At 46.8% G+C, this 116,703-nt stretch overlaps 3 protein-coding genes across 3 annotated transcripts; all 3 read left to right on the top strand.

The window, feature by feature from the left end:
* The first annotated feature begins 49,177 nt into the window (after window positions 1-49,177).
* Window positions 49,178-54,949, top strand: LOC115082380 (actin, cytoplasmic 1). Its single transcript, XM_029586606.1, has 6 exons — window positions 49,178-49,328; window positions 51,060-51,188; window positions 51,909-52,148; window positions 52,743-53,181; window positions 53,549-53,730; window positions 54,314-54,949. The coding sequence occupies exons 2-6, from the start codon at window positions 51,066-51,068 to the stop codon at window positions 54,455-54,457; spliced, it is 1,128 nt and encodes a 375-aa protein (XP_029442466.1). The 5' UTR covers window positions 49,178-49,328; window positions 51,060-51,065; the 3' UTR covers window positions 54,458-54,949.
* A 5,920-nt stretch (window positions 54,950-60,869) lies between these two features.
* LOC115082381 (actin, cytoplasmic 1-like) lies at window positions 60,870-74,988 on the top strand. Its single transcript, XM_029586607.1, has 6 exons — window positions 60,870-61,024; window positions 62,587-62,715; window positions 66,512-66,751; window positions 67,210-67,648; window positions 67,969-68,150; window positions 74,777-74,988. The coding sequence occupies exons 2-6, from the start codon at window positions 62,593-62,595 to the stop codon at window positions 74,918-74,920; spliced, it is 1,128 nt and encodes a 375-aa protein (XP_029442467.1). The 5' UTR covers window positions 60,870-61,024; window positions 62,587-62,592; the 3' UTR covers window positions 74,921-74,988.
* Window positions 74,989-84,944: 9,956 nt separating this feature from the next.
* On the top strand, window positions 84,945-108,054 carry LOC115082382 (F-box/LRR-repeat protein 18-like). Its single transcript, XM_029586608.1, has 5 exons — window positions 84,945-85,182; window positions 85,323-85,520; window positions 87,865-89,408; window positions 96,254-96,472; window positions 107,820-108,054. The coding sequence occupies exons 1-5, from the start codon at window positions 85,177-85,179 to the stop codon at window positions 107,974-107,976; spliced, it is 2,124 nt and encodes a 707-aa protein (XP_029442468.1). The 5' UTR covers window positions 84,945-85,176; the 3' UTR covers window positions 107,977-108,054.
* Window positions 108,055-116,703: the final 8,649 nt, after the last annotated feature.

The following is a 116,703-nucleotide window of genomic DNA, read 5'->3' as shown; positions in this document are numbered from 1 at the left end:
TTACCCAGTCGTGGAACTCCATCATGGAGCAGTGTTCTCAGCTGTAAATAAATGAGCCAGGATTATTAAGCCTGATACTTCACTTGGAATACATATCCAGCGCAGCTCACTGCTTCAACGGCAGGGGGGGATGAAGTAAGAGGATTTATATTCAGACAACAACCAACAAGGACTGAATTGCACAGGCAGGGTAAACAAGCGTGGGAGTAGCTTGCTTATTATGGCGGTTACTACCCCAAACCAATTAGCTAGATACTTCACTTAGATGCAGCTCCAGCACTGCTGTCGGCATCGATGGTGGGGGTGGAAGGGAATTGGAACCAAAAAGTTACCAATAAGGGCCCTGACCTCAGCGGTCAGAGTAACAGATAAGTATGAAAACAAATAGGTGTGAAAGCTTGCTGGGCAGACTGGATGGGCCGTTTGGTCGTCTTCTGCCGTCACTTCTATGTTTCTATGTTTCTATGATTGCAGCAGAAGGGAGAATAGAAGATCAGCCCAGGGCTTGAGACAAACCAGCTGGAAGGGTATGAGCAACAGGGAATGGATTTCTCCAGTCAGGGATAGTTTTCTGCTAGATCACTGACCTGGAACCTTTTTGAACTTGCTCCTCGTAAGATAAAGGATTAATGTGCTCTGATGTTTCAAGGTCTCAAAGTAATGGAAAGCCACCTTGTACCTGCTGAATAGCACATGTTCTGCATACAGGTGGAGATGCTGCTGCAGGCGGGGAGGATGAACCATGCCACCGGAGGTCCGGCCAACGTCCTGTGATTGAGATTCGCCCCTGCCTAGATTAACATCTGCCTTCTCTTTGCACCACACACACACACACACACACACTTGTTTGTGCAGCACTATAAAGAGCGGGGATTCCCTGGGACCCACAGAAGCCTCACCTGTGGGTGGACGCTGGCAAAAGCTATCCCGGGGCTTCCCAGCTGAAGGGCTGCCTAGATGTAGGTATAAGGTATAAGGATCGCTGATGTATCCCTACAACTCTATGCTACAACTTCCCTCCCTACCAGCCCATATAAACAGGCAGAACCAATCCAAAGCAAGTAATTTAACCTGCACAATTTAACAACCAAACTATGTTTATAACGACTAAGATAACTATGTTAACAAGCATTTGAATTTTTGAACACTCTGCTAATCATCGAAACTTTGTAAACCGTTGTGATGGCGAAACCGAACGACGGTATATAAAACTCGATAAATAAATGAAATGATGTATCCTTCTTAAGTGATGTATCCTTCTTAATCATTGTTATATTTGTTACACTGTATATATATATTTCCATTGGAAATCAGTAAACAGTAACTTAATATTTAAACATATAGGACTGCTGCATGATTTACAATTAGCAATACACTCCTCAACTTGCAAATACCTTTTCTTTTAAAAATTACTACTGCCCCCATTAGAATCTTCATGGTACTTCCAAATGATCTGGACTGGCCACTGTCAGAGACAGGTTGCTGGGCCCTTGGTCTGACCCAGCCTGGTATTACTTATGTTATTAGGGGAAGGTAGCAGAACCATGAAAGGGAGAGCCCTCGGCAGGGTTGGGGGAGGGAGGGACAGAGCTCACTCTCAACCCCAGCTCTAGGGCCTAGGAGTGCCAGGAAAGATCAGGAAGAAGAGAAAGAACAGACTATTTATTTAAATTAAGCTCTCGCCTTTTTAATTGGCAGCTCAAGGTGATTTACATTCCAGTCCAATAGCTATTTTTCTGTCCCCAGTGAGCTTGCATTGGAAAATCCACCCAGAAGAGAGGTGCTGGGACCAGGGCAGGCAGTGATGACCGAGGTCTCAGGAAGGCAACCAGCTGTCGGTCATCAGCACCGCCAGTGCCTGGCTCAAGCTGTGACTACGAAGAAGGACACAAGGCCACCTATCACAAGGTCTTTTTTTTTTTATCTACCTGCTTAGGAATATGAAGGAGTTTATTTGTTGTACCAATAACAGAAAATCACTGAGAATTGTACATTTTCTTCTTTCGTAGCAAGAACACCTGATGACTTAAATTTTGCATGAATTTATTTCTAGGGAGTATTCTGGATCATTTCAGCAGTGCAAACCCTGATGGCCAATAATAAACTGCAACCATTTATTATGGACCAGGAAGGTGGGGGGTTGCAATGTGGATTTGCTTTATACTGGCAAAGCACTCGGTATTGCATTTCTTTATTTAAAGTTTTATATACTGCACAATGGGGTAGAAGTCTATCCGTCTAGGCTGCATAGTAAGAATGCGCACTTTTGTTTTTAACAAACCTGCAAAAATATCTTCAGATTTGTCGAATCAGTTCAACAAGTTTTGGGGGGTTTTTTTGCTTTTCTTTTTTTTTTTTTAAGAAATCCTAATTTGTGGTAAAATTTGCTTCGGATATTTGAAGAATCTGAAATGGATTTGAGGGAATCTGGAGCAGTTTTCTTTGAATTGGTGAATCTGCTTCAGATTTTCAGGTTTTGGGGAGGATTTTCCAGATATTTGCCAGGTAAAAGTCCAACAGATTTCCCCAGCAGAGTGAGGAAAAATCTGAAATTTCCTTGAGATTCAAGTTAAGTTGAAATCTGCCTCATCTGAGTTTGATTGCATATTCATTCACACATTGTGAACTAGTAGTTGGCTGTAGTAACCAGTTGCCATTTCCTCCCAGCTCCTGAGTTCAGTTTAAATAGATTGTGTTAACCTTAATTATTTCTAACATCATTGCATCAGAACCCATAGTTATTGTTTAACGCAGGCCTCCACTTGGTATTTTCCCTTTGCCAGGGACTCGTAAGGGCACAATTTAAGAATCATGGAAAATTATTTAAGGAGCTATTTAGTTAATGTGAAGAACTTTGTAAAGCAATAGAAATTACTGGAACAAAGGTAATCACTAATATAGCTAGTGTAATTACTTGACATAAGGTCTATAAATTCTAGGGATGTGAATCGGATCCGATATCGGATCCGATTCTGGTTCCGATTCACATCTCTATAGATGTGAATCGGATCCAATATCGGATGTGAATCGGATCCGATATCGGATCCGATTCACATCTCTAATAAATTCTGAGAATAAATATGCCATTTTTCTTAGCTTGCTTGTACCAAGAAATATCATGAGATCAAATATATTAGCGAGCAGTTACTTATTTATCTAGATTTTTATATTCTGCTTTTTGGCACTTCAAAGTGTACATCAAAGATGATTACATTCAGGTACTATAGGTATTTCCCTATCCCCACAGCACTTACAATCTAATGAGGCTAACTGTGCAGATATCAGGGAAAACAGAACATCAACAACTCAACCACACCTAACTGTTGCTGATATGATTAGCCAGACAGTTGAGGTCTCAGCAAATGACAAGAACATATGGGAGTAGCCAGGAGAAGAAACTGGGACATAGATCAAGAAAATTAGCATAAAAGACCAAAGCCAAAAGAGCCTGGTTAGATCAGAATAAAGAACAGCTCAGAAGAAAAGCTTGTTGGGTATTAAAGTGACTGATGACCTGTTCCTGATCTCCGGCACTGTATATTCATAATGCAAAATCAATCTTGCATGCTTTCATTGCTTATTCTCAGAATTATAAGTAAAACTTCTATACTTATGCATAAATGTGTTGTGTATTCTCTGACATAACCACCAATCAGCCTACCCGCTACAGTGTGGGCAAGTTGTTAGTCCAGTTAGATAGGGAGAAATAAAGGCCAACGAATAGATTGTGAGTGAGACCTTTCAGAAGCTTGCCACAAATGTATTAAGTCAAATGTATATTACAAATGTAAAAGCTAGAAGGATGCTTGGGTGCATAGTAACATAATAAATAACAGCAGATAAAGACCAAAATGGTGCATCCGGAATAGGGAAAGAAATGATCAACAGAAAAAAATGAGGCAATATTGTACCTATATGTCCCTGGCAAAACCTCAGTTGTAATACTGTGTATAGTTTTGGAGACCGCACCTTGAAAAGGATATAAACTAGATGGAACTGGTCCAAAGGGTGCCTGTTGAAATGGTGAGTGGTCTTCATTGTAGAGCATATAGGTACAGACTTAAACACGTCTATCCTAGAGAAAAGGCAGGATAGGGGAGATATGATACAGACATTTAATTACCTTCATGCACAGTAGATGGGCCTCTTCCAATGGAAAGGAAGCTCTGGAACAAGGGATCTTGGGATGAGGGTGCAAGGGAGCAGGCTCAGGAACAATCTAGGGAAATATTTCTTCACAGAGAGAGTGGTGGATGCACGGAACGGCCTCCCCGTGGAGGTGATGGAGACGAGGACAGGATCTAAATTCAAGAAAGCCTGGGATAAGCTCAGGGGGATCTCTAAAGGACTGGTAGAGCTGAGTAGTTGTTATGGATGGGCAGACTAGATAGGCCTCATGGGGTTTTTTTTCTGCCATCACCTTTCGGTGTAGTACTGAGCACATTCTCCAGATTTATGTGCTAAGCATCCTTCCCCATAGATACAAAATTGGAAAAAGTCTATTTTTTTTTTAATTTACAAAATTTGTAACCTGCAATATCAAGCATTCTATACGCAGAACAAAAAACACAATCATAAAATCAACACAAGATATAAAAACAAGGAAGACGACAATCGCTACTGCATCGCATGCAACGATATGCAGCAGCCATCCAGGCACATCTGGCCGTTAATCGCCATGGGGGGATGAGAAAGGAAAAGGGGCCCCAGGCAGCAGTAGCAGAGTAGAGTTCAGGGGCCGTCATGTTACAGCCGTTTCTTCCACGTTCAGATTGAAAGGCGAGGGAGAAAACAGAACAGAAGTCGCAGTGTCTTCCAGCATAATAGCCTGTTCATCTCCTCATAGAGCCAACTGCAAACATGTACAAGCTAAGCAAACAGAGCGACTTCTCCAGCAGCCCTGAGCGAGCACAGAATTCACGTTGGTGCCACAGGGGGCCTCAGATCGCATCCTTTCAAGGACAAATTTAGTGGTATAGGGGACCATAAGGGTCCTATTTATGTATATAAAGCAGGACCTAAAATGACAGGCAGCTACCCTAGAGAGGGCCTCGTTCATTGGAGATTTTTTCCAAGGGGAAAACGTTTGTTTTTATGAGGTGCATAATGTCTTACTGTAGAAAATGCAACTGAATGCTAAATACTGTTAATTCCATTTTTGTGGCAGAGAAAGCATTAAATCCTGGGCTTTCTCTTACTCTGCCGCAGAGAACGTCGCACGTTTTCTCTTACCTAGCTGAGACCCTGTACAGAGACAATTGCGGAAGGGAAACAGAACAGTGGCTCCTGGGCACACACCCAGGTTTTCAGGATCTCCACAATTAATTTACATCAGCTAAAATTGGGACAGTGGAGGCAGTGCATGCAAATATATCTCATGCATTTTCATTTTGGATATCTTGAAAACCAGTCTGTCTAGGGGGAGACCTACTGCTGTAGGAAGTGATTTTCTCTGGCTGGCCGGCTCCTCTCAAGAGAAGATACTGGAGAGGTCTCAATGTCGGCATTTGCCCGACATGGCCGTAAGATAAGATTCCACGTGGAAAATGCGGTGTGACTGCTGTGCAAGTCCACTTGGAGCCACAGAACGTAAGATGAAGGAATATCATCAAACTTGGATTTGTGTTTTTGCATTTTATTAAAATTTGCTGATTGCTGATGCCTTGTTTGAGCTCGTATTTCCGCATTAGAAAAACCGAAGCTTAAACTGGCTCCAGGTGTATTGAAAAGGCCTGGCATCCAGGAAGAGCGACTCCCAGCAGTTGAAGCGGCCTCGGCGCTCACAATGCACAGTACGCTCATGAATAATGCAGCAGAGGAGAAGTGCTTTGGGAAGAAAAGGGAGGGTCTGCCTGGGTACTCCCCACCGCCGGGCTGAAATAGCTTGAAGCAGGGTTTCGGATCAAGCGTGACCACTATTTCAGGCAGGCCCAAAACACAGGTGGAGGCCCGGGGGTCATGCACCGAAGGAAAGAGATTTGGGATGGTTTGGGAGAAAGCAGGACTTGATGTGTGGGCCGCTCCTTCAGGAACCTTTCGAGGAGGGGCCGTGATTGTGTCCTGTGGAAGAGCGGGCTGGTTTTGATAGGCCAAAGGATTTCTTGGTTTAGGGCCCCTGGCTAAGATCAAAGATGAAGGTCTGAGCCATGAGCTGAGGACGCTCCCTTTTCCGCCTTTTGACTAAAACTGAGTGGCGGGAGGGTGGAGGGTGGGTGTTAATGCCTGCCAGCTGACCCCATTGTTTCCTCCTTGCTTTAAAATAAATAAATAAATGTAAAGGAAACAAGGAAGCATAAAATTGCATGGGAGACGTGCCGCACGCCTCTTACTCACATTGCTTCATAAGCGTCAAGGCTAAATGTTTGATCGACTAATCAGAGACATCAAATTACAGAGGACTCTGGAAAACAGAAAGGCATTGACCAAAGGAAGCAGTACTAGCCAGCCCCTGGCTCCATGGTCGGCAACAAAGAGCCCCCACTGGCCTGGGGATTTTACGGTTCATTGCCATTCACGTCGCTGCAGTAGGTAGCTCGGACTCTTCCTTATCACTGGCTTCAGATGGATCCCTCCATTGTTTCCAATGAAAAGAGTTAATTTATCAGAATTAAGAACAGGGCCTGTCACCCCCTACTGCCCCACCTCCCACCCACCCGCCCCCTCTCCACTCCCAACCTGCACTCTTCATGGTTATTATTAGCAGTAGAGGGCCAGAGTACTCTGTAGCATTTAATATTAAACCACATCCTCTCTGTCTGTCTGTCTCTCTCACCCTTTCTGCTGGTGCTTTTTTCCTCATTCTGACACTCAAGACTTTCCTTCTCTATTCCATCCCAGAGGGTAGGCCGCTGCCACCGGGCACGGATTTGCCAACGGGCATGGATTTGCCAACGGGCTTACCATGCCAACGGGCTTACCATGCCATCTTGGGGGGAGGCACCGGAGCCAGGGGGTATAAGTTCAGCGCTGTGCGCTGCACTCTTTCAGCACATACAGAGCTGTACCCAGAGAGAAGCCCTGTACTGAGCAGACACCACAGGCAGCAGCTCCTTCCCTTTCAGTGACGGATTTGGTGAAGCGTCGCGTCCACTAGGGATGTGCAGCGGCTTTTTCATTTTCGTTTCAGTGCACCCTAATGCGAGCTCATGCGCACCAACGCGAGATCAGGGTGCACCTAGAAAACAAAATGGAAAGAAAAATAACAAAATGGAACAAAACAAACAAACAAACAAAAAAGAGCTATGAAATTGTTTTGGCTGCACAGCCCTGATGTCTAGCAAAGCTGGTGGCTGCTGGGATGGAGTGACCCTAGACTGAAAGACGGGTGCATTATGTATTTACTACTGATACGGAAGGATACAAGGGTTAATCATGAGTCTGGTGGAGAAGATCCCGCCCCTTCATTACAGCTTGAGACCCTTCAGTTCAGTCCCTCATGCAGCAAAGGAAGTCAATGGCCCACAGTGTTTGGGGCTTTTTTTTTTTAGCCTTTTAGGTTAATGGCGTTCTAGATTTGTTACAGCTCCTGTTTTCCCCACTGAAATACAGGAACACGGTAACTGAAAAATCTAGAGCAAGGGTAAGCTCTGTCCTGGATGGGTTTTCAGGAGGTCCTTATGCAGGAGATAAGATTTGCATACGGTGGAGGCAGTGCATGCAGATATACCTCATGCATATTCATTGTGGATATCCTGAAAACCCGACCTGACTGTGACACGAATACTGGAGTTGCTACCCCCCCTGCTCTAACGCGAAACTGTTGCATAATCTCATGGGGGGGGCCGATGCAAAAAATCAGCACTGAAAACGGGCGCTCAGTGTTGAGCGCCCGCATTCCTAACGCGCATCAGCACGCCTCCCGGGCCCCAGATTGAATGTGCGCGCCCTCGCGCCTCCTTGGCAGCGCGCGCCCAGGAGAGGTGGCGGTCAGCGGGTAGGGAAAACGGATGCTCAGTTTTAAGGGCGCCCCTTTTCCTAACCTGACCGCCAGCACACTTGTTGTTTTTAAATTTTTTTAAGAAATCTTTTGGTTCCTCCGACTTAATATTGCTTCTTTGTGATGCTCTGGGCAGGCGTTAATTTCTGAGGGGAAATATGTGCGGGTAGGGGGCACATTTTTTGGGAGGGATCATAAGGGGTCGCGGACCTGCGTCCGAAACACCCGTCCAAGCCTGGGTTAAGCAGCGCGCTTGGCGGAGCACCACCGTATCGCGTTGTGGCCATAGATCCCCGGCCCTGAAATACTTGGACTTTCTGTGATGGCACAAGTTGCCTTCTAAACTCTGTGGGTGTGATGGGAACTCTTCAGCAGGTCAGCCTGGCCCGCCACTCGCTTTACCGTGTCCTGCCTGCATCGTTCCCCAGTGACGATGACGGGAAAGGGAACGGCCTGTCCAGGAGGGAAGCTGTAGGGCTTAACCACAACATCAGATTTCCTGTCCCTGAACCTCGCTTTCGCTGCATTGTTGACCCATTGTCTTTCAGTTAAAGATCTGTGTTTTTTTAATGCATGTGAAAGGCACAGGCCCGACCTAGCATCTCCATGGAGCCAGGGCCGGGAAGATGAAAGGTCGTCCACACGTCATCCTCCCGAGCTATAAGTGGCCCCGGCAGTTGGGTGCAATATGAAGGGTGGTACTTTTATAGAATTGATGGGGGGGGGGGGGGGTTTCAAAGCCATTTGCATGGGTAAAAAATATTTTATCAGTGTAAATCTGCCTTCCTCAGTGCTGTTAAAAGTCCTGCATTGCTCTACACCGTGGGCTCTTTTAGCTGCATCTGGAGGAGGTGTCCCTGGGGGGGGGGATTGGTTGAGGCAGTAAAATGCACATAGATTGCATTTTCAGCTCTGCGAGCACCACCCGCCCCCTCTCTCTCTCTCTCTCTCACACACAGACAGAGCCTCAGCACCACAGGAGGCCATGCAGACAATTACTTTATTTTTTTTTTTTTTTAAAGCATAATTGGCCACAGGATTGTCTGAACTAGGGGACAAAAGCGGAGGATAAAGCCAGTCAGAGCAGCTGTGCCCCGGGAACCACTGGCACCGTAGCGAGAGCTGGAGCCTGCAGATCCTGCTCTCAGCGCTGGTAGATGAAAAGGCCCGGACTGGGCGGCAGAGGGGGCGCAATTCCTGCACTCGGACATCGGAGGAGATCCCCGCGCAGATCTGGCTCAAGTTCAGGGAGCAGTCGCGTTTTTAAAGAGCTCAGGGTCCAGGAGTCGTAGCGCTGTTCGCTTTTAGCACCGCCGGATACGATGTTTATCAGTGTGGAAAAAGCAAACAAACAAACAAGATGCAAAACAACAGCTCACACGTACGTGGTGCCTTTCCTGGTCTAATTGTTGCTGGCTTTCAGTTTGGTTAGCAGGACACAGCTGGCTTCACGTCTTGCCGTGAATAGTCCTGAAGGCCACATTAAGAGCAGCAGATGGGGGTGCAGAAGGCGGCTTCACACCCTCAGACACTGCATCACTTTCTGTGCCCTGGGAATGGATAGGATCAGTGGCTTAGATTCACAGCACAAGGTGAACATCCGTCAGAGAGGAAACAAGATGTGTGTGCAATGCATAGACGTGTCACCTGCATGTACCTGCTTTTCACAATCAAAACCCTTAGAAATATTGTTGTAATTCAGAAGCCAGGTGTTGAAAAACCATGCAGGACAAAAATGTGAATATCTTGGAAGAGTTTGAAAACTAGGGACTCTGAGCCTTCAAAAAATAAAATCCCCTTTGCTTTCTGCGGGGAAAAGTTACCTTCTGCAGAATGCTGAGCACCTCTCTGCCAAAATGCCCCCCTCACCCAGCTTGAGTCAAAGCAACCCAGACAGACAGTACAGAGACAGAGAAAAATAACTGAAGGAGCTGGTGAAGGGTGGCACCTAAAGGTGCCTTCAAAGCCACCCACACCCAGCCACCCACCCACAGACCTGCTCTAGTACCCCCCATATACATCCAGGCTCCCCCCCCCCCAGACCTCGGAAAACGACTGACGCAGGCTGGTGAAGGATGATGTCAAAAGGCACCTTCCACCTTCCACCACACTTCTCTATTCACACCCACCCCCCTCCCACCTACACACACACATAAAACCATACTGCTAAAAAAGCCACACCCCATGACCCTCCTACATATACACCCGCAGAGAACTCCCACCTACATAATCCCCTACCCATCCACATCCACATCTACCCCCTACACCCACACACACGCGTGTGCCCGTACACTCTCATGCACACAGTTATACCCCGACACTCACAAGCATCCCCCCTGACGCGACCGTCGCTGCCCGACGCTTCACTCCGCCTACCTTTCCTTGTCTGCGACTCCTCCTGCTCTTGATGGACGCCTGGCTGCCGCGGCGTCCGTCTGCCATCCTCTCCGGCGTCCCCGGACTGGCTCGGGCGCTGCCTCCCGCCATGCTCTCCAGGTACCTTAGGGCGCGCGCAACGCATGGCCCTCATTCTTATTTCCTCATTGGCGCGTTCCTCAGGGGCGTCCCCCTGTGTTGATGTCACGCTGCCCGGATATTTAAGCCCACTGTTTATTGCTAGCCGTTGAGGTAGCAAGGGGAATCTTACGGATGGGATTCGCTCTCCCTACCCAGCTACTCTGCCTCCAACTTCTATTTCGACTCTTTCTGCTAACGGGGTAGGTAACCGCTTCTCGGGGGGCCTCTTTTGCTTCTTTCAGGTCGCTATCAGGTAACCGGTACTCGCTCCTCGAGGGCCCATGTTCCCTGACCCGCTGCCTGCATCTATCTCCTTTTCTACTTGGAGGATTCGCTACAGACACCATCAGTGAGTACTACTATCATCTACTCCTCAGAGCTCTCTCCCTGGAACCAGGTACTCGCTCCTCGAGGGCCTGCCTCCGTTCCAGCGCCAGTGCCATGTCCTACATGGAACCGCTGTGTGAGTACTTTGCCAACGAGTCTCTCTACCTCCAGGGATCTGGTACTCGCTCCTCGAGGGCCAGCTCTCCCTATCTCGGGGCTTCTCCATACTTGGGACTCTGTGAATGTTCTATTTATTTATTTATTTGCTGAGTTTTATATACCGTCGTTCGGTGAAGCCGTCACAACGGTAATGTACTCACTTTCTCAGTTCTTTCCACTACAGCACTGCTACCGGAGGAATCGCTGTTCCAGCGCCCTGGGGGATACTAGCCCAGCCGGGCTACATCTTCTGCTCACTACTGCCACCTCTGGTGGCTTCTCAAACTGTCTAAGTAAAGATCTATCCGTGTTTGTGTGTCCAAGAGCTGAGCCTGACCTGTGGCCCCTCACGGGATTTCCCCCCATGGGTGTGTTCAGCTGCCACAGTGTCCAAGAGTCCACCCAAACCTCACTAATTATAACACCCCCATGCACAGACACACACACACATACCAAACACACCTTCCACACTCCCAAACACCCCCTCCCAATCTCCATATACCTTCCTCAATCCCCCTCACCCACCTCCCTTTTTAATAATCTGTTTTAGAAAGCACTCCCAAAAGATGCCGCTGTATACTGTCCCTACTTATTAAACTGTGCTTTATTGTCGCTGGCTTCTTGGCCTGTACAATTGCTTTTCTGTACCTGCTAGGAGAAAATCCTAATGAAGTTCAGAGGGAAATCTGCATACCTGGGCACCTGAGTCCTGCTGACCCCGACATTGGTGTAGATTAGCCGAGGGATGGGGAGCAGGCAGCAGGGAGATCCGACCCCTGAGGGATGCTGGGCTGCAGAGACAGGCCAATGCAGCAAAGTGCATTTGCTCGCATGCACAGTTTCACTCACACTTGGATGCACATTTTGTGAACGTAAACCTCGCCGCCGATGCAGGGAGGCATTTTACGTGCACAAAATGTGAATTTAAAACTGCATCCTGCTTAGCGCCTTCGCATGGAAATCCCATGCAAATGATGGCATTAAGCAGGACTCCCCCGATGCTGAAAGTTGTGCTGACCCTAACCTGGGTTTTCTTAACACTGGAAACCTTACCCTGGGTCAGAGATGAAGTAAAGTTTCCAGCACTGATCCTATTAATGATCCGATTCTGCAGAACAGAAAACCCAAACCTGTGTCAGAGCAGCTTTAGAGATGGCGAGAGTGACCAATCAGATGGGATTCGAGAGTCATACATTTTTGTGTGTGTTCATGATTGGTTGACCGCTACGTCTGTTCTTAAAGGGACAGCGCAAAAGGAGCTGGCCTGGAGGAGTAAGTCTTTGGTCAGCTCCGGATAAGAGGAATCAATGAGTCAGAAGCCTGATCTCAGCCTCCAAAGTCCTGTGTTCAGTTCTGGAGACCTCATCTCAAAAAGGATAAGGGCAGGATGGAAGAGGTCCGGAGAAAGGCAACCAAACGGTGTGGGGCCTGCTCTATGAGAGACCTCAATATGTCTACCCTGGAGGAGAGGAGGCACACAGGGGAGATAGGATACAGACTTTTAAATATCTTAAAGGTACAAATGACGCACAAGAATAAAAACCTTTCCAATGGAAAGGAAGCTATAGAACTAGGGGGAGGGGGGGGGGGGTCATGATATGAAACTCCAAGGGGTAGGAACAATGTCAGGAAATATTTCTTCATGGAAAGGGTAGTGGAAGAGGTCGTGAAGACACGAAGGGTCATGGAATTCTAAAGGATCCCTAATGGCTAAAGGATGGAAATGAAGGCAAGGGGTAACATTTCTGTATGGGGGGGGTAACCTGTACAGAGCAGACTGGACCGGACCATTGGGTCTTTATCCACCGCCATTTACCATGTCCCTCTCCCTCTGCTTTCTGATTGGGAACCGCTGTCCCCCACTGTCTGGTCACATCGACGGGTGCCACAATCAGAAATCTGGTTTTACTGGAAGAGAAAAGAGCACAGATCCTTACTGCCCCCAATGGTCTTAGGGAAGTTTTAGTTGGCAGAAAACTACTAAGAATGTGGTGATATTTTGGCCTCAAAGCACTGAGTCTCCTTTTCTTTTTTTTGGGAAAGTTGACAGTTCTGCCCATGATATGAAAACCAACATCTATAGGGCCTCAGTCATTAAGAGAAAGCACCTGTAATCTGTCTTACTAGAAATAGTTAATTCTGTACTAATGCAGAGTTCCCTGCTGGCAGCAAAATAGGAGCCTGTAGCTTTAAGGTAAGTGGTAGTTTTCCTTCCAAGGACCCGGGTCTGGGCTCAGAACTGCCATCTGCCGAGGGGAGAGGGTTTCCTTGCTCTCAGCCTGCTTGCATTTGCAAGGCTGGAAAAGCCGTTTGTCAGCACAGGAGGCCGCAGAGAAGAGGGACAGTGTCCAGCTCAGTGTGGCCCTGCAGAGACCTGCGCTCAGAGGTGAGGGAAGGACTGCATTGTGGAGCAGAGGCTGGAACCATAATGTAACCCCCCTGCCCCCTTGCCAGGAATAGTAGGCTGCACTATCACTAAAGCATCCGATTTGGTTTATGGCCAACAGAAGGAAACTGAGTTGTGTTTGTGTTAACTTTGATGCATGCAGTCCCCCTTGCTGCTGCTGGGGCTCATCCTCCTCTGTGCGAGCAGGGCTGGTTTAAGGACTCTAGCAATCAGGGTGACTGCACTGGCCCCCCCCGTTCCTGGGGGTCCTCGAGCAGGCCAACTGGAAGTGGCGGTGAGGTGTGTGTCACTTCTGCAGCTTCTCCTGCTGCCCCCACCGCAGGAACAGGCAGCGGGGTTGTGGAAACTGCTCCTTTCCATGAGGAGAAGGGCTGAAGCCCGCTGAGGGCGAGAGAGCAGAGGGTCTATTTGTTTAGCGCAAAAGTGGGGAAGGGGATAACTGAAAAGGTGAGAGGGCCCAGGCCACATAAGGGATGTGAAAGCTTGCTCTTGTTTACTGGCAAAATGCAGAGTCGGGTGGGAGGTGGATGAATGAAGAGAGACAGGAGAGGGATGAAATCTTTTTTTTTTGCAGCCTTATATATTTTTTGCCAGAAAACGTGTGTGTGTGTGTATGTGTGTGTGTGCGTGTGTGTGTGTGTGTGTGTTGTGTGTGTATGTGTGTGTGTGTGTGCGTGTGTATGCGTGTGTGTGCGTGTGTGTTGTGTGTGTGTGGTGGTGGTGGTGGGGGGCCTTCAGATCTGGTGTTGCTTCAAGCCCAATGTTTGTTAAAGTGCTGCTTGTAAGATTTAAGACCGGTATTAGTTTGTAAACTGTTATTGGTAAATTGTGCATTACCTTTTGCAACAAATTTGAATTCCCAACTAATTGCAATTCAGAGTGCATGGTAAGAAGCACATCCAGCTGCAAGGAGCTGCTGTGATCTTGTGTGCTGCCTCTTGGAGATTGTCTCCTGGGAGCTGCGACTCCAGAAGCTCCCTTCAGATGATAAACGGTTGAAGAATGCGCTAATCACTTGTGGTGTCTTCATTTCTGTCTGCTGCCAGTTGTTTTCTTTGGTTACAAGAATTTTACAGGTCACAGAGCTTTCACTCAGTGCTAGAAATCTTTCATAGAAGTCTATGAAAGCAAGCTCTTTCAGATATATTCATCTTTCCCTGAGAGCCAGCATACAGTACATGACATGGAAAGTAGAGAGCGAGTGTGCAGTCCTGGGTAGACATTTAAGAACATAACAATATAAGACGTTGCTAAACTGGGTCAGACCAAGGGTCCATCAAGCCCAGTATTCTGTCTCCAGCAGTGGCCAATCCAAGTCACAAGTACCTGGCAAGTACCCAAACATTAAATAGATCTCAAGCTACTAATGCTGGTAACAAACAGTGGCTATTCCCTATTGATTAATAGCAGTTTATGGACTTCTCCAGGAACTTATCCAAACCTTTTTAAACCCAGCTATGCTAACTGCTTTACCACATCCTCTGGCAACAAATTCCAGAGCTTAATTGTGCGTTGAGCGAAAAAGGATTTTCTCCGATTTGTTTTAAATGTGCTACTTGCTAACTTCATGGAGAGCCCCCTAGTCCTTCTATTTATTTATTTATTTTTTATTTAACGTTTCTTTTATACCGATGACCGTTCGCACATCGCATCGGTTTACAGTGAACACAAAAACCATTGGGCGGGCCCTTACATAAACAGATAATATACTGAACTAGGAAACATATAATTGAAATTAGGGGGGAGCCCTTACATCAAAACTATTTACATCAAAACTATATACAGAATTAGTGCACAGTACCAAATCCGAAAGAGTAAATAACCAATTCACATTTACCCATTCAAGTCCTTTCATGATTTTGTAGACCTCTATCATACTGTAAACATTAGCCAGACCTATTTATTGCAGTATAGATAGGAAAGTAAAAGCTTCTCCTCTATCCCCCTCCCTGGCAGTCTCTCATTCCACCTTCACTTCAGTCCACCCGCAGTCTTTTTTCCCCTCCAACCTTCATCCTCTTTCCCACCCTCCCTCTTGCACCACCAGCTAGGCCCCCTTCCCTCTGCTTCTCTTCCTCTTCAGTCTTTACCTTTCCCTTTTCACTTCTCATCTCCTCCTCCCTTCTGCTCCCTCGGTCTCACCTTGTCTGCCTTCTGATTATTTATTTGATTGATTCTCTTCTGCTTTCTGGCACTTCAGAGCGGATTGCATTCAGGTACTGCTCTCTCCTAACCCGTCTGCCTTCATGCCCTTTCCTTCTGCTCTTATCTCTCTCCTCTTCTCTGGCTCTGCTTCTTCCTCCCTTCTCTATCCTCTGGCCAGAGCTAGAAGAATGGAAGGGCAGATAAGGAGAGGCATCACCAGCAGAAGGTTCATCATTTGCGAGAGCTCATGGCGAGTGCTGTCTGATTCTGGAGACCGCACTGTACCTACCAAAGAATACAGAAAGGATAAAGGCATTCTAGAGAAGGCAGAGTCTGCACCCAAAAACCCTATGATATTAGACTTGGAGGCCTAGGTTTGCATAGCTTAGAGGAGAGGAGAGATAGAGGTGATATGACAGAGACCCTCAAATACTTTAAAGAGATAAATAATGGAGAAGAAGCAAACTTTTTTTCCAGTGGCAGTTCCAGAATAAGAGGTCACGGAGTGAGACTCAGTGGTAGTATTAGAAAATGGGTTCCATATTAGGTGCTACCACCCAAGAAAGAGATCTAGGCATCATAGTGGATAATACTTTAAAATCGTCGGTTCAGTGTGCTGCAGCAGTCAAAAAAGCAAACAGAATGTTGGGAATTATTAGGAAGGGGAATGGTGAATAAAACGGAAAATGTCATAATGACTCTGTATCGCTCCATGGTGAGACCGCACCTTGAATACTGTGTACAATTCTGGTCACCCGCATCTCAAAAAAGATATAATTGCGATGGAGAAGGTACAGAGAAGGGCTACCAAAATGATAAAGGGGATGGAAAGGCTCCCCAATGAGGAAAGGCTAAAGAGCTTAGGGCTGTTCAGCTTGGAAAAGATAAGGCTGAGTCTATAAAATCATGAAAGGACTTGAATGTGTAAATGTGAATCAGTTATTTATTCTTTCAGATAATAGAAGGACTAGAAGGCACTCCATGAAGTTAGCAAGTAGCACATTTAAAACAAATTGGAGAAAATTGTTTTTCACTCAAAGCACAATTAAGCTCTGGAATTCATTGCCAGAGTATGTGGTTAAGGTAGCTAGTATAACTTGGTTTAAAAAAGGTTTGGATAGGTTCATGGCGGAGAAGTCCAAAAACTGCTATTAATCAATAGGGAACAGCCACTGCTTGTTGCCGGCATTAGTAGCATGGGATTTATTTAATGTTTGGGTACTTGCCAGGTACTTGCGACTTGGATTGGCCCTCTATTGGAAACAGGATGCTGGGCTTGATGGAACCTCAGTCTGACCCAGTATGGCAACTTCTTATGTTCTTATATTCCTAAAATAATTCTTCACAGAGACGTTGCTGGATGTATGGAACAGCCTCTCAGTGGATGTGATGGAGGCAAACACAGTTAGAGACGTCAATAAATCCTGGGATAAGCACAGAATGAAGAGGAAGTCAGAGATCAGCTGGGTCCATAGCATTGCATCAGGAAGTAAATTGGGTCCTTCTCTGCCATCATTCGCTCTGTTCCTTCTCTCCTCCCCCCTCTGTGTGCTCCTTCAGCCTAGGGATGGGTGGCAGCCATCCCTAGGCTGGAAGTTGTTATTAGGTCTCTTTTTTTTTTCTGGAAGACTGCTGGCGCCAGTACAGCTTTTATTTTATTTTTAAATTTGGGTCACAGGCGTTATTCTTTCTGGTAAAACGTGTATTCCAATACTCAAATTCTCTCTTTAAGAAAAATTCATTCACAAAACCCAACGATTGTGAAAGCAAAAGAGAAGGAACCTGAAAAGCCAATCTGAAGGGGAGCTTTGTAGCATTGGGATGTAGCTGCTCCTGAGGTCTCCCCTCCTGAGGTCAATAGGGACTCGAGTTACCCTTGACCTCTCTCACACACACACACGTTACCCTGTCCATTGAGACTTCAGCACAAGCTGTGAGCTTTCAGCCAAATGAGTGGTCAGTGGTCAACAGGAAAAATCGAAAACCTTCTGCGTGCACTCAGTGACCTGCGTGGCCTTGCCCCATCCCCACTGTCTTTGATTTGGGGGCTATGATGACATCTGGTGCATTCCTGATTACCTTGGGGGAGGGGCCCTAGTGCTGTGTGTGGAGCGGGCAGGGTTTTACAAGCCCCCTGGCCTCTGATTTCACTCAAGGAACAGAGGGATTGGCGATAGTGTTGCGCCTAACAAAAACATTCCTGAACCTGGAGCATCCTGTGTCCTACACACATCTTGAGTCCTTTGCCTTTCTTTCTGGTTTTCCTCGTGATATTGTTTTCAGTAGATTTGTTCACGTGGTTTCGTTTGCGGATGTGGCCAGAATGTTATTAGCGCACAGTCCCAGGCCAGAAAGAGCCCAGAGCTGTGCCTTAGTCAGGTCTCCTCGTCTTCCAGCCCTCGCTCCTTTTTCACACCACCCCCAGGCCTGAATGGTAGGAGGACACTGGCGCTGTGACTCTTCCTAGCTTTTCAGCCGCTACCAGCCCAGGTTTGTATTTCAGTCATCTCCCCAGGCCCCCCCCAGGTCCTTCTTGCACTATAAATGGCAAAATTGCCAAGTGAGAGTTTGCTGCGTGGGAGAATATTTGTGCATCCTGAAGGCGGAGGGGCTCGGTTGGTTTGCACAATGCATTTGGGTTCGGTTTGGGGACTCAGAAGCATTTCCTGTGAAGCCAGGGGGTCCTTGATGAGCGGGTTATGGACCTGAAATTTGAAAAAGGATCCAGAGGGTGATGAAAAGGAAACGTTTTCCCCCCATGGTGAGAACCGGCGCAGTCATAGCCTGAGAACCTCAAGCTGCCACCCCTAATCATTATGGAAACAGAGACCGAGTGCATGACTCGAGTGCCTCTTTTTCTGGCAGCGTAGCCTCATGGTTAAAAGCAAGGTGACCCCTGGAGATTTGTTCCCTTACCGTCCAGCTTGCTTACAAGCCTTGTAAATACTTATTAAAGATAATAACAAGAAGCAAATGTTGCTTGGTCATTTGTACAGGGTGGAGTAGAAAGGCAGAATATCACAGAACATTATCACATGCTTTTCTGCCCTCACACCTGTGCATCATACAAAACACTAAACAGACCAGCAGAACAGGCCACGGCCATCGCTGGCTGCTTCCAAGCCAACCCAACTACCTTAGATCCCTTAGATGTGACCAGCATGGTCCCCAGATGTTTATCCGGCTTTCCTGTGAGGGAATAAGTCAGTGTCTCAAGCACTGCCCTTTCTAACCTGAGCCCAGCAGAATGGCAGACATTTTCCAGGTGAAAAATCTGAAAAGCGCTCTCTTATGGCAGCCCTTGCAGGGCAGCCCGCTCCAGTCTGGGCTGCTGGAATAGCCATCGACCGCAGGTCCAGGCGCTGCTTCCGTCCTGCAGAGAGTGATGAATGGTGGCTGGAAGGCTGGCGGGGGGCCAAGAACAACAGCAGCTGCCGGTCTGCTCATAGCACAATATTATCTTTGGAAGCAGAGTGCTGGAGCAAAGTGAGGGGCAGAGAGGCACCGAGGGAGGGTACTGGAGCAGCCCAAACGGGCAGCATCCCCCAAGCGGTCCGTACAGTGACCTGCCCCGGAAGAAAAAGCACTGAAGATCCTGCCATGGATCTGGGCTGGCAGGGTCAGTCTGCGGGGCTTCTCTATCCATTTTTCACTCCTTGCTGCCAAATCGTGCTCTCTCTGACTACAACACAGGCCCCAAAATGAATGTGTTCCCCACCTTCAAATCTCAGAGTCTTGCCTAGCCGCTGTTGGCCATTGGGGTCCAGTCCCCCATAGGCTAGTTCTGAAAATTGGAAAGGAGTTGATTGCTCTCACCTCAGCCCACAGCAGAGGCAGAAAGTCTGTGCAGGCAATGGGACATAAGAGGACCTGTGCAGATGAACTGCAGGAAACGGGGCGGCAGGTGCAGGGATTGAGAGAGAGAGACAGATTGACCACCTCACCCAACTGCTTTCTTGAGCGGGTATCAAAATGGGGACAAACGCAATCATTTATGAAACCAGTGTTGTAATGTCCTGTAAATCTAGCATACCAGTAATGAATATTGTCAGAGTTAAAGGGGGTGGCCTATTGGACGTCCCATCCCAGGTGCCAAAAAGTCTCTCAGCAGCTGTAGCAGGAAGAGATAGTCACTGGCATCAGCCCGCAGAAGGCAGTGCCTCTCTGTCAGCGCTGGGGTCAGTGCTGAATTAAACCCTGATATCTAACTCTTTCCAAAGACGTCCTGTGTTGCTGTTGCTCACTCTTGGTTTTCCTACGATGCCACAGGTAAAGAGTGACGAAAGACGGAGACGTGTGAGTATGTTATTGATAGGCGGATAATGTGTGTGCACTCTGCTTTCAGAACAACAGAATATTTATTGCAAGAACCGAAAGATTTGCAGGAAGATGCTCAGTGGCAGACGCCTAGAAGAACATAAGACCTTGCCATACTGGGTCAGACCTAGGGTCCATCAAGTCCAGTGTCCTGTTTCCGTCAGTGCCCTATCCAGGTCACAAGTACCGGGCAGGATCCAAGACAGTAAACGGATCCCATGCTGGGCTTCCCCCGAGGCTGCCTGGTTAGTAACAGTTTATGGACTCTCTTTAAAGAGAGGAATAAGTCGTCCCCAGCCCCTCCCGAACCGCACGCTGTGCCCCAGGAGTCCAGGATTATGCGCCCCGCATGTACAGTAATGGGTGGCAGAGACACTGGCGACAGGGATAATGACCACCTGGCGGACGGCGTGCAGTACTTATCCAGTACCTGCCTCCTGGCTGGGACCTCGGGAGCCCCTGGAGGGAGACACAGTGCCATGCGGCCTGTCAGCTAAGTCACTCTCCATGGATGAACTGTCGCACTCATCCAATCAGAGCTGATCCTCTATTCATTGAAAGCTCCATCCAGCCATCTGCTCTTTACTAACCATCTGTACCTTGTGGGGGGAGGGCATCAGCTGTCAAATTCCACTGGTCCCGGACTCCAGCGAATGGAAACATCGAGCCAGACTTCTCTTAATCAAACTTGTGATCGGTTTCATGTTGAGCTGTCTTCCTGGAGGTGGCAGAAGGCAGGGCTTGGGGTTATTATTATTATTATTTTTTGTTCTTGTCTCTCCCTGAAGAACGGCTTCAGGCTTGGCTGGAGACGAGTGGAGCTTCACATCTCTGGCAGTAAAGCTTCTTCTCCTCCCTCAGCGCAGGACAAACGCACCCTCAGGACCCCCTCAGCTTAGGAGGATCTTAGAGCTGATGCCGATTGCGAGGTCCTGATTATTTCCATCCATGCTCGTTCATTTGCCGCCCCGTTTTTATATTCCCCTCTCCCTTCCAGCAATAATCCTCCAGTCAAGGGGCACACGAGCATCCCCCGCGGGGCTCTGGCATTTCCTGCTTTGCTGCAGGGACGTGGAAACCCGGCCCGATTTACTCCAGATTACTGCATCACCCGATCCTAGCGGCCGTCGGTTCAGTAAATTAGCCCAATAAGCTTTGATGCCGATTAAGCTGGAGGTCCGGAGCAGGAAACCTGCCCCAGACGCATCCCAGGTAAGTGCCACTGAATGTGCCCGGGGAGGGACGGCATTTCTTCTCTGGCCAGAGTTACCCCCCCTAAGTTTATCCCACTACTTTTTAGCCACGCTCCGGAAAGCCTTGCCTCTTTTTATCCGGTTACATTTTATTTGGGTAATGACTTAACCCGGCTAAAATGTATTTGCTCAGCGGGGCGGAAAATGTAACCCCAAAAGTTACCCGGACAACCCCTCCCAATGCAGGCAATAACTCAATGACGAGGGCATCTCGCGTTAAATTCTTCTGTTTCTTTTCTGTTTCGGTTCGGCGCTTTCCTCCTTTCACCCCTATTGCGCTACGCTCCCCTGAAGCTTCGTTCGTAATTCCCCGGGGGGGATTTTCCCCCTGTTTTTGTATTCTGCTGCGCCCAACTCAGCCCAGCCATCGCGGTGAAGGTCCTCGGCCAGAGGCCGCTAACTGTGGCTCCCTCCCGCGGCCCGAGTAACGCGGCCCCTGAGTCTGGCCACTAGGGGTCACCGCTGATGGCCTCCATGACCCGGCCAGCCTGGAGAGCAAAGGACGTGAGTGCTCTGCAGGGCAGCCTAGCAGTTCCTAGGTGGATGCCATTCAGAGGAAGCTGCTTTACTGAACTTATTTACAGCTCTTATATACTGCCCCCTACAGGGATAGCTCAGGGCGCTTTCTTCAAGCACAGAATGCATAGGACACAGCGCACAATTAATAAAGTCAATTTGAAACAAATCTTCCCCGGATGCGCCTGTGGAAGACAACAGCCGGATTGCATTAACCCGAGCTTCGTGCAAATAGCACAACAATAGGCCATCCTGCTGGTGTGTTGGGCCTCTGTTTTCTGCTGGAGTCTGTACACATACAAGGAACACATACATGCTCATAATGTGCGTACACAGTCAATGCTAAACCTACTCCATGCCAGAAGGAGACGTTCCGCCAGGCTTCGAGCTGCCTGCTTCTGTGCCAGGGGGCTAGCTACCAACATACACCTACTACCCAACTGAAGGGAAGAGCTTCGCCATCCTTACACTGGCAGAAATTCTTCTTCTTTTTAATTTATAATTCTATTGAATCAATAAACATTAAACATTGTACAAGAACGGTCGTGTTTTCCATGACATCTAAAACACAAGCACACTGTCTGGGTGGCTACAATTTGGATGCCAACCAGCCACTGGCAACTGCGATGCTCGATCGACTACTAGTGCAACTGATCGTTTTTAGAGCGCCACTAAACATACACAGCACTGTATGGATAGATGCAGTCCCTGCTCCACGGAGCTTACCGTCTGGCCAAGACAAGATTTGACGGCGGGGGTGCCTTTCTACCACCACCACTTTGTTTATTTTTTTTACATAGGCCATGGAATGAAGGTTACAGGGAAGTAACTTTCATCACCGCTGACCTCACTGAAATATGAGCCAGTGACCTAGAGATAACAAACTGTACGGCACTGCTGTACAAACTCATTGAGCCCTGTAGCTGGACCACAGCAACAGTCCACCCTAAGGACAAATTCAGAGTCGTGGCCCTATTAAAGAACTTAGAGATGACATTACACGAAATGAAACTGCCCTGCCAACTTCTTTGCGACCTCAAGTTTACATTTTTACACAGGGTTGTTTTGTGCCCGACTGGGGGATTCTCAGCGGGAATTCTTACACTTGGATGTGGGCTTGAAACATTAAAAAAAAACAAACCCCAGGAGATCCAGGCTTGACCATTTTTGGAACCTGTGAGCTTTGACTGGAAACAGAGGAGGAAGTGTTTTACGCTGGGCTGGATCTGCCACAGGACACTGAACAGTTGGCAGAGGAGAGAGATGAAAAGGCTCTCGTCTCAAGCTTTTGTGAGGCAAGCAAGCACGGAGCGGAGAAGTAGTCGAGTGGTCAGGGCAGCAGGCTGTGAACCAGCGTTCAAATCCCACTGCTGCCTCTTTGACCTCGGAGAGGTCACTTTATCCTCCGTTGCCTCGGGTACAAGCTCAGGGCCTGACCCGGCTCTCATAAATCAGACCCTTCCTTAGCTTGGGGGCCCTCTGAGGATACAGAAATACCCTACAGTACCTGAATGTGGCAAAAGCAGGTTATAAAGAAATAAAATGAAAAGAAGGCAGTAATCCACTGGGCCTTGCCAGCCTTAATGGAGATGACAAGTTAAATGCTTCCAGATGAGCACACATGGACAGAGAGGCCTTTTTTGATGCCCGCCTGCATTACAGTGAATTTCTTTGAACTGTGACAAAACCAGCCCTTGACCAGTCTTTTAAATGCTCATTTTGCATATCAGACTGGTCACTGCTCCATCCCAACATTCCTTTATCAAACATTTGGACAGTGCCATGCGCCTAACGCCGCGCTCTGTGACCTCTCAATCCTCGCAGCCTCCTGGTTTTTCATGTCTGTTTTCTGTCCGTCTCCCCCCCCCCCACACACACACCTGATCCCATTAATTTCCCGAAATGGAAAATGTTATTGTTCAAAAACCTGCTAGGAGCACGGCGTTCTTCACAAAGGACTCCCAGTGTGTGCCTGTGGAGAACTCTCTGCTGAGCTGCAGACCATTCCTGCAAACACAACAGCAGTAAGCACCAGGCTCAGCTCAGCGCTGCGGAGGAAGGCCTGGCACCGTTTACTTCCAGCTCAGCCGGAAGCTGAGCTCCTGACACCATCAGCCTTCATCCACAGCTCGCAGGGGATTTCCCCCCCCTCCCCTTGCTTGATGGACAAACCTAGCTGGGAAGTTCTGAGCGTGGATTTGAGGTTGGGATGTAGGGAGGGGTTGTTGGGTATGGGGGGAGGGGGAGATCAGGGGCTGATTTCTATGATTCTGAGAGGGGCAGGAGGGAGCTTTACAGGATCTTGGAAGAGTTGGGGGGGGGGGGTGGCCTACAGGTGTCGATCGATGCTGGGGTCAGTCAAAGCTGCTGTTGCTTCTTCATATTTGTTGAAGGGATTGCTTTGTTTTTTGTTTTTTTTTAATCGTGCTATGATCTGTTTTCTCTGATTTGTTTTTAATTTGTGTTGCTTTTAACTTGCTGCTGCTTTGACTGTGTTAACCGCTTTGGAGAGTTTATTGTGGGCTGGAGAAGTGGTTAATACATTTGTATAAACAAATAAAACCCTCTTGTTGTTGCAGTGATGGTCCTAGCCACCAGGGGTCACCCTAGAGCAGGGACTGTGACTCCCTCCCTGCCCCCAGAGCATCGTTCAGGGGCGGAAGCAGGAGCCTCCTGCAGGGCAGTAAGGTAGCTCTTGCCACCGGGAGCAGTTTCATTTCTAGGTGCCTTGGCTCTTTCCCCAACTTATCGGGCTGGGTGACTGCTCCGTATCCCTTCCCCATTCCCTCTGCTTCTTTATATTCCTCCTGAATATTCACCCATTAATGTCTGTCTGATGACTGCTGATTGCTTTTCTTGGTGGCAGCAGGTGAGGAATGTAAATTATATGAAAAAAAAAAGTGCTTTTTGCACGAGTAAAATGTTCTCCTTTCACAGAGCGACAGAGATGATTGTGAAAAGGGATCTAGGAAGCCCCAGAATCTCCACATTAACTCTGGCGTCTCTCTCAATTCATGACCCCCCCGAAAACCTTTTTTTATTTTGGAGGGGGGGGTCCTGGCAGTTTCCTTTTGGCTTCCAGCAGGGCTGGGATCTGGTGCTGTGACCCTCCATTTCCCCCTCCTCCTCTGGCTGAGCTCCCTCTCCGACCCCCTGCACCTATCGCCAGGCTGCGGTGGTGGGAGCTGCCATGGACCGGGCGCAGGGATCAAACCCGGGTCTCCCGCCTCGGGCCTGCGCCCATAAACCGTGCATGAGAGAAGGCGCGCGGGAGCGATGCCTTCTGCTTCATCCCATGTTACCTGGATGGATGAAACCCCCTCCCCGTGGCTGCCGCTCCAGATGAAAAAGAACATTGTGTGCACGGGATTTTAGACATATATATATATATATATATTTTTTTTTTTTTATTATTTTTTTTTTTTTCAGTTCGCTGCATCTTCATTTACATTTCAACTCTGCCACCTAGCTGCATGAGGCTGCAATGACAGGGGAAAGGATCTAGACTGGAGGTTGTATGCCAGAGCCGCTCTGCCCCGGTGCTGTCTGTACTGCTGTGCACAGAGGCGGGAAACCTTCCCATCCCGGCACTTGCAGGCAGAATCCAGTCCTAGCTTTCCTCTTAGCAGGAAAGACCCAAGCGCTGCATCCAGTCTGCCCAGCAAGGTGGTTTAGGGTTGTGACCGCTGCTCTGGGCAGGTTACCCCCACATTCAGATACGTTTCACCAAAGTTACCCCCATTTCTTCATCACTGTTCTCCAGCCACGAGGGATCCTCCGGGCTTATCCCAGGCCTATTTGGATTCCGTTACTATCCTTGCCCTATCGCTCAAATCAGAATCAAAGGACGACCCTGACCATTATTGTTTAGATCAGGTAGCCCGCTGGCTCTCGGATCTCAAACTGCCAAATCTACAGCCTCGTGGATTAACCAGTGCGCATCAGACCTAACGGCTTCTCCGCCAGTACTTGGAACTTCAGTTCCATGTGAGAGCTTTAGGGATGCAGCACAAATCCAAACTCTCCAGGCGTCACTTTATTTCTAATGCCCTTCAAGAATCGTGTTTTTCCTCTCAGGCACTTCGGTCCACTCAGCCCACTGTCATCTGAAATCACCCATGCATGCTTTTGTTAATTCCCTTCTTCTCGGGCTTCCCGATTCACAGTTAAAGTGGTTGTGGCTGCTAAGTTCATTTGTGGGCTAAAGAAATGTGATCGCGTGACTCCGATTCTCCAGAAGCTCCACTGGTTGCCTGTCGTACGCCACATTAGGTCCAAAATTCTGCGCTCTGCTGCCCTCCATTCTGGGGTTCCGTGGCACCTCTCAGAACTCCTCTCTGCGCTCTGCTGCCCTCCATTCTGGGGTTCCGTGGCACCTCTCAGACCTCCTCTCTGCGCTCTGCTGCCCTCCATTCTGGGGTTCCGTGGCACCTCTCAGAACTCCTCTCTGCGCTCTGCTGCCCTCCATTCTGGGGTTCCGTGGCACCTCTCAGAACTCCTCTCTGCGCTCTGCTGCCCTCCATTCTGGGGTTCCGTGGCACCTCTCAGAACTCCTCTCTGTGCTCTGCTGCCCTCCATTCTGGGGTTCCGTGGCACCTCTCAGAACTCCTCTCTGCGCTCTCCCCTCCACCTCCCTCAGCTGAGCGGTTAGGCTGGAGTCCACCCGGGAATCTTCATTCTGTTATCAAACCCCCCCCTGCAATGCCCTTCCCTTGGACGTCTGCCCTGAGCTAAACTTCTGGGAATTCCACGAAGTGGTGCCAACGTGACTGTTGAGTTTGGCTTTTGACTGTTTTCCCAAAGTGCTGCTTCGCCGCCATCGCTGGTTGGCCGGGGCCCCTATTTCTAAGCGCTTGATTCTGGTTTTATGTCTCCTTCCTTTTGTCGTTGTAGTGTATTGTCTGCCTTTGTATGAATGCAGCATCTTGATTTGTTGTGCTGCATGTTTTTGTTTTTTTTTTATTGTAACACCGCTCGGATAAATTGTTTCATAGGAGGTATATTACATTTTAATAAATGAAATGAACACTCAGACTGGTGCTATTCTCTCCTTGCTAGGGTTACCACCTGGCCGCTAGTCATCGGGAGGGGGTACGTCAGGCCAGGCCTGAAATGCTGTTTTGCTTAGAGAAACTGGAAGCTGCAGTGTGGCAGCAGGGCCTGGCTGAGCCTGTGCAGACGACCTGGAGTCAGGGGTGGCTGTGCCCCCTGAACTGAGGATCCCTGATCACATTCACGAGGCAGAGTTACAGATCTCTGAGATGTGCTTTGGGATTTTTTTTTTTTTTTTCTGACAGGAAACGGAAATGACTGACTTCCTGCTTTTCAGTCCAAGATCGAGGATCTGGCTCAAGGGGCGGCCAGCTCCGGTCCTGAAGGGCCACAGACAGGCCGGGTTTTCAGGATATCCAGAATGAATGCGCACGAGATGGATTTGCACGAACTGCCACCGCTGTATGCAGATCTATCTCGTGCGTATGCATTGTGGATGTCCTGAAAACCAGGCCTGTTTGTGGCCACCCCTGATCTAACCAGATCATGAACTCTTGTAAACCAGACAGACCGAAAAGGGCTAAACTCCAGTCCTGGGTTTCCTGACATCAGGCATCCAGCGATGAATCAAGGGAAGTGCTGGATTAAATGGGGCAGCCTAATGAGAGCAAACACAACCCCAGAGCCCCGGAAATTCCCTGGGGGACCTAACAGCATAAATCAGTCTAAACTCACTGTAGTTACGCAATGCTGCACGGCTCTGGTTGCTGCTGTATGAATCTGCCAACCTGGTTCCAGCATCACCTCGGGCAGAACAATATTAAAAAAAAAAAAAAAAAAAAAAAATCCACAAGTGTCATATCCGCTTCAGAAACAGGGCATAGATTTGTCTTCCAAACCCTCTTGATCTCTGTTGACTCATCTACTGCTTTTCCAATCGCTGACTTGGAAGAGGACAGACAGGTGAAGCGAGCAGCCGGGCAGTGCCAATGTAATTTTGCATGTTTACGGCTGCTGCTGAAGACTTAACAGAACACACTGTTTTGTTTTTCTGTGCTTTCCTCACTACATAAACCTCAGCGCATTTTATTAAAACCGGATACGTATCGTCTTCTTTCAAGGAGAAGGGCCTTCAGCTTTGCATTGTGAAAGAACGTAACTGGGCAAGCTCGCTGAAACTGCTTCCCCATTCCCACGATTTTATGCCGTCAATACCGGTGTCTTGCCGTCCCTTGCTTTCTGTGCGCCGTGCCCTCTCTGACGCAAATCTACAGCTCAGAGGAAACCACACAAGCAAGCAGGAAACTAGAGAGCACTCTTGTGCCAGTGGGGCTCGTGCTGAAGCAAGACATGTGATGTCATACCAGCGACATCTCCGTCAAACAAAATGGCGGCTCCATCCGTGCTGGCTCGATTGTGTAACGAGCTTCTGAGGACCTGAGTTACCAAGCTTGCTTTTCCCCCTAGACACGGCACGGGAGAAAAGTCGCAGTGAGTGAGGACCTAAGCGTTACTTCAAATCTGGGAATTCCACGTATCCAAATGGACTAACGTGGCAACCACAACTCTTAACATAAAATGTGGGAAATAGGGAAAGAAATTTTGTTTGATTAATGCTTTACTGTTAGGCGATAACGGCCCATTGCGATTTGAAAAATGACCCCCTTAGGAGCCTAAATTATTGGCTGAAAATTCACAAAAACGTATGGCCCTAAAACATGGGCCTGTTATTCATTTGCCTAGATTTAGGATCCTAGGTAAGATGCCTGCTTTGTTTCCCTGCCCTAACTCTGCCCCTGTGGCCACCCAACCTAGTAAAGCCAGGAGCCTAATTTAGGAACTCAGCCAGAGTAAATTTTCAAAAGGGCCCATTTAGGAGCTTAACTCCCAAAGTTAGGAGCCTAAACCCTTTGAAAATTGACCTCACTATATTTTAGTACCGAGAGCCTGCCTTTCAGGATTAAGTAGCGACTTATCCCGCTAAGTGGTGGCTGCTGAAAATCCAGCTATGTTCAGTGGTTGCCACTTAGCCGGGTATCTAGTGGGTGGGCAGGGAGCAGGCTGGGGCAGCGCTACTTATTCAGCTAACTTATTTGGATAAGTGCCACTATTCGGACTTATCCGATTAAGAGAACCGGGTAAGGCAGACCTGCCAGGCCTTACATGGGATATTGCTGAACACCCCATGTAAGCCAGCAGGATAAGTTTTATCCGGCTAATTTACATAGACGATTTATTTTAAATATTTTCCTCTCTATGTCCACTTGGGGCTTTTTATCTTGCCCAAGTTTTAAACCGGCCAAATCAAAGTACATAAAAGAAGTTCTAAGGACAATTGCTGACTCATCAGGTCGTGGCACCCTTCAGCGTGGCCTTATGTGGCACTATAAAGGCTTTCTTTTCACTTTTACCTGTGGCTCTAAGTATCCTAAGATTGCCTCTGCTGCCAGATCAGTTGGTCGCAACGGTATGGCTCTTCCTTGTGCTGTCACGGAACTGCACGTGGCCTGGCGTGTCTCTAAACGTGCTATGACTGGCTGGTGAGAGTGCAGAGCTCTCGCACTTCCACAGTTCCTTCCCCCAAAGACTCTGCCACATAGGTCTGAGCCCACGTAAGTTCAGAGACCTCCAGTGAGTGGGGGAGAGGGGAAGTGACCTGGAGTTTGCAGCTCCATGCTGTAATACACTAAATAGACCGCAATGCCAGCATAGGCAGGTGCATCTTATGACAGCTGCAGGTTGTAATGCAGAAATGTGGTGAAAAGGAAGCCAGAGCTGCCCCGAGTGTGCTTACAAAAGATGCTCCCTGCTTGCACAGACACAGACACACACACACACACACACACACGCACTGAACAACCTACTGTAGTGCAAAGTCACTTACTGCAGGCCCTCTTCCTGCTAGGAGCAGAGCACCAGGATTGCAGGGGCAACGGAGCTCCCCCGAAATACAAGTATTTATGCATCAGAGGCCTCACACCCTGCATATTGACTGGCTTTATAGTATAGAACAGGGGTAGCCAATTCTGGTCCTGGAGAGCCACAAACAGGCCTGCTTCCATATGCACTGCCTCCACTGTATGCAAATCTATCTCATGCTTATGCATTGCGACTATCCTGAAAAGCAGGCCTGTTTGTGGCTCTCCAGGACTGCAGTTGGCCACCCCCGGTATAGAAGTTTAACAGTCAGTATTCAAAGGGTTTGTCCAGGTAACCTTTGGAGTTACCCAGACAAAAACTTAAATTTGCATATCCCCCCCCCCCCCCCCCCCCCCAATGCTCTGGCTAAATTTTATCTGAGGTGATGTCACTTCAACGCTCTCCTCCAGGCGAGAAGCGCCATTTTTAAAGAACTGTTGCGGGTAAGAGTAAGTGGGCATGGCTTCTGCCCTTGGATGCGCAGGATCTGGGAAAGGGGTTTAGGAGTGGGCTGAGGGTGGGAGCTCCCCGGTCCTGGCACATTGGAACAAGAGGAGTCGAGAGTCCCGACCAGGCTGAGACCAGCCCCGGACAAATCTCAGCCCTGCCCCGACCAGGTTCTGGGAAGGCACCGTGCTGGCCCCAGGTGGGCTCCTGCCAGGGCAGAAGAGTTTTTTGGTCATGTTTAGGGGTCAGAGGGGCCCAGGGAGACCCCAGCTAGGCAGGACCGGGCCCCAGGGATTTCCAAGGCCAGAGAAGACCTTTTATTTTTTTTAAATTTTGGTGGGTTGTTTTTTTTCATTTAATTTTTTTTTTTTGTTTCGGTTCAGCAAACAAATCAAAACAACAACAACAACAACAAAAATTAAATGAACCGAGAAACAAACGAACAAAAAAAAAAATCCAAAACGAAAAAGCAAACTGAAACGAACAAAAACTGAGTGTTGCACGTCCTTATCCTATATTGTGTAATTTTATACAAAGCACCCGCAGTCTAATTTTGAAAGTAAACGTATGCGTGTAAGTGCTGTTTGGTAATCGGCGGGGACTGCGTGTGCTTAGCCTGGCGTAGGCGCACGCGAATATTTACACTCGTGCTTTGCATTTCCCCTGCAATACTTCTTTGCGTGCACGTAAACTCCCTCCCACACGGACAGCCCTGGGGGGGGGGGGGTAATTTTCAAAAATCCCATTTGCACGGACAAACGCTTTTGGAAAACGACCCCCTTAAAGAGGAGATGTCCTGCCTCCCCGAGCAGAAGTGTGAGACGCTGCCGCGTGCTGTCCTCCTCGGGTCCTTCCAAAAAGGTCTGGCAAAGGGGCTGCTTCCCCCCTTTAACCAGGAGCAGACAGGAAGGCGCAAGGCAGCGCGGAGGAGAGACCCGGGAGTCCTCCGCATCAGCAGGAGAGGAGGAAGCTTCTGGTGAAAGCTGCTCTCAGCCTCCGGCCGCTCTGCTCCTAACAGATGTTGCAAACAGGAAATTTGTGAAAACCCGCTTTTCCGACAAATGATAAGAGCGTTACAAAACTCAAGGGCCCCATCTGATCTGGGTTTCTTTGCTCCTTCCCCCTTTTGCCCCTGCCCCTCCCCCTCCTGCCCCCAGAAAACAGGAAGCACTGTGAGGAAATGGTTGCTGACTGGGCTGTGAATGACTAAGTTTGGTGCTGCTACCTGCAGGCTTGTTTCTCCTTTTATGGAGCAATTTCAGAGCCCAGGACAGAGGCGGAGACGCGATCCACCCTGACAGACACTGGCCTAAGACAAGGCTAGGTTAGGTGTTCGGGGTCTGGCATGCCGCATGCTTCAGCCTAAAAGAGCAGGCTGGGTGCTCTCCGGTGCACAAAATGGACGAGGTTTCGGTTTTAAGCCTTATCTCGTGTTGATTGTTAGCCGTCTACAGTCAGGCCATCCCGGGCTCTCCTCTGGTGAGGTCTCTGCCCGGGCAGGGCCAGAGTTAAGAATCTGGCAGCCAGAGACTGGACTGGAGGGCAGGAGTGGGCAGGGGCAGCAGGGTACAGCAGCGGCACCCGCACAGGGACCTAAAGCAAGCGAGCGGCAGGCTTCTCCTCAGCCCAGGGGGGTCTGATGCCCTCTGAACGTTGCCTGCTCCTGAGTCCGGCCCCCTGGGCCTGGGTGACAGGGAGTGCCACAGGGAGTGACGCTGTTCCCTGCTGGTGCGGTACCAGTGTCCCAGCCTGGTGACTGTGCAGGGGGGCTGTGCAGGGGCGGAGGGAGTGGGCTTGTGCAGGAGATCCTGCCTGCTCTGTGGATATTAAAGAACCCAAGGCGCATTTTACAGGAGTAGGGGGCTGCTGGCGTCGGGAGTAAGTTCCAGCGCGGGCATCTGTTGAATTTCACCCTGTGGGGAAAAAAAAGCAAATTAGATAATGACTAACATCGGCTGCCAGAGTGTTATGTTGCATTTGCTTTAGAGAAAACCCCTTTGCATTATTTTTGTTCTGATCTGCATTTGCTTTACTGCCTATGTTGTCTCTTGAGTGGCGGGAGATGAATCCTGACACAGGGCTGCAGGCTATCACTTGTTCACCTTTCCCACCCATGACAAGCGACACCGGGGGGGGGGGGGGGGGGGGGGGGGGGGGGCTCTTACTGGCCTGAAACAATGACTTGCTCCAGTCACAGCTGGGAGGTGTCTTATCGACCCCCCCCCCCCTTTCCCTATGCAGCTCCTACTTCAGAGTATTGTCTGGATTGTGCACGGGAAACACTCAGTCCTCGGGCAGTCTCACAACAGCCCCAGGCTGTGAATTATTTGCCTGGGGGAAGGTGTAGGAGTGGAAACCTCCTGACTGGGAGTACTTGTTGATACTCATGTGTGTGGGGGGAGAAGCTGACCGACCCGGTGTTCCAGATTCAAACTTTGCACCAGTTACACCCACGTCCCAGCCTGGCGCGTCTCCTCACACCCCCTCCTCTATCTAGGAACCTGTCCCTCAGAGCTGGGTCCTGAAACGTCCTAGGCAGGTGAGGCTGGGAGCCTCACCTGCCTAGGACCTTTCCCATGGGGGTCTCCAGATGTCCTTTCCCATGGGGGTCTCCAGATGTCACCAGGCTTCTTTCTCCCAATTTCCTCTCATCACAGCAAAGTAGGGATCTCTCTGACTGAAAGGTCATGTTGGTAAGAAAGGTCAGATCTCCTGGGCAGCAAAACTGCCTCCCAAACTCAAAAAAAAAAAAAAAAAAAGGCGGCAGACTTCTCGGATTCCAGCAGCGAGTCGCCGCTCTCCCTCCGCGTGCAGTGAGGTGGAACAGCATGGGCCTTTCCCGTCCCTTATCCTTCCCGAGGCAGTGCCTTTCCCCCACCGCGCCGGGACCAGGGATTCAGAAAAGAAAAAAAAACCTGCCACAAAAGACCTCCCAAAGAGTAACTCGCTTGCTCAAAATCCTGAGGCAAATCCTGCCAGACAGGCGGCAAACTGGGCAGGGGATGTGCCTCTCCCCTTCTGCAACGTCTCTGGGCATTAACCCTAGAGAGAGAGGGGACACCAAAGGCAAGCCCACCCCCAAACCAAAATGCTACCCCCCCCCCCTCCTGCAGAGGAGCTGCTGATCTGTAATGCGCCCTCCGCGCGCTCCCTCCCAGAGTGTGAGGCAGAGAGCATCAAGTGGAGCTGGAATTGTAAGGAGTAATTTATAGGTGGCCTTGCGGGTCCTATCCCGTGCCGCCTCCTTTGTGTATCATCTGCAACGCACACAATGCTACAGGCTGGAGGTTGTTGCCTGTTTTACTCTCTCTGCTCTGTCCTTTCACTTCCCCAAAACATGGACAACCACCACACTGCTTGCTTAGGTGGGCAAGCGGCCACCTTTGGCCTTCTGGTCAGGAGATCGGCCAGACCCAAGCGAATCTCAGACTCCCTCCATCCCCTTGAAAGGAAGAGGCCAGGTGTGCAGGGGAGGGCGTGGGTCTCACCGTCGACCCGTCCGAGGAGCCGGAATCCTTCCCGAATCTTCTGCGCAGAACCACAGGCGAGCTTGGCACAAAGGCAACGTGGTCAGTGCACCGAAGACTGCTGTGAGTGCTAATCTGGTACGCATTTATATAAAAAATGTACAGATCCAGCTGAAGCTAAAGTTCAAAGTGGTTTACAATAATAACAGACAAAAGCACAAAAACAAACAAAAAAAACATTTAAAAGATTTGAGGGGGGGGGGGGGGGAGGAATGTAACAGGAAGGAAGAATCAGGTTTTGACTCCCAGTAAAATGCCCTGCAGTAAAGGATTTATACCTGAGGGAGGGGGAGGGGGGAGAATACTCAGACGGCCCGGGTGAGGGTCCAGGTGAGCCAGCTCCAGGACGACACCTGGGTACTTTCTCCAAGGTGAGACAGAAGGCAAACAAATGAAGCCGAAGTTACCGGCAGACTCCGTGGCCATGCGGAGAGATCCGGGCTCAGCCTCTGGCTCTCCGGGTCAGCCGGGCCTGGGGGATTCTGCGGAAGCAGGGAATGGGGAGGGGAGGGGGTACAATGGGTCACACCCAGGGCCCGCTCTTGCAGGGTTGTGACGCCCCGGCCAAGGGGTCTAAGGCAATCGGGAGGTGGGTATAAACCAGGGGGGGGGAATCCCCGGGCAGTTTCTGGTTCTGACAGAGCTGGAATCCCAAAAAAAGGGAGCGAGAGGAAGCTGCTGGGCTCAAATAATAAAAAAAAAAAATACCAGGCCCATTCCAACATTGAATTTTTATACAAATGATTCTTCTGATTTACCCCTGCCTGCAGGACAATCTTGCAAGAGTCGCACTTCTGATTGTTTTACATTTCATTATCTATCTTTTGACCTTCGGAGTTGCAGAAGGCGGTGAGAAAGCAGCCGGTGAGGGAGGAGAAGAGATGCCATTGTGTAAAGCCAGCAGTCCCACAATCTTCAAAATGCCAGCTTGCCACTTTCTTGGTGCTAATACTGCCTCTTTTCATTCTATTATATATTTTTCTCTTCTAATTTCAATACTTTTTGGGCCTGGCCTCGTTTTTAGCCTACTTTCCAAAGGGAAGAAGGTTAATGAGATTGCCTTGTGTGTGTGTGTGTGTATGCGCGTGTGCACGTATGTGTGTATGCGCGCGTGTGTGTGTGTGCACGTGTGTGTATATGCACGTGTGCACGTGTGTGTGTGTGCACGTGTGTGTGTGTGTGTGTGTGTGTGCATGTGTGTGTGTATGTGTGTGTGTGAGAGTGTGTGGGTATGTGCGCATGTCCAAGCCTAGCGCAGAGCTGTCTGGTGGGGCAAGGCCCCCTCGGATGATGAGGCCAGCTAGCCAGCATCGCCCTCCAACGACACGGCAGCAAGCTGGCAGCCATATAAGAGCTCAAAAGAACTCTGCCCGCTACGGTGGTGGCACCCCTAGGCCTGCTACCCCGCCTGCTCGCACATCTCACCCACCCCTTTCGATGGCCCTGTATGTATTTGTGTGTCTCTTCCCAATAATTTTTGTGTTTCGTGTCCTATTCACATCAAACTTGTACATATTAGGAGATCCAAGGGGATCCTGATGTGGTTTTTTTTTTTTGGACCACCATGCAGAACATAGGCTTATTAAGTTCTGCGTGGTGTGGGTGTGTGGGTGTGTGTGTGAGTGTGGGTGTGTGACAGTGCTTTGCAGGCACAATGCACCTGCCACTGCTCTGGGCACCATCTGGTGGCCACAGACAGATACAACTGTGTGACCGACCCAACTGACCGACCTCAGCCTTTTATATATGCGGTTAAGCAGGATGGTTCCAGAGCAGGGGCAACATTGTTCTGTGATATTCTCCAGAGCGCTTATTCCGATCATAGCAGTGACAGCAGAGTAAGGCCAAATACTCCATCCAGCCAGCCTGGTAGTAACTGCTGCTCTGTGCTGGTTATCCCCATGCCTTATGTTAAAGGTAGTAACTGTCCCTCCATGCAGGTTACCCCCATGTTTCTGTTAAGGGCAGTAACTGTCCCTCCATGCAGGTTACCCCATGTTTCTGTTAAGGATAGTAACTGTCCCTCCATGCAGGTTACCCCCATGTTTCTGTTAAGGATAGTAACTGTCCCTCCATGCAGGTTACCCCCATGTTTCTGATAAGGGTAGTAACTGCCGCTCCGTGCAGGTTACCCCCATGTTTCTGTTAAGGGCAGTAACTGTCCCTCCATGCAGGTTACCCCCATGTTTCTGTTAAGGGTAGTAACTGCTGCTCCATGCAGGATACCCCCATGTTTCTGTTAAGGGCAGTAACTGTCCCTCCAGGCAGGTTACCCCCATGTTTCTGTTAAGGGTAGTAACTGCTGCTCCATGCAGGTTACCCCCATGTTTCTGTTAAGGGCAGTAACTGCCGCTCCATGCAGGTTACCCCCATGTTTCTGTTAAGGGTAGTAACTGCCACTCCATGCAGGTTACCCCCATGTTTCTGTTAAGGATAGTAACTGCCGCTCCATGCAGGTTACCCCCATGTTTCTGTTAAGGGTAGTAACTGCCGCTCTGTGCAGGTTACCCCCATGTTTCTGTTAAGGATAGTAACTGCCACTCCATGCAGGTTACCCCCATGTTTCTGTTAAGGGTAGTAACTGCCGCTCTGTGCAGGTTACCCCCATGTTTCTGTTAAGGGTAGTAACCGCCACTCCGTGCAGGTTACCCCCATGTTTCTGTTAAGGGTAGTAACTGCCACTCCGTGCAGGTTACCCCCATGTTTCTGTTAAGGGTAGTAACTGCCACTCCGTGCAGGTTACCCCCATGTTTCTGTTAAGGGTAGTAACTGCCACTCCGTGCAGGTTACCCCCATGTTTCTGTTAAGGGTAGTAACTGCCACTCCATGCAGGTTACCCCCATGTTTCTGTTAAGGATAGTAACTGCCACTCCATGCAGGTTACCCCCATGTTTCTGTTAAGGGTAGTAACTGTCCCTCCATGCAGGTTACCCCCATGTTTCTGTTAAGGGTAGTAACTGCTGCTCCATGCAGGATACCCCCATGTTTCTGTTAAGGGCAGTAACTGTCCCTCCGTGCAGGTTACCCCCATATTTCTGTTAAGGGCAGTAACTGCTGCTCCGTGCAGGTTACCCCCATGTTTCTGTTAAGGGCAGTAACTGTCCCTCCAGGCAGGTTACCCCCATGTTTCTGTTAAGGGCAGTAACTGCCACTCCGTGCAGGTTAACCCCATGTTTCTGTTAAGGGCAGTAACTGTCCCTCCAGGCAGGTTATCCCCATGTTTCTGTTAAGGGCAGTAACTGCTGCTCCGTGCAGGTTACCCCCATGTTTCTGTTAAGGGCAGTAACTGCCACTCCGTGCAGGTTACCCCCATGTTTCTGTTAAGGGCAGTAACTGTCCCTCCAGGCAGGTTATCCCCATGTTTCTGTTAAGGGCAGTAACTGCCACTCCGTGCAGGTTACCCCCATGTTTCTGTTAAGGGTAGTAACTGCTGCTCCATGCAGGATACCCCCATGTTTCTGTTAAGGGCAGTAACTGTCCCTCCGTGCAGGTTACCCCCATATTTCTGTTAAGGGCAGTAACTGCTGCTCCATGCAGGTTACCCCCATGTTTCTGTTAAGGGCAGTAACTGCTGCTCCGTGCAGGTTACCCCCATGTTTCTGTTAAGGGCAGTAACTGCTGCTCCGTGCAGGTTACCCCCATGTTTCTGTTAAGGGCAGTAACTGTCCCTCCAGGCAGGTTACCCCCATGTTTCTGTTAAGGGCAGTAACTGTCCCTCCAGGCAGGTTACCCCCATGTTTCTGTTAAGGGCAGTAACTGTCCCTCCATGCAGGTTACCCCCATGTTTCTGTTAAGGGCAGTAACTGTCCCTCCATGCAGGTTACCCCCATGTTTCTGTTAAGGGCAGTAACTGTCCCTCCATGCAGGTTACCCCCATGTTTCTGTTAAGGGCAGTAACTGTCCCTCCAGGCAGGTTACCCCCATGTTTCTGTTAAGGGCAGTAACTGTCCCTCCGTGCAGGTTACCCCCATGTTTCTGTTAAGGGCAGTAACTGTCCCTCCGTGCAGGTTACCCCCATGTTTCTGTTAAGGGCAGTAACTGTCCCTCCAGGCAGGTTACCCCCATGTTTCTGTTAAGGGTAGTAACTGTCCCTCCGTGCAGGTTACCCCCATGTTTCTGTTAAGGGCAGTAACTGTCCCTCCGTGCAGGTTACCCCCATGTTTCTGTTAAGGGCAGTAACTGCCGCTCCGTGCAGGTTACCCCCATGTTTCTGTTAAGGGCAGTAACTGCCGCTCCGTGCAGGTTACCCCCATGTTTCTGTTAAGGGCAGTAACTGCCGCTCCGTGCAGGTTACCCCCATGTTTCTGTTAAGGGCAGTAACTGCCGCTCCGTGCAGGTTACCCCCATGTTTCTGTTAAGGGCAGTAACTGTCCCTCCGTGCAGGTTACCCCCATGTTTCTGTTAAGGGCAGTAACTGTCCCTCCAGGCAGGTTACCCCCATGTTTCTGTTAAGGGTAGTAACTGTCCCTCCATGCAGGTTAACCCCATGTTTCTGTTAAGGGCAGTAACTGTCCCTCCAGGCAGGTTACCCCCATGTTTCTGTTAAGGGCAGTAACTGTCCCTCCAGGCAGGTTACCCCCATGTTTCTGTTAAGGGCAGTAACTGTCCCTCCGTGCAGGTTACCCCCATGTTTCTGTTAAGGGCAGTAACTGTCCCTCCGTGCAGGTTACCCCCATGTTTCTGTTAAGGGCAGTAACTGTCCCTCCGTGCAGGTTACCCCCATGTTTCTGTTAAGGGCAGTAACTGTCCCTCCAGGCAGGTTACCCCCATGTTTCTGTTAAGGGTAGTAACTGTCCCTCCGTGCAGGTTACCCCCATGTTTCTGTTAAGGATAGTAACTGCCGCTCCGTGCAGGTTACCCCCATGTTTCTGTTAAGGGCAGTAACTGCCGCTCCGTGCAGGTTACCCCCATGTTTCTGTTAAGGGCAGTAACTGCCGCTCCGTGCAGGTTACCCCCATGTTTCTGTTAAGGATAGTAACTGCCGCTCCGTGCAGGTTACCCCCATGTTTCTGTTAAGGATAGTAACTGCCGCTCCGTGCAGGTTACCCCCATGTTTCTGTTAAGGGTAGTAACTGCCGCTCCATGCAGGTTACCCCCATGTTTCTGTTAAGGGTAGTAACTGCCGCTCCGTGCAGGTTACCCCCCAAGCCTTATGTTAAGGGTAGTAATATTTACAATCAAAACCAAATAATTGTCAAACCCATAACAAAATTATGACTACAAACGTTTTTATGGGGTGAACAGTCTTCTTGAAAATTCAGACAATGCAGCTTGAACATGCTTTGCTTTTGGACTTGGCCATAGAAGCAGTCCTGTGCTTTTTTTTCCTAATGTCTGTTTATCAGTGCCGTGGACCGTATAAGTCGCGGCCCAACATTGGCGGACAACTAAATCCCATTCCCATTTTTCTCTTTCCCTCTCGCTCCTCCCCACCCTCACCATTGAAGCGTAGAGCAATGTTCTGCAGTTGCGTCAAAAGAATGAAGGCTTAATGCTTACTGATAGTGATCCCCGTGCCCTCTGCTAAGAGAAATAACTGCTGCTCTGTGCAGGTTCCCCCCACGCAGAATTGTTACACCTAAAGTTAATATAGGTTACCCCTTCTCTTCATTTCCAGCCTCAAGCCTTTAGGGATCCACGGTGTTTATCCCACGCCTTTATTCATTCGTTTACTGTTTTCGGCCTCACCAGGCATCCACCACCCTCTCCGTGAAGAAATATTTCCTGATGTTGGTTGAGTCATCCCCCCCCCCTGGAGTTTCATTTCATGACCCCTAGCTCTACTGTTTCCTTTCAATGGAAAAGTTCGAAGTTCATGCATCCTTAAAATCTTTCAGGTATCTGAAGGTCTGCATCCCATCTCCCCTGCACCTCCTCTCCTCATAGGTCTTCTGATACAGACCCCAAACCGTTTTGGTTGCTTCTCTTTGGACCGCCTCCATCCCGTCTCTGTCCCTTTTGAGTTACGGGCTCCACAGTACTCCAGGTGAGGCCTCACCAAGGACCTGCACAAGGGGATCATCACCTCCTTTTTCTCACTGGTTATTCCTCTCGCTATGCAGCCCAGCGTTCTTCTGGCTTTAGCTATTGCCTTGTCCCAGTGCTTCATTACCTTCAGATTGTCAGATCCTATAACCCCAAGGTCCCTCTCCCCGTCTGTGCACATCAGTCTTTCAACGCCCATCACATTCAGCACTTTTGGATTACTGCACTTCTTGGCACTGAATCCCAGCTTTCAAATCTTCAACCACTCTTCCAGCTTTCTTAAATTTGTTGGTGAGGGGGTGGGGGACAGGGAAGGAGGGGCACAGAATTTGTATTGGATGTTCGAAGTAGGTTACTTGAATTGTTCAGCTATGGGCTGGAATATTCATTCCCTGGTTCCCTCTCCCAGTTATGGGCGTAGGCCCTAACTCAGAGAGGTCCAGAGAATCTACGCTATGAAAGTGGGATGCCTGCATGCTGAGTGAAGCAATTAACTCTAGAGCTTGGATTTACCAGCTTTGCTGAACGTCCCGGATTATTCTATACTATTAGGTCAATTTGCTCTCAATCCTTCATTATTACAGTATATTTATAGCTACTATATCGTTTATTTTATTTATCATTTACATTTGATTATCTGCATTCCTCTTCTAAAAAAACCTACATGGAGATAATCTGTTATATCTCTGTACCTTGTGACTTGGTTTGTTCTAATACTAAGTCTGTAGCCTTCAACCCCCAAAGAACAAAAAAAAAAAACGTTTCAGCTGATATTGTGTCATTCTACACTTCCCCGGCTTCAGCACAGATCATTGCCAAAGGTTCATCTCTAGCTAAAACAAAATATCCAGTCTTAAATTTTCCACGGGTAATTTGCAGTAGTGGCAGAAAATTACCCAGCCCCTTGTGGCCAGCAAGTGGCAGATGGTGCGGGCGCAAATCTGGTCCCCCCATTGTCCTTTAAGAAAGGACGCATATGTGACTGGTAAGGGTGGGCTAATAATTAACCAGGGTGAGCGCAGGATGGATGAGAGAAAACCCGTGAACTGCATCCCAATTACACTCAGCCCTTTGGGTCCTGATGTAATCCATTCAAATCTAAAATTCGCTAACTCTAATGTCGGCAGCTCTGAACTTTCAGATTTATCATCAAAGAATAAAAAAAAAAAAAAGGTCCAAAACTACAAACAGGGAAAATACAGTGAGTGAGCAGCCAGTTAGGCAAAGGGCAGTTACAGTGCAGGAAGAAGATATACAGTATTCCAGGGGCAGACTGACAGTGGTCTGGGCCCTGAACAGTAAAGGTCATTGACCCCCCCCCTACTATATTTATTTATTTAAAAAATCTTATATTCCTCAAATCCTAATTTGGTCAATGCGGATTACACTCAATGCACACATAATATAAAATACATAGATTATAAAATTGACTAAATAGCCAACAGTAAAACAAAAGCATAAAATTACAAACTGCATCATATAAAATAATCACGTCAGTGGAACTACATCAGAAATAACATTCATCAGCAGTGGGTTTCAACCAGTTTCATTAGTATCCTTCAAAGATACATTCCTCCGAACCATGCACTGTTGAGCGACTGTCGGCTTTCCCCCTTGTTCTAGTTTCTAGTGGCTTCTAATCTCTAAACAGCCTTTGACACCACTGATCATAGAATCCTTTTGCACAGATTAAGGATGAGCGGTGTCGGAGGCAGAATATTGAATTAGATAGGGTCCTTCACAGAACACATGGGGGTGACTTGCATGGAGTGGCAGTTACTACCATAAGTACATTCCTGGGCAGACTGGATGGACCATCTGTTCTTTATCTGTTGTCATTACTGTTTTACTATGTTGAACCAAAGAGTTCAGAGGGTTCAGATAGGCAATGTTATATCAGCAGCCTGGAGTATGGAGTTTGGAGTTCCAAAAGGTTTGGTTCTGACCCCATTTTTATGCAACTCCTGGTTTTGTTTTGTTTTTATCAGTAAGCTAGGGTTGAAATGTATGCTCTACACAGATATTCAAATCCCATGTATGGTGGCAACAGATCAAACAGAAAATGTGAACCTGTTACATCAGGGTTTACAGGAAGTTAAAGATTGGATGAGGAGTAGCAAGCTCTTTCTTAATACATAAAATCAGACGTGTTATGGATAAGATGTTTTACCATGAAGTGGTCACAACCTTTGATTTGTTGGAATGGTTAACCCCTTGCAATTGAAATCAGAAGGGTACTGTTGGATTCAGAATTAAGTATGCGACTGTGGATCAATGATCTGGTGATATTCATTTTGGCAACTTTGATTAATTCAAAATCTCCAGGCATACCTACCAAGAGAAAATGTGATAACAGTGGTCTAAAGCCTTGTTTTTGGAAGAGTGGACTATTATTGTTATGGTTTGCTGGCTGGGTCAGACAAAGACCAATTAACTAGACTACAATATGTCCAAAATACTTGCAGCCCAAATAATTTGGGGGTTAAAAGTTCCAGATCACATTTCCTCCTCCTTGAAATGTCTTCATTGGTGACCGATTTCCTCTTGAGTGACGTTTTAAGATCTTGATTATTGCACATAAAACGATGTATGGTGCAGGTCATCAATATCTATAAGACAGAATAAAGACCTATCTTCTTCAAAGGATTTTAGGGTCTTCACAAGTTCAGCCTTTCGTAGATGCCAAGTTGGCTTTGACTAGGAAGAAGGCATTCTTTTATATCGGTCCATACTTGTGGAATTCTCTCCCTAGTGAGCTTAGACTGATACAGGACTATTTGAGTTTCCATAAGCAATGTGAAGCATGGTTTTCTAGAATGGTGTTTTAGAATGAATTGTAATATTTTATGATAATGAGAACTGCTGATGTGATGGGGTACCAAGCCATCACTAACATTTCCTTGTTTTTTTCAATTTAGGGGCAGAAGGAGTGGGTTTTATATGTTTGATGCCTGACCATGCATTTATTTATTTATTTTTATTTAGACATTTTATATACCATCATTCCATTTATAGATCACGTTGGTTTACAAAGTGACATTCATAATTGTAACTCTACGAATAGACAACAGGGACTGGTTACAGAGGTGGTATGCAGAGGCAAGCATTTATCTATGAAGTCAAAATTTCTAGTCCATATTAACATTGATCTAGACCTCCCTGTGTGACCTATGCTAGCCGGCTAAGTTTAGACCTGCTCTATGGGGTGTCTAAACTTGCATGTATGCTCTCTCCGCCCCTGATCCACTCAGTACAGGCCTACTTTTTCTGTATGTAACTGTTAGCTGTATAAGGGATTTATATGACTAAGCGATGGCTGCAGAATGTACGCACATATTCAGCAACCACTACTTAAGCCACATAAGTCCCGCTTATCCAGCTAAATAACGCTGAATACGCTTTGAATATCAGGACCTAAGAACATAAGATGTGCCAGGCTGGGTCGGATTAAAGTCCATAGAACCCAGCATCCTGTCTCCGACAGTGGCCACTCTAGGTAACCTGTAAGTACCTGGCAAATCCCAATATGAAAGTCTGTTTCATGCTGCTCTCCCTAAGAATTTAGAGGTACAGAAACCAAAGTCTATCTGGCTAATAATTATTTATGGACTTATCCTCCAGAAACTTGTCCGGACTTTTTTTTTTTTTTTTAACTCATTTATACTCCTAGCCTTAACCACATTTTCTGGGAACAAGTTCCATAGCTTAATTGAGCTTTGACTGGAAAAAAACCCAAAACAAAAACCTTTCTTAAATGTTTTAAATCTGCTACCTGTTAGTCTCAGAGAGTCCCCTAGTCCTAATACTATTTGACAGCATAATTAACCGTTCCCTATTAACCTGTTCCATAGCGCACATCATTTCATAAAGCTCTATCATATCCCTCTGGGTGATGATCGGGACCCACTCAAGCAGGGGCTACGGGTGCTCTACCTGATCTGGGGAATGGAGGACATGACATAAAGACTGCGTCGTCTGCCCTACCCTCATCAAATTGCCTTCCTAAACTCTTCTCTTAATGGCAGAGCACTCAGACGTGTTACAAAGTTATTGAAAATCGCAAAGTCTCCCCTGCTGGTGTTTGCAGATGTCTGAACAAAGATAAACACTAATAGCCTGCATGTAACCATACAATAGTAACAGTAACTAGCATAGATGAAGTTAATTGTTTTCACTCTACCTAAAGGAGCCCCAGGATGAGGGTACTTGTAATAACCAATATTGGGATTGTAGAGTTTACGTAGCTAGGAGCACTGTTTAGACAGTAAAAGACTAAAAATTGCACAGTCTAGTAATTATGTTTTCTAATTTTTTTTTTCAGCAACGCCCCTGAGCTTTGCTTGTGCTGTGCAAATGCATCACAGTGACATCAGCCGCATTGGCACAAACATCCTATGGTGTATCTCATGTTTTAGACACGGGCCAAAGGAACATCTGTGCGTGATGTAACTTCTCACTAACCACTGCAGCTCCTGGGGGAGCAGAAAAATTACCAGCGGAATTAGCAATCTTTTCAGACAGTGTGTGCGGGACGCAGCACTGCTCATTGCATGGAGGCAGCAGAATTCCCTTTCACGGTGCAGCTTGCTAGCTCTGCCACTCCGGCAGTGGCAAATTCATTCTGGGGTGTTTCAAGTTCCTTTTGCAAAAGTAACGCAGCGATGCAGGGCCAGTTACAATTTGCGCACAGCGCAACGGTTCGGAGTCAGAGAACATTAAAAATAAACGAGGAGGGACTGAGGCCTGAGCTTGGAACTGCTAGGGCTGGAGCTTCAGAAAGACAGCATTCTGGGCCTCTAGTGAAGGGGCAGAGGGCAGGATGGAGATTGCACCCCTGAGGTGGGATGCAAGCTGATAAGGGAAAGGCTGAGACAGAGGAAAATGACCTCAGAAAGGAGGCTGGAGGAGGATCCAGAGAAAGGCAACCAAAATGATGTGGAGTCTGCATCAGAAGTCATGGGTCGGGAGACTTGAGGAGCTAAATATGTATTAGGCGTGTGCAGCCAGAAATTTTGGGGGGAGATTTTGGTTAATTTTCGTTTCTATTTAGTGAGCACTAAAAAAACAAAAATGAAAGAAATGAATGCGCATCCCCGATCCGTAAACCCTAAGAGGAGAAGGTGGGAGGGTATGGCAGAGATATTTACATAATCGTGCACAATGGAAGGGAAGTTCTAGAACACGGGCTCACGAGAGAAAGCTCCAAGCAGTTGCACGCAGAAACAAACAGGCCGATGCAGTACAGTGCACTCCGGCGGAGCGCACTGTTAACCCGCGTTTGGATGTGCGTTTTCGACGCGCTAGCTTTACCCCTTATTCAGTGAGGGGTAATAGTGCGTCGAAAATGCGCGTCCAACCCCCACGAAACTAATAGCACCCACAACATGCAAATGCATGTTGATGGCCCTATTAGGTATTCCCGCGCGATTCAGTAAGTAAAATGTGCAGCCAAGCTGCACATTTTACTTTCAGAAATTAGCACCTACCCAAAGGTAGACATTAATTTCTGCCAGCACCGGGAAAGTGCACAGAAACGCGCTATTTTTACCCCTTATACAATAAGGGGTAATAGTGCGTGGAAAACGCGTGGCAAACAACCCCGAAACTAATAGCGCCCGCAACATGCAAATGCATGTTGCGGGCGCTGTTATTTATTCCCATGCGATACAGAAAGTAAAATGTGCAGCGAAGTTGCACATTTTACTTTCAGAAATTAGCACCTAGCCAAAGGTAGGCGCTAATTTCTTCGGGCACTGGGAAAGTGCACAGAAAAGCAGAAAAAACTGCTTTTCTGTACACCCTTCGACTTAATATCATAGCGATATTAAGTCGGAGGCCCCAAAAATATAAAAAATTAAAAATTAAAAAATCTGCCCTCGGCATGCGGGTTGGAAGACAGACGCTCAATTTTACAGGCGTCCATTTTCTGAACCTGGGCTGTCAGCAGGTTCGAGAACCGACGCCAGTATAATTGAGCGTCGGCTGTCAAACCCGCTGACAGCCGCTGCTTCTGTCAAAAAGGAGGTGCTAGGGACGTGCTAGTGTCCCTAGCACCTCCTTTTACCGCAGGCCCTAATTTGCATGCGGGCCGATACTGAATCGCACGCCAGGGACACTGGCCTGTGCGTGCGTCGGGAGAACGGGCGCTCGCCGGCTCTCCCTCGACTTTTACTGTATCGGCCCCTATGACAGGGATCTGAATTCACGCAGTTTTCCTCTGTGTTTGACAGTGCTCCTATAGTGGGACACCCAGTGCTCAAGAGCCAAAAACAGGCCAGGTTTTAAGAATATGCACAATAAATATGCATGAGATAGATTTGCTTACAATGTTGGCAATGCATTCAAATCTATTTCAGGCACGTTCGTTGTGGATATCCTGAAAACCTGGCCTGTCTGAGGATCCAGAGGACCGGAGTTGGCCATCCCTGCCTTATTGGGTACGGCGTGCACATACGGCAGAGATGAGCCTGAGTTTTCAGAAACAAGTCCCTCCCAGGCAGAATCCTCCTTCCTCAGCAGTGCTGGGCAACGAAGCAGGTCAGACAAGTTAAATTTGCATTCCCCCCCCCCCCCAAATGTTTGGGAGAATTTTTCCCAGGCCTTTGTCCAGTAAGGCCTCCAAAAACTTTTGTATGGCAGAGAGGGGGGGGCCCATTTTTTCTGGGTGGCCCAAGCACCTTTTCCTCCAACCAAAGTGGTCTAACCAGACTGGGGAGATACCTGGGGGGAGGAACCGCTGCCTTTGTAACTCAGCTCCCGGTTTCTTTCTTTTAATATTAACAGTCGAAGTTCATTTTCTAAATTTTATTCTGCTTTTCTTTAAGTCAAAAAGCTTTTAATATGATGTAATATGTGTTTTTGAGATGGAAACATGTATTTAAGATTTTTTGATATGTAATAAATATTAAAATGTGGTAGTGGGTGGGGAGGGTACATGAGTGTGAGATCGCATGGGTCCCTTCTTCTAATGGTGACCCCCCCCCTCCCCCACAAAAAAAAAAGCTGTAAAGCACTGCCTTGTGAGGGCAATTTCACAGTACAAAGCGAATGAATAACACGGTCCCATCAATCATGCTTAAATCAAACCTACAGAATGCACCGACTCTGATGTATGAAAGTTTTGCTGTCAGTTCTGTGCAATAGCAGAAGGCCTTGCTGGCATTCTGCTGGGTCACGTGATTCTGCTTCCTTGGGATAATGAAAAATGCAGTCACATACTTCTGCCACTTCTCTCCAGCCTTCTTGGCTCCTAAATAAGGGGGGGGGGGGGACGACGACAGACTTCTCTTGCTTTGTATGGCACCCGTAGGCAGAAGACTGGGCAAGGGGGGAGGAGGGGTCCCCCAGAAATCAAAGAGCTGCAGGAGTCGTCCCGGTCTGTGGGTGCCTTCACCATTTGGCACCGAAGGCACTTGCTTACGTTCTTTCCGCCTATATCCGGACCTGGTTGCCCCCTCCATCAGCCTGAACGATGCCTTTGCGCAGTGGACCCTGCCTAACGGGATTATTTTTGTAAGGACCATTTTTACAGCCTGGCAGCTTTGCTACGGCCCACTTCAAGTAACACCCACTCTACCCAGAGCTTCAAGCACTGGGGATCTTCGTTCACAGCTACTGGATTTATGGTCCACCATTCCCCAGCCCATCATCCAGGTTTTGTTATGTGTAGGATAATGAAGGGTTCATGGTATAGAAAAGGAAGAAGCAACGTCACTGAGTGGCGCATTCTGCTCATTGCGCCAGGAATAGGAGGCGATGTGTGTTCCTGCTCATTTTGGGTGGAATGGGCCAGCAGAGTAAAAAAAAAAAGCGCTCTGTGTATTGGGGCTTCAACAATGTACTAAGCAGGGCATGGCAGGACCTCAAGCTTCTGCAATCAGAGTAGAGGCCAAGACAGGAGGTGTAAATTTCTGAAACAAGCAAGATGAAGGCAACAGGGAGCAGGAGACATTGCAGCCTTCCGTTTCATGCAGCGTTTTGCCATTGACTTTATCAGTTTGGCAAATGTACTAATATTCCATCACTTTTCCTCCTCCCCAAGTCTCCAGCTCATACAAAATGAGATTGTCCTATGAGTAGGGAGCAGTGAGTGGCTCTTTCAGAGAGCGGTACTGGGGCCTCTGCGATGGTGAGGGGAGCTCAGTGGCACTCTGCAGACGCACTTATTTTGGAAACATTGTGATGGACATTTTTTTTTAATACACTGCACTTCAGCAAAAAGAAAGGTGACCTATGAATAAGACTGACAAAGGAAGCAATGGAGCCACTAAACAAGGCAAGTTAAATGTTACAAAACTAGTACTGCTGCTTTAAGAAGGAGATTCAGTTTTTCAAGAGAGCAATCTGTCACAGAGAGTAAGGGAAGCCAAAACATGAAGTGATATGGAGTTCTCAATAAACGACTTTTCAGGGCAGTCAGGAAGGAGGATCTAAGCTTAGCAAGCTGTACAGCCCTCTTTCCTAACATAAGTGCTCTGAGTTGAAGGGAGAAAGTCTAAAACAGGGAGAGCAGGAATTTGAAAAAGATACAGCCATAAAATAAGAGGACTAGCACTTTCATTACAAGGAGTGTAGAGAAAAAGAAAAAAACAAATCATTCAGTAGCCCCCTGCAAGTGAAGTATGGTCACGCTAGAAAGTAACAAACTTTTATTACATTGTAAAAAAAAAACCATTCAGATCTGCAAAAACGTAATGGAGAAATTGCAGAAAGAACAGGAGTTTGGGTAAAACAGATCATATCAAACCAGCCTCGAAGGTTTTTTGTTTTTTTTAGATCTTCTGCTGGGCAATTGCCAGAGGAATCAGCGTGAAGGTTATATCTGTTTTTGAAACTTGCACAACTGGAAAAGGATAAGGGACCCGATGCTGGCAAGCTACAAAAGGGATAGTGATGGATTCTGCCTGGTGGAGGGTAGAAAGCAGATTTTCATCTTATTGGGTTTAACTGCAAGAACTGGTACCGAGAGAGGTGGCGGTAGCAGCAACACGTGCTGATTACACCCGAATGAATGGCACGCTCAGCGAATACCCCGGCATAAAATGAAGGAATCCGGGGATACAACAATTGCAAATCAGAATTACAACTGTAAACACCATGTAGGATGCAGGATCCGGATCCTACATTAAGAACACATCCCTCGGTACCTATGCATGTATTAAATATGTATACAGTCACCATGTGCACAGGGCTGTAATTCACAAAGGAATACAGAAATTTCAAAGCACATGAGGGTATGTGGGCTGATCACCAGCAGAGCTGGCAGTTTTCAGTTAAGCTGCCAGAAGCACATTGGGTTTTTTTCCTTACGGTTTCAGTAAATGAGCCTTCTATAAACAATTTCACAGAATGGAAGGTTGGACGAACATGCGGCAAGGCATCCTAAGTCAGCGGAAGAAAGTTCACGCTGCCCCACCCTCCCCGCCCCAGTTTTCCTCTGCATTACCCTGTGACACTGCTGAATGGTGAAAGATCAGGAAAAAATGCATTTTATGTTCCCCAAGGGCTTTCCATTCTGATTTTATGGAGTGCACTGGTGAAATCCAGGGCTGAGGGTGGAAAGGTCTGGGGGAAGCCCATGCAGTGCATTGTGCTGGGAGTCAGCCCCTGGGATGGGGGTTGGGGCTGCTTACAGCCAAACTGCTGCCTTTTTTTTTTTTTTCCTCTGAAATCATAAAAAAGCCTCGGACTGCTGCAGCCGGCGAGGGAGTGACGCCGGGCCAATCAGAGAGCTCCTTTCCGAAGGTTACCATTTATGGCTGGAGCCGCCGAGCTCGTGCCGGATAAAACCCACCGCGCGCGACAAGTCGGAGCTTCCTCTCCTAAGCGCGTGCTCTGCAACTACCGGCGGCTCCCTCAGGGCGTGACCTTCCCGACCAGAGGTAAGGGATGGGGCTCGGGGCCATTAAGGACGGAAAATGACCGGGGGGGGGGGAATAGGAGGAACGCTCTATGGAATAAGTGAGTTGGGGGGCAGTAACGACATAGAACGAGCCATGGGGGGCGTCCGCTCTGGCAGGGGCTCTTGGTGAGGGGGTAGCCCCGTTGTACGGTAAGTCGGGGGTCGGTTGTATAAAGAGCTCATTGTGGGGACAGTAACGATATAAAGCGAGCCATAGGGTGGTCTCTGTACCGTGAGCCCGTTGTGGGGGGGGGTCCTAGCGATATAGGATGAGCCATGGGGTAGTCCCGCTGCACGGTGAGTTGGGGGCCCGTTGTGTGAAGGTGGGGATAGTAACTTTATATAGACCGAGCCATACTGTGGTATCTGTACAGTGAGTTGGGGGGGGGGACCGCCAGGGCGCCCGTTACCCGTGAAACAAGCTGCGGACGCTTCCTGCTGTGTAACGCGCTTTTCTTAGCTGCTTTGCTGGGGCGTAACGCTTTCCTATGGGTCGCTGGGAGCGAGCGCTGGTGTCGGTTCCCCCGACGCTGGCGACCACTACTCGGCTGGCAACGCGCCTTGGTCGGAGCTGGCGGCGGATGACTCGGGCACGGGAAGCGGCGTGCTGAGGTGTCCCCCCCCACCCACCAGCAATCGGGGCTGGGAAGCCGCTGTTCGAGATCCAGCGATACGCTGGGAGTTGTAGTCTCTGCACTCTAGCCGCCCTGGGCTTAGCCTGGCCACGGGCGGGGTCTCTGGCAGTCTGGACTGCCAGTCCCAGAGTGCCATGCGCCGGCTGAGCCGGCAAGGAAGCAGCGGCGCCGTATAGCGCGCGCTCGCGTGTTGCTGCGGCGTCGGACGCCTTGCACCAGTTCAGTTGTATGGAAGCTTTTTAGGTCGTAAAACTAATTATGCTTTAGCATATCCAGATTCTCACAGCTACTCTATTTCATGACCATGGCTGAAGGTGTTAGTCCTTTAAATGGGGAAAGTCGAATTTTTCTGGTTTTGATGTAGCTATGCCACACTTAAGAGCTAGTCATATCCCTTCCCCGAAATACCACAAATCGACATTTGTGACGTTGAAGTTATCTTGTGTATAAGACTTGCCGAGAGACTGTCTAGATATGTTGTTCCCGGGTGGGGGTAGTGAAATTTGTCTTAGTCATGCATTTGAATTGATCACGCTACAAATACATGCCTTGCGCCTATGAGGGGAGGAGGGTGGGCGGCCCATTCTTAGAACAGTTCTGCAGAATTTTTGCGCATGCCCCACCCCTGCCTTTTGTAAAGCAGTTCTAACTATTGCCTTTTATGGTAACACTGAGACTGAAGCAGGGACTTCCTTTTGTTGCAAATCAGTGCTGGATGTAACTGTGCAAACCCATGCTCCCTCTAGTGGCTCACTCGCACTATTTCAAGCGACCACAGAGCAGGAAGCAGGGCTGGGAGGTGGCTGGTGCATACTAGCCTAATACAACATTCAGCTTCTCTAGCCTGGTTTCTTGACTTTTAAGTTCAGAACTTGTTAGCAGAGTTTCAGGTGACATATCTATCACATTATCACTTTAAGCGGGAAATGTGCCTAGTTCTTAAACTGGCATTTTGGTGGAAATTGAGCCATTAGTCTCCTGTTAACTTTATTCTTGGGAACTTACTAGTATTTTAAGTCCCTATATCTAAAGTGTTCAGATCTGATGCTGCAAGTAACTGTCTTTTCCTTTAATAGATAACCATGGATGATGATATTGCTGCACTGGTTGTTGACAATGGCTCTGGCATGTGCAAAGCTGGGTTTGCTGGAGATGATGCCCCTCGAGCTGTCTTCCCTTCCATTGTCGGCCGCCCCAGGCACCAGGTGTGTGACTTATTTCTAAGTCTAGTTCAGACTTGAACACTTTCACCTATTTCTCAAAAGGAATCCAAAGCAGTGCATACAATTCAAATGTAGCATAATCAAATATGAATACAACTAGAAATCCCTAAATATGCTTCTGTGAAGGTCCTTGCCTGTATAACAAGAAATCACTTGACCCCAGCAACGTTTTAAAGGGAAATGGGGGGGGGGGTGTTCTATAGCTGCATTTTCAAGACTGATCTAAACTTGAATGCATGGGTGGCTTCAGAAATGCTCACTTATTTGTATCCATTCATGCTAAGTCATTGCCTTAACTTACTGTTGTGCATATAGACTGCTCTCAAGGCAGCTGCTTTTCTTGGCTTTCTCATCAAATTAGTTTGCTGGCAGACTAGTTTAGGTTAACCACTTGCCATAACACTGCCACTCTGGCTTCCTTAAGTGTAATCATCTAATGCAGTGTTCCTCAATACTATGTTGAGGAACATCTAGCCAGTAGAGCTTTCAAGAATGCCACAACGAATATGCTGAAGCTGCATACAGCAAGAACCCAGTGCCCAAGTCTCCCATACATAATTGTCACAATCCTGAAAACATGACTGGGTGTGCCTCAGGACAGGATTGGGGAAACATCTAATGTGAAGGTCATTGATACCACAGCTAATTAAAAACATTCTTAAAATTCAATATTTACACTGAAATGTCTTGTGCATTGTGCAGGGTGTGATGGTTGGCATGGGCCAGAAAGACAGCTACGTTGGTGACGAAGCTCAGAGCAAGAGAGGTATCCTGACCTTGAAATACCCCATCGAGCATGGCATTGTCACCAACTGGGACGACATGGAGAAGATCTGGCACCACACCTTCTACAACGAGCTCCGCGTCGCTCCCGAGGAGCACCCTGTCCTCCTCACAGAGGCTCCCCTGAACCCCAAAGCCAACAGAGAAAAGATGACACAGGTGTGTTCCTTGACTTTTTTGACTCTTCTCTCCTTTAAGAACTTTGCAACATTTCTGTTTTCCTCCCAACTTATTTCCCATTTCCCATTCTTCACAGGGTTCTCTTGTCCTGACCCGAGTCCTCTATCTTGGAAGGTTTAGTTCCCTTTTCTTGAACTATTCCTTTGTTTTATAGCTTACCCTAACTGCTGTTTTTCAGAGGTTACTAACAGTGTGACTCACTGTCAATGAGTATGTGACACCTTGGTCTTGGATTGTGGGTGACTTTTCCTGCTTTCTACTCTGCCCACTTGCTTGGCTTTCTCTTATCTCCCTCCCTTCCCTATCTGGTGTAGGTGGGCATGCTGTCCTGCAAGTGACTGGGAGGGACAGTTATGGTGGGTTGGCAGATCACAGTGTCTTGTTTAGCTTTTGTACATACACACCCCTGCATGATTATTGCATACAACAGTGACAGGTCAAACTTTCCCAGACCTATTGCGCATGAGATTTCACAAAAGTAAATCACTGAAACCTACTAGAAATTTTTACTGTTAAAATAGCACATGCATGAGATTTTTGGGACTAGCATCTAATTGCTATCTTGTCTTTTAGATCATGTTTGAGACCTTCAACACTCCAGCCATGTACGTCGCCATCCAGGCTGTGCTGTCGCTGTATGCCTCTGGTCGTACCACTGGTATTGTGATGGACTCTGGTGACGGGGTTACCCACACAGTGCCCATCTACGAGGGCTATGCCCTGCCCCACGCTATCCTGCGTCTGGACTTGGCTGGCCGTGACCTGACAGACTACCTCATGAAGATCTTGACTGAGAGAGGCTACAGCTTCACCACCACAGCAGAAAGAGAAATAGTCCGTGACATCAAAGAGAAGCTGTGCTACGTTGCCTTGGACTTTGAGCAGGAAATGGCCACTGCTGCCTCCTCTTCCTCCCTGGAGAAGAGCTATGAGCTTCCTGATGGTCAGGTGATCACCATTGGCAATGAGAGGTTCAGGTGCCCAGAGGCCCTCTTCCAGCCATCCTTCCTTGGTAAGTCTTAGTGATCTGACTACAATCGCTATAAAGCCTCTAGCAAGTCTTTCATGTATTGGACAGATTGGGGCAAGTCACTTCCCCCTTCTATTGCTTCAAGCACAAAGTTAGGTTTCCTCTTGGGCAGGGAATTAACTACAATAAATTCTAGCTTACCTAAAGCATAGCTTTGAAAAGGGTAAACTAAAAGCTGCATGGCCAAATCACAAAACTGGTATTTTTGACAAATAGAATACCTTTCCATGTTGCAAGTGTAGCCCAGTAGCACATTCTTTGCAGCATAGAACAGCAGAACAATTGACTTAAGGGCATACCCTCACCTGTCACATTAGTCCCCTTGCATCTAATTGAATGCTCTCCACAGGTATGGAAAGCTGTGGAATTCACGAAACCACCTACAACTCCATCATGAAGTGCGATGTTGATATCCGTAAGGATCTGTATGCCAACACTGTGCTGTCTGGTGGAACCACCATGTACCCAGGGATTGCAGACAGGATGCAGAAGGAGATCACAGCACTGGCACCCAGCACAATGAAAATCAAGGTGAGACTTCTTGGCTCTGTAGCATTTTGCTTATGCTCTCACTATATTGACATGAGTCACTAAAGCTAAACACCTTCCCAGTTAAAGGTGGGGGGGATAGGATTTACCCCTTGGTTCTCAAATTTGGGTCCTGAGATCTATACTACAATCTGATACTGGTTGGTGCATTAGTCCAGGGTCTTAAGTTGATACTGAAGGTGTATGCCCTAGATATATCCAGGGACCAACAATGACATCCTTGCATAATTGCACTAGTCTACATAGCAGGAAAAATAAAAAAAAAATGATACCAATGACTTCAGCTGGTGTGGTCTGCACTCTTAACTCTTTAACATGGCTCAGGGAATGGAAGTTAAGAACACAATGACAGACCAAATCCATCCAATGTGCCCTGCAAGCTTCTTATAATGCAGCTCCATGCAGTTACCCCAGCCTTATGTTAAGGGTAGCAATAAACAAAAGCAACAAATGCATAACTACTGCTCACAACACACAAGTAGCCTTTTAAATTCATACAGTGCTGCTGCTTGACTGCTCTTGAAATTGGCCTTAAGCTTTGTAACACCTCTGGTCTTCTCTGCAGATCATTGCCCCACCTGAGCGTAAGTACTCTGTCTGGATCGGTGGCTCCATCCTGGCCTCTCTGTCCACCTTCCAGCAGATGTGGATCAGCAAGCAAGAGTATGATGAATCTGGGCCATCCATTGTCCACCGCAAATGCTTCTAAAATGGACTATTGCAAGTTGCACCTCATCAAATGTAACTGCGCAGAAAGAACAAATACAAAATTGGCATGGCTTTTTTCCTGTTTGACGCTTGACTCAGGATCAAACTGGAATGGGGAAGATGATGGCAGTATTGTGGAGCAGATTCCCCGAGTTCTACAGTGCATCTGAGGACTGATTGTACATTTTAAGTCATTCCAAATATTGTATAATTGTTACAGGAAGTTATTTGCCTCTGTGAAGGCTGCCCAGCCCAAGGGAGCTCATACTGATCTATTAGTGGTAGTATTGCTTGTATGTGAACTTCATGTAACCCAACAAGTCTTTGTATTGTCTGCCATCAATTTCTTTGGCAACCAGTGAGCTGTCTTCGGTACCAGCCAGAAGGTTTACATACTCCAAGAGGAGTCAGATCTATGGTGCCAGTAAATGGGGAGGGAGGCCACCTGTACACTTGAGTGAAGGTCAGTTCAAATAAAGTACACTTAAAGGTCTGGGAAGTCTCTGCTTCTTTTCTGGGTTGCTTGAATGACTCTTCCTTGCATGTGCTAGTTAAGCATATAGACAGCTATCTTTCTGCTTACACTAACATGGCATGCATTGGAGTAATGTAAGACAGGCCCATTCCATCTGTCTTAATTAGACCTACTAGCCAGTTTGGTCAAGGATCAAGCTATAGTTGATAACTGTTCCTAGTCAAACTTTTTATACACACCTCTGCTAGAAGGGGAACACTCTTCTGCCTTACCTGCTAATGTAACCCTCAGATATTACACTCTACCATCAGTTTAGGCTAACTTCCATTTTGCTATGGAATTCAAAGTTGAGCTCAACTCCATTGACCATCACTTGCTAGGTAGCAATGGTCTGTAAGTGAATCTCAATTCATCACTAGTACACAAGAGGGCACTGTCGAGCTTTATTTGCAGGGTGATAGTTGTCAGCATAGCTTACAATGCTAAAGGCATCTATCTGCACTTGGGTATCTCAAGACCAATACAGCAGGGTCCTAGCACTGAAAGAAAAGGTTAGTGCTAACAACCCTGAGCCTGCATTAGTCTCTCTACTCTGGTTTCTAAATTGCACTGGGTCTTTTTGGACTGTTACTTCCTTTATAATGCAGTGGCTGTTGTGCCACTTGAATACATGGAGGAAAGGTACAGCTTTGTTTAATCCTTCATGCCATGCTTTTCCCCTTTTGTGTCTGCAAGCTGAAAGAAAACAAACTTGTAGCTGCCAATAGCAACTGCTTCACCTAAGAAGGCAAACATTTCATCTCAGAAGTAAGACACTTGCAAAAAGAAGTTGGGGAGGTAATCTAGCCACTTGGTATAATCTACAGCTTACCTGCACTCAGGAGGACTATCAGCCCTCAGCTTTGCCCTTTATGTATTACTAGAGGTGCCAGCATGCTGAAACCCTGGAGAAGCTACAGGAAAAATGCACCATTTGTGCATGCATAATGTGAGTCAAGCAGTACAGTCTTCTTATAGGATGAGTGCAGGTGCTAGGAGAGTTCTAACTCCATACATTTCCTGCAAGTGTCTGGACTGAGGAGGTGGTAAAATGCTCTAGATGGGATTAACAAGTAAAGTGAGGCTAGTTCTGAAAGGCTGTAAACCCTCAGTGGCTGGTCTTATGCCTTATGCCTAAAAATAGGCCCAATGTGGACTGAAAAGTAAGATATTGGGTCTATAAGTGGATATTCACAGACAAGACTGCAAGCAAATGGCCATGAAGTGGGTACATTGCTAGGAAATAGTCTTGCTTTAATTACCTTTCAAAGATGCTAAAGGCAGAGAGTGATTTAAAAGGATAAAGCTGATTAGAATCAGCTTTATCCTTTTAAATCACTCTCTGCCTTGACTTCCAAGGATGCAGCCTTGGAAGTCAATTTTCTAGAGCAGCCATTACTAAGGACCTATTCATAGTCTAATCTATATCCCACCCTGTGCCCACCACCGTGGTTTCTCCTTAGCTATTTGGTGAATGCTGGTCCTCAAGCAGGCCTGGTTTTCATGATATCCTCAATATGCATGCAATAGATTTTGCATTTGACTGGAGTTGGCCACCCCTGATTTGAAGGGTACAAGTAGTACCATGCATAGTCCCCTTAACGTCAGTCTCAAATACACTTATCTCACCTGGTATGAGTCGTAGATCAGGCTCTGGTTTAGACATAAGCAACTGCTTAGGGCAGGGATGAGCAAAATGGGTGCTTAAATAATCCCAATGGCTATGCTGTTGAGTCTTGGGGCCATGGAGGCACTGCAAGCTAAGAAAGGAGAGAGCTGCCTGAGGCTTGTGATAGTGTGAGCCTACCATAGCCATTTGTCTCTTTCAGTGGGGCAAGGAGAGGAGCAACCCAGGAAGCCCTTCCACCCTCTGAGGAATCCTTAATCTGGGAGAGAGATGTCAGCTGCTGCCTGGGAGGGGAATGGGCAGAGGATAAAGGCAGTGTACAAAAGTTAAACCAAATAAAAAAGATGAGCAAATTAGGGAACAGCAACAATGAAATTGGGCAAAGTAGGGTAGAGGTTTTTTTTTCAGCTCTTAAAAAAATTCTGGCTAGCATCTTAAAAGTTTTTTGAAAAATGTTCCAGGCCTTACTATTGTAGTGTTTGTCCTGTGTCTTTCTGTTTATCTGGTGGGCTTTGATCTGTCTGGATGGGGTATGACTACCTGTGTTCGTCTGTTTGGGTTTGTTGTGTCTGTGTGTCTTCTGACTGGAGGTGATGCAAGTCTGCATTTTTCTGTCTAACAGGTCGATACAATAATTTGAGCATTAAAAAAAAACTATGCACTGGCTGTTTTAACTCCCAATGCAGTAAGTTAATGATATGCTAATACATTGGGAGTTAAAACGTGCAAAAACTTTAAAATGTGCATTCAGCACAAGCCAAAAGTAAAATTGGTTCTTACCTGCTAATTTTCGTTCCTGTAGTACCAAGGATCAGTCCACCCCGCTGGGTTGTCTCCCCTCCAGCAGGGGAGTCAGAGAAAAAACTGAAAAGGCACCCCCCTCTTAACCTGGCGTGCCACCTGCGATCCTTCAGTATACATAATATCCAAGCAGAATAACCAACGAAAGGATAAAAATCCCCAAATATAACAACCAGTGGCTACAACAATACGCGCGATGAAATAAACAAACTGTACCGCCGCAGTACTTTGTAACAAGGAAGACACCTTCCAATTCCTGCAAAGAAAAGAACTCTGCCAAGGAAAAAGAGGTAAACATACGGAAAACGGGCTCTCCAAGAACCAAGGGTGGGCGTCTGGACCGATCCTTGGTAGTACAGGAACGAAAATTAGCAGGGCAATCCTACGCTCGGGATTGTCAGTCCTCTCTCCCCTCCTTCCGAAGCAAGGCGCGAAAAGCAGCCTTGCTCCGGGAGGAGGGGAGAGAGCACTGGCAGTGTAAAGCGACGAAGCGACTTACTTTTTTTGCAGCCCCCCCCCTCCGGAAACGGACATCGGTGAGGACGACCGCGGTTCCCCTGCCTCCAGCTGCCCGCGAAGATGGACGCCTGCACGGGCGAAAGCGGCCTCTGTTCGTGCAATTGGGCCGCTCAAGGCGTGACGTCACGGCATGTGACGTCACGACGTTTGGCGTCACGGCATGTGACGTCACGTCTTGAGCTAAGTCGCTTCGTCGCTTTACACTGCCAGTCCTCTCTCCCCTCCTCCCGGAGCAAGGCTGCTTTTCGCGCCTTGCTTCGGGAGGAGGGGAGAGAGGACTGGCAATCCCGAGCGTAGGATTGCCCGTCCTCTCTCCCCTCTCTCTTGCTACTTTTTTTTTTCGCTTTTTCGCCTTTTTTTTCGCTTTTTTCCGCTTTCGTTGCTTGCTTTGGGAGGAGGGGAGAGAGGACTGACAATCCTGAGCGTCGGAGAACCGTCCACTTCCTGGTACCTGTCATTTCAAATGACAGATACCAGCGTGTCCGTGAAGCTTTAGGCCCGCGCACCCAGGTTACTGTATAGGCGCTGTATAGCGCTCTATACAGTAAAACGGGTTGTGCGGGCCTAACGCTTCACGGACGCTTCTTACACGCAGCTTGCATTTGCAAGCTATTTACATACAGGATCAAGTGGTAGGTGAGCTGGACTGTGCGTGCGGCAACCGCGGGTGCACCGGGCACTAACGCAGCTCTTCCTACCGCTTGTTACTGGATTGACCTGTTAGCCAGGTAAATATTGATATATCTGTGTATTTGGTGCAGGTCACCGCTACTTATTCAGATAAGTACAGACTTAAACGTGGGCATTTTTAAACTTCTTACAAAAACTTTTCCCCCTTTTTTTAGGGGTTTTAAGTGCTAGCGCAGTAGCACTGGAAACTTAAAATCCTGCTCTGACCTGGAGTTAAATTTCCAGTGCTAAAAAAATGTGTGTTGGCCTGATGCAGTGCCCTAATTTCCATGGGATTTCCATGTGAGGGGGCGCAAAGCAGTTCTCCTGATTAGGAGTGTAAGTTTTGTGTGCTGAAATGCAGGCATCTTTCTGCATCAGCCTCTAGGTGTGGTATTTATGTCTCCCATTCTGTAATTCTGTGGATGTCTGTGTCTAGCTTTGGGGTATCTATCTTCTGTTTCTGTCTGGATGTGGGGGTAGCTATGTCTATGCTTGTTTTTCACTCTCTCGGCTTGGGTGTACAGTGTCTGTGTCTGGCTGGGTACGGGGTGTCCGCCTCTCTATCAGGCCGATACAGAACGGTGTGCTTGGCCCCCGTTTGGCCACACATTGTCGATGTGCTATTATTACCCCTTATACTGTAAGGGGTAATAGCGCGTGGAAAATGCGCGGCCAACACCCCCCCCCCCCAGAAACCCTCCAAAGGCAGGAGTTAATTTCAGATGACACCGGGCAAGTGTACAGAAAAGCAGAAAAAACTGCTTTTCTGTACACTCTCCGACCTAATATCATAGCGATATTAAATCGGAGGCCCCAAAAATTAAAAAAAACCAAAAAAAACTTGCCCGCGGGTTGGAAAACGGATGCTCAACTTTGCCGGCTTCCGTTTACCGAACACGTGGCTGTCGGCGGGTTTGACAACTGCTGCCAGTAAAATTAAGCGTCGGCTGTCAGACCCGCTGACAGCCGACGCTTCCGCCAATAAGAAGGTGCTAGGGATGCGCTAGTGTCCCTAGCGCCTCCTCATTAGCACGGGCCTGAATTTAAATAAAGAATCGCGCGCCCAGGAGAGGTGCCTGGGGGCGCGCCGGCTCTCCCATGGACTTTATTGAATGGGCCTGATTGTGTGAGCTTACTCCTTTCAGCAACTTGAAAAAAACCCCAGAATGGGAGCTTTGAGCCACCAGTTGGCAATGTGGCTGCCTAATGAATACCCTTCCCATACATGTGTATGTACACACAAATGTATACAGTATAGTAATCCACCTTTGGGGGGCTGAAACAAATTACATGACTGGAAGGGGGTCATAGCTCAAAAGGTTTGCTCACCCTTACCTAAGATACCAAATTTTGGCGAAATTTCAAGGCTATAGAAGCCTGCCTCTGCATACTTTGGGGCCGTGTCTTTGTACACCTTCAAAGGCCTATGGGTGCCACAATCTGAAATCTGGCCATGTTGACCCTCGACCAGAAGTGAAGAGATTTGCTTACAGTAGTTACACAAGAAAGTGGTTTGAGTATTGCTCTGAATTAAAACGTTTCAACGATCGAGGTTTTGGGACTAAGGTCCCTCCCTTAGTAAAAGCAGGAAGATTTCATCTCAAAAAGTTCCAGTTTCGTTGGCTGGTTTTTTTTTTAAACTCCCTTTCTGTTAGGTGAGTTATTTACTCCCTTTCCGCTTATGGGAACAGTGAGAGTGGAAGCTACAATGAATAAATCTGGGATCGATCTCCACAGTGTGAGTGTAGGGCTAGGTCTGCCCCTCTGACACCTAAGAGGCAGGAAGGATTACAACACTTTGCTTCCAAAGGTCGAGCCAGTAGTACAATAACTGAATACTTCTAGCACCAACCAGTAATAAATCCTCTTTTTTTGCATACACAGCAAGTTGAAAAAGTGCAAGCTTGGCGCGTGGTACAAAGGTGTAAGTCTGGCCTGGCGCTGCTCCCCTACACATCCATCGGGGACCCTCGACGTACACGGATTTGAAAGAAATTTGGTAACAATGGGACCCGAACAAAATTTCAGCCAAATGCATGCAGGGAGAGGGCCCCTGCTACGTGCGTACAGACAGCAACAGCCTACAAAGCCGAAGAAACACCTTGCTCCCCAGTAAAAACTTCTAAAATGATTGCAACAAAGCCACACAGAAAAAAAAAAAAAGCCAGATGTATTTTCCATTGCTCTTTGCATTTGTGTTTAACTTCGTCCAGGCAAGACCGCGTTTATTTCCCACCTACGGTACCAACCCCACGCTAACTCTGCCTCGCCCGGGCTCGAGCTGGTCGCGCCCGCACGGCGTGACGTCACACGCTGACCGCCAGGGTCTGCGCACGAGCCCGATAAAAGGCGGAGCGCGCGCTAACGCCCTTTCAGTGCTCTGAGCTTCTTCACCCACGGTTCGGCCCCGGCCTGCGGCTTCCTGCGTTTACAAGGTGGGTTTAACGCGTCGCTCCTCTTCTGCCGCCCGGGAGGTGGGTTGGCGGCTTTTGTTTTCGGTGGGGTGGACGTGCTGGCTTCTGCGGAGAGCCCGCCTCCCTCGGCTTCCCCCCCCTCGTCTCTTGTGCGTTAACCTGCGCCGCAGCATGGCGGACGTGCCTTTCTAGGAGTGCGATAGCTAAAAGAACTTCCAAAGCATTAAAAAAAACAAACCAAAATCCGCGTTACGACTGTTCTGCGCTTTAAAGTAAACAAGGTTAGTTGGGTTTCGTCTGCCCGTCTCTTCTCGAATTGGGACTGGGTGGGCGGGCGGCTGGGTGTGAGCGAGTACCGGCGGCAGCGCCGGTTTTTCCTGCTGGTGCAGCTTCTGTAATCCCTGCCCCGTGTGGGAGGGCCGGGCCCAGCCCGTGGCTTCCGCATGTACACATGTCTGGCGCGAGGGCCTCCAATCCAGTTTGGGCCGCGGTCACCTCCTCCTTCTCCCAAGCCGGGCGTTTCCTGGGGCCTGTAGTTTCCCGTTGCCGGCAGTAAAAGGAGGGGGAGGTGGCCGCCGCTTGGTGCACTACACTTCCCGGCGTGCCCTGCTGCGCATGCAGTGGCGGGGGATGTGTGCAGGTAGCTTGTATGCACAATGTAGCTGGCTTTAACTACTATCCATTGAAACGTTCCTCTGCTTCAAAATTGGTGGTTGTGACTGAATCTGACACACCGATCTCCACTTGGGCTGAGTTCGTATCTGAGAACCCACTAGTAACTTTCCTTTTCATAAAAATCCAAGCTACAATGTTTATTAAGTGGAGACTCCGTGGCCTACACATTCTACATATTTTTCCTCCGGACACAATTGGCAAAACATGTTAATCATTGTAAGGTCATAAGGACTATGCCCATGCTCTGGGAAGAGGATACAGGGTGTAAAAGGTACACTTGGAAGAGGGGTGGGGGGTAATAAGTGTTTCTAGTCAGTCCAGTGTGGAGCTGCGTTTGTTATGGGGTTTGAATAATCAACGATGGGACCAGGATTAAAGATGGTACTAGTCATGACATAAAAGCAGGTGATTAAGCACTTTAGTCTGCAATGAGGTGCACTTAAGTTTATGACCTGCAATAAACTCGAGCAAGGTGGGGAGATAGGCCCGTTTATGATAGGTGGTGGGGTGAGGCTTTCCAGGAGCCTCTGTAAGCAATGGGAATACAGCACACATGGGTGGGTTTTTCCCCATAGCTGAGCTAACCTTGCCTTTTTTGGTAATAGGCTGTGATAGGTGCAGGGACTTCCTTTGTCGTCAGTGCTGCACTGCTAGAAGTGTAAACACCTTTGCACTTTAGTGGCTGGAATTGTACTTCCACACTAGAAAGAGGTGAGCTATGAACAAGGCTTCCTTACTGCTAGTCTTCAGGCCTCTTTGCCTCAGACAGTTAAAAGGCTGTCCTCTTATACAGATTTTAATTGTGAAAATATATCAAAAGCTTAGCTAACTTTTTCTAAACCTCTAGTTGAAAGCTTGGAAGCCTTGTGTGTCGGATAGTGATTGTGTAGCTCTTGCATGTCTTTCAGATCACCATGGAGGATGATATTGCTGCACTGGTTATTGACAATGGCTCTGGAATGTGCAAGGCCGGGTTTGCTGGAGATGATGCCCCTCGGGCTGTCTTCCCTTCCATCGTTGGTCGCCCAAGACATCAGGTATGTAGTACCTTAGAACCAGAGACTTGGTCTTCCTGTATTGACTTGGTCATATCTAGTAAATACATGTAAATCTAGCTATAAACACAATTTTGATTTGACTAGGAGTCTTAACATTGATAGAGGAAACACCTAAAGGGAAGTCTCATTTCTCCTTAAGTCTTTGTGGTCTACCTGAAACTTCTATAGTGTAATGAATCAACACTCCATAAGAACATAAGAAAATGCCATACTGGGTCAGACCAAGGGTCCATCAAGCCCAGCATCCTGTTTTCCAACAGTGGCCAATCCAGGCCATAAGAACCTGGCAATTACCCAAAATTCCCATGAATGGGAATGCTCCACACTATAAACTAAATTCTGCTAGGGTGTGCAGTGAGCTCACGTCTGCCACTAAATCAACTTCCAACACTGAACTATGCATACACTGGTTTGATTTTCTTTCTGGCTAGCTTGCTACGGACCTTACTGAATGTAGCCACAAATACTAGATGTGTTTATCTTTGAAGACTCCATCTGAGGATCTGAATTCTACCACAACTCTTATAATGCTTCTAAATGTACAATTGAATTCTTATATTGCTGTAACTAAGGGAAGTATAGAAGTTAGATTATGCCAAACCTCGTCGTGGAAGGCTTAAAACAGCTTCATAGCTCAAGCTTTAGCTCTTGCTAGAGCTGGTCCTGCAGCTCAGACACAGAGCTTGAGGGATCAGAGTTGACCCTGGATGCCCCTCCTACTCCAACAAAGCAGATTGAATCTGGGCTTGCCACAGGAGTGTGGTTGTACTCTGCACCAGGACTGAAGGGTGGAGCAAAAGCTGCTGCTCCACTGGTGGCCCCTACCTATAGTAATGAGGGCAGAAAGACCAAATGGTCCATCTAGTCGGCCTAGTAAACATCCTATGGTAGATAATGCTTCTCTGTACAGGTTACACAAAGCCTTATGTTTTTATTTAATCTTTATTAACTCTCTTTAATCAATGACTTGCATCATGAAACAGGTAATGTGTAATTCAACATGGTAAATATAAGAAATACATTATCAATCATTCAGTTGATACATATTCCATAATAGGGAGACTTCTAAAAACTAACTCATACAATAAGGAAAAGGAGTTTATACAATTTTTAATTACCATCATCCTTTAACGCCTCAGCCTGAATTTTATGTGATAGAAAGGTTTCCAATGTGTCGGATCAACAAAACAATCTTTTACCTCTATAATTACTAAACATAAACACAAACTTTAGAAAAATGTGGCACCAGCAGCAATTACTCAACTTTTCAAAGACAAGAAGTATTTTCTTCTTGCCTGAGTGGCTCTTGCCATATCTGCACCTTGTGCCCACAAAAATCTCCTTAGATCTAAAGAATTTTTTTAAACAATATCTCCTTATCTTGTTCAGTCACAAAAGAAATAGAGTAGCTGTATTATCACATCCATCAACACTCCCAAAGTAGATGGGGCATCTCCATTTTCATTTTGCCCTTCAGTACCCTTGATTGGCCTTTTTATCAAGTAATAAATATTTGAAATTTTGGGATGTTCTCATCAGGATACAGTAAAAACTCTTAAATATCTCCCAAGAAGATAATAACCGAGTAATGGGGAAATTTATATTCTCAAACTTCTAGATCTTAACAAATTCTCTATATACTCAATTTCCTTATGCATCATACTATCACGTATAAAAAACATTCTCTGAGGACTGAATTAGTTTAATTGTTATTTGTTAAAGCTACCATCTTTGTTTTTCTAACTTCTTCCCTTGCTCACCTATTAGATTTCTATTAGAATAATAGTTGCCACCAAAGATTCATTCATCTTTATCACATTTATCTAACTTAGAAATCATTCTTCCTAAATCAGCTAAAAGTACATTTTTGGGACTTACCATCGGATTAAAGCAGAGTTAACTGGGCGTGTTGATTGTCGTACATTAATATTCTCAGTTCCATGAGGCATACTTGTGCCTCCCTGAACTGCTCCTACCAGTGCTTGAGTTGTTTCTGTTGGTATTAATGCTGACGGCATGTAATAAGGATGTAGGTACTTCGCCAGGACTTGAGGTCATAGACATACGCTCCAGAACTGTCCTCTTGTGGCGTCTCCACACCCTGACAATGTGTGGTCCATCTGGCTGATGCAATGTTGTAGCACTGGAGAGGAGGTGGTAAACTTCGCCTTCCGTTTCTTGCCCATCGAAGTTTTGATTTTGAATTTCTAAGTCTCCTGACCAAGCCACGTGCCCCTTTGGAGCTTTTATTATCAGTAGGGCGCTCTCAGCTGATGTCCACCAGCCGGCGACTCAAGCCTCTCCTGCGCAAGATCTTTATCTGAGGTCCGGTATGGCAGCCCAGGGAAGGTGGAACACCTTCTCCTTCACTTCATGCCCCGACCTCAAGCCTTATGTTAAGGGTGGTAATTACGTTGACAACCAAGCACTGTCTAGCCCATAATTACTGCTAGCAACACTCTTACAGGGTGAGCAGCCTTCATTCAGACACTGCTACTTGTATGTGCTTTGCTTTAGGACTTGTCCTAGAAGCTGTCCTGCACTTTCCCTAACATCTGCATCAGTATACTGGACTGCATAAGTCAGGGTCCAGTATTGGCTGGCTGAATCAAATTCCCCCCTCTCATGCTGTCAAAACAGAGCAATACTGCAGTTCCTTTAAAACAAGATAACTGAAGGGTAGTAATCTCCATGTCTTCAACTAAGGAGGTAGCTGCTGCTCCATGCACCCTCTTATTTCCACTTCTAGCATTTTGGTATCCCCAGATTAGTCCAGACAGCTGGGTTTTGCCTCCCTTCCAGCACAGGGAGACAGTTCTTGACTGCCACGGATTGAATTCACTTACTGTCATGTCTTCACCACCTCAAATGATGAAGCTGTAATTCAGAGGGGGTGTCCCTTAAGCCCTAGGGCCATCAAGGGACTCCTGCCTTCCCTGGATGTGACAGTTTGGGGAAGGGGGTGGTCCAGCTGAGACCACTAATGGTGAGAGGTGAAAACTACCAATAAGCCACACCTTGTTCAAGCTTCATTTTTTGTCCTATTATAGAATATTACAGGTAACTGCTACTGCAGGTTATCAATTTGGGATGGAGGCTAGGATTGAGAACAAATCCTGGGACGTAAGCTTGACTGAGACAGAACAAAAAGAACAAAGAAAAAAAATGGAGTCCAAGATTCTTTTAATCTGGCTTGCCTGAACAAGAAATGTTGGAAACAATACAATTTTTATTTGAAACCTTTTTTATACAGACATTCATTTGCACATCACATCATTTTACATGGCATAGGAAGTTAAAAATCATTGATAAGTGACAAGGAAAGCAACATCTCAACCATAACTAGGTATTACAAAATTATTGTTAAACATGGTATGTAAATGCAGTGGGGAAGGGATTAAGGATTATAATTGACCAGGGGGATGGAATAAAGTACTGAGGCGAGGACAATGGAGGGGATTATGTAAAGGCCTGTTCAAAAAGCCAGGCTTTTAGTTTGGGTTTTCTGTCCGTGCAGTGTTCCTGAGTAAGGTCAGGGGGGCATAGAGTTCCAGATTTGAAGGTCCAGCTATAGATGGTGCACTTAAGAGATGGTGAGGTGTGTGGTTCCTTTGTAGGCAGATCTGGTGGGTCTGTCTGAGGTATGGAAGTCCAGGGAGTCATTTAACCAGTGAACATTTTGCTTGTCTAGTGTCTTGTGTATGATTGAGACTCTCAATTAGACTATTGAGGTAATTGTTTTTGTGCTGGGCTGTCAAATTAAATTCCTGTGCAGGGTGTGATGGTTGGCATGGGCCAGAAAGACAGCTACGTTGGTGACGAAGCTCAGAGCAAGAGAGGTATCCTGACCTTGAAATACCCCATCGAGCATGGCATTGTCACCAACTGGGACGACATGGAGAAGATCTGGCACCACACCTTCTACAACGAGCTCCGTGTCGCTCCCGAGGAGCACCCTGTCCTCCTCACAGAGGCTCCCCTGAACCCCAAAGCCAACAGAGAAAAGATGACACAGGTGCGTTCCTTTCCTGACCTTGTTAAGCTTTCAAAAGTAAATGTTAAAAGCTATTTTGGTGCATTCCTCTTCTCTCCACTTATTCCCCACTTGCCATTCTTCACAGGTTTCTCTTCTCCTGGCCTGAATCTGTGGCATCTTGGCAGGTTTAGTTTGCTTTTCCTGAACAGCTTGTTTTGTGAACGTAATGATTAAAAGCTTCTATTAACAATTTTCTCAGGCTAAATACTAACACTTGTGTGCAGTAACACTTTTGTCTTTCAGACATCTCTTGCAGTGTCTTTCAGGCACCTTTTTGCTTCTTCCTGCCCACAAACCGTAGGCTCTTTGAGTGTGCTGTCAGTACAGGAATATTAATTGGCACTTTAGTCAATTGCATGACTTGAATGCCTATTGCAAGTTACAGCTGTTAATAAAATGTGAATCCTGTAATCTTAAGGTGCCCACTTGTGTTTTAGATCATGTTTGAGACCTTCAACACTCCAGCCATGTACGTCGCCATCCAAGCTGTGCTGTCGCTGTATGCCTCTGGTCGTACCACTGGTATTGTGATGGACTCTGGTGACGGGGTTACCCACACAGTGCCCATCTACGAGGGCTATGCCCTGCCCCACGCTATCCTGCGTCTGGACTTGGCTGGCCGTGACCTGACAGACTACCTCATGAAGGTCCTGACTGAGAGAGGCTACAGCTTCACCACCACAGCAGAAAGAGAAATAGTCCGTGACATCAAAGAGAAGCTGTGCTACGTTGCCTTGGACTTTGAGCAGGAAATGGCCACTGCTGCCTCCTCTTCCTCCCTGGAGAAGAGCTATGAGCTTCCTGATGGTCAGGTGATCACCATTGGCAATGAGAGGTTCAGGTGCCCAGAGGCCCTCTTCCAGCCATCCTTCCTTGGTGAGTTAATATTGTTACTAAGCTTATATCTATTACCAATATGTAATTCTTAATTTGGTAGCCCCCCAAGTCTCCATGCTGCCTATAACATTTAAGTATGGTCATCAGGTTTTCCCATGACCTAAATCCTAGTGTTGCATAGACCCCATACAGTCTTGATCAGTGTAGAATAGGCTCTAAAATACCTGCAATGGAGCATGCCATTCCTGTATGTCCTCGGGTATAGCTATTAAGAGGTTGGTTCTGTAAAGAGTAGTCTTGTAGAAGTGCATCAGATTAAAACAGCATAAGCTAAGGGTTTTGTATATGCCTCTTGGCAGGTATGGAGAGTGCTGGAATTCATGAAACCACCTATAACTCCATCATGAAATGCGATGTTGACATCCGTAAGGATCTGTATGCCAACACTGTGCTATCTGGTGGAACCACCATGTACCCAGGGATTGCAGACAGGATGCAGAAGGAGATCACAGCACTGGCACCCAGCACAATGAAAATCAAGGTGAGCTTTTGTTTTTTGGTAGGTTTTAATAGTGCTCAATCTTAAAACATGTACTTGGTGCATCAACCTGACATTCTGTACACAGAAGCTAGAAACAGCACAAAGACCATATACCTATTACAAAGGAGAAAATTAGGAATCTGGCACCCTGAAAATATATTTATAGCTCACACTGAGGCTTCTGAAATTTTCAGGTGGACATGGGTGGGGAAAGTGAATCATGGTTTTCTGGCTGTAAGAACACAAGTTTGATCTATTTAATCCAAGTACAGATCTCTTGAATATCTGGTCTTCTGTAAACTCCTCCTTCAGCACAAGTCTTCAGTCTTACAGCATGGCACTTATTTTTATAAATGCATCAGAGGTCCATTGAGCCCTGTATTCTGCCACTCAGTGGCCAGTCTAGGTCATATGTACCTATCAAATCCCCCATAGTTGGTCTTGCACCTCATTCACAGAGAAGCACTGACTTAAGTCTACCTGCAGGAACTGATCCAATTACCTTGACCATGTCATCTGACAACTCATAGCATGTGCACTGAAGGAAATACTTCCTGTGATTCATGTGAAGTCTGACTGCTAGTCCTGGTGTTTTGAAAGCTTAAATGTTCCTGATTTGATAGACTTTAGCTTAGAAGAGAGACAAGAGGAATGATTAGAGCCCTAATCAGTTGGCATTTCTCCATAAACTCTTCTGTCCCTTTTTATATAAAAACTTGTGTACCACAAACTTCCATACAACTGCTCAGAGCAGTTTGTATAACACTTAATGCACAAGTCATAAAACTACATGTGCACTTATCCTGAGCACCTTGACATCTACCTTTGTACAGTCATGAGGGGTAGTGCATGCCAACCCCTGGGAGCCACACAAAGCTCTGGCTCCTGGTGTAATTTATTCCCCTCTTAGGAGGGACCACTCTATTTTTTTTTTTGAGCAATTGCTTGCAAAGTACACGCTGGCTTGTATTTAACAAAGTAGCTCGAATGCTTGGTGACCCTCTCCATGTAACTTTTACCATTTAACTGAAATTGCACTCTAAACAGGCAACTGATGTAGACTCTCCAAAGCTGGGGCAATAGGTTATTTCAATAAGCTAAAACACAGGCTGCCAAATGCTGTGCACACTATACAGGCAAACTTATACAAATTGTACATCAATAGTAAAGACTAAAACAGTGTGAAACGGAGCAAATATTTCAGTGGCCTTAGCAATAACTTATAGAATGCTATCTCTGCTAAATGCCTAATGAGGCTTCATACTGAATTGTCTGTATGCCCCCAAACTTTCTCAGATAAAATGGGCAGCAAATATCTAAACATTGCCACTAGAATCCAAACTGGTTATCAAGGCATTCATGCTCCCAAAAATCCTTACTGTATCAACACTTAGTCTTGAGTTGGAAAACTTGATATAGGCTGATAACTTAGTAACATCTGCAGGCAACAAATCTTTCTGAATTGTCCTTGTGAGACTGACTGGTGACAATTCCCTCTAAGGAACAAGAATTAAATCATCCTCTGCAGACATGGACATGGATCCAGTGCATTTACAACTGTACCTCTTGGAGGGGGAAGGCTGCATGTAGCCTCTAACTTGCATAGCTATCCAATTGGCATAGACACTTTGGAAGTCAGCTAATCAGTTGAGCATTTTTTTTGTTCAGGCCCTGTAGATTTTGAACTCTTTACAATAGAAAACTCCAAAGGCTGAGTGACTGTATAGTGGCTATGCTTTGCCTCATGGCAAAACCTTCTGTACTTTTAATTCTTGCCTCGGGGTCTGTACAACATTTAAGCCTTCACATTTCTCTTAAGGCCTCAGAAAACCACACTGCTGGCCTTGCCTTAATAGACCCATTCTTCAGTTGCTGGGGCCAGAGTATCACATCCTGTGATACTGGTGTTCCAGGTGTTTACTTATACACCTACTGACTGTGTCCCAGTCTCTCTGCCAACACCTTCCAACAATCAACCTGTTCTGTATCACCAGCACAACTTATTTTACCACCTTCATCTGTCTAGAACCTTTAATCAGGTCCAAAATGTATTTAAGATTTGAGGACAAACTATTAAAACACGTGAGTAGCTATTTGCTCAACTCATGGTACAAGAGCATCAGAATCTTTGGTTTGACAAGTAAGGTCACCTGTGTATTAAAGCTATTTGACTTCAGATATTAGATTAAGGACAACATAACCCAAAACTCCTTACAATGTTTGCAGAAACAAAGCAAACCCTGTGCTCCTACATGTTCAGGGATATCAACCTGGATGCTCTGCCTGTAACACTTTAGAACCTTGGTCACTTCTCTATGATTTTGAGATTGATTGCAGTTCTGATCACAATCAAAGGCAGCATGATATTCAGGTTTATTTTCTTCCAGGTAACTCCTGAACTTGCTAGCATGTAGCCAGTTGGGTTGTGCTCATCTGCTAGCACACTGACTTTGAGTCAGGTTTTCAAAGCTGACCTCAGCCCCTTCAGTAGGTCTCCTAGCACATGTGGACATGCTTTCCCTATCAGGATCACTGTACTCTTTAGAGATTTTACCACTAAATTGGGAGAGTGAGCCCCACTCCTCCAATACCTAAAGGTCCCTCCCCAGTTGGGCATTCTTCAGATTTCTGAGCTCCCTCAGGTGTGCCTTGGTCCAGTAGCTGGTTCCTGGCTTGGCCTTGCAGCAGTGATGGCCACAGCCAGACAGTCTCTGTACTCAGCCAGTGAGCCCAGGTAAGCAAGAGGAGTTTGGTAAGACTTCTTTAGTCTTCTTGCTCGGTATGCTGTACTAACTTCCCTTTATAGCAACTGATCAGGAAAGTGAGCAGCCCTGCTTTCAGGCTTGGTAGGCCCTGTCTGCACCATCTTGTGTGCAGCTCTGTGCACATTGCATTGCCCTCCACAGCATTGGTGTACATGGTGCATGCTGGCTCTGCACACAGGCTGTGCATGTACCTTGCCACAGCCTGCTTATGTACCCAAAATCTGTGTGCACAAAGCCTTCAAGCACGAGCCGGCTGAATTCACAACTCTAATGGCTCCGGCAGCAAAGAAACGAGTGCCATTCTTTCTTGCCATATTTGGGCTACTCAGTCTGGTTCTTATGGCAGCACTGAGGCCCAGGGAGAGTTGACCTCCCCAGACTTTACAAAGCCTGGTTCTTTCCATTTTGGAGGATGGGTCAGCCTCAACCTTTTTACAAGCAGCACTCCAGATTGAATAATCCTGGGGTTGGGCCCTCTATAGGGGGAAGGAAACCCGGTAGCACCTGGGCTAGGTATAGATCTGGCAGCCTTCTCTTGGGTGGAATTTTTTTTCAAGGCCTTCATAGGCTAGGCACATTCTGCGTCACTGTCCCCTGTATGGACAGAACCACAGCTGATGAAGTCTGCCAATGGGACTAGGTGAGAGGCCTTGAGACATCTCGCCTCACTAAGGGTGTTCTGGCAGGGACAGACAGCACCAAAAAAGGGGAGAGCCCTCCAGATTTAGAACCATATTGGACCATGTTACATTTTTTCTATAGAAAAGGACATAGACCTCTTTGCTTCATCAGAACAGGAAGGTGGGGTGAGCAGGGGATTGGTGGCAGGTGCTCTGTTCTGACTCGCTGGGGCACCAGCTTGCTATACACTTACCCTCCCTGCCACTCATCTCACTCCATCCAGAATCTCCAGGCTGGTTATGATCCTGATCGTCGCTGCTTGGCTCTTGCTTTTACAGGACCTTGCCACATGCTCCAATCTGGCTGGGGATTGCTCCATCCCTACTTTCCCAGGATCTGGGCAGACTCTACCACCCCAAGCTCTGAGCCCTGCCCTCACTGCTTGGATGTTGACCAAGTGACTGCAGGCCCTGGGCCTCAGAGGGCACATCCTGAGTCCTGTTGTCCAGGAAAATACTACAAATCTCAAGTGGAAGCAGTGCGGTGTGCAGTCTTGATCCCTTCTGTGCCCCACAGAAGCTTTTAGCCTACCTGTTGTCCCTCTGGTCTGCAGATCATGTCTGTGAAAAACTCACCTAAAGTGCCCTTGGGGCATACAATCAGGGTAAGGATGGTTCCATTTCCACCCATCTGCTCATGGGGAGATTCCCAAGAAATTTGCTACAGCTTAAGCACCCACTCTGCCACCAGCTGTCTCCTGAGACCTCCACATCCCATCTCGGTTCATGAAACCTCCAAGCCATTGCAATCCTACAGCCTCACGTACCTATCCTGGAAGATCTTCTTGGTTGAGATTACTTCCACCCAGGGTGAGGTAACTACAAGCTGTGGTGTCGCCACCACCTCCAGAAGGTGGCTCTGTATGCACCCAAAATTCCTTCCTAAGGTGGCCTCAAGTTCCTATCTTAATCATTGTGTTGCCTGCCTTTTTTTTTTATTCTGAAGTCACATGCTCACCAGGGTGGATGGGCTCTACACACCCTGGATTGTAAAAGGGATCTGGCCTTTTACTTGGAATGACTGACACCTCAGCACCAATCCACTCTACATTTTGTCCCTTAACAAATTGGGGGGCTATGGTATCCAAGCAGACTGTATTTCCTTCTGCTATGCCCAGGCAGCTGTCAAGGCTTGCTCCATTCAAGCCATGTCAGTCTGTGGCTCACTTACATGCAATCCCCAGTCACGACTTGCAGAGTTCCTGCTGCACATTGCCTGGATAAGGATAAGACAGTCAGTCCTCCATAATCTTTCAGCCATGAAAACCCAACTCCTTCCTTGGGTGCAGGCCTGCTCCTCTGGTTATTGCAGCTAGCGTTGTGCACAATGGAACCTGTTCTTTGCTGCACATATTGGGCTCAGCCTGGAGCTGCTTGATCACCCATGTGTGAGGACTACATCCTGCTTGTCCTTGGAGAAAGTTGCTTACCTGTAATAGATGTTCCCTGTACATAACCAGATCAGTCCAGACTCCTGGGTTTATTCATCCCTGCCAGCAGATGGAGACAGAGAAAAGCCTCGCTGACACTGCTTGATAAGCCCTGGTGCCACCTGCAGTAGCTCAGTATTTGTCTCCAGCAGATGGTGACTGCTGCATAAACCTGCAGTGTCACTTTTTTTTTCACTTTTTTCCTTAACTGAGCCTTCCTCCCAGGGGGATAGCAGGATGTTAATCACACAACCTGCCTGCCACTCTGCAGTTAGGCTTCCCCAGTCTCTTTTTTTTTTTTTTTTTTTTGCAAACTTAAGACCAGACCCTGCATGGACAAGTGGTTAGTGGCATGCTCTCAGTTTCTAGAAACTTTTGACAAAGCCTTTCCATGCCATGCTCCATGTGAGGACAGACATCCTGTTAGAACACCTGTTACAGGTAAGCAGCTCTGCTTTCCATGTTCTCACTTATACTGAGGCTTGCTGCTTAGAAAACCTTGTGGGGGAGCTGGTATTTAAATACCCCATCATATCCCCCTAGTATACCTTTCCTTCTGGGTGTGCATGCTAGATCTTCATCCTTATGACTTACAAAGATTTTAGCAGTCTCCCTCTAGACAAGCTCCAAAATGGAAATTCCAAACTCTTCTCCTGAATGAGAAACCTATGTACCAAGTATCTTTCTGGCTTTTACTGTTGCCTTAGCCACCTTGAATCCAGTGTCATTCACCCAGATCCTATTTCATGCATACAATTTCACCCCATGCTATTCTGCTGCCAAAGTCCAGCTTTGATAGATCACTCGTGGTTTCTGTACATTCCTGGCTGTTTACCCTGTTGCAAAGCTTCATATCTGCAGAAACATCCTAATAGTCCTTTCTGCAACATTGCTTACAAAAATAAACTGGCCCAAGGTCCAATCCCTGCAGCATAGCACTAACTCATAATGGAGTCTATTCAGCACTACCCTTTGTCTCCGCCCACTCAGCTAGTTTCCTATATCAAAAGCACTGTTTCATGTTAGGTACTAGCAAAGTGCACTACATCTCATGCTGTACCTTGATAAACTCTGGTCACTAATCTTAAGACCTACCTAGGATAACCTTACTGCCTGGTTTTTGTACACTGATTTCCAAAAGTGCACTATACTTAGCAATTAATTGACCTAATGACAAGTTCAGACTAACTGGCCTAGAGCTCAGCCACCTCCTTACTTTCTCCTGCAGAAATTGTTCTTTAATCTGAAAATTTCTATGCTACACAATAGTCTCTTCCCAGTGGATCTTACAAAGACAGGATAAAACCTGACATTTATCTGGCCCAATTGTGAGCTACTCAGCTGGCTCTTCACTCAGTCCTATCTTTGTGGTCTATTCCTGGTTCTTAAAACATGTACATTTTTTTCCTTGTCAGCTTCTATAATCTCCTTTACCTGAATCATGGACTTCATGCTATCAAGTGGTCTGCTTAAACATGTTACTATTGAGCTATTTAGCTACTAGAATCCACTTCTGGAAGAGGTGGTGAAGAGCATGGGATTAAGCAGACTATCCCATAGTAGCTAGGGTATGGAAACAGGTGATCCCTTTGCTTGGGACTAAGATGCACATGTACTAAACTGACTAGGCCTGTCTTGCCTGCCATTAATTTGCTATGCTAGCATGAAAATCCAGGCTTTTTTTTGAGGAATGAGTGAGTTTGCTATACATGCAAAAGCATAATACATGCTTTGTTCTGCTTCCTGTGCAGATTATTGCCCCACCTGAGCGCAAGTACTCTGTCTGGATCGGTGGCTCCATCCTGGCCTCTCTATCCACCTTCCAGCAGATGTGGATCAGCAAGCAAGAGTACGACGAATCCGGACCATCCATTGTCCACCGCAAATGTTTCTAACTGAACTCCATAAACACTTGCAGAGTAAGCTATGTTTAACCTTGACGAATAAAGAACACAGACTTAAATGTCTCTTGAGTTTCTTTCAGACTGAAAGTAGATAATGTGTAACAACTTTGCTGGTTATAACAGAAGCTTTGTACATTCAGTCAGTATTTTTCCATCAAAAGCTGCTTTGCCCACCATTGTCTCAAGACAAGTGTTTAACTTAAGCAGTCCTGCTTTGATTTCTATATTTCCCCAAGTTCAGTAAGGTGAGGACTGACACTTGATGCATTTGCTTATTCCTGTTAGTGGAATTGGGTAGGAAAAGTGCAGTTCATGCACTTAATCTCACAGACGTAGGCAGAGAAGCTGCTCTAGATAAGTGCAACCTAATTACAGAACAAGATTACCAGTTTGGGTAGGTCAATGTCACCTGCAGCCCCTACCTTGTCTGGAAGGGCAGAGTCCTTGTTTTCCTTCAGTGACTCACTCTGTAGCAACTACTCATTCTACTACGGCTGCAAGTCTGCCAGGTCATAAAACATGACTGCATTTAAGTGCTGAAGCTCTTGGCTTTAGGGAGCAAGAATGTAACATGTTTAGTGAGTAACTGGGACAATCCTAATCTCAGTGGGGTCAGGGCTTTATGGAACTTGAATCTGTTCCACTTTTTTCAGTGGAACCAAAAGAGTTTTACTATTTACAAGCTCTGCACCTAAATTCTAGGTTCCCTTTCCCTCAAAGGCAGATGTGCCATTTAAGTAACTAATTGGTGTATCTGAATTCCATAAGAGCTAATCAAGGTACTAGCTTTTCCCTGTACGTACCAGGATCAGTCCAGACCTCTGGGTTGTCTCCCTTCCAGCAAGGGGGGGGGGGGGGGGGTCAAACTGAAAGCACATCTTAACCTGGTAGCCTTTGCCCAGTTTCTCTGCACAGAGCTGTTAATCAGAATTGCTGCTGAAGCTGTTGGGTATGCTTGAATCTTAATTATTTCTTCCCCTGCCCCATAAACTTTAGTTGCTTCTGTCTAAGGGCTGCAAGAATAGTTAGGTGCACCCCCAGCTCCTCCTATTTTGGCTACTGCCTTTGCCCATACCTCTCTCCTAGCATGTAGCCAGATGGACTCAGGACCAGTGGGCTGTGTTCCTCTGCTAGCAGAGGGGAGATTGACCTCTGCTGTTAGGTATCTGTCTCCTAGCAGATGTGGCCACTAGCACGGTGTTAGCAGGATTGCAGCACAAACACATTTTTCCTTTACTTTAAAAGGATCGCCCTGTTGTGATACCTAAAGCTGTGTTCTTGTGGTGCAACCTGAAGCCCATTTAGATAGACCCTCACTACTATCCCTGGGGTATTCAGGACCCTGCACAAAGTAGTGTTGCCTCTAAAACCAAAGGTACTGCTCAGTGAGGGCTGCCTGGGTAGGTGTTAGTGCTATGGTGCAAGAGCCCAGGAGCAAAATACTAAATGTGCTAAAACCATTTCACTCAAGTTATGCATGCCAAATCAAGCTATATTTGTAGGTAACCTCAATGACTCGTAACTGGTGCCAGCAGAGTGCATTAAAATGTTTCACTGACTGATGTCCAAGATGGGGGTGAGCAATGTAATCTGTCACTTAAATTTAGATGACTCATCCTTTTTTGTGCATGTAGATATAGATCAATATTAAGCAGCAAATTACATCCTGATTAGTGAAAACTTTAACTTACGTTGTCAATGGTGGACAACCTGCAAGGGAATTTTAGGATCAATGCATGATTTATCTGTACATCAATGTGCATAAGTTACAGGTGCTCATTTTAATTTTAAATCACTCATAGTGGCAACATTTTTGCTGCAATCTGCTCAAATGGTCATCCAAACCTTACTCTAACTTGGATATAGACTCAGTATGCATAAACATGAATAAAACTTCATTTTAGGTAGGTTAGGGCAAGGGAGGAATCCTGCTAAAATTAGGTGCAAGTAGTACATACCTGCATACACCCCATAAAAACTAGAGGGGCCCTGCAGCTGAATGTTGGCACAGTGTGGATTTAACCATATTCCACCCTACTTGTGGCTTGAGACAGGCTGTATGGTCTCTGCTTCAGGTTTACTATATTAGAGGGTTGAGGGATAGGCTGAATCTTTGCCAAACACTTGGACTTCTCACTGCAGTGAGAAGGCCAGGGCTCAGTTTAAGCCAACTGCTTCATTATCTTTCTTTCTAAAAGGCCATCAGGAATAGACTATGGCAATCCCACTTAAAGAAGGAAAATCCCCTACCCTAAATCCAGTTGTTTAGGTTTACTCTAGTTCCCAAGGGGGACTTGTGCCTTTATGTTGGCACACACGATAGTCCAAGGGCTGCGCTGGTAGCTGTGGGTTCTGTTCCTGGGCCGTAAGACCTGAATTCTTCATAGAAGGAGCAGCACACCCCCTAGGAGGGGAGCTATGGTTCGCTTAGCAGTGACACTGTAGATGCCCTAGAGGGGTTGTGGTACATGGTTTTTGCCGAGAGGCTCTAGCACTACATGGATTCTACATTTTTCTGTAGACACATAATGGGGGTGGCTTCTTTGTACATATGGTAGAGGCTCCATTGCCTATACCCTTGTCATAAAGTTGTGGTTCTCACAGGGTGGTGGTGTTGGAAATTCACTGGCACCTGCCCTGAGTGGCTTTTACAACCCCCAAATGCTGCATAAGGGGGCCTCTTGCCTTTGCCCCTCGCTGTGTGAGATGATCACAGGGTACTACAGGCAAGAGATGGAAACTGACTTGTTACTTCATCTACACACAATTACATCTCCATGCAGGCAGTGGGGTAAAAGCAGCGCCTCCTCAAGCCTATCCCTCTTGACATGGAAGTGGTTGGCTAGCCTCATGTGTGGCTCCTATGCTTCTGGTCTGAATTGCCGTCAGGGTGGGATCTGGTACTGTACCCTGCCTTGCACAGTTACAGATAATACAAGCTGGTTCCTGTTCTCTTTATCATTGTTCATACATGGTAAAAATAGGTAACTGATACAAAATTTAAGACACTAAAAAACAAAGTGATTGACAAAGCAGAGGTTACAGGCTGACAAGCCAAGAGAAAGCACAGCACCTAACCTAGATGCCTTCCTTTTTAAACACATTTTCAGTCAAACTTACAGGCTAATAGTGTGCTCCAACTGGAGCACACTATTAGCCCGGGTTTGGAAGTGCATTTGAAGGGGGTAATAGTGCATCCACAACCTACAAATTCATGTTGAGGGCACTATTAATCCTGCACGATACAGAAAGTAAAATGTGCAGCAATTAACACCTGCCCAAAGGTAGGCAATTTCTGCAGGTGCCAGAAGTGTGCAGAAAAACTGCTTTTCTGTACACCCTCTGACTTTATATGGTAGTGAGATTAAGTTGGAGGCCCCAAAAGTAATAAAACCAGCCCACGGGTCGGAAGACGGACACTCTAGTGCCGGCGTCCATTTGCAGAACCAGTCACTGTCAGCGGGTTTTGAGAACCAAGGCCAGCAAATTGAGCGTCAGCTGTCAAACTCACTGACAGCCACCGCTTCCATAAAAAAAAAGAAGGTGCTAGGGCTGTGCTAGTGTCCCTAGTGCCTCCTCTTACCACAGACCCTAATTTGCATAGGCCACCCTCCTGAATTGCGTGTGCTCGCCAGCTCTCCCGTGTGTTTTCTGTATCGGCCTGTTAGGAAACTAAGTTTAAGGCTGCAAATGTACCTAACCAGGACTCTATTAATTTGCTTACATTTAGGAGAATGACAAAGTAGAGTTCCATCTTGTGTTAATTGCAGTGTTGAGACAATCTTCTGGTATGAGGTGTGCAATCAGGGGGACCAAGAAGGGATCCAGGGGGAGTGGTAACTTCTGCTTACCATGAATCTCCATTGTGGCACAGAAGACTGTGCTTTACACTGCAGTAATCACTTGCAGGGCCATGCTGCTCTTCAGCCGACCACTAGATGTCACTGTAAGAGTATCTACATGCTTTCCTCTTCGTCTTCCTCTGCTGAGAACGTCAGACTTTAAGATAATTGGCATCAAATGACCACCTTTAAATAACTTAGGCTCTTCTTTAAGCTCCCTGTATTTCCATTATGCTTCATGTCTGCTGAGATATGGCTTTCCATGTTTCTATATAATAACATAAGAAATTGCCATACTGCGTCAGACCAAGTAGCACATTTTAAAACTAATTGGAGAAAATTATTTTCAATCAATGTACAATTAAACTCTGGAATTTGGTGGCAGAGGATGTGGTTAGTGCAGTTAGTGGAGCTGGTTTAAAAAAAGGTTTGGATTAAGTTCTTGGAAGAGAAGTCCATTAACGGCTATTAAATCAAGTTGTCTTAGTGAATAGCCACTGCCTATTAATTGCATCAATAACATGGGATCTTCTTAGTGTCTGGGGTAATTGCCAGGTTCTTGTGGCCTGGTTTGGCCTCTGTAGGTTGAGTGCTGGCAGGTATGATATGGAAGGGCTTACTATATTGGAATTGTAGTTCAGTTTATTCCTGGCTTTCTTTGGGCCAGGTCCACCCCCAGTGCACTCTACCATAGGCCTAATACCATATGGGAGTGTATTTTTTTTGTAGTGTATGCCTATATAATATATATGTCTGTACTGCAGAAGATTGCATTTGAATGTCTATTTTCCATAGCAATCTGCCTTTTTAGGTTGAGGAAGTTAATACATTTTAAAATGGTGGGAGGGGAGGGGGAATGAAAGGCTGTAAGGTTTGTTCTAGGGCATCTACTACCCTTGCATCAGCCCTAAGAGAGAGAGCGTCACCCACACACACAGGACTCCACCATTCACCAACCTCTCACAGCCCAGGAGAAGGTGAGAGGCAGGCAATAGGGATTGGAGGAGTCCTATTTCTAGGCCCAGGGGGTGTGCAGTGGCCAAAGGCCACACTACCCCCCCCCCCCCATTAAACATTTCTCTGGTGCCCCCTAGTGGGGATGCCGAAGACTGAGAACAAAAAAAAAATAGGCACAAAAACTGAATGGTTAGAGCAGTGGGGCTTGCAAACAAGGAGAAGCCAGGGTTCAAATCCTATTGCCATTCCTTGCGACCTTGGGCAAGTCCACTTCACCCTCCAATGCTTTACCCCTGCCCCTTTGTGATATTCACTTGGGACGGGCCATTGAGAGGGGGGGGGGGGAGGGGCATTTTCATCCTTTGCCTTGAGCTGCCCCTGCCTGGTTGGTGCAGCTGGTGTATTTTCCTGTTTAATACTACTCTTATATGCAGGTTTTGCTAAAGGACTCCAAGAGAAACAACACTAGCCTAAGCCTGTTTGTGGAGATGATGGCCATTGAACAAAAGAGAAGCACAAAACTGCAAACCAATACAAGAGTGGATGCTAGCGTTAATGAACAAAGGGCAATAGATAAGTTTTTGCTGCACAAGAAAGAATAGGGAATAAATAAACAAATATATTAAATAAAAATAATAAATGTATAAAAATATCCAAGAAAAGGGTAAAATATATTATTAAATATGCATGCAGTGAACCATAAGGCTTGACATGGCCATGTGTCAGCAATGATGCCTGCATCATGGAAGAATAATCATCACAATGTACATTAATTAAAAAAACAAAACTCTAGATAACTGATACACCTATAAAAAGATAAAATAAGAAATCCATTCTTTGAACAGATCAGAATTGTTAAGACAATTTGTAATTCTCAACTAAAAAATGTTATGTCCAGTTTCACCTAATCGGAAAGAACGCAGTAGGACCACAAGACATTACTACTAGAGAAGGCATCACTGAATTTCAGACGCTTTACAAGCAAATGTAACATTTGTTTGTTTTATTCTCATTTTTAAAAGTACAGCAAAACCATATTTTCCCAGCAGCCTTCGGTTTCACTGCCCAGTGCTGATTCTTCTGTGCAAGAGTCGGGTGGATGGGAAGGGGCTTGCTGCCCCCTGGTGGAGCCGGTTTGATGTTGCTCTGGCATCGTGTAATATGAAGTCAGATCTCTGTATGCTTTACAGTGCAATGCAGAATGTTGATTAGACATTGTGCTTTTAAAAACTCATTCCAGGCATTACTGAAATACGTTATTTGCCTCTGTGAGTACGGTTTCATTTAAATTCCAGGAAGCCGATGGCTCACTCATGTACTGGTGAAGGTTTGACTTGTATGTGAAATTCTACCCCCTCAAGGGTCAGCTGCAATAAAAGTGGAGAAGGTAAAAATATCTGGATTGTCATTTCTCAAGGACTCCTCCATTGCTTGTCTTCCCTGCATGCGAGCATTGTATGAACTTAAGAAGGTCCTCTGGGAACTGTATTCAATTACCGGTTCAGGTTTTCTGCTCCCTGGATCGGCCAAGCCTGGAGATGCTGCAGAGGTAGCACTTGGTATTCCCTGGGAGGAGGAAGTCACGGTCATTGCACAATGGCAACACCTGGTGGCCAGATTTAAGACCCATGATTTTGCAGTTACAGAAAGCGCCCCAGTGCACCTCAATGACGGCTACTTGTGAATGAGGGCTCCTGGTGCCAGATCCCAGGAGGAAGGAAGGAGAGTGCTGGGGTCAGGGAGACGAGACAAGGTGGCAGTCAGTAGGGTAAGAAATGAAAGGAGATCCATCCACAAAAGGTTTCACAGGGCCCCTTAGGTGGTTAAAGCAGCCCTGGTCATTAACATCCTCCACTGGCTGCGGCACCAGTCAAGGGACAAAAATCGGTGTGTGGCCTGTGAACCAGCACAGGCTTACAGACCCTGCAGCAACTCTGTCCCTCGTACGGGTTTCCCAGGTAATAGGAAGCCTGTGTGGGAGAAGGGTCTGGGAATGGTTGCTGCAGCCTCGCACAAAGATCTCTCAACCCTTTTCCCACTAACATCCACAAGTCCCAAGCATACTCAGAATCCAGCCAAGTACTGGCCTCCAACTCCGATGATAGGCCACTTCAGGCCTGGTCTTCCAGTTCTTGCAAGACCAGCACTACATCAACACCCAATCCCCTTCCGTGCTATAAGTTTTCAAATCCACTGAAAATAGCAAAGTCATTGAATTTTGGGTTATAACCAGGATCTCTTCATGCAGGGCACTCCAGCACTTGATGCAGCCATCCCACTGCTATTAGTTATAAGCACTGCTGAATGCAGGCTACTCCAATGACGTCTTAGCCCGATGCAGTCTAAACATTCCCCCTAGGCTAAGCTGAACTGTACTTCTGATAAGCAGTCATCACTTATTCCTGGGAGTGAACAATAAGAAATGGATCCACTCTTACAATCTGCCAGGTATTTGTGACCCAGACTGGCTAATGCCAATCCCATGGGATGTGGGATCAGTGGACCTTTAGGTCAGCTCAGCATGACATAATTATGTTCTTAGGGTTATGGGCATAAGACCTGGAGTGAAAGGGGGAGAGGAGCATGCATACGTAGAAGATGATGAGAAGAAAGGAGAATTGCTAGATAAATATTTCCAGTCCATGTTTACTGAGGAAGGGTTTGGAGTGGGACCACAGAGAAACAGCCACAAATAGGATGGAAGTGAGGTAGACCTCAATTTTCAGGATTGTGTTTGCATGCTGCTAGCAAAACAGTAAATAAAGGACCAATTACCCTACCCAACTGAATCTCTGATTGAATTTTTGCGCGTGCAATCTCAGCATGCTGAACTGCGGACCTTGCATTACACCCCCCATCCCCTTCTCCCGGGCCCTCATACGGGATCGCAAAACAGTCCCTAAAACCCACATACAAAAAACGTGCAACTGAACTATTAAGGATAACACCTCAGCCATCCTCTTATTTCTTTCAATAAGATAGGCGAATCCGCTTTGCATCGCAACACATCAAGCCTTACCCTCTGGTGGGGGCTGCACCTGCCCCATGGGTACATGTGGTGGCCGAATGTGCACCTCCACAGGTGGAACAGGCGTGCCGGAACATGCAATCCGGAAATAGGCAGGCAACCTTGTTGAACCGCCAACACACGTCTGTGCCTCCAGTCGCCAGTTTAGTCCCCGTGACATGCTTAACATTATTTCCTGAGGCACGAAAGGCACCGGCCGCACTACTCCTGCCTCCTGCACTCGACGCGCCTCCTATCCCCCCACTCCCCAGTCCGATGCCCTTCGAGGGGTGAGCTCCTTTATATGTCATATGTGTTAACCACAGGTGAATGTCTTGTGAACCCCATGACATAAATCTGTTCCCCGCCATCTTGTCCCTAAACGTCTCATCATAGTTGAGCCAAGCCCAACCTTCATAATCCCTAAAAGCACCTAATATGCAGTCTGCATACGCCAGCAACGCCCCGTGCTGAGAAGGATCACACTGTCCAACTACACTTGCCAAACGCAAAAATCTATATTCTTAGCCATCCTAGGACCCGACACCTTCTTATTCTTCTTATCCCTCTTTTTACTTTTCTTACTCCCACGTCTTCCCTCCAACAACCGGATGATATTTACGTATTTGCGCTTGCGAATACGCCTCCGGAGTCTCCTAGGCACACCTTCCCAAAGCTCGGACAAGGACGCAATTGCCAGGTGCCCCACCTCATGTTTGGGCCCCTTCTTCTAAGATCTCCCAGTAAATCAGCCCTGACTCAGTAGAGTTGGCCAAGGTCTCTGATGAACTGGATGTGAGCTGGGTGGGGAAAAACCTCTTTCGTTTTGCCCCACTACGCACCCTGTGTTTTAACTCCCGCTCACTCCTTGACCGAATCCTGCTGCAGGATGTCCCACGGAAGGCAATCCAGCTCCGCTCCCAGGAAATCTCTCTCTCTTCACACCTCTTGTTGCAATCCGCAGGCTCTGAAAGAAAAGAAATTCTGCCCGCCCCCTTACCCCACTACGCTGCACCTGGAACCACTTCTCTTAGATTTCCTCTTAGGAGCAGCAACCGGGGCCACTGCTGGAATTCCTTCTTCCTTCTCGCCCGGTACCAATCGGGCCAGCCCCCATAACCACCCCAATCTGCCTGCCCGTGACCCTCACCTACCAGAGGGGTCCCTCAATCTCCCCGCCTCAACAGCTTGCGCAGGACATGAAACTCTACCATCCCTATGACTGACACTGAAAGTGCCCGGCTCTACAAAGCACTGCCCGGCTGAGGCGCTGGTACCCAGCCTAATGCAGGGGGGTATGGGCCAGTGAGTCTCTCTGCTTGCCCTGCTGACGCTGCACCCGTTTGGGCTGGGAAGTAGCCCCTGCTGCAGGGTGAACAGTGGGAGGAGGGCACTGCCTCCTCACCTTCTGCCTGGGCATAGGGGATCCCTCGCCCTTCCTGCCTTCCCTCTTATACTGGCCGCCCCTTGCACAGGGAGTGGATCCGGGGGAGGGACCACAGGGGACTCAAAAGCTCCCGCCTGAGCACTAATACCTACTGGGTGTGGACCTCAGCTCGGAGGCAGAAGCATTTAAAGGTAACGCTGCCTCCACATCGGAAGAGGACCCGCTGGGCAATGAAGTGAGGGGAGGAGCAGGAGGTTCAAGGTCCGCAGCCTCGGGGCCGCATTCACCCGAGCCCGCACACATAAGAACAGGGGGCGTGGAGGGAGGAGGAGGAGGAGGCCCTGGTAAAGATAACGGGATGGGCGGGGCCCAAACTGAACGCAGGAGGCGTGACAGGAACCGACGCAGCGCGCCGCGCAGGCTGGGAGGGGCCGGCCTCAGCAGAGCTGCCTGAAGGAGGTCAGCGGACGCACTCACCTCCGGCACGGGGGGGGGACGTCTACTCATTATTCTATAGAGCGAAGCCGAACTGAATCTAATTGCATTTTTTTTAATCCTCTGAATTCTTTTTGGTTTTTTTTTTAATTGGCTAAAAGGGAACGGGAATAAACAGCAAAGAAACTGCGTGCTAAAAACTGCCACTTCGGCCGTTCCCGCACCAACTGAAGGCACGAAAACGGCTGCCCCGAGCACATTAAGTGCAGCTCACCAATAGCAAGGCAGCATTCAAAGTTGCTGCCTTGCTATTGGACCTTGATCACCTAAGCCCTCCTCCACCGTGCGCTCCCCCCTTTCTTTTTACTTAACTCATTCCTCCCTTGCCTCACGTTAAACGCCAAGCTCACGCTGCCTTCACTTATTGGCTCAACCGCCTTACCCCTTCCGGAAGTAAACAAGCAATCCTGCCTGCAGCGCCTCGGCTTCCTCTTCCTCCCTCTCTGTGCCCGGGAGAAAGGAAGAAGCTCCGGCACGTTTCCTTTTCATTTAAAAGGACCTCCCCAGTCAAGACTGCCCTCCCTTAAGCTCTTTTCTGGGCACCGCAGCAGCCCTCCTCATGACTGTAAGTATCTTTCCATTTTTCTTCTTCTTTCACTTGTATACCTTGCTTTAAAGCGCTTCATTGTTTTTCTTCCCGTTTCATTCTTTCTCCTCTGAGTTTTCTCAGCCGAATTGCACCTTTTTTTTTCCTTTTCCTTTCAGGAGATGCTGAGTGAGGAGAGCAGGGAAGAGAGCAGCATCAGCCCGACAGAATTGTCGGATGAGATCCTGTTGCACATCCTGAGTTATATCCCCAGCACGGACCTCATCCTGAATGTCAGGAGGGTCTGCAGGAAGCTTGAAAGCCTGTGCCTGGACAAGAGTCTGATCCAACGCGTTCTGCTTCGCAAGGAGTATCAGGTGAGGCCGAAAGTCGCAGCATGGCCGGATTTTGGTTTTGTTTTTACTAAATCCAGGATAGATGCAGGATAGTATAACTAAAAGAATATTTGCAGACAATAGAATCGGCTGTGATTTGAGGCATTGACTATTGAATATGATTGCAGAGGTCTTTGATTTACAAAGGCTCTTTTTCCCATGGGGAGGTTAGTAAATGTATTTATTTTGCATTTCTTGTATTCTGCTAACATCCATACATGTTCAGCGTGCGGTTTAAGCCTGACAAGATGTCTATAACAAAGTTTGATATAGGGAATTCTGCTTATTTTGTATGTAGAATAGACTGCGCAGGTTTCTTGCTTTTATCATTCTTGAAAATGTCATTACCTTTTCCCTCTTTGGCAAGTCTTTCCTCTTAGGTTACCTTATTCTTGTTTTACACCTGATTTGGCAGTTCTTATCTGCCTTCCTGTTTTCCTCATTAGGTCCTGCTTTCCATTTTTAAGAGGCTTTTTTGGCTTTAATGACCTCTTTCAAGGCACCATTTAGCCATGCTGGAAGATGCTGCTGCATTTTTTTTTTGAGCATTATTAAATTTGTGGAATATCTTTTATCTGGGTCTCCAAAATGTTGTTTTTAAACAGTGCTTATACCTCTCATTAGTGTCTACTCAAAGTATGATAAAGAGGGCAATGTAAAAATCAAAACATATATCCCACTTTAATTCATCTTTTTCTTAAAAGATCTTAACCACTAATTCTACTAGGATGTGATAATTGACCACCATACTAGGAGGCTTCAGATAGGCTCATGCTTTATATTACCATATGCATAATCATAAACCTTAAATCCTTTGTGCAGAATTTTTTTTAAATAACTTTTATTTGCATATAAAAATGTAACTTGTTGTTGATACTTATCTCCCTGATATCTTGTTTGTGCATACTCCAAACTGTCGCCTATGGACAATAGGTAATTCGATGTCGGTCAGTTATAACATCCTAGCATGATCAGTGGTTAAGATGTATTAAAGTGGGACCTCCGGTGTTTTGGTTTTTGAACAGTGTCCATGCCTCATGCAGGCCCGTAACTGCACCTTTTAGTTACTTTTAAGTAGTTTCCTCCTCTAATCATAGTCTTTTTCTTTTTCTTTTTTTTTTTTTAAGTTATTGCAACAGATTTATTCTTTTCCCTCCACTGATTGTCATAAATTTGATTGCATTAGGATCACTGATCAAGCAGCTCCAGCACTGTTACCCTTTGCACCAGATCCTGCATTCCACTGAGAACTAAATCAAAAGTAGTCCATGCTCCCTTTTGCTTGTTCCTACTACCTGTTGCTCCATGAAGCAGTTATTTATGGTACTTAAGAAATTTAATTTCCCTGACATGCTCTGATGATACACAATTGAAATCTCCCATTATAATTGTGTTTCCATATTTAGTAGCCTGTCTAGTCTGATAGCATTTCACAATCCTGGTTAGGTGGATAGTTGTAAACCCCCCACTACTATACTCTTCCTGTTATGCATGGAATTGCTCTATCTGTAGAGATTCCGGAGATCAGTTAGTTTTCTGTAGAATCTTTATCTTGCTTGATTATGAGTCTTTACCATGTCACTTTGAACCCTGGTATCCCTGTGACCCATTGGTTGTCCTTTGTCCAACAGGTTCTGAGATGACTATTGTCAATATCTTAATCTGGTGCCTCTTACGTTTTAGACTTCTGGCATTTGCATACAAATACCTAAATGTATTTCTATTTTTTTCACAATTGTATATTAGTTGCTTAAGGTAATTTGGAAACAGAGGTTTTATAGAGCAGAATGTAAAATGACAGACAGGGATGGGTGAGTTTTGATCTAATGGAACCATGCTTGTTTCATTCAAGGGATAAATGCAGATGAGGTAACTCGATTCTGTGAAGCCCTGCTCTTTACTGGACAGTAGATATGCTCTTTTAGCATAAAATAAAAAGACTATGTGTTTGAAGCTGTCAGAAGACATTTATGCTGCCTTTTATACATTTTGGCTCTGATTTTTAAATTTATGTGAATCCCAGCCATGCAGTATTTTGTGTGCTGTGATTTCACTGCCACAAAATGCTAAATATACTTCTGAATTTGAGTGTAATAAATGCTGTATATATTAATGGAAATGAAATGCCCCTTCCTTGGGGGTTATGTAGTGTACAGAGGGAGCAAGACATGCCCCTGGATTACTGGTAGTTTAGATGGATAAACATTTGGCTCTTTGATGTGAGGTTATTCCCTAACTCCTTTTTTCTTATTCTTTGTGATTAGAAAAAGAGATGTAAGGTCAGCATATCACTGAAACTGTTTGTTTGTTTGTGTGAGGAATGCAGGCAAGTGATGAACATGTGAAGCAGCTGCTGAGAGAGATAGGACGAGAGATCCACGTACTGGACATGAGTGGCTGCTATTGGTTGTCTAGCCTCACCATTGACCACGTGACAAGGTGCAAAAACCTGGTGAAACTGAGCTTGTCTGGCTGCAATCTCACCTCCATTCGCCTCTCGAAGATGCTTTCGGACCTGCAGAATCTGCGTTCGCTGGCAATTGACGTGTACCCCGGCTTTGATGCTGGCCAGTTGAGCAGCGAGTGCAAGGCCACACTCAGCTGCGTCTTGGAGCTCAAACAGACCCTGTTCACGCCATCCTATGGGGTGGTACCTTGCTGCACCAGTCTCGAGAAGCTGCTGCTGTATTTTGAGATCTTTGACAGGACACGAGATGGTGACTTAATGTCTGGCCAGCTGATGGTTGGCGAGAGCAATGTTCCCCACTATCAGAATCTCCGCTTGTTTTATGCCAGGCTGGCTCCTGGTTATGTCAACCAGGAGGTGGTGAGATTATACTTGGCAGTGCTGAGCGATCGAACTCCAGAGAACCTCCGAGCCTTCCTCATTTCTGTTCCGGGCAGCTTGGCAGAGAGTGGAGCCATTAAAAACCTTTTGGACTGTATGGCCAGAAATGTCTCTTTGGATGCTTTGCAGTTGCCCAAGTCCTGGATAAATGGCTCTTCCCTGCTTCAAAACATGAAGTTCAGTCAACCTTTCTACTTCAGTTTCAGCCGCTGCATGCTGTCTGGGCGTCAGCTCATACAGCGAGTCATTAATGGCGGCAAGGACCTCAGAAGCTTGGTTAGTCTGAACCTTAGTGGCTGCATTCACTGCCTGGCCTTGGACTCTCTCTTCCGCAAAGCAGAGGATGACATTGACAGTAGTGTTCTGGAGACCTTAGTCGCGTCTTGCCCCAAGCTTAAACATTTGAATCTTTCTGCTGCCCATCACCACAGTTCAGAAAGTATGGGGAAACATTTATGCCAGCTCCTGTCGCGACTTGGGCATCTTCGTTCGTTATCCTTGCCTGTTTGTGCTGTGGTTGATGCCACCCGAAACGCGGACAAACTTCCTTCCCAGACTGCAGCTACTGTGGTGCCTTGTGGATTTGGGAAAAAAGTTAGAATTGGGGTGCAGTCCTACCCAAGGAACGTTTCTGAGCAGGAGAACGTGAAGTTATCCTCTGTTTTTTGGAAGTTTCTGGAGAAGAGTCTCTTTTTGGAGAACCTGGAATTGCTTGGGTCCAACTTCTCCTCGGCCATGCCAAGGAACGAACCAGCGATTCGGAACTCGCTCCCCCCATGCGGCCGATCGCAGCAGGTCGGAGATGCCGAGCTGGCTGCTATAAGTCAGCTGACCTTCTTGAGGAATCTCTCCTTGGCCCAGCTTCCCGGGGTCCTCACAGGATCTGGGCTCATCAGCATTGGCTTGAAATGCCAACAGCTACAGACGCTATCCTTGGCAAACTTGGGCATGATGGGAAACGTGGTCTACATGTCTGCCTTGTGCGAAATGCTCAAGCACTGCAAGCAACTAAAAGATCTCAGGTGAGGACAAGCTGTGCATCCTCCCCTTCCCTCAGCCACATCTTATAGAGTGGTGGACTCTGTAGGGGTACGGTTGGGGTAAATGGTTCATTCATTTTGCTGACCTTATGTAATGAATGGCATAGGATATAGTGCACTCGAAAATAATTTTCATTGTGCAAGTTTACAAAAACAAAACTCACTTTGCTTGAGAAATTGATCATGCTGTATCATAGCATAGAAAAGGGAACCACGTTTTGCTAACAGCTGTCTCATACAGTAATGGAACATTTCACTAGCTACAGCTGGAAAGACCTAGAAAGCCTGCCTGCACCATACAGTTATTGACGAGAGCATATCTGTGTAATGAATGAGTTGACATGGAAGGTTTTGATTTCCATGTTAATGGTGGGTTTAGAATGATCCGGAACAGTCCTGGAGTGCCACTAACAGGTCTGGTTTTCAGGATATCCACAATGAATATTCATGAGGCATATTTGCATGCACTACCTCCATTGTATGCAAATAACCACAATGAATATGAATGAGAGATCTTGAAAACCAGATCTGTCTGTGGCATGCCCTTATCTGGAAGATATGAAGGTTTCTAGTCTCAGAGGATGCGGATCGGTTCTTATATTGATGAGTGGGACCCTTGGAGGATACAAGAATGGGTGATGAGAGGGTGTGGTGGCTGTTGCTGGGGCTATGTTTGATTGTGGGTTATGATTGCATTTATTTCTGCAATTTGTAACAATTTTAGATATAGTAAATTGCTCCAAGCTCTGCTGAGAGGTGGCAATATATTAATCAATGAAATGAAATCACAAGTCCTTGGCAGCACACACATTCTGTATGGTGGTCGGGTAGGAGCAGGTTTCTGTTACACCTGGTGCACCCTTTAAACCCTGTGGCGAAAATGGAAAGTAAACATTTTTCTACAACTGAGCTAAAGGACCCCTGGCCTTTTTTAACCGAAGTATCGGCGGGGGGAGGTAAAGAGAATTTAGGGACCGAAGTGATAAGTGATTCTGATACCTGGAAAATGCTACCTCATGGTGCATGAGCAGGAAAACCTAGGCCTCTCTGTCTTAACTAGTAAAATGTTCGTTCTCGTGTCCTGGGATGATGTCATGCACAAGTATTTTACATTTGGGATACAGATATAAGTATTAATGTACTCAAAGGACCATAAACATGTCCTGATGGATAAAGAAATGCTTTCTCACCCTAAACATGATCAAAAAGGACTGTTATATTGTAATTTATAGAGGTTTGTCTTGTGAAGCTTGCTAGTTTAAGTGATGAGAACAGGAAAGGTTTTAACTGAAAAAAGGATTAAAACCCTAAGCTAATGATTTATATCTCTCCTGAAACTTGAGTGTTTCCAGGCAGTCTTAAAATTCTTCCTGTGTTTCAGTAGGTTTTGCTCATAATGTTGGAAATTCTGTTGCAGGTATTTGTGTACATGGTGCCAAGTGCTGCTTGTCTGTATCAGCGGTGCCCATGGCTTTCAAACCCTGTAGTCCCCCCTCTGGCACCATAATCTATCCATTATCTCCAAACTTTCAAAACATGCATGAGAGTGAGCTCTCTACACCCTGCTCCTGTCCAGTGCAGAATTTGCTATGCTTCAGGTACCAAAATGTACTTGGTCAAATTAGCAGCTAAGTTTGTCTCACTCTGGGAGATTTGCTCTTCTGCATTATGGCCACCTACACCTTTTCTGTTAGTTGTTGTAGCTTTGATGAAGTGAAAATGTCACCCTTGCTAGACCAGTCCTTACATTATTCACAATCTTAAGGTGAAATGTAGTCTTACCTCTCAATTTCCTTTCCTTGAATCCTGCTAGACCAGTCCTTACATTATTCACAATCTTAAGGTGAAATGTAGTCTTACCTCTCAATTTCCTTTCCTTGAATCCTGCTAGACCAGTCCTTACACATGGGATCTCAGCTGCCAGAGACAGAGGAGACACTTTTTTCCCCATGTGACACCAGGTGTAGCCATAATGGAGGTTAGGGTCCTAGCAGTTGCCAGTAGTCTGTCTCCAGCAGTTGCAGATTGGTAAGAACAATTAACTTATCTCCCAGGGCTCTGGTTAATCCTTGGCCTGCTTGAGCCTGCTGGCTCCCGGGACAACAATCCTTAGGGATTGTTTTCTGCCAGTAGAAGTCTGCTCCTCTTTAGTTGAGTTTTCCCTTGGGCTGATCCCAGATCCCCTAGGGGTCTGGTAGATCATCCCTGGCAGAAAGTGAGGCAGGGTGAGTTGCAGGAGCTGGGGTTCTTCCCCCCCCCCCCCGGCCTGGGTCTCTTCCTGGTTTATTTTTCTTTTGCTTCTGGGCATAAAGCTTATGGTGGGTGGGGGGAAGAATTTAAAAGAAATTGGAGCAGAAGTGCAACCATCAGGAACTCTGTGAGGTGGTGAGTAAGGCTAGGGTGGCCTCGCTCTGCTTTTATAATTGGGGAAACTTTGTTGCTTTCTACCTGACTGCCCTGAAAGTGAAATAATCATGGGTAACTTGCACTGCTACAAAGCTCTCTCCCTTCTGGCTGCCAGCAGATGTTCTCAGCGGTGGCAGTTTAAAAAAAAACAAAACCGGGAGAAAGTTGTCTGAAGATCATGAGCAGAGGCAGATGTGCAGCCTGCAGAATGAGGAGCCTCCCAGCGGTGATAGACTGTAGTGGGTAGGCTAATTGGCGATTATTATGTCATAGAATGTACAAAGCACTTATAAGTATAGAAATTTTATTTATAATTCTAGGAATAAACAATGAAAGCATACAAGATTAGATTTTGCATTAAAAATATATACAAAGTTACTTTCCCCCTCACAGTTTCCAGTCTGAGTCTTATATATCTTAGAAAATTGGAAAATGGTGCTGGAGATTCAGGAACTGTTCATAAGTCACATTAATATCCAACAAGCTATTCTTCAGAGCTGTTCTGATCTAACCAGTCTGTCTTGACTTTCATCTTTTATACTAATTTTCTTGACCCTATGTCCCAGTTTCTTCTCTGGGCTACTTCCATATGTTCTTGCCATTTGATGCCTCAGCTGTCTGGCTAATCATATCAGCAACAATTAGGTGTGGTTTAGGTTGCTGATCTGTTTTCCTGATAACTGCATAGTTAGCCTCATGAGTCACTGCTTGTTAATATATCTAATCTTATGACTTGTTTCTCTTTGCAAGCCAAGAAAAATGGCATATTTATTCTCAGAACTTATAGGCCTTATGTCAAGCAATTACACTAGCTATATTAGTGATTACCTTTGTTTCACTAATTTCTAATCATGTTTACAAAGTTCTTCACATTAATTAAATAACTACATAAACAATTTTTCCATACAGGCTCCCTCTGTCCAGTTTGTGATACACAGAACAAACCATACAGGAGACTTACCACAGGCCTCCTCTCCCAGCCATCCCCCCCCCCCCCCCCCAAGGAAGAACAGGATGAAATAGGAGTTGCAAACTTGAGCACAGCTACAGGGTTTGCTATGTTGAAGGCAGAAAAACCTCCAGTTCCCATGTATTCTCATACCCTCGGCTCCCCTTTCTGAGGCCTCATCTTCAGGGAAACTGAGTTCTAACCTCGGCCTGTGCTTGACATTGCCCTCCTGGTCCTTTAAGGGGACTACGCTACACGGCCATTAGGTGCATTTTTTCTGGAGTCTGCACTCCTCGCGCATCAGGCATTTTCCTGTATGCAAAAAGCCTGGCAGGAGACCTGTTCCCTCTTTATCTGGTCCTTCTCGAGCCACCCTTAGAATCCACAGGGTCCTCCTCTCAAACTATCACACAGGAATCATTGGCGGGGCCCCTCCAGAGGAAGAATCTAACCTTTCAAACTTCAAGAGGAGGAATGTTCCTCTGAGGAAGAAGAGTCCTCAATAGTGAGGTGGTTTCTCAGAATCTCTCAGCTCTAATTGCTTTACATAATGGCCACCCTTAACGTGTCAGGGTTCAAGGGGGAGGACCAAATGGAAGGTGATGTTCAAGACTGAATTTCTTGCTTTGTCTAGTCCACATTCCAGAATTAAAGAAACTATCATATGTCTTAATAATTCTATGTTTCAAATTAAAAAAAATCCTGGAGAAAAGCCTTGGCGTCTTATTAGACAGCTTTCTGTCTTTTAAGCTGCAAGTTAAGGTATTTACTGATTACGAGTTCTTTCTGGCCTTAAAACCTCTGCATCCACCAGAATTCACACTGTTTTGCAGGCTTCCATATTTCCTATTGTTGATTACTGCAATAGCCTCTACGTTGGTCTTCTCTCTTCCTCTCTATGCCCTATTCAGTTATTGTTAAATTCATCAGTGCGCCTCATCTCAGGCTTGAAGCGTTCTGGTCGTGTAACTCCCATTCTGATTGAACTACACTTGTTGTCTATTCTTGAAAGAATCAAATATTAAACTTGGCATGACCATTTACAAAATTACTCCATGATGACTTCTGCCCATGGGCAAACCCTTTTTTGAAATTTCATCAGCTTTCTCGGTCTTTACGCTCTTCTCAACGAGGTCTCTTAGATGTTCCATCTCCTAAAGGCGCATGCTTACACACCACCCTTGAATGCTCTTTCTCTGTAACAGAATTTTGGAATTCTCTTCCTTCTGAGATTTGTCGTGCGATTCAGTTAAACCTGCAAGGCTCTCCTTAAACATTTTTGTTTTAAAATTGTTACTTTTTAATTTGTTTTTACAGGTTTATCTCATAATATTATTACTCTGTAAGCTAAGATACTCAAATATCTCGTCAGACTCAGCACAAGGAATTGAATGTTTTCTAATCTCATAACCTGACTTATATGATTTTATATGTAGTTATTCCTCTCTGTTTACTTCCTAGCTACTATAGCTCCCAAGTTCAATCCCCTTGTTATATGTAACTTTGCTTGTTTCGGCCTTCTTGTTTGGTTACTCTGGTTTATCCCCTATTTCCATGTAAACCGGCCTGATATGAATCCCATTCATGAAGTCCGGTATAGAAATAATGTTAGTTAAATCTTTTACTGTGTTTGTTTTAGTTTATATTTACTTATTTGCTTTATTAGCTTTTTAATTATATATTATTAATGTCATTATTTATTTTTATTTATTTGTATTTTTCTATACCTGCATTCACGGCGTTCGTATCATGTCGGTTTACATAAAACAAGGGGTGAGAAATACATTATAATGTAAATAACTAATAACATAAGAGTATACATTAAAAGTAAAACAAGTGCATGGAAGAAAAAGTTACAATAAAACGGGGGTCATTCTAAACTGGGATTAGAGTTAGAGGAAAGATAAAAAGTTTAACAAGAAGTAAAACATTGTAGTGATTGGTAGATAGTGACTGTTTCAGTTTAATAGGAAAATACATCATTATTATTATGATGTATTTTTATGTTCATCGCCTAGGCCTTCACTGAGTTAGGTGATTTATAAATCCAATAAAACGTAAAAAGGGATCCAGAAACTCCCCCAAGGCCTTTCCATTGTACCTAGCCTTAGCATGGTTTTGACTGGGATTCCCCTCAGGGGGACTGAAAACCAGTAAACATGAGCTGAATTTATCCTTTGCCATTAGAGGATAGGAATAATCTTCTGAGAATTCCCAGGGTTGATTCCCTGGTGTGAGTAGTAACTGCAAAACGATTATACCTGTCAAAGGTAGGATAGCCATTTTGAAACAAGCCTTTTCTACTAACACCATGGCCATGCAGGCCTCCATCTCTGGAGGCTATGTAACATGGGCAGTGGTGTGTTGGGTCCATCAACTCCTTGAAAGCAATTTGGTCTTTCTTGCATTCCTTTACCAAACATTACAGATTGGATGTCCAGGCAAAGGTAGATACAGCCCTTAGCGTGGGCATCTTCGAGGCAGCATTGGCTTCCTCCCATCCCAAGAAAGTAATAGATTAGATATTTCTTCTGTGTGAGGACTGGTCTAGCTGGAAGATAAGGTGAAATTTAATCTTACCTGTTAATTTCCTTTCCTTGAGTCCTGCTAGACCAATTCAAGGCTCACCCAGGAATATTATGCTGCCGGAACCTAGTGCAGCCCAGAAGCTAAGCACTATTTCTTTCTCTACTTTCAACCCCTATCACCTCATGGTGGAGTTGAAGCTCCAGTCTCTTCTGCCACTTAAAAAAAAAAAAAAGTTAGTCCAGTTGAGCAGGGAAGTGTACAGAGGGTGAATGAGAGAATCTCTCCCTCCTGCTCTTTTATTTATGGCTGCTAAATTAAGATAGGGTAGTTGTCCACTTTTGCTCTGGCAGAAGGTTACTGGCAACTACCTACTTCCCTTATGGCTACACCAGATGTCACATGGAAAAAAAAAAAAGTGCCGCCTCTGTCTCCAGCAGCTCTGGAGGGGAATATCCTATGTATGAGGACTGGTCTAGTAGGACTCAAGGAAAAAAATATCGATAGATTACATTTCACCTTAGGATATATATTATTCACAATCTATCGCAACTTCATGCTCCTTTTACTCTTCTGTGTATTAGTTGTTCTGCTCTGTTTTAACCTTCCAATCGATGTGAATATTAATGGAGTCCTAACGGGTTTCTAGCAAACTCTAATATTCTGAGAGAGAGAGCTGAAGTCTGTAGCAGAAGCCAGGCTGGAGCTCTCATTTCTCTAATCACTAGGTGCTCTCCTAATACACAAGAGATGCCATGCTGAGTTCGTCCTAAGTGAGGTCCGTGACAGTGGCCAGTCCACTCCTTTATGGCTTCCCATCCTGATGCAAGCTAAAAGTAAATCTTGTTGCTCTGAGACTCCCACCATCCTCTCCTTTCCTGCACATTCCAGCCGGGTGTGTCTGATTTTTTTTTTTTATTTTTTTACTTGTTTTTTATTTTTGCAGGCTCGAACAGCCGTACTTCACTGCGAACAGCCAGTTCTTCCAGGCGCTCAGCCAGTGCTGCTCCTTGCAACGCCTCTGCATGGTGTCTCGCAGTGGCAGCCTTCAGCCGGATGCGGTAATGGCGTTCATGGCCAGCTGCCACAAGGTTGTGGTGTGTCACATGTTTACAAACGACACTCTCTCCGCCTGCAGAAACCTCCAGCAGTCTATCTTACGCAGGTGAGTGCAGGAGGCTGAGATTTTAGTCCTGATTCACGTCACAGCCTTCAGGCCTCAGAAATAGGACATGGGCCGTAGGTCACTAGCATGGGGGTGACAAATGAGGAATGGTGACAGTTTTATAGGAAAAGGAAGTGCGTGAAGGGTCTGTTTCCAGCCAGATCACGTTTCTCGATAGGTTCTCCCTTTCCTAACATCTGTTTCAAATAGTTGCTGTCGTTTGCTCAGTTCTGAGTGTGTGCCAGCTGCCAGTGTTCCCTAGGTCTTTACGATTAGGTGGACGACAAAACTGACTGGTTAGACGGCAGGTCTCGATGGGTCCTGTTTTCTCCCACACTGGTGCGTCCCCTAGCCGGACTAAAGCTTGGTGGACTGTAGCATTTCTCTAGAGGAACATTACTGAAACTCCTTCTTGCAAATTATGTCTTAAGTTGTCATTGAAAGATGAGTAGGCTTTGAGATTTGCACCTTGTTTTCTATATATATTATATATATATTTTGTTTTAATACTAAAGAAGTAAAGGGGGAGACAGTGATCCATCTGACCGCTAATGAAGTGGTGCATTTAAGTCTAAAGGTGAGTTGCAGGAGCTCAGACTGATGCCGATGTGCTCGGCACAACGCCATGCAGTGGCAATTAACGCTATTAAATGTACACAAAGACTTAATTAGGAAAATTAGAGCAAAACTCGGTCATGTTACCTAAAGTGTGTAATCTGCTGGTGACGCTCTAAATGGAATCAGCATTGGTTTTTGGTGTTTCTGGTTAGTTTAGGAAGGTTAATACAACAAAAAACCCCCACAACTATGCTCAGCGATATTGAAAAACTTATACAAAAGCTGAAATAAATCACTGCCAAGGTAGTCACGTTTTATCTGTGGATACTTAAGTGGCAAATTGTGCACTTCTTGGTAGCTGTGTGTCCACACGTGAGAAGATTATTTAAATAAATATTGAGTTTTAGAGACACTTTTTGTTGTTGGGGGGGTGATCAGTTTGTAGAATTTGCAGTGAGGTTGTGAATGCAGCCTCTTTACATGAGACAGGAAACAAATGCTCTTGGGACAGAAGAACAGAGGTAACTTGCAGTTTGCAGGAGGCGGCTGATCACTACGGGCAGGTCTCTGTGCATCGCAGGCCCCGGCAGGTTCCTGACGTTAGGTCCTCTGTTGCAGGAGGCGGCTGAATCCCACGTGCAGGTCTCTGTGGGCAGGTTCCTGACGTTGGGTCTCTGTTGCAGGAGGCGGCTGGATCCCACGGGCAGGTCTCTGTGCATCGCAGCCCCGGCAGGTTCCTGACGTTAGGTCTCTGTTGCAGGAGGCGGCTGGATCCCACGGGCAGGTCTCTGTGCGTCGCAGCCCCGGCAGGTTCCTGACGTTAGGTTTCTGTTGCAGGAGGCGGCTGGATCCCACGGCAGGTCTCTGTGCATCGCAGCCCCGGCAGGTTCCTGACGTTAGGTCTATGTTGCAGGAGGCGGCTGGATCCCACGTGCAGGTCTCTGTGCATCGCAGCCCGGCAGGTTCCTGACGTTGGGTCTCTGTTGCAGGAGGCGGCTGATCCCACGTGCAGGTCTCTGTGCATCGCAGCCCCGGCAGGTTCCTGACGTTGGGTCTCTGTTGCAGGAGGCGGCTGGATCCCACGTGCAGGTCTGTGCATCGCAGCCCCGGCAGGTTCCTGACGTTAGGTCTCTGTTGCAGGAGGCGGCTGGATCCCACGTGCAGGTCTCTGTGCATCGCAGCCCCGGCAGGTTCCTGACGTTGGGTCTCTGTTGCAGGAGGCGGCTGGATCCCACGTGCAGGTCTCTGTGCATCGCAGCCCCGGCAGGTTCCTGACGTTGGGTCTCTGTTGCAGGAGGCGGCTGGATCCCACGTGCAGGTCTCTGGCATCGCAGCCCCGGCAGGTTTCCTGACGTTAGGTCTCTGTTGCAGGAGGCGGCTGGATCCCACGTGCAGGTCTCTGTGCATCGCAAGCCCCGGCAGGTTCCTGACGTTAGGTCTATGTTGCAGGAGGCGGCTGGATCCCACGTGCAGGTCTCTGTGCATCGCAGCCCCGGCAGGTTCCTGACGTTAGGTCTATGTTGCAGGAGGCGGCTGGATCCCACGTGCAGGTCTCTGTGCATCGCAGCCCCGGCAGGTTCCTGACGTTGGGTCTCTGTTGCAGGAGGCGGCTGGATCCCACGTGCAGGTCTCTGTGCATCGCAGCCCCGCAGGTTCCTGACGTAGGTCTATGTTCCAGGAGGCGGCTGGATCCCACGTGCAGGTCTCTGTGCATCGCAGCCCCGGCAGGTTCCTGACATTGGGTCTCTGTTGCAGGAGGCGGCTGGATCCCACGTGCAGGTCTCTGTGCATCCAGCCCCGGCAGGTTCCTGACGTTAGGTCTCTGTTGCAGGAGGCGGCTGGATCCACGTGCAGGTCTCTGTGCATCGCAGCCCCGGCAGGTTCCTGACGTTAGGTCTATGTTGCAGGAGGCGGCTGGATCCCACGTGCAGGTCTCTGTGCATCGCAGCCCCGGCAGGTTCCTGACATTAGGGTCTATGTTCCAGGAGGCGGCTGGATCCCACGTGCAGGTCTCTGTGCATCGCAGCCCCGGCAGGTTCCTGACATGGGTCTCTGTTGCAGGAGGCGGCTGGATCCCACGTGCAGGTCTCTGTGCATCGCAGCCCCGGCAGGTTCCTGACGTTAAGTCTATAGAGCAGCAAACTAGATGAATCTTGTAGGTTGTAGGCATCAGGTTCTTTTCCTTTGCAGTTTCTCTTTAAACATTTGGTTATTTGATTCTGGTGGTACTGTTATCACGTTCAGCCCAGGAGACCATTTTGATGAATGCTGTGACATCAGAACAGATCTGCAGACTTCTCGGATGATAAACGGCAAACAATGCCTTCATAGTTCATCCATCTTCAAAGCTACATTAGTGCATCCTTGGGTAGAACAAATAACTAATCAACAGAAATATTTTTGTTATTTATAGCTTACATTTTGTAAAGCCAAGGCTCTCCACCAAGGGCCCTAAGTGAGTAGCATGATGTACATGATTGAATCTCAGCATATATTGCTTGTGTGTTTTAAGATGTAGGGCCTGCTACACGTACGTAGACAACGCTTGCATGGAGACAGAATGAGTTTACTCCGGGGTGCTACTGCCTTTAGCATCACACAGAACGGCTGTTCTGCCGGGAGAGAAAGTGATTTTGACAGCGTATTATCCCTGAAGGTGGTCAGACAAAGTGGACTTCCTTGAACCGGTGTATATGGCAAGCACTGCAGGGCAGCTAGATGGCTTACTCAAACTGCTTCCCTGTTTTGGGAATATGCTTAGCATATGGGATCTGAGGCTTAGATTCTATAATGCTCCTCATTTACCGGCCCCTCGGGCTTATCCATCAAATGTGCACAACTCTTTTTTTTTTTCCCCACCCTTTCCCTATTTTGGTTTTCTGCCCCAGGTAGCTGATGGCATAATCTCTTCCTGGTTGCTTTTAAGAGCCATAGTTTTGGGTTTTTACTCCCACCAGGATAATTTTTCATGGCATCTGTAGTAGTAAATGTAGGTTGATCAGTCACATGACTTGCAGTCTCTTCCTGGATATCTTTGGTGTTTCTCAATTTCTGGTGCTCACTGACTTTTTTTTTTTTTTTTTTTTACCATATTGTTTTGCGATCTGTACAGAATAAACTGGAGCAACTTTTTTTTTTTTTTTTTTTTTTTTTAGATTTTCTTTTTATTAAGTTTTTGTTTTTTTTAATAAATATCTTCACAAGCAGCCTTGCTGGAGAAAATTAGTATTGGCAATTAATCCATAAAACGTAGCAAATAAAGTAACATCATAACCGCAAAAATAATTCCATGATGCGTTGACTTCCATTAGACCTCAATAAAGAGGAGACATCAGGAAATGAAGAGGAGAAAAGATAAGGAATAGAAAAACACTTAAAATGAAAAAAAAAGGAGCCTGTTGTAAGTGACCCTATGCAGATGAGCTGCTGGCTGAATAACTTACAGTTCAGTACTGCTGTCACCCGGGGCGCACGGGACCTGCCGCTTGCTGAAGATGTCCACCAGATGTAGCTGCAGTACCGCAAGCTGGGAGATGTACAAGGAGGCACGTAATATACACCAGCTCTGTCCTATGCTGTGTCCCTAGATCTTTTTTTTTTTTTTTTCTAACCACCTCAAAATCAAAATAAACACTGGACTGATTCTCTTTGCTGAATCCCTTGTTTTTAGCGCTTACGCAAATTGGACGTAGTTTGGATTTGAGTCACGTACGGTTTCAGCCAGCTTAATGCGAGCCCCTCCCTGCGTCTCTGCTGGGATTTGTCATTTGCCATCTGAAATAAACCCCAGTTTTCCCTTCCCAGATGTCAGCTGTACAGAGCATTCCAGATGTACCAAATTCTGCATGGACTGCGATCTGGACAGATGTTGAGTAGGTTGAAAGCCGTGTACTCAGATTAGCCACATTTTATTTTTTCAATTTAAATTTTTATTGCATCAACTTCAGTGTAATACAAGACATTAACATCAGTATCCCTACATATTCAACAGCACTCAACCGAAAATAGCCCAAAAAAACAGATTACATCTTTTTTTTACCCCCATCCACCTCTGAACCCCCACACAATAGTTTGGAGTCCAAAACTCAGTGCAGACTAGCTGAGTTTTAAACCCATATCTCCCAAGGTGAAAGGGCTGTGTACTACCTCCTTCCTGTGTCACGGAGAGGACTGGATGGCTCAGGTCACAGAGATTACAGAGCCTTTCGTCTCCTGGACACTGGCTGAAATCCTAGCTAAGGTGGCCTCTATGAAATGAGATGCCGGTCTCCGGTCCAGCTGCACATCTCCTCTCTGACCTGTGACAAGGACATGGATATGAGAGAGAGCGAGCATACATTTAATAGAAAAAGGCAGCTTTCTGAAATGTGCGCGGTCTCTGGTTTCCAGGAGAGCATTCGGTCTAAGCTTGCTTAAATCCCTTGTTTTAGTTATTTGAGCACTAGGACCTGTTTGCAGCTGTCGGGGTCTGATCTACTCTGTTCCCCTTTTTTTTTTTTTTAAAGAAAGATAAATTACTCTGGCAAGCAGTGAGTTCCTAAGGGACTTAGCGATACTGTTCCAAAGTTAGATGGTTCCCTTCTTTCTCCTATCAGCCCAGAGTCTTTGAGTTGTTGGCATTCTGAACAGTACTTCAGAAGTAGGATACCTTGTGTAGCTTTTTGCTTTTATGTTTTTTGGCATTTTATATTAATGTTGAATCAGTAAATCTCACTTAGGAGCAAGTTCTCAAGAACGTGCTGTTGATTCTTGCAAGCCTTTGTCTAAATGTTGGGATGTTTCACCCCAGATGTGCCGCGTTTGTTTCTCTGCGATTGATACTCGTTACAGGAAAGGCCTGTCGCTCACGGAGCTCCAGTGACTTGTATTTATTTAGTTGCGCGTCTTGTAAACCGCAGTATCCAGCGCTCTGTGCGGTTGTAGGCATGGCAGCAGTCCGGATGCTCATGAGGATAGTCTAAAGTGTTAAAGAAGCATGACTCTCCCATCCCGGAAGACCACAAATGGGCCAGGTTTTCAGGGCATCCACAGTGAAACACGCCTGAGACAGATTTTGCATTCAGTGGAGGCAGTGCCTGCGGATCTACCTCATGCATATTCATGGTGAAAACCAGACTTGTTTGTGGCACTCCAGGACCGGGATTGCCCACCCCTGCTCTAAGGATCACTCCAATCCAGAGAAAAAACTAAGATATTACGAACATGAAGGAAGTTTACGATATGAAAGCAGCTTATTCCCCACCCCCCTCACCTGGTCTCCTTTGCGCCAACCAAACGCTTCATGTTGGGGGTGGGTGATGGAGTGGAGAAGGTGCAGTTGGTTAAGAGCTCGGGCTGTGATAGGGGGAGGCAGGCAGGGATATCTATGGGTATTCAGTTATCTATTGACAAAGCACTTATATTTCCCACTTTTCATAACCACCTTTAGTGGCAATGCTTTTTTCCTAGGGTTAGATGTCATTTATTTATTTTTAATAAACGTTGGATAATTTTCCAGAAAGCTTGCTTAATATGAACAAGAAAGCTCTGCTGATTCTCTGCTTTAGAGCACGGTACCGTGTGTTTTGTTTTTTTTGGGGCGCGCTGCCTTCTTGCCCGAGGAACCCTTCCTGTCTGATTGTGGGGCGGGAGCAGTTCAGGTATTTCATGGGAACCTTCCTGTGAGAGGTGGGGGCAAAGGGATTAGACTCCTTATACATCCTAGAATATGTCTCAGTACGAGCTCTCCTCTGCCTGTCCCTGCTCTGAAAGCGCTACCTCGGGTGGTGGAGGGCAAGATCGCCTGGGGATAGGCAGAGAGGATCCCCCAGTTGCAAAGACGCGTCGCCACTTGCTCGTTCTGTTCAGCTGCACGAAGGGAGCGCCTGCTCCCGACAAGTTAAGTCGAGAAATGTATATTCGGTTGGTCCAATAAAAAGGTCTCTGCTCGAGTTTCCTCTGTTGGTTTACCTTGATTTTCCTTGCATGCAAACAAAATAACCTGGCAACCCCGCCACTTTATCGGAGAAGTGAAAGGAGAGCCATGGATTGACTGGGGGTAACGGGAATGGTACTGGCCCTCGCAGGCCTTATCTGCAGTCCTGTTCTGTGAGAAAGGCAGGATAAGAATGATTAAGCTGCGGTTCTAGCGACTTTCCCAGTAAAACTGGTTCATTTTAGCTATAATGTTTACATTTACAAAAGAGATTAGCGAGTAATTTCCTGATCTGCTCTGACTTGTTATGGCTGAAGAGTTGTCCCAGTATTAGCAGGACCTCTGCAATCTCCAGGTGGCTGCTGATGTTTTGCTGTCTCTCTTTGTACGAAACGGCCTTGTGGCGCGCTGAAACTGCAGAACTGTATCTGGTCGTGTGTCTCACCGGCTGCTTTAGCCTTGGTGACCAGAATTCCAGTTTCTGGCCGCGATTCGATGTACCCACAGATGGTTACGGTGGAGAAGTGGTTCTCTCTGGCATCTGCTATAAATCTATTTGAGGGTGCACTAGTACAGGTGTAGTAGTTGAATTCTTTGTGTTCCATAAAAGAGGCTTTCTTCTTGGCCCTTGTTTCTCGTTCACCTTGCATCCAAAAAGAAAAATGTTAACCCAGCTTAACCGCCCATGTGGAGAGCCAGACCGGACCTGTAAATTCACCTAAATTTAATTTGTTTTTTGATAGACTTTAGTTGTATCTTACATTTTTGGGAGAAGAGAATCTTTTGATCCTTTTTAGGATACCCAGGATATAAAGACTGGTCATTGGTTACGTTACTATCTCTCCTTTTATAGAGCAATGTTTTGTTAAATGTATTTGTAATTCCAACCGTAAAATGCATAATCAAAAAGTCTTATCTGTTCATTGTTGTAAAATATGCAGAACAGCATTCTGGACTAACAAAAGGAACATCTTTAGGTATGAAAAACCCCTGGTCTGGGTGTTTACAAAAGATTTTCCACTCAGTGAATTATAAAATCATTGAATACTCCATCCAATTGCAAATCAGTTTACAATCTCCTGTGAAAAATTAAGGCCACTGCCCAACAGCAAGTTTAGCTAGAAAAGTAGCCCTGGCGTAGGCCAATCTGGAATTGGTTGTCTTTCACCTCACGCGCTTTCTTGTTTTAGACGTCTCTTCTAGATGCAGGGGTCTACGAAATACTTTCTGGGATGGGTGGAGTGTTAGCGTGACTCATTTACACACTTACGGATTTTCAAAAGGTTAAGCGTGTAAAAAAAAAAAAATTACAATAGATGTGCTTTAGTGGCATCTACTCGCATATTCTGTATTTTATAAACGTGAAAAAATACGTGTGTATTTTCACTTTCATGCGCGCATATACACACAGCAAAAAGGGCATGATTTAAATGCGTAAGTTGCTATTTTAAGACACTTGTGCACGTAGATTTGCCAACTTATTTGTGTACATTTACATCTAATTGTCTGGCGAAAGTGGTAATAAATGAGTTTAACTGTGCAGTGGTCTGGGAGTACTAGGGGGGAGCTCAGGCTGGTCTTGTTGACCTGGAGAAGGGCTGGGCAAACTGGTGGACTAAGTTGATAAAACTGGTAGTTTACCTGACGTGCACATCAGCCTAACTACGAGAAGAGGGCCTTGCTCCTGGTTGGGGATCTTCTAGATTTTGCTCCATAACTAGTTTGAATGAATTTTCCTTTCGGTGCTTCGGCCCTGTATTACGGGGACTACGGTGTGCCATTTCCTCGTGCGGCCTGTGGTTTGCTCCCGGAGTTGTGGAGGCTAATTGGGGATGTCTATTGCTTGCTGTTACTATTCAGTGCTGGGATTTTGTTCATATTTGGGGGAACTACTTGCATTTCACAACTTTTACTGTCGTCTTGTACTGCATTGGTTCTGGCCTACATAAGAGCCAATGTAGGTCAGATATTTGTTATTATTTGATTAATAAAAAAGATTAAACAGTAAAATACATTGACATGCGCGCGTAAATCTCACTTTATTTTCGTGCGTAAAATATACGTGCATATATTTTAAAAATAGGTAGGTATGTTGAGTGTATTTGCATGTAAGCATACATAACGTGCATTTGTTGCGGGGTAAAGAGACACGTATTTTATAATGCACGTGGGCTACAAAATACTATTGTAAAATGTGCACTCGGCCATATATGAGAATTGTCCATCCTATTTTCGGTACAGAAGTAGCAAAAGAAATCTTTTAAGCATAGACTTTCTTTGCTGCTCTGTTCTGGGTCTTTAAAAGAAGGTAGAGTTAAAAAATGATCCCAGTGCCTACATTGTTCCCCTGCTGACCTAGATGGAGTATGTTCTACTTGCATGCAAGCAGCTGTTATTAATAAGTGCAGGAAGCCTGGCAGGAGCTACCATGGGGAACCTAAAGCACATGCATGCCGCAGTCACAAGCCAAAGTGATTTGCTGGAAGAGGAAAAAAAGGAATTGGTATTCAGAGCAGGGTGCGCATGGGAATTGCCCTACTTTTCGGTGGCTTGCAAACCAGCTCTGTAGCCTTCTCTCGGGAGACCCTAGAGGACAGGTAGATGGAAATAGAACCTGCTGCTTGGGGAAAGACGGCGCCTTGGCGCTAATTATACCATCGTGTTCCAGGCAGCTACGGCCCTGACGAGGCTGGGATTAGCGCTGTTTACCTGTTTTTTAGTTTCCCTTCCTTCCTCCACCCTTTTTTTTGAAAGGTGCCCGAGCTAGCAGCGCGTGGGTAACGTGGCGGAGGGCAGCACTGTGTGCCCTTCAAACTCGCCGTAGGCTCGGCGACTTCCGGTAACTGTGATGCAGACGTCCTGGAGATGCGAGACTGGTGGTCTTGGACCAGCTCTCCTAGCCTGCACCTTCTGAGGTGAAAGCATCACGGTGTTCATCGTAGGACACCCAGGCTCTTATGGTGAAATGCCTGGAACATGCTACGGGCCAAGGTTGACTTGCATGTGTTTCAGTTTGGCGTCTTCAGCATCTTTCCACGTTTTTATTTCAGGACTTTCTCTAACCATGTTTCTTCTCAAAAGCAATGGTGCCTGAATATTATCACGAAATGAGGAGCCCAAAAAAGGCACTTTACGCAGTATCAGATTTATTGCTTAAAATTACAACATAAGTTATGACCGCTTCTCTTCACATTCGTTAGAAAAAAAAAAACCCAATTCCCAAGGTCCAAAATGTAATGCATTAGGCTTGTGTAGGCGCCAGCAGGAGTCTCCGGGGAGGGGAATACTGTATGTCGGGTACTTTTAACTTCCTTTCCGTCCACTCTCCCAAGCTCAGAATGAAATGGAAAACAGAGGTGGATTTACCTCCTGAGCTGCTCAATAGTGGGTGCTTGAGACTCCACTACTCCTACCCGCCCCTAAGTCCCCAGCATCTTTAGGGCACTTCCAGACTGAGGTTTCCTGTATCTCCCCCTTGATAACAGACACTGGCACGGGAACGATTGCATTGTTGGCCGGTGTGTGCCGTATGTGTACGTATGTGTAAAATATGCTTCCTTGTACAGCGGGAGGAGATGAGTCGGTGGGGTTTTTCCTTGCAAAAAACCCTTCCTCTTATTTTGACTGATTTCTTTTTTTTTTTTTCCCCGTTGTCCATGACCTACAGGTTTTCTTCCCGCAGCACGACTTGTTGTTTATTGAGATGAGTGCTCTGGGGGAAAGTACCCTGCAGGTCTTTGTAGCTGTGCAACGTTTCAGGAGACGGGGGGGGGGGGGGGGACGGGACTGAGGTACTAAAACTCATTCCTTATGATTTTAGAAAGACTCGGCCTGTTTCTGTGCTTACTGAAAAATCCCTTAAGTAGATGCAATCCGTTGCTGGGGCTTCCTGATAGGGGTGAATTATGGCTTTCGTCTGGGTGTTTACCAAGTAGATCCAGTTTAGGAGAGAGATCCTGGGGGGGGGGGAGATGAGGGCAGAATACCTGCCTCCCTGGGGGCAGTACCTCTAGCGGCTCATTTAAAGTTGTCCCTTTTCGCCTCTTCCCGCCCTTGCCCAGGGAGAATTGGCTGCACTGGAACGCGCCTGCTTAGATAGGTGTACGGAGAGAAGAATTGCCCTTGAGGGGGTACAGTTGGAATAAAAACATTTTGCACACATAACCTGCCAGAAAGATTGTTTTGTTTTTAGAGAGTTGCTGTCATGACATTAAGCTCTTCTTTTTGATTGATGTTCCCACTAAAGCAGTTTTGAAATGGCAACGCAGATCTGGGAGAGAGAGAGAGAGGGACGAGGCTTAGAGATGTGCGCACAACATGACTGGAGAAAGAGAGACCTTGCATTCTAGGCGGTCCCTGCCAGGCCCTCAGACATGAACTCAGATACCGCCCGTCTGTCCGTCCGTGCCTCCTCCACTGGAGGCCTGCTGTGCTCCGATTCCATAAGTAAAGGGGGGGGGGGGGGGGCGGTCCGCTCGGCTCTGCATTTTCTCAAGCCGCTGTGGAGTCCTGCCCGCCCTAATGCAGAACCCACATGGGGGGTGTGGGGGCAGGAGATCCGTTGGGATTTGCCTTGCTAGCAAAGATCATTGCGTGGCGCTTGGACCTTCTTGTGCCGCCCTTTCCTCACGCGTGGGGTAAGGGCGGGTGGGCACCTTCTCCTTTCGGTACCTCTGCTGCCACCCAGACTGTCCCGCTGGGACTTTCTGCACTTACAGTAACTTGGATAATTTCTGTGCTTCCCCTGCCAGGTCACAGTGTGTGTTGTAATTGTTTTCTGAAACTTTTTTTTTTTTTTTTAATAAGAGCCTGATGCTTGGCCTACATCTGCCCCGCGGCTCGCACTGTATTTGACGCTTGTGCATCTCTTTCTAGTTTCCAGGTGCATCGCCCTGCGCTGAACGTCGTCATTTTCCCTCTGCTGCACGAGGGCTTGACGGATGTGATCAGAGATGTTCCCATAATGCATCTGGACGAAATAACTTTGTTTAAGAGCCGGGTAGCAGAGGAGCCTCCAAACCTGTGGTGGTGATCGAGCTGGAGCAGACGGGACGGACACGGCTGCCCGTTAGTCCGGATTGCTGAGTGGATGCTCCTCCATCACGCCAGGTCATTTCAGCCTCCGAGCACGTGTTGAGACACAAGAGAGAAGGTGAGAGGGAGGTCTCTCTGGAGAGGCACGTCTTGCCACACCTCATCAAAGGAATGCTGGAGGGTTTTTATTTGAACGCCAAATACATTCTCATTGAATTGAACCCACTTTGAGAAATAAAATTCTATAGAATTCAAGAAGGGGGAAGTCCATGACTTTTGTCAACGTATGAGCTTAATTCCGGGGTCATAAAACAAAATCCGCAGGGCTCTGCCTTTGCCCGGGCTCCCTGGGTCTGTTTGTGGTGAGCTTTGTGTCCCGAGTGCAGCCTCACGGGGGACCACAGTAATGAGGAATCAGCAGAAAGCCGAGAGCTGGGAAGCAGAGCGCTGCTCACATGAGCCGGGGGGAACCGTAAAGTGCTTCTCTCAATAAAGCAGCGAGAGCAGTATTCAGTCAGTGTCCTAAAATGCCCCGCCCTGCACGTGCTGACGCTCTGCAAAATTCAGGAAAGCAGCTGGGACTTCCATTGTGGCAAGCCCTTTTTCTAACCTCTGTGCCTGACCCTGCCACATTCAGATCCTGCAAGCCTTGCCTGATTGTGTGTGTGTGTGGTTGCCTCGGTTCTTGCTTTGGGGTCAGCTTATTTTAAGAATGTTGAGACCTTTGGGAAGGTGAGGGACCGGCATCACCAGGTGTGCGTCCTGGGCAGGAGGAGTAGATGACATTTTACTGCATGTTGGATCAGGTATATGCAGATTATAGTCTTGTGAAAACTTTTTTTTTTTTTTCTTCAGCACCCTGGGGACTGAGTTGTGCATTTGTTGAGCTTACAGAGATTTCAGTTTGTGGGTGTGTTCGCAATTTTGTGTCTGTGTTGCACCCACGTACTAGTCTTCAGGTATTTCTGGTGTCGTACATTGTGGCACAGCTGGTGAAGACTGCAAGACAGGATAGGATGGATTGGCCCGCTGTGCGCTGGGACTCTCTGTTGGAGGGGAGCCTAGAGCGTGTCTTATGGCAGGGACAGTGTTGTGATCGGTGAAACCCTTAATTTATATTCCTGGATCGACAGAGACTTGCTTTTAGTAATATCGCGATAGAATAAGCAAACCGGCAATTATATAAATATATCCCACTACTAAGCAATCAATATGTCCCTATGTTGTATTGATTGTTTAGTAATATCACAGCATTTCCCTTGGCAAGATTTACCCCTTTTACTGACCCAGTGTCAAGTTTGCATCCTCTGCGCTCTCATGCACTGAAGTAGTTTGTCTTAGCATTTCGGATGCTCTGACCTCACTTCTGCTCTCTTAGATGAGGAAAGAGCTCAGCCCCAGTTAGTTTTAAATGAGTTGATGCGACAGTGAAAGCCGTTCTCCCTAGGGGCGCTCACCTGGGCAGGGATATTTCCGTTTTTTAGGTCTCGTAACGGATTGCGAGGCAGGTCTCTTGGACGCATCACCGTATTTCTGTTGGAGGAGTTAATTCTGGGCCTCTGATTGGAGTTGCCGGCATCGGCAGCACCACCGAGAGCCGTCCGTAAAAGCAGCTGCTCCTCTCCTGTATTAAAAGATCAGTTTAAGTGCTTGTGGTGGTCGCAGCCCAGCGACGCAATGACAAAACCTGAAAGAAAGAGGTCATCGCGGGGGGGCGGGGCTCCTGCTTCACAGTCTGCCTTGGGCATTGGGAAAATAAATTCTCTCCTGGAGTAAAATCCGAAAGCGCTTCTTGGTTCTTATGTTTGTGTTTTGAAAGAACTTTTTTATTTTACGAAGTTCCTCCTCAAGCTTCTTTCTGGATGTTTTGTTTTTTAAATGCCCAGTGCCGGGTCAGCAGCCCTGCTCTGCACCGCCGTACGGTGGGACACGGGTCCAGGTCCTGATTTTTGGGCTGAGGGATGCTGTGAAGGAGGGGGGGTGTGTTGTGTGGGGGGAGGGGGAGAACCTGGTGGTCAGAATTGGGGCTCGCGGATCATAGGGCACCCCGAGGAGCACTGGGGTGTGATTTCCCCCCCACCCGAGGACCGTCGCTGTGATGACTGAGCTAGGAGAACTAGGGAGAGAAGGCCCGGCTGGTTCTGCGGTCGGAAGTCGTGGGTGAAAACAAAAAACGCACTGGTGCTGACCCAGTAGGAAGGCTGGCGAGAGTCTTGGGGGGGGGGGGGGGGGTGGCTAGCCCGATTAGCAAGGAGAAGGGAAAGGAATGGTTTCTGTAAAAATAAAAAATGTGGTGTATTGTGGGGTTTTTTTTTTTTTTTTTTTTTACAGCTCCTGCTGCAAATCTTTTCTCCGAGATTGGGGAAGTGAGAATTGTTTCAGCTGCTGCTTCGCTCCTGGCTGCCTTTTACCAGATGTTAATAATGTGCTTATTTCTTTAAGTGCTATTTTGGCACCAGCGTTAATTACAATTTATATTCTGAAACATTTACACTAGAGGGAGAAAGTTCCCCGATAACAGCCCTCAGCTGGCAGAGTGGTGCCATTAAACTCAGCGCCATCTGTTATGCACGAGAGGCAAGAATACCCCCACACTTCCCTAGCATAAATATGGCCAATACAGGCTTGGTGGGATGTGCGCTCAGGCCTTGCGTTTTGTTGGTGGTTTTTTCTCCTGTTTTAATACAAAAAGTTTGCGAAATGTTTCCCTCTCTTGTGTGCGTTGATTTATAACTCGGTTGCCCATAATGCAGAAGTTCATTAAAACTAATTCCGTAGGGAGGGCCGGTCCGATCGCGCTAATTTATTTGTGTGTGTGTGTTGGGTCGCGTGATTCCCGATGGCCAGTCAGGCCGGAGCGGTTGGGTGACTGGGAATTGAGTTCTCGTAGACCCGATGAAGTGGGACAGTGGTGATAGTAAAACACACACAGTAATTCACTTGCATAGCTTTTAAGAAAAAGGAAATGGATTCAGAAAGCAATGGGTCGAGTCTTTATTACTCTTAAGGAGCTGTTCTTACAGATGTGCAGTCCTTCTTCTTTCTTCATGTATTTCTTTAAAAGGTTCTGCTTTCATCTTCCTAATAATAGTCCCATTTCTCTATTGTCTACCGCGCAATAATAACCCTTGACCTTCTGTTGGGAGGCAGATCCAGTTGTGATGGATATCGGAGTATGGCAGAACCTCTTCTGTCTGACTCACTCCACCTCGCCTTTGGTGCATTGTTCTTTTTAGGATCAATAGCTAATTATTTTCTTCCCCTCCATCCTCTGTAGGGTGTACAACTCCTCCCGCCAGCTGGGTTTCTGAAGTCCGTCTTCCCCTGGACTTTAAGATGTTCGGAGTTTGCGGTTACTCCTTGAGCCCCGGGGGATAGTTGTTGTGGAAGGATGGGAGAGGATAGTTGACAGAAAGTGTAGTTGATATTGTATATGAAACAGTCCATAGGGAAGGGGTGTGTTTGTTTGTTTTTAATTTAATCTGTATGGTTTTTTTTGGCACCATTATTGTGGTCTTTTAATCACATGGGCCAGTGTAAAAGTGCATAGCATCTCCTAAATCTTTTTTTTTTTTTTTTTAATATATTAGTAATGCAAGCTAAATTCCGAGCTGCTGAAATTCACACATTGCCCCTTACGTTGCAAGCCTGCAGTGTGTTAATTCGACATGTTCCTTGATTAGGAATGCGTTGTTATTGATATGGCTGGATCCATAAATGTGGATCTTTTAAAAAACACAATTTATTTTACTGCATTAACTTGAGTGCAAGGTATTTTGTAAGCACCTTTTTTGTGAAGATGTCTTTAAATGACTGCTTTTTTTGCCCATCCGTTTCCTTTTGGTCCTTGGCCTTCCAGTTCATTCAGAGCTGTTTCTTGGGTCCTGGCACTGTGAGGATGGGGGAACGATTACCCTGGTTTCCCACATCAGGCCAACCATCACAAAGCAACCGGATAATTGGCTAACAATCCTGTCTTCTGTGTTTGCAGCTAAATAATGACGAGATGAGCTCTTTTCATGACGCTTCTATATATTTTATTGCTGGGCAGAATTTGGCTGTGAGTATCTTTTTTTTTCTCTGGATGTCAAAGTTTAATTTCCTTCAGGATCGCAATTTTTGCATATCTGTTGCTATCTCTCCACCACAGCTGAAACTGGTGGATTTTCAAGATGCACAGTGTTTACTGCACGTAGACAGGGGCCAGGCTCTTCCTTCTTCAGAGCTGGCAGTATTCTTTTAACACCAGAAATACATTTTATACTGGCACTTCGCTACTCACTGAAAAACAATTAAAAATGTAAAATTGAGCTGCAGAGGTGAAGCATTAACCAGTTTTTTGGGTTTTTTCCCCCCCCCTAAATGTCAGCAAGAGAAATCCAACGCATTCAGTGCTGCCTTGAAAACCAGACAATAAAACAGAATAATTTTGGTGCTACCCGTGGAGGCAATAAACTTGAATGGAGGTGAAGGCTGTGTAGGGAAAGGTCCGCACCACATCCCTCTCTGCAAGCCGCTTCAGGGCTCAATGCCGGCACAGCCAGTTACTCTCTGCGGCTGCAGAACGATTTCCATAGAAAGCCATTGTCGCGTCACGCAGCACATAATGGCTGAACGCTGCAGGATCCCGCCCAGGGGACAGTGAAGGAGGGAACCACCTGAATATAATAAAACAAAATATCATTTCCATTCAATCGTGGCAACGCCGCCTCCCCCCTTCATCTCTTCTCCTCGCTGTCTGGCCCCTTGGTCGCGTCTTTTTGACTTGCACACTTGCTGGGAAAGAACATAAGGTCATCTTTGCAAAATTGTATAGGGGAGGGGGGGGGGGGGACTGGGAGCTGACCAGTAACGCTGGTGCCACACACAGCAGGATCCCCCCGGCCAGGTTAGCTTTGTTAAACTGAAAACGGCTTGACCTTTCCGTCCTTGAAAGAAATGTAAAAGTCAATACCCGATGGCTCTCGCTTGAAGGCGGCCTCAGACCTTTTTGCACTGTTCACGCCTGCATTAAACTTTGAGGGAGGGGGTCAAGTATTCATGGTTTATGGATCTTTTATGCCAGGGCGAGTAGGTTTTAAGAGAGGGCTTGCAGCGCACAGATAAAAACAAAAGAGAATTTCCAAGAAGGTGATTAAGAGGCGACGTTGTTTTAGATACGAGGCACTTAAAATACTCACGTGCAGACTTTTTTTTTTTTAGGTTTGTGGCAGCCAGAACTGGCCTGCTAAGAATTATTTTTCATAATAAGGCCCTCTAATTTGCTTTTTAAAATATTTTTATTATAAATCACTTTCCACCAAATGTTCATATACAAAACAGAAAAAAAAAAAAAGACATTGCATCGTCAAATTAATGCACCGAATGCCAGTGATCACCCACGTACTCCCACTCAGTTTGGCAGGGGACGATAGGAAAAGGATTCCATCATTTTAAGACCTAAGCAACTGGCGCAGGAATGAATGTTTCAATAACAATCTTAGGAATTCCTGAGTGAAAGGAACCACATACCAGCCCCAGGGAGAGGCCCGACTCACCTGAAGGAGACAGGCTTAAGACCCTAGTGCTGCACAGCTCTCTCCTGATGGACCTCCCAGCGAGGCTTTGCCTGTTTTATTGCCCAGAAAAGCTCCATCATCATCATCAAAACACACATCTGGCTGGACCAGGTTTCACCGAGTGTAAAATAGAAATTTCCATTTGTAGATGATGAAAATCTTCAGATAAACTACTCTTGCAAATTCCTTCCGCTTATTTGGTGTGGCCCAAGCAAGATCTTGGAAATCTGAACTCTAGCCCCGTTTATAAGTAGGTATATATATATTTTTTTCATTTAAACTTAATTGAAATAAAAAAAAAATCAAACATGAGAAATTATTAAGCACAATTTCCTTTGCACGTCCCTAATTAATACTCAGCAGTAATTGTTTCTGCTGCATTACCTTCAGACAAATTCTGAATGCCGTTTTACTCTTTTTGGCTTCTTAATGAAACCTGCATCTTCTTTGGTCAGACTTGCATTAACTTTAATCAGTACAGCAGCAACTTTTTTTTTCCAGCTACCAACTGTTCATCCATCCGGTCTGGATTCTGTGCGATACCACAGAGCAAGAGTCAAAGCTGACTTTGTTAATTAGTTGTGCAGTTGAGAAACCATCAGGGCCTTGTACCTGTCTTGTAACCAAATCTTCGGTTTCCCCAATGGAATAGGTTTCTGGCCCAAGTCTGTGCAGGGAGCACATCCCTCTTCGGTCCTCATCCTCACTGGATCCTCTGTGCAGTACAGAGGAACTGCCCGTAAAAGACCTCATGAGCCACCCAAGGCTGCATTTAAAGTGCCACAGCTAAAATATTTTTTGCCTGCCCTTGGCCACTGTTGCTTTCTCTCTTGGTCTCTCTCTTTTTTTTTTTTTTTGCATCTTCTATTCTATTTTAAATATCCAAAGTTGTATTTGGTAGGGTTTTATAGTGGTTAAAATTCGTGTTTGCCTTTTTTTAGAGTCAGGAGTGGTGGTGCAGGAAGCGCACCCACAGTGTTACAAGGGGACATCTTGGAAGCTGCACTCGGTTGGGGGGTTTTCCATAATAAGTCATTGAGAGGGGGGGCGTTCTGACAGAGCATGGCCACCTGCCTGGCGTTTTCTGGATTCCAAAATGTTTGCCCATTTTAAGCTTTGGCAAAACGTGTTTCTTTAATCTCTGAAGCCGTCTACCTGGCAAACAGCAGCACTAGTGTCAGGTTAGCCCTGCCCAGGATTGGCCTTATCCAGTGGGAGACTGGGGATGCTGCACACGGAGCCTTCTCAGCCTTCGGTGCTCGGACTTAGCTGGATTCTGGAAGTAGCTGTGGCCTGTGGTCCTAAGCCGAGGATTGTGACTGATTGCTAGCCTGAGGTGCTGTGGGTGGGGTGAGGACCCCCCCCGAGAGTTGCATATGAAGGCTCTTGGTTCCATAGCTGAATAAAGGCTAAGGCAGACCTAGAGGAAAGTGCCAGATCCTCCCCTTCCATCACTCCAGGTACTGTAGGGCAGGGGTGAGCACTTCCGGTCTTCGGGGGTCCTCAAACCAGCCTGGTTCAGATGTCCCTAATAACCGTACCGTTGAGGCAGTGTGAATGCAAATCTCATGCCTGGCCTGAGACTGGAGTTGCCCACCCCTTCCCTCCTCATTTTGAAAGTGCTGGGAGGGGGGGACTTTTATCTTTGTTCACGTCCACCAGTGAGGGCACAGCTAGAGAGCTTGGAAGGTGCCCACTTTCAGAAGAGCGCCTGCTCGTACTGTAAGGAGTGATTTTATCTGACCTCTCTGGCAGTGGGATTGTGCAGCGGGTGTGGTAAACCTTTGCCGATACCCCAGATAGCTTGGCTAGTTTCCTGGTTTCATTGTACAGTGGCTGTGTTTAATGTAATGTTGCATCCAAGTGCATTGTGCGCGTGAGCAGTGTGTTTTGTATGCCCGTTCTTGAGAAATGCTGAAGCATAAATAAATTCTTTGTGACAACCACAGCCTTAATTTGCGAGGCTTATTTTTGCACTACAGTAAGTGTACAAAAGAAAAGAAAAAAATCTGGACCTGAAATAAAGCCATGCCTCGAGGCACATCGTGCTGGGGTGCGAGACATAGCCATGGTTCATAAAGAATGTTTTGGGGTGGTTCTGACGTAAAAGAAAGCTAAACACGAGAATATGCCTGAAAGAGAATAGAGGAGGGCATTCAGGGGCGAAGCCTGCTTTCTGCTTAAGGCCTCTTCCTGAGGAGGCGGCCCTGCCGGCTCAGCGCTAGCCCTGGGAGCGGCCGTGCAGAAGATCGGAGCTGAGTTCCATCGCCAGGAATCCCAGCAGCACCCAAGGGCCAGGCCTTGAACAAGCCACAGGCTGCGACCTGCCCTGGCTGAGGAGTGGCACTGCGATGACTGACTGGGCTAAATGGGGGATGAGGGGAAAAAACCCCCCAACCCTCCCACCACTGCCGCCTGCTAGCACCAAACGAAGGCTCGGCGGTGCCAGAGAGCCAGGAGAAGCTGATTCTGATTAAGTTGCAATCTCAGAGGAACAGAAGGAGAGGGCTGGCACCCCCCCCCCCCCCAGCCAATGACCCTGCCTGTTCTTTGATCCAGACTCAAAGCTCCCTAGGTCCCCTTTTGCTATTCACTAGTTAATAGAGTCAAAACATGCACTAAGAGCATTACAGGAGCTGCAGCGGACCTGAAGGGGGAGACGCTTAGTGTTTCCCCCTGGCCGCACTCTCCGTTCAGCTTTTTAGATTAGAAGTTCATTTATTTCAAGCGCCTGAGCGGGCATCCTCAGCTTTGGGCCCCATTAATGGAGCGGACTTCCTGACCCCATTAGATCATTAACCTGGGTCTCTACTTTTTAAAAAAGCAGTAAAAACTTATTTTGAAAAAGCATTTGCTGATAGGCAGTAAAAAAAAATGTTAAGTGGGTAAGATCTTGCGAGGAAGTGTGCAGATCAGGCGCAGGTAAGAAGGGTCCCTTTCTTCTTTCACCAGCTTTTAAATGGCAGTCTCGGGAGCAGTTTTGATCATTTTTATGTTTTGTACTTAGTGTGTTTTGTTTTTCTGTTCTTAATGTTTATTTTAAAATTTGACTGTCCTGTTTTATTATCTGATGTCATTGCTCTTATGATTTTATAAACTTTTTTTTGCTTGTTCTCTGCTGACCTACGAACCTGTATGGAATATAAATTTTTGAAAATAAAGAAATA

The sequence above is a fragment of the Rhinatrema bivittatum genome, unplaced genomic scaffold (assembly GCF_901001135.1).
Source record: "Rhinatrema bivittatum unplaced genomic scaffold, aRhiBiv1.1, whole genome shotgun sequence".
NCBI classification, from domain to species: domain Eukaryota; kingdom Metazoa; phylum Chordata; class Amphibia; order Gymnophiona; family Rhinatrematidae; genus Rhinatrema; species Rhinatrema bivittatum.
This window is presented reverse-complemented; position numbering and strand designations above follow the sequence as displayed.

Coding starts and splice junctions, on each gene's coding strand:
- LOC115082380 (XM_029586606.1), top strand. CDS start 51,066: ATGGATGATGATATTGCTGCACTGGTTGTTGACAATGGCTCTGGCATG. Junction 51,189..51,908: donor TCGGCCGCCCCAGGCACCAG/GTGTGTGACTTA, acceptor TGCATTGTGCAG/GGTGTGATGGTTGGCATGGG. Junction 52,149..52,742: donor ACAGAGAAAAGATGACACAG/GTGTGTTCCTTG, acceptor CTTGTCTTTTAG/ATCATGTTTGAGACCTTCAA.
- LOC115082381 (XM_029586607.1), top strand. CDS start 62,593: ATGGAGGATGATATTGCTGCACTGGTTATTGACAATGGCTCTGGAATG. Junction 67,649..67,968: donor CTTCCAGCCATCCTTCCTTG/GTGAGTTAATAT, acceptor GCCTCTTGGCAG/GTATGGAGAGTGCTGGAATT. Junction 68,151..74,776: donor CCAGCACAATGAAAATCAAG/GTGAGCTTTTGT, acceptor CTTCCTGTGCAG/ATTATTGCCCCACCTGAGCG.
- LOC115082382 (XM_029586608.1), top strand. Junction 85,521..87,864: donor TGCTTCGCAAGGAGTATCAG/GTGAGGCCGAAA, acceptor TGAGGAATGCAG/GCAAGTGATGAACATGTGAA. Junction 96,473..107,819: donor CAGCAGTCTATCTTACGCAG/GTGAGTGCAGGA, acceptor ATCTCTTTCTAG/TTTCCAGGTGCATCGCCCTG.